Below are 144,179 nucleotides of genomic sequence, written 5' to 3' on the forward strand. Positions count from 1 at the left end.
GAAGAAGAGGCCTACAATTTTGGATGATGATCTAATAGCACGGTTACACTACAGCTTTTTGCCGGGTTTTTGCCTCTCACGGCTGGGTTTATTTTAAATCCGGCACAAATCCACCAAAAATGCAGTGTTGTATTCGGTATTTGTGCAAAAAAATCCAACTCTACTCAAAAAGTACCAAAAGTTGCAACTGTTTTTGCAACAGAGTTTGTCGTGTTTTACACGTTTACGATTGGTCGCATGAGATTTTATGGAGTTAATAAATCTAAAGTTATTTGGAAATCATAAAATTATTTATTTTTTCTCATTAGACACTTATTTAACAAAAAGAACGATTGATACCATGATACAAAAATGTATCCCTGCGTGTAAAATATACCAATATGAGCAAAGAGTGTAACACACGACTTTATTAGTTATTTTGTATGTATACGTAAACAAACATCAGCTGACAGTTTATATCCTCGAAAAACTAAGTGTAACCAGCAAAGATTAACCCACTGGATCTATTAAACCCAGTGGGTTAACCTTCAATAGTGTAACCGGGGTATAATATTATTTAGCGGGTGAAATGGAACATTACTTTTGTTTGAAAAATAAAAAAATATGTTTGATCTATATTTTATTTCCTGGAGGGCATATACCGGCAAAGTAGCCTTCATATAGAACCACATACATACGTACAGTGCAGCATAGGTCGTTTTGCCACCTTTTTTCAAAACGATTTCCCAGCCAGGCAGCATAAAATTTTCAACGGTGGCAAAATACCCTTCAGTAATGTTGGCGACATTTTCTGATTATTTCAGTCATGTACAACTTCTCTACAAGTACTGTATTAGGACACGCCGTTCTGTCTCGGAGATAATATGTGGGTCCCATACTATTGAGCGAATATGAATCGGGGTATACTCACTCAATGATATAAGAGAAATCTTCCTTTTCCCTTGTGGGGTGTTTGTAAAACAATTATTATTGGCCTGTTCCCGTACTTTATAAAGTGGTAAAAGTCGTAAAAGTTGTAAATGTCGTAAAAGTCGTAAACGATTTTCATATAAATTTTGTGTACGGTAACGCAGAATGTGTAAAAGTGGTAAAAATTTTAAAAACTTTTTAGTTCTGGAACAGAGCTTATTTTAGCTTTGTTCCAGAAGTAAAAAGTTTTTACAATTTTTACGACTTTTACACATTTTACCTGAAAAACTGTTCCCGTACACAAAAAAAGTTTTCTTTAAAAACATTTTACCCGACAAATTTGAGCGTGTTAAAAATAGTAACATGGTTGCCGGCGTTTGATTGGCTGATACGCCGACTTTAACATTTGTTCCAGGTTTCTTTGACGTTTTTTCCATTTTTCCGTTCCCGAACTATTTCAAAAAACTTTTGTGTGAGAAAAACAATTTACAGTTCTCTCTTTTACGAGTTTTACTATTAAAAAGTACGGGAACGAAGCTATTATTATTTAAGCTTGGTGTGATAAGGTACCAGAATCCACAAAGTTATTTCTCAAATAAGTTTATTTGTTCCATAAAGAAAGTTTGATTTGTGTAGGGTATCACATGGTCGGCCCCTTCCGACTATAGCTTTGGCTTACTTGTTTTGAAAATATAAATACAACAAAATATATTGAAAATAGCAAAATTTACAGAATTAAAGGAAAATATGAATGAAAAGCATGGTAGAACAAGAAAAGGTAGCAGCAATACCCAGCTGAATGAACTGGGTTGTAGTGTTAGTGTCAAATTCCATACGACATTTTATGTATTTATTTCTATGTTCGATGTATATTAGGGATATATATTTTTGAAGAACAAATTTATTCATCAGAAAAAAAAATATTTCCCATAAAGACGGCTTTATATCACTGACATGTAACCTCCTCCAGGTCCGAACGACATTCCGCACACTAAAACACCGCTTATAGAGACGGTACAATATTTGTTAATATGTGTGGTATTTTGTTAAACTTGAAAAGAATAAAGCCCTAATAAACATGTGCTTTTTTGTTTTCAAAAGCAAATGATTGAAACAGCTTCTCTTTTTTCAATGAATTACCAGCGACCCGAAACATTTTTGCAAGTATTCTACTTTCTGCGAGAAATTATGCATTTAGTGGAATGATATGGAAACATTCAAATTGAAAATCTAACGAGTTTTCATTCATGTTTTCCAAAATATTCAATCAAATGTGAAAAATTATTTGTTTTTAAAATTCCAATAATTTATAGACATTTCCTTGTTTTGTTTACATTTAAGTTGACACTAAGGTTTACAAAACAAAAACAAATTTCAATGTGGTTGTTGTTGAGTTGTATTTGTTGTAGTATTAACTTTACCTTGTATTTGTTCTACCATGAATGAAAAGTGTGAATATAAAACATAAAAGCTTTGTTCCTTTACTTTTTTAATGGTAAAATGCAGTTTACATTTAACATGTTTTATAAAACATACATCATTTAAGTTGTCAATTCCATACAATATCTGTCAAATAAATAACGTAAACTCCCAAAACACCTGGTTTAAGTGCAAGTGTAAAATGCGTTTAAGAGTGGTAAAAGAGAAAAGTGTCAAAATTGCTCAAAATTGCTCTCTCATGAACACTTTTACCAGAAAAGTAAAGAAACGGAATAATGGTAGATCTGGCAGCAATGTCAAAAAGAAACATAAAAAAATCAATTTTCGTATTTTATTTCACAGTTTTTAATTTAGTTTTGTCAGCGTTCGACTTTTTCTTCTGTTTTTCGTCCATTTTCTTCTTCATTGTGAAATAATCGTCAAACAAAAGTCGAAAAATCAATTCTGCCATTTTTTACCTGCAGAAATTTGTCTGGTAGCCTGTGGTAGAAGAGAAAGCCATTTTCGCTCTCTCTCCTCTCTCACTCTCTTAAAAATTGCTTCCAGTTTTGCCACTTTTCGGGGTTAAGGAACGCTTTGCAGGTTAAAAATGGTAACCTCAGGTAAGTAAAGGAACACAGCTAAAGCATACATTCAAAGGAATGGCTATTGTTTTTCCTGTTCATTTAATGTGTATCATGTGTGTTTTTTGTCCAAATTTCATTAAAAACAAGGAAACAACGAGTGAGAAGAAATTAAGTGTGTTATATGCCATTTAGATATGACACCATTAGCCGGATTTAGCCCATTATCAGGTTTTATTTGCTAAATCCAGCCAAAATCTACCAGATTTCCCATACAAAAATAAATCCTCCTATTGAGTGGATTTGTTTTAAATCTGGCATAAATCCTCGTATACAACTCTGTTTATTGCAACATGTTGCTAGAAAATACAAAAAGTTGCAAGCTGGCACAAGAAACAAGGTAGATGCATCGGTGAATTGCTACACTAAAAATAATTTAAAATGTAAAAATGTGTAAACAAGGTGGAAATATTTAATTTGTTTTGATGTACAAAGTTGATTTTAATCAACCAAGACTAATATTTATGATGTCTAAACGATAAAATAATTCGTTTATTTATTTTAGATGGGCAAACTGCGATAAAATAATTCTTTATTTGCTCTTTAGTTAGCATTAGTAGCATAATGTGCTAACATTTTCAGTATACAAGAATAAATTTGCAATTTGACGTATGTTTTTTGAGACGAATTCAATTTAAAAAAATTCGTTTGACGTTTCAAATTCGTTCAGATGGGCTGATGCATCTACCTTGGTAATTGTGTTATGAACAAAAATCAGCTGACTGCCATTTAAATCCTTCAAAATGTATATCTAAATGCAATGAGATTTGTACTGGATTTATTAAATCCAGTCGAGGATTTATGGCTAATCTAAATGAGCTATTACTGTGAACGACGAATGGTGTCGTGGAAACGGGTTAATTCGTGTACGTACATATATTGACTCTCGAACAACGTACTTCAAACGCTCGTGTGAACATGACATTAGGATTGTTAACGGATGAAAGTCGTAATCTCGTTGTGAAAAAAGTAGGAGTAAAGCTTTCTCCTCTCTTTAATACAGGGACGCGCTTCTTTGCAAAGACAGTATAGTGAGGGCGCACACTGGGTTGTTTTTGCATTTGCTTCTCTCTCTCTCACGTACACTGTACGTGTACATAAACAAACGATGAACATCATGTGGTTGTTGTTTTTTCACCCATGCACACACATGCTTTAGTATTGATGGAAATATTATGGGCGACGCTGCTTTAATAGGAAAACGTAACGCGAATAAACATTTTGACATCTTGAAGATTTTTCGGCGAAAGCAGATTTGTATTTGTGCTACATCTAAATCTCGATAATGAGGCTTCTACACGGTATGACACAACCACTTGTATGTAATAAATCATACATATATTTAATATACGACATATCCATGGTCTCCCTATTACTCATAGTTTATTGAGTTACATATCAGTCCTGTGCCAAACGCTGTCTTAAAAGTAGTGGTGGAGATAGCGTATCGGGATATCTTACGGGGTCATGCAGTTGTACTTTGATACTTGTTGTCCTGATTTCGTGACCATATGTCGTTACAGATTTAAAAAGTTTGCACATTTTTTCCCAAAATGCGTTCCTGTACACCAAAAAAGTTGCAAAATGCTACATGCTGGGCTGATGCGGCTACCTGAATGATTTTGCCATGGATAAACAGTTATGGGGTTTCTACACGGTATGTTTTTTACATATTCATGCATAGCAACTGTCACTTGTTTTGCCCATATGTAATTCCTTCTGCGCGGCAAAATTTTATTTTTCATTAGTTTTCTGTTGTTTTCTTTATTTATATTGCGTACAAACAAAACAGCTGTTTACCTTTGGTTGTACAGACAAGAGTAGAGCGCGTTCTATTCGAAAAATATACATATGTATGCACATAACACTTTAATGCATTGAAATTTCTGTATGGTTCACACCATGTGTACAAAATTCAGATTTTTAAAAAGTGGCAGTTGGTATCATAGTGGAATAAGAAGGTGTTACATCAAATTTGTCACAATAATGCATTACTGTGAATTGCTTGTTTACATTTTGTATGTGATTTTATTCACAATAACGTATTTTAACAACTGGTATGAAGATCATGGTTAAAAATATATATTGTAAAATATATATTGTATCGTTATCAACCATGGCTTATATGGGAAGATGATGGTGTTTTGTTACTTGTTAAAATAGGGAAAAAGCGGGGTTCATGAATTAAATAAGTACACCTTATTATTCCACCACAGTTGATATACCATACCGTGTGGAAACCCCATTAATATGGACATTAAAGCCATCTAGAAGTAATTCGCTTTCTCAACAAAGATATTCTCAACTTCTCTTAGTAATTGTAATAGATTATACCATATAAAAGTTAAAATGCAAGCTCCACTACCAGATGGCGCAGTTTTCAAATAATTATGGTTTCTGAGGAGTTAATTTTCTGAATAGTAGATGACGCAGTAGCATTGGCGTAAGTTTAGTGGATAAAATTCTTCCTATTCCATACAGTAACAATTTACGTAAAGTAAATACATATCAGGGAAATCATGAATGTCAACTAATGGGTACTTTACACGGTATGTTTTTTACATATGAGTTGTCACTTTTCCCATACATAATGTATATACAAAGTGACAACTCATATGTAAAAAACATATCGTGTAAAGTACCCATAATGGGTACTTTACACGATATGTTTTTTACATATGAGTTGTCACTTTGCATATACATTTTGTATGGGAGAAGTGACAACTTTGAAACCCCAAACCCACTGGGTTAATCCGGTTAAGTACAAACGGGGTATTATACGCCGGTTACACTTAACCGGATTAACCCAGTGGGTTTGAGTTTCAAATGTCAATTCCATAGCGCAAACGTCAAATCAATCCTCATGAAGTGGCTTAAGCCGGAAAAAACCCTAATGTAACCGTACTATTAGGTCATACATTTATAAATATAATATTGTGAATAATTCCGCTATTTTGTTCGCATTTGTTATAATATTGTGACTAAAAATTTGTTTAGACTATGTACTTATACGATGATTAAGTGCATTATCTCGATTTATTTGACATGTATGAAAATGACAACTTAAATCCACTGGATTTGGTAAACCAAGCATGTTAGAAACGGGGTATACCCCTTCGCGATTTAGACGATGAAATTGGTAGGCCTAGGCACGACGTTAAGGTAGAAATTCAATGGATTTTAGTTGCTTGCAAGCAAGATTTCAGGCGCCAAAGTATTCCGCTTGATATTTGACATTTCAGTTTGACAGTTCATTTGACACAATACAATCAATTTTAACAACAACAATGTCTGAGGAAAAATGAATAATGTTTTAAATACTTTTTTGTTTACCCAAAACATATGGTGTGTGTTCGTTTACTCAAAATTTGTACAAATTGTTACTGGAAGTTGTTCGTTTACTCTACAGTACAATGCAAAAGTTAAGTTTAAAAGACGTTTGGTCGAAACTTCTGAAACACACTAGAGTGTTTTCAATGAAATAAAACGTTCTTAGATCGATCTAAGAACGCATAGTTTCATGGCTTTTTCAATGAAATCACTATGGTGTAGACCGGGACTAAGTGACGTAGCAGTAGCAATGTCCCATAGATTAATGATTCGTCACCTAATATCACCAGAAATATTATTCTGTTCCTAAAATTCAGTGCATAGGAAAAGATGAAAAATACAATTTCTATATATTATAATTTTTTGTTTATTTCTGCTTTAATTTTCAAACATTTTCTATGAATACTAAAATTAAAGTTAAAAATACAATTATTTTCTTATTATTTTGTTGTGATTTGTTTTTACATAATTCTATAATTACGTATGTATATATATAAACATTTTGTGTTAATACATTTTTACTTAGAAGACTAATTATTAAATATTTATATGCTATATGCGTTTGTTTCTGAGATTTTGTTTTTTTATAAATAATGTATATTTACGTCGGTATGAATTATTTCTAAAAAAGTAAATCAAGAAACCAAATCGAATAACTAAGTGTAGAGAAAGAAGGATAGAGATAGTGGGGAAACGAGATGTATTTATTTATAATATAATACTATTTTACAATTATTATTTTACTTGCAGTTGTTTTGTTTTATATAATTATGATTGAAGTCCCCAAAAAAACAATGTAATGTCATTGTTGTTGAATGAGGTTCGATTTTTTTATGATTTTATAGTTGGAAATTCAAAGAAAAGAACAAAATGTCAACAAAATTTGAAAAAAACATTTCTTTTAATATTTACATTATTAATAAATTGTTGTAATTGCTACAATAACAAATGTAAATTAATTTACAAAAAATCTTGTTTTAGTTTATCTTTTTAACGAAATAACTTTAAAAGTGAGTGAGCATTTTGTTGTTTTTTTTTGTATTTGTTTTCTTTTTGACATTTGAATTAGAATACTTGTTTTGACGAGCTTTGTATAAGTAGTTTTCATTCGTTCATCAGTTGATAAATATGGGTTTAATAAAAAATACATACATTTTTATTTGAAAAATGTTGTAAACATGGTTTAATAAGAAAGGTTAGCCAAAGCTTTATGTCAATTTAAATTTTTTCATTCGAGTATGCCTAAAACTTCAAAACAATATAAACAAACTGTGTATGTGTGAGTGGTGTTTGAATAATATGCCAAACAATTTTAAAAACAATCGAATTCAATGATTTTTAAAACTGTTTTTAGACCATTTGTATGGAAGAAATTGGTAAGATTTGCATTGAAACAAGCAGTTTATCATATTCACAACTCGATTATGTAAAGAAAACTTAACTCTTCATTCATTTTTCGCGTTTTTTATAAAATGCTCAAAAAATGCATTGTAAACAAACCCACCGGTTGCTTTTATTTTGAAGTTTTAGGAATTCAAGAAAAACAAGGGTTCTATAGATTTTTTTCATTTAAATCTACCTCTTTACTTATACCATGGTTGTAAATTTAAATTTTAACGCAAGGGCTGAAATGTACGAAAACATAACATGTAGATGGCGTTGGTATCTCTTTTACAAATTCACCTCATGTTGAGTTATTGTTAACCTTCAAGCGAGATACTTATCTAACAAGTAATGATTTCCAATAAGAAAATAGTTTTTGCTTTGTCCCGGTCCACACTAGCGTGAATTTCATTAAAAAATTTCATGAAATTAGGTGTTCTTAAATCGAATTCCCCACTACAGCAATTTTATGAATTGACTCTACTATGGACGTCGATCTAGAGACGCATAATTTCATATAATTTCATTTCATTTCAGTGAAATTACTGTAGTGTGGCCCGGGACTTTCAATACAAATAATAAATTTCAAAACACAGGAGTTTGGTAGCTGTTCGTTTCTATTCATTTTCGAACCGGCATACGCAAACTGACTCTTTCTATTGATGAAGACACACTTGTATTATGAATTTGAAACAGTTCAGCCCATAAGTCATTTTGAAGAATCCCTAATAAGTTCATATTTTACGCATCGTCTCAGAGTTTAGTTCATCGGAGTTCCGTGATAGTAGAAATAACTGTGAATTGCACAAGCCCGTTTTGTTTTCATATTAAAACTCCATTATCGGTGGTCTTAAGGTCTTAACCATCATTCAATGGTTTGTAAATTTCATAAAACTCCCATCGAACGGGGCACAGATGACGATGATCCTGTTGATGTTGGAGATCCCGTGACTTTTTGCAGCATTTGCATCAATTGTTCCGTAGCCGACGATGGCATACTATGTCCTCCACCGCCATTATTGCTGCTACTGCTGGTAGTTTGCGATCCAAAACCAGTTGAAGAAGGCGGTGATGATATGGATAGCCCTGCTGCACCGTTGTTGTTGTTGCTGTTATATTGTAATGGTGTAGATAATATAGAGATTCCTGAATTGCCAGCAACTGAATAGGATGCTGAGGAACAGGATGATGATGTTGTGGAGGATGGCGTCAAAGTTAGTTTTTCTGTTTGTGAAGCAACAAAAGAAGCAAATTAGATACGATTGCATTCGTTTATCTAGGGACTGCCGGGCATACTGTCATCGCTCTCCAAATAGGTGACATAGGAATCAGTACTGTCCGGATGATGATGTGAGGTAATTCCTGAATCCATGCTGCCTCCGGGTGGACCGTTCATTTGTTGACCTGGTATTTGCGGATGTGGTCCTTGTTGATGGGGTTGTAATGGTGGCATACCATTTAGATCGTAACCATGCATCTATAAAAGAAACAACAAAAAATGACAATCAGAAATCAAATAGAAAGGGAAACGGAGATTTTAGTAACAGTGGGCAGGTGACTTTAGTAGACTTGGAGACATGGCTGTGCCTGTTTGCCCATTTAAGCTCGAAATGTACTAGATTGCATTCAGCAGTTTGAAAGCTTAGCTTCATTTGAATCAGCTGATTGTATTCAGACATTAAAAAAGAGATTCCTACAATCTTACCTGATTGACTAGTTGTTGAAATGCTGGTGTGTGGGTATTTATGGCACCATTACTATCCAAATCGGCATGTAGTGCAAAATCAGACAAGGCTTTCCATGGTGGTTGATATGTCTGGACATCGATACCCTGCAGATTAAGCGGTGAATCGTGTCTGACAGGTGAACTAGCAATCATGGGTATACCCTGCATGGCACCATAGCCCAGTTTACGACCCTCCTAAAAGAACAATAAAGTTAATTTGTATTAATTATTAAAATTACTAAGTAATTCCAAGTTTCAGAAGTCAAGAAGGTAAATGTTATTATCATGTGTTAACTAAATCAACAACACTTACCTTTTCTTGTTGCATTTGTAATTTCATTTGTATCGTTTTCTTTTTATCTTTGCAGCGTTTATTTTGAAACCACACACGTATAACGCGGGGCGATAGTCCTGTCATTTCTACCAATTGCTCTTTCATGAGCGCATCAGGTCGCGGATTAGCATTATAGCAGGTTCTATATAAAGGGAAAAATAAATACAAATTATTTCAAATATAGAAATAGAGGTAATGTAACGGTACAATAAATAACGAATATAAGAAAATCAAAAACTAAAGTGCTTAAAGTGTATTTACGCACTGGATTTTTTCGTGTATAAAGAAATATGTCGTAAGATGCTAATTTATATCTTCCATGTATATTTCTATTAAATGGGATTTTCTTATATCCATTTGTGAAACAGCATGGGTGGGGAAAAAATATACCTTGGACTTACCTTAATGTATGTAACTGTTTTTCATTGAGCACCGTTCTTACTCTCGTTGGTTTTCCATCCGATGGTCCCGAAGGCCTTTTATCCCTAATACTTTTATGTGAGCCAGATTCACTGCCAGAGTCTACAAAAAATCAAAAACCAAAAAAATCTACATTTTAATCATGCTGTGGCTTTTTATAGAATACGATTTATTGCAATTCCAAGCAGAAAAACAACAAGAAGAATACAATATTCAGGGGTAAATCAATCAAAATCTAAAATTATATTTTTTTGTACATTCTATTTGCCAAAAAATGTTTAAACTTTACAAATAGTCCGACAATACGAAATTCTGTTGGTTATATCAACACATGTTGATAAATTGATTGTTTTTCCTCCAATACTAAGACGCCAAGAAGGAATGAATTCCCTTGAATTGTCTGGCAACGACCGAAGAAGAAAAAAACATCAAAGTAAATTCCCTTTTGTGAATGTGATCGCAAAAGATCAATTGTTTTGGAATAAGTTTAAATGCTAGGAGTTTTTTTGTTCTCTTCAAAATGGGATATTTACAAGAATTCCTTTGCTAGGGAGAAAAGAAGAATTGTGATCAAAAGAATACAATGCGAAGGCTCGTGTCAAAGGTTATTGTTTTTGTGTAGAATTGTATACACCATTAGCTTCGTTCCCGTACTTTTTAATAGTAAAACTCGTAAAAGAGAGAACTACAAAAAAATTTGTTCTCACACACAAGTTTTTTGAAATAGTTCGGGAACGGAAAAATGGGAAATACGTCAAAAAAACTGGAACAAATGTCAAAGTCGGCGTATCCGCCAATCAGACGCCGGCAACCATGTTACTATTTTTTTACTCGCCCAAATTTGTCGTGTAAAAAGTTTTTAAAGAGAGCGTCATTCAGCGCCATTTTTGTTTAAAGAGAAGAGAACATTTTACAACTTTTTTGTGTACGGGAACGCTTTTCCGAGTAAAATGTGTAAAAGTCGTAAAAATTGTAAAAACTTTTTAGTTCTGGAACACAGCTATTGTCTTCAAACATATGCCATGGAGAGTATGTATGTTGAACAATATAATTAACTTCTTGCGCATTTTGAGTAGGGATGTGTTTTGTGTCGGTATGATTATTGAAAATGTCACTTTTTCTTGATTTCCCCAAAGAGACAGTTTATATGACAATAAATGATCGTAATATTGTTGTCTTAAATGTCAAATCATTGTCAAAGAAATTTCATTCATGTTTTGTTTCAATATATCTGTTTGTTTGTTGAATTTTTGACAATTGTTTTGATGATCAAGGGTGTGGGTAAAGGATATTAAAAAAGTCAAAATACATAATATATGGGTAATAATCGGCTGAAGGCAGATGTCACATAAGGTGTTCACAAAAACAATTTCTTACAACAAAGCACTTGGAAAGAAACAAAAGAATGTTCGGACATAAGCTTTGTTCCTCTACTTGTTTAATAGTAAAAGTAGCAAAAGAGAGAAGTTCTCTCTTCTCTCAGAAAACTGTGAAAATTGCTCTCACGTAACAGGTTTTGCACAAAAGTAAAGAAACGGAAAAATAGTAGATCTGCTTAAAAAAATAACAAACGAAATAAATTTCATTATTATTTATTTCACTGGTTTAAATTTTTATAATTTTATTTTATTTCTTTTTATTTTGCTTTGACAAAGAGCGTAGTTTTCTTTTTTCCTTTTGCCTTAATTGTCAAATAAATGTCAAGTCAGCAGTTTGACAGATTTTCCACTTTTTACACAACGAAATTTGTCGAGCAGAAAGTAGTAAAAGAGAAAGCCATTTTAGCTCTCCCTCCTCTCGCACTCTCATAAAAATTCCTTCCAGTTTTACTACTTTTTGGGGTTAAGGAACGCTTTCCGAGTTAAAAATGGTAAAACTTGAAGAAACTTTAACGTAAAGGAACAAAGCTATATTTTTGTACAGAAATTGTAGCATAACACCATGTTTACATAAGAGTTTTTTTGTCGGAGTAACCATCTTTATGAGAATTTATTTGACTTAAGCTTTGTTCCAGAACTAAAAAGTTTTTACAATTTTTACAGTCTGTTTCTGTATGTCGAAAGAAGAATGTGTGCGAAAGAAACACGTCCAAACTCTTGTGTGTTTTTCAAATTTGTTGTTTGTTTTGAAGCAAAAGCAAAGGTAAAATTATTTCAAAAACTAAAGTTCGGGCGTGTTTCGTTCGCACACATTCTTCTTTCGTCATACAGAAACTGGCTGCTAGACTATGCTTGATTTACATCCTGTTTCTGTGTGTCGAAGCGATAATGTGTGCGAATGAAACACGCCCGAACTTTAGTTTTTGAAATAATTTTACCTTTGCTTTTGCTTCAAAACAAACAACAAATTTGAAAAACACACAAGAGTTTGGACGTGTTTCTTTCGCACACATTCTTCTTTCGACATACAGAAACAGACTGTAAAAATTGTAAAAACTTTTTAGTTCTGGAACAAAGCTTAAGTCAAATAAATTCTCATAAAGATGGTTACTCCGACAAAAAAACTCTTATGTAAACATGGTGTTATGCTATAATTTCTGTACAAAAATATAGCTTTGTTCCTTTGTTCCAAACTTTTGTGTGTTTTTAAATTTTTTTGTTTTGAAGCAAAAGCAAAGGTTAAAATATTTCAAAAACTAAATTTTGGGCGTGTTTTATTCGCACACATTTTCGTTTCGACATACAGAAACAGGATGTAAATCAAGCATAGTCTAAACGGGGCATTATCCTAGTTTTCCCTTATATCACATTTACATGTACTTGATTATGGATTCTATCGTGGGTTCTTTAATTTCTTCTGGAAATATTAGGTTCTTTCAGCCAATAACCCATGTATTAGGTTATACCCCGCTTGCACTTAACCGGATTTAATAAATGTCAATACCAAGCGCAAATGTCAAAAAATCCTCATAAAGATGGTTAACCCGGCCGGCAAAAAGCTGTAATGCAAACGCGATTTTATGAAACTCGAATGCTTGGTTTACATTTACGAAATCCACTCGATTTCAACTGTCAATTCCATAGGTTAAACGTCAAATGAAATCCAGATGAGATTTCATTTGACGTTTGAGCTATGGAATTGACATTTGAAATCGAGTGGATTTCGCAAATGTAAACTAAGCATAAGAAGAATCAGCCTGATTAAATTAGGAGCCCGTAAATCACATGGGTACGTGTTTTGTGTTGCAAGTGTAAAAGTACCCCAAGCAACAGAAATGTTCTTTTAGAACACTCGAAAATATGAAACCAGAAACGCATTTTCAGTTCCAATGAAAATTTCAGTATCTGACACAAGACTTAAAGATTGTAATCTCGTATCTTCTTTTTCTCGATACCAATCACCATGCCGTTATAAAATGTAAATATCGATAACTGATAATTAAGACATGTTTCACAACGTAATTACATGTTGTTATCTAATTTGCGGTATGATTGAAGTTTTTTCTAGCGCTTCAAAAGATCAAAAAGTGACAAAAACATTATTGCCTGAACACTGTGTAGAGAAATGTTTGTATTTTGTTTTCGAATTTGCATTCAACATTTGATGAGAAAATATAGCCTGAAGGTTTTTTCAAAGTCGCAAAACTATTATGTGACTATCTATCATAGAATCATAAAATGTTTTTTTCAATCAATACTTTTTGCTAGTTTAACAAATAACTGTTATAATTGAACATAAAATAATAAAACGTAGAGAAGCACCAGTCAACAAATACGGTACTAGTATTGTTTACACTATATATCAATGTCATACGTGCTGAAATTTTCCATCGTTATACAGTAGCTAATTTGTGCAATATTGGGGCTTTTCCTTACGCAAATTTACTTTTTGCGTCCATACCAGCAAAAAATGCGGTGAAATTACGTCTCCATATTACCTGCGCGGGTAGATATGGAATGTTTTTATTTCGTATCATATGACATTGATATGCCGTGTTAGAAATTTGAGTTTATACATACATTTCTACACGTTATAATTTAATAATCTATTGATCATGATAAATTTTATTAATATAAACGTGATTTTAAGTTACATGTAGGCGATACGTAGGTGTGACTTTGCGACTACTTCACTTTACTCGCTAACTTTTCCACACTTTTTCTTAAGAAAAATTACATTTGAATTTTTATAGCTCATTTACATCGAATTGTTTTTATATTGATCATTTACCTTTTTAATCCCATTAAAAATGTTTTAAATAAGTAATAATCGCGTTAAATCCCAGTGTGAAATAGTAAATGAAACAAATTTTCTGTAAGTGTATCAGCCTAAAAGTATGCATTAAATTACAATAGAAAAACATTTTTCTTACAGCACATTCAGACTTAATTTAGCAAATCCAATGGATTTAAGTTGTCATTTTCATACAACATATGTCAAATAAGTCAAGATAATTAACTTAATCATCGTATACGTGTCTAAACCAATCTTTAGAGGTAAACTACAAAATCTTTTAACTTCATCAAATTGATCGATTATCATCAATGTACAGATTTGTACATAGATCGTCGCCGCGGCATCGTTTGTATGTTTTAAGTATGACGGGGATCACGCGTTGCTTTCTGTGTTTTTTACAAGCAAACTTCTAAGAAGTTGTACTGCCATTGTTTTATGGTGTTTAACAACGACAAAGCGCTAAACGCATGAACGCAACAATTAAACATTTGCTTTGCACTCATTTGTCGTTTGTTTTGAAGATCTTTTACGGCTGCGCACAATATCAAATGGGGGGGATTCAACGTTTTTTTTTAACGACTATTGATTCTTTTACACAGAGATAAATGTCAACAAATAAACCCCCGCCTCTCTTCATTCTCTTGTTTTTTAGATTAACAACATAAATAGTTAGAGGTTGCATAATATGAAAAAAAAAACTTGGTAAATATTTGTGGAAAATTCACATATGCCAATATAAAACAAATGGCATCGGTTGTTTGTGGTGCAAAAACTCTAAACAAAAAACTCTAACATTGTTGTTGACTTTTCTGCCATTTAGTCTAGGTATCATGTTTTTAGACCAACACCTTCCCAACGTTGTCATTTTGTGGGGTATTGTGTTTGAGGTGGTATTTTATTTGCTGTTGCTGTCATTGTTCTAGTCAAACAACTAGATTATGTCGTCGATATGATGTGACATATGCAGCAATATGTCACTTCGTGGCAACAATAACTCGACTATTATCGAATGTTTGTTGTTTGGTTATCAATTTTTCCTATAGACTATACAGAACTGCGGCTTGTTTTCTCTGTAGTTTAACACTATTTCTTCTAAGAATTTTTCGCATTTACTTTTGAAAAAAAAGAAACGAAAATAGAATGAAGCAAAACAGAATTGTAAGACAAACGATATAAATAGGGAACAGATTTTAATACATATGTATGTATATCTCTGCATATGTACATATGTAGATAGTTTGGGTGCTATCATTTTAATAGTGTATTTGGAATATATGCAATGAAATTGACTATTTAAATCCACTGGCTTTTATAAATTCATTACCATGTAAGTCCCAATTTACATTAGGCGAGTTTACTTGCGGCAATTGTCAGTTTGTTGGTGAGAGAGGGTGGTGAGAGGCAAAGGGTTACCATATGCCTCACCTCTCTCTCCAACAAACTGACAATTGCCGCAAGTAAACTCGCATAATGTAAATTGGGACTAAACGAACTGTAATCACTAGAATGATTTTATTGAAAAAAATTTCGTGAAATTAGGCGTTCATAGATCGAATTCCTTACTACAGAAATTTCATGACAGCACTCTACTATGGAACTCGATCTAGGGACGCATATTTTCATGAAGTTTTTCAATGAAATCGCTCTAGTGTGGACCTGGAAATGAAGTTAAGATAGAAACCTGGTTGAAGAATCATGAATATGAACTAACCGTGAGTTTTCTCACTTTCTCCTTTATGTTGAAACGGCAGAAAGACAAAACTAACGGGGAGTTTACATTCATAATCACCCTGTAGATGTCTTGGTAGCGTAGGAATTCAGTCGTGGCAAATGTCCTCCTCCATGAGAACTGTCTAAAGCTCAATTTATGAAAATCTAACATGTTTTATAAAACATGCATAATTTATGTTGTCAATTCCATAGAATATCTGTCATATAAATGACGCAAAATAAATGTGTCAATGGTATGAAAATCTAACAAATAGTTCACAATCTTATATGTAAACGTAGCTTAAGAAAATATGCAAAATAGAACATGATATAGTTGCCTTTTAAGGGCAAAGCACATACGGTCCGTTGAGTGTCCTTTCACGCGTCAAAAACAACAACCATATGAAAATAGCGCAAGTGATGCCAAGTTTAACGCGACACTCAACGGACCGTACGTGTTTGGCCCCTTACATATGTAGCTTTATCTGGTAATATTTTTAGAAATTAGCTTGTTTTTTGCATCTTGTGTTGGAATTAGCAATGAAAACGCCGTGTTTAATTATTTTTTAAACAAAAAATTTTCTATAAAACACTCACCTGACATTGAACCCAATTCGCTGGAATGATTATTATTATTGCTAAGACTTGAATGATTGTTATTATTACTACAGCTATTGTTATTGTTGCTTTCCAATGACGATGAGGTCAAACTACTTTGGGAGGATTTTTCCAGAACATCATGGTCATCTTTACAATATAAAATGCCACCATCTCTTAACGCAAATTCATCACCTACAAGAAGAATAACAATTGAAATTATTATAATATAACTAATTGGATTACAAAACACAAAAAGTCTAATAATAGATAAACATCAATTTACCTGGCAGTAATTGTCTGGCACAGGCTGAACAACGAAAACATTCTATGTGGAAGATTTTCGTTTTGGCCCGCATCACAAAATCGCTTTTACTAAAGGAATTGCCACATTTATCACATTTGGTGCCGAATAATCTGTAAAAAAATAAAATCAATAATCAATATATTGAAAACAATCAATGTAAAAACACAGATACATAAGCTTACATTTATAATATTAAATATTTACTTTAAACATTTTCAAGTTCAATTTCATATGCATTAAAAATTAACATGTAAAAGAGTAGCCTATGTTTGTTTATTTATTTGGTTTTTGCATAAATTATTCTCTTTTGTAGTTTGTTTTTTCATAAAAAAATTTATTAGTTTTTGTGATTTACTTTTTCTTTATTATTTTCGATACTTGTATTGTTTTTGTTGAACCATCAATCATACAAAGTGCTAATTTATTACTTTAACGCTTGAGTTGTTAATAAATTGTTTAAACATTTACATAAATACCTAGTCTTTTGTTTGATTTAGTTTATGGATTGTAGAGGTACTAAAACAGAAAAAAGTCACAACTCATACTCCGGACACATTTAAATGCCATAAAGTGTGAAATAACGGCAGCAAACAAAGATACAGTGGCAAACAGCTGATTTTTGACTATTTAGAAAGTGAAATGGTTTAAAAGCTCTATTTGTGGGGTAATAAATTAATTGAATTACGTATTATTAAATAATCTGTTTACTTTTCTTACAACAGATATCAAAACTTCTTATAAACAAATTATGTGAAAAAATTTAATAGCGGAGTGCTATTTACTTCATTCTTGGTGAACGCTCTCTTTTATGTTGCTTATTTTTTTTTTTAGAATATACCATAAACTCGACATATTGAATACATCGTTTATTTAATTTCTATTCAATCTAAATGTAAAGCAGATAGTGGCGTTAGGTGTTGAATGTTTAGGCATTTGTTATAACTAAACTAATTTTTTGCACAAACATAAATAAAATTAGTGCAAACAAATCACACAGTATGTGTGATATATTGCATAGATTCATCATATTTATTTATTGTGTGATCTTGTGACCGACTGATTGATTTTCAAGCTTTTTCCAAATCATAATAGAGAATAGGTCTGTTCGATAACCCTAAAGTTTGTACAAATTTTTGCAAAATGCTGTTCGATAACAAACTTGTTCAGTAAAAGAGAAATGAGAAGTAGTTACAAGTACTTGCAAGTACTTTTTACTTGCGAAATTATCGAACAGGCCTAATTTCAGTGGGCGTGTCTTACAACTTGCTAAATGTAGCTGGACATACAACATTCAGTAATGATTCTTGCTTATTTACTCAATAACCTTATGTTTACATTGGACTCTCCCTGGATTAATTAAATCCCGTTATATGTAAATGTACTATTAGTCAAACATTCGCCAATCAGCTGATCAAACACTTACCGTACATAGTCGCGTTTGCAATAGGTTTTTCCATCACGTACAAAACACGTACAACTTTCGTCAAGGAATTGCCGACATTCTTGGCATTTTAGGCACGCTGCATGCCATTCTAAATCGGGAGCTACTCGCAGGATATATTGATCATGAATTTGCCCACCACAACCCACACATAACGATAGCCGTTGTTTTTCTGGAAAGAAAAAGAAATTAAATAATCGTTAATAATGATGCAAATGTAGTCTAATTTAAATAGTATTTACATTTATGTTTGAAAAAACCATTTTTGCAGAGTAAAAATAAAGCAATTTCTACACACGAACTTTAAAAATTGACAGCCTGTTTCTGTATGTCGAAAGAAGAATGTGTGCGAATGAAACACGCCCGAACTTTAGTTATCGAAATAATTTTACCATAGCTTTTGCTTCAAAACAAAAAACAAATTTGAAAACCACACAAAAGTTTGAAGGTGTTTCGTTCGCACACATTCTTCTTTCGACATACAGAAACAGGCTGTGAATTCAAAGCTATATTTCTTGGTTCCAAGGAATGAAAACAGCTGCTATCACCGGCATTTTTCGCAAGTTCATTCTTTCTCTTTAGCTGCGAGCATTAAGTTTCAAGTGTACTCAAAGTGCAATGAAACAGTCGTTTTTTTGTTATTCATTGTACAAAATTTAAGCAACGACAACAACAACAATTGACGATGGCAAAGAGATTCATGTTCTTGTTCAAGAACATTTTTTTGTTTGAGAACAAAGTACAAAAACATTGGGAAAAGTTTTTCCCCATTTCTCCTGTTTTGATTCATGTACATGCTCGAAGGTATATAAAAGAAGACCAATGTGAAAAGAAAGGCAATGGGAACAATGTATACCAAAAAAAGGAACTTTTCTACAACCCCACACTCCCAACCCCCAAAAACTAAAGAGCAATAGCCACCATCTTTGTACCTGTCTCTTCGAAATAGGAGAAAAGTTTTGTTGACGTATTTAGTGATGTTTAAAAAACGTTTTGCTGAATTTTCTTTTTCACTTGGGATATTTTTGGAATTTTTTTTCGCAATGAAAAAATTTTATTTTTTGTTTTACGTTATAGCCTTGCAAATGTAACGTTGGTTTAATGTAAAACGCCAGAAACCCAGAAAAAAAGTTTTGAAAACGTAAAATTCGTAACCATATTCATTCATACCCTTAGCCGCACTGTGTCTTTCATGTTGGTGGTATATCTTTGGTATCACCATTTTTTCTGTTTGGTGTAGATATCATGAATTATTTATAAAGGCGGAGCAGACGAGATTATACGTTTCGCCACCCTTCCCTTCCTCTTCTACCGGTTATCAAGCAAAAATAAAGGGACTTGGTTTGCAACCAGCAAACTACATTTAAGCAAAGAAGTTTGAATACAGTGTATTACTTTTCATTAATAAATTATGCTTCAAATTCTAACAATTATTGTAGCTGAAATACCTTCAAGCTGTCAAAATTTTTGTATGTGTTTTCGAAAGATGCAACAAATAAGGTGAATCAGCATGAACTAATTTGTCAAAATGAGTTTTTTTAGTTTTCTTACTATTAATTCACAATATACATATAATGTGGGGGACTATTTTAATTGAAAGTCTTTCAAGCTTTTTTTTCATTTGACAGTTTTCTTCTTTATAAATGTTTTCATTTCACATTTTCATAGAAATGAAAACTTTTATAAAGGAAAAAACTGTCAAATGAAAAACATTATAAAGGAAATATTTTTCATTTCAAATTTTCATAGAACAAGAATCCAGCCCCTGGATTATTAATCGTTCATACAATTATTTCGCAGTAACAATAAATTTGACAGAAATCAGCTGGCCTTACTGTTCCATTTTATGTATAGGTGTAGTCACAGAATTAGAAAAAAAACTATTTTTGAAAAACATGAGTTTTATTTGAGTTTTATTTTTTTCCCCATTACAAGTTAAAATTTATACATACATATGCATTTCGCCACATTGGGCGCCATTACAGATCAAACTTTTCGAAGTCCTTGTTCGAAGGCTTTTAGCTTAAAAAATAGCATAAGGAACCATACTTCTTTCAAATACTGTAGATTTATAGCAAATACATACACAAATGTTCATACTTCTATATAGTACGTTTGTATGTATAAACCATTTATATACAACAACTTGCTTGCTGATGATTATGATGTTGTTGCTGACTTTGCTGCTGTGCTTTTTGTGTTGTTGTTGTTGCAGTTGTTGGTAGTCGTGGCTATTAAAAATGTTAAAGCTTTAAGCCTGCTGTTTTTTGTTTTTCATTCGCCTTCTTCCTCTATGGCATTTATATGGTAATGGTGGTGGTGGTACTGTTGATGGGGCCACCATTGCTGTTGCTTGCTAAAACCCCAAGAACATGATGGCTACGTTTAATAAGATACGAAAGTGTATAGAAGTGGCGGATCAGGCAGTAAATGTTCACACACATGCATACATGGATACAGCAGCAAAAAACTTCCATCAAACAATAGGTGTGTGGAAACAGCGTCTTGTGCCAGAAGGAAAGGAATACAAAGCAACAATGGGAATGGGATGGTTGTTTAGCTGTGGATACATCCATCCATCTACAGATACAGAAGTTAAGTAACTTTTTTGTTTACATTTTGCTTTGTTTTGTCCATAATGAAGTTCTTTGGTCGCCGTTGATGGTTTTCATGTTTGTCAGTTGGTTGTTAGGTCGGTCCTCGTCTTCCTTTGTTATTAAAGCACGCACGCAATCTTAAATACTTTGGGGAGGCTGTACTTTATGTATGTACGTGTGTGTACCAATCTTTTTGGGCTCCTCTGTAAACACAGACCTGCACACAAACAAAACACAAAGCCACAATCTCCATTTTGTATCATTTATACCTTTTCTTATGCGGGGACATACAGATAGACCGTTCTTATTTCAATCTTGTTACTTGAAAATTGTTGATAAAAGTTTTCCATTCATTCATCATCCCCCTCGGTTTCTTATGTTCAACTTTAATATCAGGCATTTTGTAGATGGTTGATCCCGTATTCGAGTTGTGTTTTAGCCAACCTTGGTCGGTCATAATGTTTATAGTATCCGTAAATGCAAACAAAACCAGATCCTGCGCAATGTAAACTTCCGTTTGTTGGACTATATCACAGTCATGCACTTGTTTTGTTGTTATATCAACTGGGTTTTCATATTCTGCCATTTCTTGTCCTTTGATATCCTCCACCTCCCCACCTCCACCTCACCATAAGCATGTTTCATCATAATAAGCATAATGGAGATTTAAAGAGTGTGTAAAGCGTGTTGGCTATTTAATGCATAAGGGATGAAATTTGGGTTTTCGAATTTAAGGTGCTTTGGTGAAATGTGTGTATAGAGGAGATAGAAAGGGAGAAAAGTCTGACTAAACATAGTGTTGCAGAATTGAAAGTCCTGCGAGAATTAATTATTTGAAGAATTAATTATTTGAAAAATATAAAATATAGAAGAAATTAAATAACAACTTTTCTCTGATGCCATTTCAACTCACAGTACGAAACTTAGGCTAAGTTTATATCAAATTAAAACTTATATTCAGGGCTAAAGGCTTGTTTATATGTAATAATAAAGTGATTTATGATTTGATGTAAAATGTATGAAAACACTCGTCGATTATTTTTCTACGTTGTTCGAGTAGAAATACCCTTCGAATGACGAATAAATATGTCCCATCCCTAACAAATGAGAGAATTTGTCGAAAAAATAAATTACGACATGACTAAACTCAAAAATTAAAACTTTATTGAAACACACAAAATCTTCAGAAAAAAAGAAAAAGATGAATGAAATGTAATGAACTAAACCTTTTACATAGATGCAGAAGGAAAAAGGTGGTGTTTCATTCTTAATTCTATAGACATTTCTTGGTCATTGGTTCAAAATCGCGTAAAAAAATTAGAAGCAAAAACGAAACCAATAACTGAAAGTCTGTGTACACAAACATTTTTTGACATTTCTCTCTCTCGTCAATTTTGAAAATTAGTAGATTCTTGCTGAAACTGATCAGACCATTTGCTATACCGACCTATTGTTTAAACATCAAATTCAAAGTTTTGACAACTCGACAATTAAAAGGGTTTTAGAGAAACCTAATAACTACTTTGTTTATCTGACGTATATTCAGTGAAAATGACAATTTAAATGATGAATTTTTTAAATAAACCCATTTTGATATGAGAGAAGTCTTTTCTTGTTCCTTTGGAGATACTCATGGAAGATAGTCTTTTGAGTTTTACTCTCTCATTAAAAGTTAGAATTTACATGCATTTCGCCACATTGGGCGCCATTACAGATCAAACTTTTCGAAGTTTTTTGTTCGAAAGGGTGGCGATGTTCCCACATCTTTGAGCTTAAAAATAATAGCCAAGCACAATTAAACAAACTTTAGTTTTTTGACAACTCGATAATTAGAGGTTGTTGTTTGACTTGATTGAGTTGACATCAACTGAGAAACCTCTTAATATCAATTTTTTAAATTTCCCTTTCTCAGAAGTGTACTTTGTAATTTATCATTGCTGGTTTGTTTTTAAACTTTGCTTTAAAGTTTTCTTTTTTCTATTTCTAGCCTAGAAATCACAAACATACATTGTAGATAAATGCTCTATGTGTGTTTTGTGTTGCCTTCGTTTTTTATCAGCTATAAGGCATGCTGCCAAATACTGAATTGGGGGAAAAACCTGATCCTATCTTACTGAGCTTAAATGTTTTTATCTAATTACATGCGTTTCTTGTTGGTTTTCGCATTTATTTTCCTGGTCCTTCTCCGTTTGTTGTAGTTGCGTTTTTTGCGTTCTTGTCCAAAGTTTAGTTGTATCTGTCCATACATACCTGCTGTTGCCTTTCGTTGTAGCGTCCGTCGTATGTATGTACATTTGTAACGTTTAGTTGATATCAATACTGAATTGTTGGCAAAGCGCTTTAGCCCCAATGTAATTTTGTTAACTCCCAGATGAAAGAGGGTCTGTTCAGCCGTTTACTTGACAAAACAAGCAGAGTTTCATTTGGTCTATGAACATCACGGTTTGCTGTCGTCCAGTTATAGCTGACTATAGTCAGTTACACAGCCACTTACAATGATGGATGTTTTGACATACTTTAAATGGCCAAAAACAAACAAATAAACATGACTCGGAGAAATAATGGCTCATATCAAGAAAATTATGTAAGTTGTTGTCCCTCGCTTAACATGTGTGTGTAACAGTTTTTTGTTTAAAGAGTGTCCGTTAATTTTTTAGTGTCCTGGGAAAATTTTTAACTTAAAGATAAACTACAATAAAGGAATATGAATTATGAATAACATTATTTGAGTCGGTAAAAAGCTCTGAAACGCAACACACACATTAGAGACTTTTGCGGGTTAATCTTCTTTAAGAGAATCTATTTGACTTTTACGCAATGGAATTAACATTTGGATTCTAGTGTATTAATTAAATCCAGTTATATGTAAACCTTATAGGTTTAAATCCCATTTACATCACAACGGTTTTAATAAAACGCGTGGTTTAAGTTGTCACTTCCGTTGATTATCTGTCAAGTTTTTAGGTATTTGATCAGAACACTTATGTGGCATTTGATCCTAAAACACGTGGTTTAGGAAATCCTATGTTTTATTCCACTTATGTATATTTATTTAATAGAATAAACTTTTTAATTTAGTTTTGCTAAAACATTGATTTGCTTTTTAATAAAGTATATGGACCTGGCCATATTATTTAGTTTTCTTCACGACATTCAACAAAACCGCTCTGTTGGACCTTAAAATATTCTTCAAATCTAAACATGTGTGTCATTCCACTTTATTTTAACATACATTCCATCCTGGGATTCCCTGGACTTCGACATTCATATTTTGTTAAAATTTCCAAGAAAATCATACGATTTTCCCAGAATATGTTGGAAACCCAAAACCAAGTCAAGAAAGTTACCCATAAGAGATCAGATGCGATACATATCAATGATGATGACACCATTAATACCTTTTGTTTTTGGTTTTTGTACCTGGACTTCTTCCTTCAATGAACTAAAACAAGGCAATGACGTTCCTTTAAAAGTATTCCAAATCAACAACGTTAACAACAATTTGGGTCGCCAAATGGCATGGATAAAATAAAAGGAATAAAATCCAAAGTTATCCCAAAAAAACACATAAAACCCAAAGTAATGATGTCCGAACACGTGCCCAAATTTCGTCCACAACAAAACAGCAACACACAATTTTCCCGCCAGCATTGTTCGATCACTTGGTTGGGTTGGTTGTATGTTTGGCGCAGAGGCTCATCAATTTTGTAGATAAAACTGGAGACACTTTTGTCTGTCAATCGAGAAGTTTATGTGCGCCATGTTAAGCCCAGTTGAGGTAATCAAGCGACAGTCAGTCAGACGGCCAGGGATTTGTGATATAGTTTCACACATACGTACGTATGCATAAATAATGTAGGAAAGGTAAAACTACTTTTCAGCTGTTTGGTAGATTAGAAGCCAGAAAAAAGGATTGTTTTGGGGTTTTGTCAGGGCATTGAGGTGAATCGATATCACACAAATCCCCTTCTAACGGAAATACTTGGCATTCCATACGATATGGACCAGAAAAACAGTCAACAAAAATGCATCTCTCTCCCTTCCCCTTTATGGGAATCCTTAATAAAGTTCATTAATTAATTAACCTTTTTGTGAATGTGAAAATTGTCCGAACGATCATCGAATGACCGGCCCGCAGCACAACGTCTAAAATCAATAACTACATTCGCTTGTCCCTCAGAACTCCAATGTCAATAGTCGCCGTCTTTGTTGTCACATTAGCCGTTGCAATGAAACCATAAAGAGGCCGCACTCAAGTGTTTATTGAGCACATTTGAATAAAACAAGCATCGGCCAGTTGACCATGGTCAGAAGCCGACACTGGATCTCTTCAAACGATGAAGAAGCAGAAGATGTGTGGCGGCAAGCAAAATGAAAATCAAAACGAAAACAAACAACACGACAAGGTACGAACGCTAAACGTAACTCTTAATGATAGCAGACTGTCAAAGCGTAATTTTGATGGTTGGCGTAATTTTTTTGATGCTACTGCACTCCATTGAACAGCAACCAACCCAAACACCATGAAACTGACGTTGGTGCAGCAATTTATGTTGGCGGTTAAATCTAAACAACCAAAATGCCGTATAACAACAAATGAAGTTCTTTTTTTCGCACAGATCTGATGTTTGTGTTACTTAGGACAAACACCAAGTGGTATTTCGTTTTTAGCATTTACATAAGTCTGGCAATTCTTTTTGAAGGGAACAGACCATCAACAACGAACGACAACAAAGTAAGTCAGTCATTTTTTTCGTTGGGCGCTTTTTAACAATCACCTGTGTCCAGTTCTTCTTGAATCCTTTGAAGTAGTTTTGAACAAACAAATCGTTGAAAAGGAAACTTCTTGCTGCCTAAGCCAAGAAGTTGTCACCGCACAACCAAGATGACAATGATGATAATGTTTTCTTCTCTTTGCCTTTCTGGTGGTATACGCTTCCTTGCAAATATTTAAATATTAGCCATGAGTCAAATTTGGTGTGTTTAGATGTTTTGATAGGAACTGCCGAACAATGGTCAGCATTCGACACAGTCAGTCACATCACCAATGACTGTCCATGAATGAATGCTTGGGTGTAAGCTCTCAAGAAACTGCAATAAAACTTAACTTTTTTTCCTTAAGGTGTGGTCAGTTTTTTTGTTCTTGCCGAGTTATTTATGGTCTAGATAAAAATTGGTAGAAATGTTATAAAATGTGGAATTCTGATATTCAGAACTTTTATAGATATTTTGGCGCCAGGAACAATGACAAATATAAAATGGTGATTAATTCATATAAATCTCAGGGTTTTATAAAACAAGTTACTTATACAATGACATGAGCTGAAAATTTTCCACACTGATACCTAGGACAAAGAGTTTAGGAACACATTACTTTTATTTGAAGATTCATCAATGAGATTGACAATATTCAAATTGGGTTTTACTAAATAATGTGTCTGACGTAAATGCGCATACTTTTAACAGTTCTTTAACGTAAGATTTAAACCTAATTTACACTTGCACACATGGTACAATAATACAGATACTACACCAAAACAGCTGATTACCAAACTAGTTAAACATCAACTCACAGTAATGCGTTATTGTGAACACATTTTGACGATTGGTATTGTTAATGGCACAACACGTAATTTGCGTACGAGCATATTATTATGATAAACAACTTGATTTATTTGGCGAAAATGACAATAAGCACTAATGTAAATGCACTATTAGAAACCTAAAATTAAAAATAATTTCCAGTGAATACCCCTAATATATAAACAAATCTTTCAAATACCACCACTACCACTTGTAGTTAGTTACTGGTTTGAATTTTTTTCAATATCAATTCGCCTGACTAATCCATCCATCTATCCACCAACCAACCATGCAGAATACCAAAAAAAAAAACCGAAAAACAAAACATAAACGGCATCCGTCATACTTTCGTAGACAAAGATAACAAGTATCTGTGTAAAGATTAAAATTGAGCTTGTATCGTTTTTGTTGTACGTTCACAAATCTTTTTAGTTTGGTTGTTTTGGCTATCTCTTAATAACCGGTAGTGATTCTAACCTAAATGACGTGCACAATTTGGAAGCTACCATGAGTTTGGCAATACGATGCAGTTGTTGTTCGCGTTTTTTTTTTGCTGGTCTCATTTCTGTTTGGATTGCAGTGCATCACATCACAAACAAGCCAAGGAATGAAAAGTATGGCAAAATACCTAACAAAATATGATGGAGTTGGAGCAGCACCAGCACTGGTTGGCTTTGGGAGGTAAAATCGTATCTTTTATATGTATTTTTGTGAATTTGTATTGTTTTGCCCAGTAAACTGGGTAAAACTGCATCATCGTGTTGTAAGCTGCTGTTGATGTCTGTGTGGTTTAGTAGTTTGCAAAGGTGCTGTCGGTACTGTCTTGGCTGGCTGAATGGTTGATCTTCTGTTCTTCGTTCTGTTTCATATTTGTAGTGGGTCCACATCTGTCCGTCGGTCTGTCGTATGAGTATTGCATTCATTCCACTTTATAGTTTTTTTATTCCACAATGTCTGGTACCGTCATTGTTGTAGATGTTGTTGTTGTTTTGTTTCATTGAAATTTATTCACTTTTCCAATGTTTCGATTTTATACATTTTTGTATTTTTTCCTTTGATAGATTTCCGAACTGATAAAGAGAGCCACTAACATATTCACTCACATTCACGCATATGTGCATATGTATGATGATAATAACACTGCCGTGCATATAGTCTAAAAGTCCTACTGATGCTGATGATGAGATTCATCTAGGTTAAAGTTGTGTATGTAAATTTTCTTTGCATAGTATCTATTTGGGGGTATAAAATGAACGAACAACCAACCAATGAAGAACTCTATGATAAAAATGTATCACAAAACATGAAAACTCTATGGGAGGTTCATTGGCCATGGATCAAAATGGAGGGAAAAACACGGATACTAGGTATAATGATATTCTCTTTCCAATTAGATTGAACAACTTGTCTGAATCTAGATAGCAGGTTTTGTTTGTAAAGGTTACGGCACGGTAGTCGGATTTTGTATTATTTTTAATACAATTTATAATAATTGTTATTAGATCAAACATCATGGACATGAAAGCTTTGTGATTTTACTAATTAGCTAACCATAAACTGGTTTAAATCTTTGTGATTAAGATCATGCTATTTTATATAAATATTTTACATTTTATTACCAAGAAGATTCAGGAAAAAAAAAAAAAAAACAACTGCTAATCAACGTTATCAGGTCTTAGGGTTACTCTATTTGTTAGCAAAAGGTGTTCATTAACAAATGTTAAGCTTACTTATCAAAAAATCTTACATTTTGAGTTGCTGCCTCAAAGATGTAAACTTATTTGTTGTAACAATAGACTTGGTTAACATTTCTATTAAAATTTTGAACGAAATTTAACACTTTCTTATCTGCAAACAAAATCGGAAGAGGTATGATTAGTTAGCAAAGAAAAACTTGAACCTTTGATTAATCGATGTTTTGAATAGTCTTTTGATCGAAGCTGGTCGACATTAGATTTTTCTATAAAAGAATAGAATCTGAATAGGATTCTCTTTCGGAGACTTAAGCCATGAATTTGTATGTGTAAAAAGGTTTTAATATTTTCTGATATGTCCAGTTTTTTACGTTTTTAACAATTTGCGTACTTTTTTTCTTAAATGTGGATGTTGTGCCAATTATTTATTGACTGTTCGAACTTTTGCAACTGTTACCACTAAAAAAGTTCGGGAACGGAGCTATGGTGAACGATATATAAACAAATTTAGTTTGATGTTCAGAAGTTGGTGGATCCACTCTTACAGTAAGTTTACATTAACGAAATCCACTCGATTTCAACTGTCAGTTTCGTTGCTTAAACGTCAATTGAAATCCAATGGATTTCAGATGAGTTTTCAGTTGACGTATATGCAAAGGAATTTACAGTTGAACTACATAGTTGAGTACCAGAGTAAGTAAATTTGAACGTCTACAAATTTCAATCTTAAAATTAAAACACTAGCTTTGTTCCCGTACTTTTTAATAGTAAAACTCGTAAAAGAGAGAAAAATTATTGTCACACAAAAGTTTTTTGAAAAAGTTGGGGAACGCAAAAATGGAAAAAACGTCAAAAAAGCTGGAACAAATGTCAAAGTCGGCGTACCAGCCAATCAGACGCCGGCATCCATGTTACTATTTTTTACACGCTCAAATTTGTCGAGTAAAAAAGTTTTTAAAGAGAGCGTCATTCAGCGCCATTTTTGTTTAAAGAGAAGTCAACATTTTACAACTTTTTTGTGTACGGGAATGGGTTTTCGGGTAAAATGTGTAAAAGTCGTAAAAATTGTAAAAACTTTTTCTGGAACACAGCTACTATTAAATTCTCACAAATTATAAACACAACTCAACTGCTGATATTTGACAGCTTTTTAGATAATTATATAAACAATTTGTTGTAGTTGTTGCCGTATTACTTTTATGTTTACCTGCACCTGACCATAAAATAAGCACAAGATCCGATTATTGGTTGTGAAAATATTTAAACGTTATGTTAAACTGTAGGTGGTAAATAAACATTTGATAAAAAAAAACAATTATTATTGAAGTTTTAGCTTTTGCGGTTCATTTCACATATTTATGCAAAACAAAACATTTTATAGCTGATAGGCCATCAGCTAATGTAGCTAATGCTTTTACCCTTTTTGTAATTATCCTTATATTTACTATAAGTTTAATTGTAAATAAATAAATAAATAAATAAAACATTTTATTTTTAAAATTCAGAGGAAGGGGACCATTGATTCTTGGGTAATATGTGTGTGGCGAAAAAAAATTGTAAAAATCTTCAAATTTATAAAGGAAAAGCTGGTTAAAATTGAAAAACGTTTATAGTAGGTTTACATTGTACTGGTTCTAGTAAATCCAAAGGTTTAAAATTGTCAATTCCATTGCACACATGTCAAAAAAAATCCTCATTAAGGTGGTTAAACCGGCAAAGTGCTTTATTGTAAACATGATATTAGAATCATGCACGTTGAGGGAACAGATCTTACTCCATTAACCTCCTTTATGAGGATTTATTTGACGTTTACGTAATGGATTTGTCAGTCAAAATCCACTGGATTTCTAATCCATGCAAATTTTACTATATTTAAAAAAATATAGATTTTTTTAAGTGTAGGTTTAGAGCTATTTTTTGTCATATTCCTCTAAAGTTCAATAAAAACCGCTTCGTGTTAGAATATCTGTTATGTATGAAAGAACAACAGCAACGGCAACAACACAGAAAATTCGTACAAAAATTCCAACAAAAATGTTTTGCTTGAATTTGTTACCTCCCTCGTCCGCCAACAATATTTTGCCTAGTGTTGCACAAAAGGTGATGTTGTCCGCCAAATCAACCACACCAGATGTGAAGACCCTCCTGCAAGCTAAGCTGGACCATGATGTACGAAGTACCTACATACAACTTTGTTCTCTTTTTGATTTTTTGCAAATAACTACAATTCCGAAAATTGTATGCCTTGCAGGTATGACTATGTTTTGCAAAACTTTTGCATCATTTTTCTTGAAGGCTTTAAGTTTTCATACAAACTGCCTAACAGGCTGGCTGGCAAGCAAGCGAGTCTTGATGTCTGCCGTTGCTTGTCGTCATGTCTGTGGGATGCTAAGCAGCAGTCACCGCCGCCGTTGTATGCCCCAAAGAAAAAACGAAAACCTGTGAAAACAAGGTGCAATATTTGCTGTTGCAGGAAAATACGAAAAAATTACAAGAAAAAACATAAAAAACGACAAACTTTTTTCATTGAGACCTATTTAAATGTTACATCACTGAAAGTTTAATTTTTTCGTTTTTCTTTTGTTCGATGTAGGTTGACTGGTCCTTGGTGGAGAGTAGAGCTTGAACTTTAGATGTATAGCAAACATATTTGTTTACAATTAGTTGTTTTTTTATCTAGATGGTGTTGTTGTAGTAGTTGTTGCAGAAGAAGGGAGAGGTATATCGCATAAGGATTCTAGTTTGTTTCCAAACAAAGCGAGTAAGCTATTTATCAATTTCAAATAATCTGGATAATTAATCTATAACTTTGAACATTCACAAGTTTCATTCTAAGTTTAACCTAAAAAGGAAGTGTCTCCTTTAAAGCTTTTCTTTTAAAAATCAATTGATATTCATTTAAAAGCTTATAAACCATATTTAGTGTGTGTGTGTCCTTTTTTCAATTAAAAAATTCATAAAATTTTATTATGCTTTGTTAGAATTTCGTCATAAAATAATAAATGAATATCCTTAGACCTGACACCTTCCTTCTGCTACCCCACGCCAAAAAAGCACAACGGTATGGATGTACATTGACTTATTATTCATTACAACAAATTTAAACATTTCTCCTCTTCAACTTAAAGAAGAGTTCTTTTGACGTTTGTGAAGTCGACGACGATTGCTTACACGCACGAAGACAATGAAAATGTTTATGATGATAATGAATTTCTTCTTCGTCGTTTTCATCTTCGATGGCCAGTGCCGCTGTTGAATAAAAGTCCAATAGTCGGCTGGTCAGTTTAATACGCTTTTATTTGGGTTTGTGGTGGCCGGGCTCTCATGCCTATATTTAGTCCTTGACACGCAAAGCCGGATTATAACAAAGAAATGCAAATATTTTACGATTGCACGCCTCACCTTTGTGCACTTCGTCTTTAAAAGGCTGGGGTGCATCGAGTTTAAAAATTTGCCGGTTTGATTTAATTAATTTATATTATTTTATTGGAGCCTCAATGTTTAGCCCAAAACAATACGAACAAAGCCCTCAACAAAAAAACCACAATGAATGAAACCTGTGTTGTTGCTTAAGCTGAGAAGACAAAGATGATGGTGAGGATGCACTTGCCGTAACATAGACTCACACACTTGGGGTATATGCAACCTAGCCGGGCCAAGTCGACCAACCTACCAACATACGTTTATAATAAACGACAAATTTATATTTAATGAGCTTGCATAAAATTTGAATTTCAAGGGGAAAACACCGCCACCACCGTATGGCGAAAAAAAGAAGGAAAAAATCTCCACCCAAAAACAGTTGGCGTAGAGTACAAGCAACATGAACATTTTGCGATTCTCCTACCATCATCATCACCATTGCAGCTTCTCTAAGATAAATACCGCCAACTCAAAGTGTAGTTTTGTTGGTTGCAGTTTTTGTCGTTCGAATGACACAAAAAAGAAGGACGGCGATCAAATAAAATCTTTGTTTTATGGCAACTTAAGTATGTTGAAGTTTATAACATTGATAAGTCTTTAAAAATGGTGTGCTAAAAAAAGTTCTGGAAGGGTTTATTTATCCCTGTGTGGGGTATACCGGAGGAAGGTAGTTACTGCATATTTTATTTAGGGAATTGGAAACCACACAGGTTATTGGTTAGCTTAAACAAAAGTTGAGCTTTTCATTCATTTCATTAAAACCTATTAGATGTAAATGTGATTATAAACTTACAATTATCACAAGTAAAATTGCCTAATATTATTTTTACATTAGAGCTTTTTGTGGGGTTTGCCTGTTGTTCGTCTGTTTGCAATAATAAATTTCGGTTCTAAAGTATTCAGTAGACTCACATAAAACCCCTAGAAATCAATTCGCATATATCGCATATGCAGTGATCTACATATATGAAGACCAGTACCAAACCATTGACGTAATAGAAACAAAAATATTGTCGAAAGCATCGCTCTTATCGTATAGCCAGTAAACTCAAGCTGCTGAGGAAAATTCAAATACCACTAATTTGGAAGAAATACCTGTCCAGTGCAGAAGTGCGTATATACACAAACGACTGCCGATTAATCTTCGCTTTGGTTTGAAAAGTTTAAAAATTGAAGTCAACATTTTTTATATGACAAGTTTTGAAATGACGCCTCTGTTGACATCAATATTTATAAAAAAGCTCTAAAATCTATCAAATATCGTTTTTAGGCGACTTTGATCAGAACCGAATGATCGAAAAGTCGATATTGTAGTTAAAGGTACATACCTATCAGAAAATCGAAAAGTCGACTTTTCACTTGAAGGTAAAAATCGAATGATCGAAAAGTCGACAAAAGAGTTTCATTTTCGCCTTGCTGGTTTATGGCGAACGCATTTTATAGGGATGGCGCCCAACGTAGGATTTAAAGTGCAAATCGCAATCAACCTTTTTAAGCCAAATTATAAAGCCAAAAAATTAAGCCAAATTATAAAAGGGAACGGCGGCAGAATTTCAAAAACGTTCCGACATTATTTTATAATTTTGCATTTGGAAAGCGAACAAAGCAAGCGACGAGCTGATTGAGTTTGGGCCTTAACTGTTCACGAGAACCCCATTAGCAGATGCAGATGATGGGATTACTCAATCAGTCATTCATCTTAAACAACTTAAATTTAGGATCTCCAAAAACAAACCACAAAGCGACAGATTAAAGAGTTTTTCTTTCAGCTTGGACAACTCTAAGCAAGAAATATTAAACCAATGTTAAATAAACTCCTAATCCGCTGAAGATGCACGCAGCACGTGTACAAGAAGATAGAATTAACTACAATTTCAAATTACTACAAAACGTTTCAATTTACTGACTCCGCTAACAGCAATGGATTTGCGCTTGCTTTATTTTTTTACTTTTTGCTTACAACCCGCCACAAACGTCGCCGCCGTTGTCGTTCTTTTGGGTGTTGCTGTCTTTTCTTTGTGGCATGTTGTCGTCCATTTATTTACTGCAACATTTCAATTTGTGACATAATGAGTTACATTCCTCTCTGCAGTCTATACATACGGCAGTGTGTCTTTCCGCGCCACATACATAAGCTTGGTGAGGGACTTGGTAATCTTTTGAAGTCCTCCTCCTGGCATTGTATTAATTACCCTTGCAGAAAATGAAGTAAAATCAACAAATAAATAAAAAAGGAGGACTAAAACAAAACCTTATATTCAAAAGCTAAGATTAACATTTTTCTTTTGGATCTATGTTCTTGCGTCTCGGTTTTACGTTCCTGTCCTATGCGGAATTATAGCAAGTTGTTCAGCAGCAGCAACTATAGTCCAATGAAAACGGCATAGGAATGGCGGCTTAATTTTATTTTGTGTGTTTTTGTTGCTTTTTTGTGAAACTTTGCTTCATGGCAAACATGTTTTGTATTTATTTTTTGAGATTACCAAGTGTGCGGTATGCAAAATAGTTTCTGTGTAGCATGTTTTGTTGTTGCTCTTGCAGAGTGTGTACTTTTTGAATTTTGTAACTTGGCATACGGTCAAATTGTTGGGGCGGCATGATTATAAACTACATTGCCAACCTGATGACATGAGCAGCGCGTCTCCTTACTGTGGTGGGGTCCGTGTATTTTTACAACATGATATTTTTATATACCTAGTGTCATATTTGTTAAAGGTGGATATGATTTTGTTTCTTAATAAGGAAGTTGGATAAAAAACTGACTATATTTTGAGTGATTCACTAGTGACTCTATAGAGCTTTTGTAATAAAAATGAAACTAAAATTCACCCGTGGTAAAAAAACCTTATTATATTCAAAAGCTAAGATGAACATTTTTCTTTTGGATCTATGTTCTTGCCTCTCGGTTTAACGTTTCTGTCCGATGTGGAATTATAGCAAGTTGTTCAGCAGCAGCAACTCTAGTCCAATGAAAACGGCATAAGAATGGCGGCTTAATTTTATTTTTAGTAGACTTTGCATCAGGGGTTTTACGATTCAGTAAGCCACGGTACCATGCCAGTTTCATAACTAAAAAATACCTACATATGCTCATACTTTCTAAATAATTAAATTTTAACATAATAATAAGCAAAATTCCTTTTTAATAAAAAGATTTAACATTTGTCAGTTGTGCAAAAAGTTGAGCCCCCGCAATGTCAGGTGCTGTGCTTAGGAAAAAATGGTAAAATTTTACACAATTTGTCTTGTTTAAAATTTAACGAACATTTTTTCACATGACCTACAAGGTAGAAGAGTTGTCTGACAATCATTCCGACTTTTTGGCGTTTTGTATTTTTGACATTTAAACAATAAAAAACTATTGACGTTTCTTCAAATATGTATCTTGACGTTTTTTTCACTTTGAAAAGAGAAACACGACAACAGAAGAACTTTTTGTATGACAGACAAATGATTGGTCTAAACATGACGTAAATTTGACAGATTGAATATGTAGTTGTTATTGTCTTTTTTGGTTGTTCAAAGACATTATTACCCAAGGCCTTTGTTTTTTGTTGTTGTTAGATTATGAATAGTATCGATGGATGGATGATTGGATTGATAGCAAATGTAATTTTAATAATGCATAGAAAAGACAACAACAATAATAAATACAGTAAAAAGTATGGTGAAGATGTTAGGGGTGACAAAAATATGGGAAAAATATTTGGAGAAATTTTCAAAAGATAAAGGCAAAAATGTGGTATACAAAAAATAATAAAAATAATAATAAGTTTGAAAAGGACCAATACATTGAGTTCTAGTATATAGTATAAAATATATTGTATATGTTAACTTATATAAAAAAATAAGCACATTCCACTTAATGACTCAACACTAATAAATAGAACAACTACAACAACTTGTTGGGTTTGGTGATTTTTCTTCTCTGTTTAAAGATAGCAAATCAGCTGTTAAAAAAACATTTCAATTTTTAATACACCGCTCGCTGTAGTTAAGAATTTTAAGATCCCCCTTTTAATGGACATTTAAGACAATAAACCCAACACAAAAAATTGTTATTGCCAAACTCAAGCGATTTATTATGGCTAATTAGGTGGTCATCTTTTTGGCTTTAGCCTGGAATGACAGTTAAAAAAATTTAAGGAATTTTTTGTGGTTTTTATGACACCTTAAATTAAGCCACAGAACACATAACACAGTCGCAATCTCCACCGTAATAATAACTTTATTTTATGACAGTTTGTTGTTTTCTCGACGGCCACTACTATTTTTATTTATTTTTTATTATATGTATGTTTGTTTTTTAACAAATATTGCAACTGCCGCATGTCTTGTTCACAACAATCAACAATAAGTGCTGAGTGAGTGGCTGACTGTTGGGATTTATTTTCCAAAGAAAAGTAAACAATTAAAATACTGAAGCGAACAAAGTAAAATTTTCAGAGTTCAGGTGTTCCGACGGCAACACCAGCTTTAATAAATCCAGAAAACTGATGATTCCATCTGTGTAGAGATGATGATGCTACCAAACACACATAGGCTAAGGTGGTCTTTACTCACGAAAGAGAAGGAGAGATCCAGCCAATCAAGAGGGCTTGTAGATGTCATGTAATTTTGTAAAGCGGTGCATCAAATGAAAACCACAAGGTATATTAAAACTCAACAACAAGTTGGGGTCATAAAAAATCTCAACACTTGAATTAAATGCCTCATGCAAAGGCAGCAACCAGGCACACACAAAGCGATGACACATCGATCTGAAATGAAATCCCTCTTCATTTTCAAAAAAAGACACACAGAAAAAAGGAAAATCTAGACTCAATGAAGTGCTTAATGCCCCATAAGTGTGTAGACAAACAAAAGAGAATAGAAGAAGAAAAAGTGTCTGTAAAGCCGCTTAGAAGCATCGGGCCCAATACAAAGTAGTTTTTTGTCAAGAGGCGTCAAGAAAAGGTCATTTGCAGCCTTCGTCTTATAAATGGGTCTAAAACGGCGCTATCCATTGTTAGGAGATAAGTGAGATTTTTTATTATTCTAATCGCTTTTGTCTCTTTTGATTTTGTTTTATTGTCCCCTTTTTATTGTAGATTTATTACCGACATTATTTTAATTTTGTCCTCAAAAATCATAAAAGTTAAGTTTGTAGTTGTGTATTGTGATAACGTCGTTTTGATGGGGGTACATTTTTGGTTGCTGTGCTCATTCTCATCACAGCTTAAGAAATTACTAGGGAAGCTGGGAGTATGTGAGAGGTTATTATTATTTTGGATACATATAAACACCAATGCTGCACACTATGAAATCCAATTATTCAACATCGAAAATATAACCATTTAGGTACCTTGTCCAGTGATTGGAGTAAGAAAATAGTGACCTTTGTTGGCAAGTTACATTCTCATAATATTTAGAATCTCTTATTAATTACCCTATCTATACACTCTCCCCGCTAATCCATTATTAAACGAAAACAAATTGAATAATAGGCAAGCAAACTCTCATTAAGACAAACTAATGGAATTTTAATAAATTTCAAAATATTTACTCCGATAGTCTGGCGCTCAATGAAACAGGTAATGAAATGTGAAGCAACAACAGCAAGGCAATTAGAAACTCATACGCCCACACTAAAGGTCATTACAAGCCTCTTTTTGGTGAATTTACAACAAAGAACCAAGCAAATAACCTAGACAACGAATAAGGATATGAATGTATGTATATCCTAGACAAGTCAATAAGCAAACAAATATTAAAATATCCATAACATATCAATGGAAATTGAATTGGTGGCGAGACGACATCAAGTACTCGCTCATCAATGAGTGTCGTCATCAAGTTCAATGGCTGGCTCGTTTAGAGGATTAAGTGCCCTTAAGACGACGGGAACTACAACAATTGCAAAAGAAACAACATTAAGGAAGAAAGTGAAATATGACTGTCTGTAAATATTTAAAGAGCATATAAATACTCTGACGCACACATTCCGCTGTCTGAAATCATTTGAATTGTTTTGTTGTGACGTTAAGCCGTAATTATACGGCTCGAGCTAAACTAAATTATTTCAAAGCCATCCGTTGTCTGATTCACGTGTAGGTGTTTGTTTACTTTTTAAGGTTTAGTAGGTAGCTGCCTGAATGAGTGACTGTTCATGAATGAAACTTCCCGCTGTGTGTAACTCTAGATGGCAAGTTTTTTTGTAAAACTCTACGGGATATCTACCATAGCCACAAACAACGTTTACAGAAGCTCTCCGATCATGCTGGGAAAAGAAGATCAATTGAGGAGTGATAAAAGATTACTTGAAGTGCCTCAAAGAGACACAATTGTGTAACCAATTGAAGTGAATGACAATTGGAGTACAAAGGCAGACAGGACTATCACTTTCAAATTGCATGTAACCAATTGAAGTGAATGACAATTGGAGTACAAAGGCAGACAGGACTATCACTTTCAAATTGCAGCTCTCAATTCCAAAGACTTTGTTTAGTTTTGTGTGCACTTTGGAGTTATTGAGGTTTGAGTAAATCTTAATTTGAATTTTGGCGACAGTCGCAAGGACTTTTGTCTTAGGTGGTTCCCGGCTAGTCTGAGTGGCATTTGGATTTTGTGTTTAAACTAAAGTGGTTATTATGGCCTCTTATTTTGTTTCAATTTTCATCTTCCTGGTTTGTTTTACGGCACCTCTTTTAGAGAATTTATTAACCTGTCTACAAAATATTTTATTTGCCACATCCGGTGTTTGGTGGTTTTGCCATGAAGAAACAATAGTATCCCAAACACAAAATATTGCCATACCTAGGCAATTTCATGTTCAGGCATAGCTCAGTGAATTTTTGAATAATGATATTTAAGCGCACCTCACAAATTCTTGAGCTGATGATGTTTATCTGATTTTGCGCCTTTTTTAGAAGGTATGTTTTGGGGAAAGGGAAAGCTTTAAAAAACCACAAAATCCCAAATTCCCGAAGCTCACAAATAGAAGTCGGCAATAAGAACAACAACAGCATATACTGAGCAAAGAACCCGTATAAATTTCATTTGACCTAGGTTAAACATTTTAACATCACTCATTGCATGGGATATTATCTTGTCGATGGTTAATTTATTGTTTGGATTTTGAGTTGATTTGCGATAATGAGATGATTTGAGTTACGTCAAGATATTTGTTTTGGTATTTACATTAAATTTTTTATTTGAATAAAAACATTGTTTTTCAAAATCGAAAAAATTAAAACTCAAAATTATGAGTTATGAAAAATTCAAACTAAAGTTGACAACAGTCTTGCTATCGGCAGGACTTAGCGACAACGTTATTTTGGTTGCTAAGTTACCGGCAAATTTCGTTAATTACCGAAATTACAAGCATTTTATTTTTTTTTTATTTTTTTCGAAATTCTCGAAAGAGAATTAATTAAACAAGCATTTTAATTTTGCCAATTTTTGTGGGTAATCAGGAAATTAGTTAGAGAATCCCATTATTGATGGGTCAAAATAATCCCTAAAATGTGAAGTAAAGTTTTTCATTTTTTTAAATCAGTAGATCAATTAGGGCCTGTAAAAACAATAATTTGAAAAATCTATCATATCTAAATCATGCTTAAAGAATGTCCTTTCCAGAATCCTCGATTTTAACTGTGATAAGTCTTCGCTTCCGAAATAGGAAGGACATATCATTTGGTTGGCTTTAGTGTTGGGCAATCTCGTCCATTAAACAGATATATACTTTTCATCCCGTTCACCAAAAGGAACCAGGTGGTTCATTACGTTCGTCGGCTCATTTTCGTTCAATATTACAATTCAGTCCATAATTTCCTTGTGAATATCGTGTCTACTTCTTTCTTCTTATCATCGAAAGCCCATAGTCGTTTTCTCAGTAATTTCTGGTAAAATAATATTGGATTGACAGAGCCAAATTTGAAATATGGTGATCATATCATTTTGCTGGCTATAGTTGGGCAATATCGTTCATTTAAGGGATCGATCTTTTTCATTCCATTCATCAAAAGGAACTAGGTCGTTCATCGGCTCATTTTCGTTCAATATTACATGTCAGTCTATAATTTTCTTGTTATTACCGTTCATGTTTCCTCTTCTCATCATCAAAAGTCACGAATCTTTTTTTGTGTGTTATTTTCGAATTCACCAACGGAATCATGATTTCAAAGTTTCATTTTTTTTCGCGATTTCATTTCGTACTAATTTTTTAATGTAAGAGGGAGATAAAGTGAACTATATTCCCTCGTTTAACTTATTAAACTAGAAGTGCTAAATAAACGAGATGATCGAAATGAAAGTTATAAACGGATGAGCTGGATATGGATCCGTTCGTTCATTCCGCTGAATCCATTCCATTTGTTCATTTCGCTAAGTCGTTCCTTTGAACTAGTTCGTTCATGTACGACACAATTCTAATATCTTACATATCCTTACATTGGATAAGAATCTTGCTCTATTTCCGATAGACACACAACATATATTTTATTTTCATTAAATTCATCAACGGAATCATGTTAACAACAAAATAAATATTGCCTTCGTTCAGTTTTTTTTATCTTTAATTTTTTAATGTAGGAGGGAGATAGAGCGAACTATATTCACTCGTTTATCTTCATAAACTAGTAGAGCTACATGAACCAGAGGAGCTGAATGAATGAGAAAACCTAAATGAATATTATAAACGAATGAGCTGGATATGGTTCCGTTCGTTCATTTCACAGAATCTTAGCTTTGAACTAGTTTGTTTGTTAATTTTGATGAATTCGTCCTTTGAACTAGCTCGTCCACGAACGACAACTTTAGCTGGCTATCAATATCTTACAGATCTTTACATTGGATGAGGGAGGGATCTTAAGCTATTTTCGTGGGGATTTTAAACTCTGAAGATGAAAGCACAGTAATTACTTGGCTTCATTTTCTCGCTTTTCAAATGACAAATTATAAAACATTACCAGAGCCACACCGTAATGGTACCGTCGTTACCCTTAATAATGTTATTGTGCTTTGGGTCCTGACAATTCCCCTTAAAATCTTCAACAAATATTCATTCACCTGATCGATATTAAAATTATCGACACCAAATGGTGAAAAATTTCTATTTTCTTGAAACTTTTCTATATATAAATTTGTATACAATGTATATGTGTATTTCCATACAATTTTGTTTTGTGGCTTCCGATCATTACGATGCCATAACAAAATTAGTTTGTCGGTTATCTGACATTACAATATTACATGATGAATATGACATAATGTCGAATAATTTAAATTTTTACACTAAATTACCTGACATAACCACACTACATTCGAACAGTTACATACAAGCACGAGCTACGACATATGGCAGACAACAAAACCTTATGTGTAGAATCTTCTTTAACATTTTCCCAGCAAGTTATAAATATTCTCAAAGGATATACTTAGCTATAAAATGCCTATATGTCTGACATACATATAGTTCACAACAAAATTGTTACAAGGTAAAAGTATTTCGAAAAAAGGTAGAGAATAAACTTCTTATGTCATTTCTGTCGTTTGTAAATGTGTTGGTAATGCAGTAATAATGATTTATTCAACAGAGAATATCTTTTAAAACATGTAACAATTGGCTGGCTTCTTTGTCCTGATGACAACAACACTTGCAATATTTTGTTGCAGCTTGTTATGATACCGCCATAGAATGAAGCAGCCAAAAGTTTGAGAAAATGTGTAGGCGTTGTTTGGGACTTGATAAGGATGGAGGGTGGGTGGATGAATGGATGGATGCAAGGTAGATCAGACAAATGAGAGTACTAGTGGGTATCCAGTTCAGTTTTTACCTTTACTTCTGTCTGTCAGCATTTGTTGCAACGTTACAATCAGACCGCATGTTTTATGCAAACAACAGCCATCTACCCAGAAGCATATGTTGTACTGGTTTGGTACATACATTCGTTTGTACATAGATTTCTCTCTATCTGTCTGTCCTGTGAGTGTTTTACATCGAGAACTGGAAAAAGTCGCATGTTGTATTCACATTGAATACATGAGAGCTGACATAAATATCTTGAGGCATGATTTACGATTGTCATAAACCACACCAGAAAATTCCAAATATTCCTAGTCTTTGGCCCGCTGGAAAATTTGTGGAAAACTAGCTTGCCGTGTTGCTGGCTATTTTACAGCATATTTTGAACAGCTCAGATTGCATGCGACATGCATTCCTCCACCACAAAAATAATACGAAAAGGCTAAAATATAAAAAATGGCCCATCTTTCTATGTGGCATACACTCTTTTACTGTCTATCATTCTGTTCGCTCATGTTCACGTTATTTTACCGGTATTACACCGAGGATCTTTTGCAACCATACAAAAGTGGGCGTATTTGTCTGTATATGACCTACAATTTAATGGTGAAGTGCGTCGTGAAGTGGTGACTTACGACTACTCCATCATGTCGGCATACGAGGCCTGTAAAATGGCCATCATCATAAATAGCAATGGGAATCGCTTTTAGATTTTTCCAAAGCAATCAAATATTGCCATAGTTTTATGGGGCCTATTCTATGGCATCCCGCAGGGATAATAAACGCCTTGCGTTCTCTCATATGAAAACAACTGTGCGCCTATTACAATGTTATTATTTCTTGCGGTTGTTGTTAGTTGTTAGTATTGGCGGTTTTTTAAAGGATGGTTGGTTACACGCAATATGCGGGCGTGGCATTCCGGAACATGCCATGACAATTAAACAACTGCTCCACAACTACCCAAAAAACAGATTCTCCATAATCCACAACACAAAGAACGGCAAATGCATTATATAAAAATATGTCTGAATTGTTTTTTATGGATATACATTTTATATTGCAATGCAATAACTACACTCAAAAAAATGTGGACGTAGGTCTGAAACATAATCTACCAGGCATGTCACAGAAACAAATTCCAATCGAATTGATTTCGTATTTAGCTTCTTCAGAAAACGAAATTTTTTCAGAATGAAACCACTTTTGGTTTTATAAGTGAAAACACCTAAAAATAATAATAATGTTGTTTTACTAACAAAATCACATTTATTTTCATATTTTTTATCATTTTATTTAAAAAATTCGTAAAATTTCTATTATTTTTCAGTTAACGAAACCAATTCTTATTGCCACATAATATTTTCATGTAAGCCAATTTTTTCTTCAAACAAAAATGTAAACAATCTGGCATTACAACTGATTAAAATATTTCAGGAAAACGCCTGAAAGTATGCAACGCACATTGGAAATATCGTAAAGTCATGAATTTTATTAGTAAAACAAGACTGAAACACTAAAAAATTTCGCTGGTTTTATTGAGAGATTTAACAATTGGGCAAATTATCTTGTCAGAACAAAAACTTTGTCCTTCTAGTGGGGGTGGTTATCTTTGCTTTAAATCTTGGAATCCATCGAAAATATCTTAAAACATATATATCGTCAAACTAAATGCCCGAAGACGTAACCCACAAAACCAAAACTTTACAAGAGAAGCAAAAAACGTTATAAAATTAAAAACTGTTTTACGGAATATTAATCTTATAAGGGCGAATATATGGGATATTATCGATCATATACGAAGGGGAATAAGTAGTGAAACCAAAACCGCTGAATTGCTTAGTTTTGAGATCCTCCATTACAACAAAATCTGCAATATTACACCACTTTCCGAAATGCTATTTCTTGAATAGGATCGTTGTTTTTGAACGTAGAAGCTTGAATCAGATTACGATTACGTTTCATGTCGGTTACGTCTTCGGGCATTTATGGTGACGATATGTACCTTTAATGGTCGTAAAAACACACACAAGAAGACGACAGTAACAGTTGAAATCATGGCCCAGTTCCAACAGCTGATCATGATTTTTCACTTTCATTTTGTACTTATTTGTTTACACTTACACAGTCAATAACAATACTGTATTTTGACAGCTCAAATCAAGATCAGTTGTTTTGCTGTGGGACGTGTTAATTGATCCATATTTGCAATCAAATATGTGCGCCTCTACTAAAAGTATGCAGCAAACTTTTAACTAAAACACCTATCATATGTTTAATCTGCTATTTAATTCAACCATCAATTTAAAACCCTTGAGAACCAGTTTCAAATTTAATAAAAAAAAGAACTAAATTTATCACAATAAATTTTCCAAAGTGTATGCATTTGCATGTCTACTTTATAGTTGTAACTGAACAAAATTGGCTACTTTCTTTTTGGAAAAAGTAGTATATAAATGTGTTTGTGTAAATGTGACCACTTTTTTTGCCCTGTTTTAATTATTTGGGTATGGGTGTGTTTGTGAGGGTTTTGTTTGAAGTACTCCCTGTTTGGTGGTTTTTGTTATTTTTTGGTTGCGGCTTTTTGTAACATCAGCGCGCCAACGTTGATTTATTCATGTCTGTGTGTTCACTTTTTTCATTTTGTTTTGCACTATTTTTTCACATAAATTAAATATTTTTTCCACATGGCTTTTGTGGCTGGCTGGGCCCAGCCTTGTCCGTATGGTTTGTTTGTTGATGATAGTTAATATCACATGGTTAATATATCATTATGTGGTATAGTCATACATACCTATATGTATGCATTTATGTGAACGAATGAATGAAAATTAAGACCGCAAAAAAAAAACGGTAGCCTAACATGTGGCAACTGCTGACACTTTAATTTGCCACTCCAAAATTCAGCGCCAATTTAAACAGCTGTCATGCGAATAACAAGAGCTTGATTTTGGCCAACTGATAACAGTAATTTTGTGAAAATGATAAATATACGTATGTTAGTATGTATACCCTATAAAACTGGAGCTATGGAAAAACTCCAAATCTTCTAATCATTTATTGCTAAAAGCGGCTACTGTTCTTTGTTCTTTGCAATGAGGCGTTGTAAAAACCCGTAGCCATACTGTTGCCTTTTGCCGGTTCCATGATAGTGGAAATGTGATTTGTGTAGAGCAAAAGAGGGAAAATTGTTGCTTGAAAATAATAAAAGTTTCCTTTTATTATTTTCAAGCTAAAATTTGGTTTGTCAAGTAAGGCTATACCTATCGCTGCGGGCAATAATCACAAATAGTGAAGTTAGAGGATTAGTTAAGATCCTATTTATTTAACTAGCCTAATATACAGATGCTATTTGACTACTTCTGAGAGAATTACATGTGGGCTAGATCAAGAGATCACGGAAATTTGTCTTTTTTCTAGGAAAACAAATCAGGGCCATTTCTGGAACAATATGACAATATATAAGACTTAAATGGGGTAGTTTGGCGACGCCTCTCTGTCTCTCTTCATGCTAAATTATTTATTTTTATTAAATTATTAAATATTTATCACACAATTTATATATCGCCTAAAAGTATCCCACACTATATTGATAAATTAGAATTTTGACTAATGATTGAAACAATCAACTCAATGGAGGTGCTAATAAAATTCGGAGCTACATACATACATATGTAGTGTGGTGATGTCTCTCCCCTCTCGTCAAACTAAATCATTTATTAATTGTTATTAAATTAATTATTATTATTTAAACCTAAACAAGTTATAAAATTCATAGAAGTCGAACCCCTTTCATTTGATCACACACAATACGTATATTAATACCACAATATATTAATAAAAATGCAAAATGGTTTAATAAATTTGTATATTGACTAGTTACTGTGGATTTTTGTTTAACTTATTAAAGAAAAAATAGACAAAATAAACAAAAAATATAAAGATAGCCTCAAAGTCCCCCTAGAGAAGCTGTGACAAAAATAGTTTAAACAAAATAGTTTAATTTAAAATTGTTTGATTTTCTTAAATAAGCTTTTTTAAATATTTTTCAGTTTCTATTATTGTTTGTTATTATTTTTTTATTCTATTTGCAGGGATTTTTTTCATTTTGTTTTATTTCCAAATTGTTTTCCCCTAACAACAACACCGCTATGAAGACGACAATAAGACACAACAAGCAACAACAACCAAACCAATGAAAAGAAAACAAAAACAACTTTAAGTTTTGTATGTCAGTAAACATTTTTTAATGTATTTTTCATGTAAATTGTTTTCGCAACAAACCAGGCGCACACACACATAACTACTACTTACAAACAGGGTTACAGTTGTGGACAATTCATCCATGAAAAACTAAAGTTAACTTTTAGTTGGTCCACTAATTCTCTATCCTCCTTTTCTCTTGCTGTGATTTTCAAATGTGAACTTTAATGAAATCACTAAAAGGGCACAGAAAAAATGACTGTGTGAGGCAACTAACTCAGGCATAGAATTTGTTATTTTGTTTTGTTGATTTGAACAAATTTGTTAGCAAATGTGGCATTACAAGGTTTTCATTCAGTTTTTAATTAGTTTATTTTTTAATCATTATTTATTATTAGGTATTTATTAATTAAATTATTTAAAGAAATCATAAAATAGGAAATTCATGAGAAATTGTGAAAAAATATGTGAAAAAAAACTCATAAAACAAATAATAATAAAAAAATATAAAGAAAAATATTCAAAGGTTATATTAAATCTGCAAGCAAAACACATAAAAAATGAAATGAGATGTTGAACGAAAAGATGATGAAAAGATATTTTAAATGGTGCTGGGATATGAAACCACTATAGGTTTTTGCAGGATTAACCCTCTTTATGAGTATTTATTTGATGTATACGCAAAGGAATTGACATTTGAAACCCAGTGGGTTTGTTAAATCCGTTAATATGTAAACGTACAATAAGATTCTCTTGTGAGTCAAATGTAAACAAATCAATGGATATTTCCAATCAAATTAGCCGGGGAATAATATTTAGGTACTTCTAATAAAGACAACGGGAGGTGAAACCTTGTTCTGCTCGTGTGGAAGGCGGGCTTATCAAACATAAAGCGTAATTTATTCAAAGAACTTCATTAATCGATTTATATAAACGCCTGAAAGTATGCAACTCACATAGGAGATCAGATAAAGCACTTGTTTTATTAGTAACTAGCAAAATGCCCGCTACTTCGTATGCGGAAAGCATATAAAAAACAAATAAACAATATATAATATGGAAATGACAAACACTGAAAATTTGGTCGCACTAATACCAATTTGAATCAATATTTATTTTTATCTTAGTACTGTACGTACCCTTTAAGTTCGATTTTCAAAAAGATCAGCCGTATCTCACCCTTACACATTAACAGCGAGATCAACGTTGCACACCAATACACACCCTAACTCCAAAAAATAAAAATTCCAGCACTGTCCCTACACCCAAAAACAAATTGAGTACCATTAAATAATTTTCGTATACTTATGGTACGTATTTCGACGATATATCTCATCCATACACACACATTAATACAAAATAATTACAGTAAATTCCATAATAATTACAGTATTTCCATATCTCAATATTCCAGCTGTATCCGTTCGTCCAATTCCAAATTGTACCAAACTTAGTATCAAGTCAAACTCTTCGTATCCATAAGTAAGATTTTCCAAAACTACCTCAATACTTCACTTTAGTAGTAATCTTACTTCCAAATTTCAGGATTCAAACTCTATCCGTTAAACCAAATTAAAATTGTACAAAATTTAGAACAATTTAGAATTTTCGCACCAATTTTCAAAACTTCCTCAACGCAACAGGGCTACAATAATCATACTTTCAAATTGCAGGATTCCACCGCTATCCGTTCACCTACATACAAATTGTATTAAATTTAGTACCATAAGTTTGCTTTTTCAAAACAACCTGAATCCTACTCTTCGACTGTAATCGTAATTCCAAATTTCAGGATTCCAGCTCTATTAACTCACCAGAATCCAAATTGTATCAAATTTAGTACCATTTCATTCCCAAACAAAATTTTCAGGATTCCAGGTCTACACGTTCACCCAAATCTATATTGTACCATATTTAGTACTTCTCGTACCCATACGTACGACTTTTCAAAATTTCCTCAATACTACACTCCTACAGTAATCTTAATTCCAACACTATCCGTTTACTAAAATTCAAATTGTACCAAATTTAGTGGTTTTCGTACCCATAAGTACGAATTTCCAAACTACCTCAATTCTACTGTCCGGCAGTAATCTTAGTTCCGTTCATCCAAATCCAAATTGTACCAAATTTAGTACCATTTAGTACTTTTCGTACCCAAAGGTACGAATTTCCAAAACTATCTCAATCCTACACCCCTACAGTAATCTTAATTCAAAACTTTAGGATTCCATCTCTATCCGTTCACCCAAATCCAAATTTATTACTGCTCGTAATCATAAAAACGAACTTCCAAAACCATATCCTTATTTCAACGCCATTTCCCAACCTTGATTCCCATACCAAATTTGAAGATTCTAGCTTTATCCATTAAAAATATGCAATTGGTACCAAATTTAGAAACTTTTAGTACTTTTCGTACACTTATAGGTCGAGTTTCTAAATACCCTTTGGTACATCTTCCTAACTCTCCACCAATGACCACTCGTTCAAAATTTCAGAATTCTAGCTCTTCGCGTTTGCCTAATACAATGGATTCCATATTTAGTACACTTTAGCACTTTTCGAACCTTTCTACGACGAATTTCCAAAAACCCCTTTACACAAAAACAAATTGTACCAAATTCTGTACAATTCGATTTTCCAAAACAACCTTAATCCTTCACTTAAACAGTAACCATAATTCCAAATAATAGGATTCCAGCGCTATCCGTGCACTCAAATCCAAGTTGTACCATTTGGTACATTTCGTACCCATAAGTACGAATTTCAAAAACTACTTCCATCTCAATCTTATACTCCAACAGCAGTCTGACCGAATTCCAGGATTCCAAATTGTATCACAGGTAGTACCACTTAGTAATTTTCGTACCCTTACTACCTCAGTCCTACACTCCAATAGTTATCCTAATTTCAAATTTCAGGACTCAAACACTATCCGTCACCCAAATCCAAATTCTACTCTATAGCCTACCGCAAACGGGTTTCAAATTCTAACTCTTTCCGTTTACTAAAATTCATACTTTAAATTAAAATAAATAAAATTAAAATACTTAAAATTCAGGATTCCAGTTCTATCCGTTCACCCAAATCCAAATTGTAATAAATTTAGTACCATTTAGTACTATTCGTACACATAAGTACGAATTTCCAAAATTTCCCCAAACCTATGCTCCAACAATAATCTCAATTTCAAATTTCAGGATTCCAGCTCTGTCCGTTCACTCAAATCCCTATTGTACCAAATTTAGCACTTTTCGAACACATAAGTACGACTTTCCCAAACCACCCTCATATCTCAGTCCTACACTTCACAGTAATCTTAATTCCAAATTTCAGGTTTCCAGCTACATACATACGTTCACCCAAATCCAAATTGCACTAAATTTAGTACCATTTAGTACTTTTCGTACCCATAAGTACGAATTTTCAAAACTACCTCAATTCTACACCCCACCAGTAATCTCAATTCCAAATTTCGAGATTCCAACTATATCCGTTCACCCAAATCCCCATTGTCCCAAATTTAGTACTTCTCATTAACATAAGTAAGAATTTCCAAAACTTCCCCAGTCCTACACTCCAACAGTAATATCAATTCCAAATTTCAGGAATCCAGCTCTATCCGTTCACCCAAATCCAAATTGTACTAAATTTAGTACCATTTAGTACTTTTCGTACACTCAAGTTTCCAAAAACCCTTTGGTGCATATTTCTTACTCTTCATCAGTGATCCTCAGTCCAAATTTGAGGAATCAAACTCTATCCGTTCACCCAAATCGAAACTGTACCAAATTTAGTGCTAGTATTTTTCGTACCCTATGTACGAATTTCCAAAACTTCCACAATACTAAACTCCACCAGTAATCTCAGTTCCAAATTTCGAGATTCCAGAGCTATCCGTTCACCCAAATACCCATTATACAAAATTTAGTTCCATTTAGTACTTTCCGTACACATAAGTACTAATTTCCAAAACCACCCTCATATCTCAATCCTACACTTCAACAGTAATATTAATTCCAAATTTCAGGTTTCCAGCTCTTTCCTTTCACCCAAATCTAAATTGTACTAAATTTAGTACTATTCGTACACATAAATACGAATTTCCAAAATTTCCCCAATCCTATGCTCCAACAATAAACTCAATTTCAAATTTCGGGATTCCAGCTCTGTCCGTTCACTCGAATCCCTATTGTACCAAATTTAGTACTTTTCGAACACATAAGTACGAATTTCCAAAACTACCCTCATATCTCAGTCCTACACTTCACAGTAATCTTAATTCCAAATTTCAGGTTTCCAGCTCTACGTTCACCCAAATCCAAATTGCACTAAATTTAGTACCATTTAGTACTTTTCGTACCCATAAGTACGAATTTTCAAAACTACCTCAATCCTACACCCCACCAGTAATCTCAATTCCAAATTTCGAGATTCCAGCTTTTATCCGTTCACCCAAATCCCCATCGTATCAAATTTAGTACCATTTAGTACTTTTCATACACATAAGTACGAATTTCCAAAAGTTCTTCAATCCTACACTCCAACAGTAATCTCAATTCCAAATATCAGGATTCCAGCTCTATCCGTTCACCCAAATCCCTATTGTACCAAATTTAGTACTATTTAGTACTTTTCGTACACATAAGTACTAATTTCCAAAACTACCTTCATATCTCAATCCTACACTTCAACAGTAATATTAATTCCAAATTTCAGGTTTCCAGCTCTATCCGTTCATTCAAATCCAAATTGTACTAAATTTAGTACCATTTAGTACTTTTCGTACCCATAAGTACGAATTTTCAAAACTACCTCAATCATACACCCCACCTGTAATCTCAATTCCAAATATCGAGATTCCAGCTATTATCCGTTCACCCAAATCCCCATTGTATCAAATTTAGTACCATTTAGTACTTTTCATACACATAAGCACGAATTTCCAAAACTACCCTCATATCTCAATCCTACACTACAACAGTAACCTTAATTCCAAATTTCAGGTTTCCAGCTCTTTACGTTCACCCAAATCTAAATTGTACTAAATTTAGTACCATTTAATACTTTTCGTACACATGATTGGTAATTTTCCAAACCATTTCCTTTTAGAAGCACCACTTCCCAACCTTGATTTCCATACCAAATTCCTATATTCCTGGGGCCTATTATTGATTTCATTAATTAGTTATCGATTTCTTCAAATTACAGATTTTGAAATTGAATAGTTATGACTGTACATCTCCATATACGATAAAATTCTTAATTGCAAATAAATAGTGGTATGCACAATTTTATTGCACTTTCATTGATTTGCGAACATTTAGTTATTCACGACATCTGTTGCAATGGAAGATAACAAATGTCTTGTCTTTCTATTATTTAGTGGTTTACGGTAAAATAAGTGCGCCTAGAAGTAAACTACAAAATTTGAAATTATGTGTGATCGTTTACGGTATCATGAAGTTATAGCATTGTTAATTTGACACATGTCTTGCAGAGGGCCAACTAAGTGCATAAGTACGTAATAATAATGAAAAATAAGGATTTTTGTTGTTGTTATTTTTTGTGGTTCCAGGACGAATTTTCTAAAACCCGGCCTTATCTCGCACATTTGCATCAACAGTGAACCACTGGTAAAATTTCAAGCTCCTAGCTTTAGCCGTTTTGGCTGGGCGTTGATGATGAGTCAGTCAGTCAGTCAATCACTTATCACCAAGCTCATTTATATATATAGATACAAGACTGGCAAATTCTGAAATTTAGCAAGTTTTATTGAGAGATGTGACAATCAGTGAAAATTATCCTTTCAGGAGTAGAAACCTTGTTCTCCAGGTGGACGTGGTTATTAGTACTTCAAGACTGTAACCCTACAAGACTTCAAAAATATTTTGTCGAAATGTCTTCAAATATAAATGATTACCTCGAATAGTCTTCTCAACGCACTAGGAGTCGACAAAATCAGTTTCAATCAAATGTTTTAGCTTCTCCTAAAAGTATGCAAAATATTTTTAACTACAAAAATTTGTATACGTTTCATAAAACCCTAGAAGATGAATTAACAAAAACATTGTTCCACAACATCCCATACGGGACAAGGGAGACTTCTCTCATATCAATGAGTGCACCCCGATTCATATTTAGCTCAATGATATGGGACCTACTGTTTATCGCCGAGTCCGAACGGCGTGTCTTAAGACACCACTTATGGAGAAGTTTTTCAAGGCTGAAATACTCAGGAAATGTCGCCAACAGTACTGAGGGGTATTTTGCCTCCGTTGAAAAATGTTTGATGTTGCCTGGCCGGGGAATCGAACCCCCGACCTAATGCGTGCAAGGCGGGCGTGCATACCATTGCACCACGGTGGCACCCAGATGAATTAAATATGTATTTAAAAAAAGGAATTTTATCACAATAAATTTTCAAACGTATATGCAGTTGCATGTTTTTAATAGTAAATGTAAGCGAGGGAATAATATTTAGGTTGTTCTGATAAGTCTATATATATGTATATATATATATTTTTCGTCCCAGTTGCGGTTCGATATATGTTTTTCGTTCCGTTAAAGGAACTACGTCGTTCATTGAGTTCCTTTCAGTTTAATCGTTCAATAGCAAACTATTTTATACTCTTTCTCCAAATTCATTTGTTCGAATATGTTAGCTTCCCCTAAAAGTATGCAGCAAACTTTAAACGACAGACACATTACATGTTTTATAAAATAGGCAAATTATTTATATATATTTTTTTTCATTTAAATTAGAATCGAGTAATCTCGTTCCATTTGCGGTTCGTTGTTTTTGGTTTTGCTAAATGAACTAGTTCGTTCATTCAGTTCCATAGTTCCTTTAAGTCTGAGTTCATATCGTACGTGTTTCTTTTATTTTTCATGAAATCAAAGTGACGGACAACAAATACAGAGCAATAAAATTGCTTTAGTGTCTTCCACGATTACATTAATAAAACAAGTAAACGTATTTTATTTTGCTTTTTTTTCAAATTTAAAAAATAATACAATTATTTTTACTTTTTACTGTTGACTATTTTTTTAATTCGGCAGAGAGTAAAATTTAATAAAGAAGATAGACAACTGATAGAATTATATGAGCTTGTTGAAGTAAATGAAAGAGAAGAGCAAGAATAATGGGAGAAAAATGAATGAGGGAATGAGCGTCGTAGTTCCTTTGAACTAGGTCGTTCCGGAAGGGACAACTCTAATTTAAATATTAAATGATAAAAAATTTTCTGCAATATTCCCGCTGAAATAACTCTTTCCATTGTGATTGTGTTGGGCCATAAACATTATTATTCTTGTTCTGCATAATAAAGCTGAATTGATATATAATGTATTGTTTAAACATATAATATTCACATAAATTGTCATATAACATTATGTTATACCCAAAAACCGCTTCATTCACCAAAAGAAATTATAAAAACAAAAGAACATTATGGTATATCCATTTTGGTTAAGTTATAGAAACTGTAGGTCTTGCTTAAAAATGTTCTTATCATATTTTGTGATTATTCGGTGTCATCTTAAACACAAACGCTATAACATTTGTATTTAGAAATGTCCTGTGTATTGAGCAAAAGCTGGCAATGACTACTAAATCAATATCTACTACATACATATATAAACTATGAATAGAACATTAATGTATGTACATATCAAAGATTTATGATTAGATATTTATGTGATTAGAAGAGAAAATTTGTGAAATTTTGTAAATAAATTTTAATTAAGTTTTATACATTTATAAATAATGCTAATGCACTTTTCAATAAATAACAATTAAATCGTTATAAATTATTATGTACACATACTGTGGCATTTTGCCACAGTTTGTACTACACCCAGATGAAATACAATGTCTGTTTATGCATTTTATGTTTATGCATGTGTTCATGAATGAACAAATATTAAATTATGTAAATATTTCATTTTATACCATAAATATACTTAGTTGAATGGAATATATTGTACGAAATTTATGGCAAAGTTTAATGACAAGAAATGAATTCAAAATGCAATACAAAAAATATTTGGACTAAAAATTAATGTATGTACATATGTATATGATGAAATAAGTATATTCCCCAAGTATACTTTAATTCTTGGGAATGTGTCAATTTTATGCACAATTTAGAGCTGTGCGCTTTTTATTTCATTGCAAGAAAAACAAAAGCAGATAAATATATTTTACATAAATATTATTTACATAAAAATATTTACAAAAACTGATTTAATCAAATTTTAATTGAATTCCTTAAAGTATGCCAAACCTCAGAAATTATGTATTGAGCAAGACTATAAGTCGCTTAAACACCAGCCTAATGAAAATATATCTTAAAAAATGGGGTCCAAAAATATGCATTCAAATATAATTTTCAAACTTGAACTCAATTCCATATTGCTATTTTAATCTTATTTGGGAAGCTAATGGATGAGCCGCTTAACAATGGGCGTAATCGACAGCATTGTAAATTCACGTCATAACCGTAAGGCTTCAATATTTTTTTAATACTGGGTCATTTGGAAGACATATTTTTCCGTAGGAATTGTTTTTGCCAATATCCCAGTAGTTCTTATCATCAAATCAAAGAACTTCCTTGACCTTTAACGATTTATCTGTTATAAATACATATGCTATTAATAAATCTAAATTAACATTGGCATTAGACCATTAAAAATATATTTTAAAAACAAAGAACAATTTAATTCCCATTATTTCATAACAAACACACAAATGATTCACATGATTCGACCTGCCAGAGCAATAACAAACATCTACCTACATTCATTACAATTTGTGATTGCTGCAATTTTATTTGGAAATTAAAGCTAATTATTAAAAACAAATTGCATAGAATTTAAATTGCTAATAAAATGCCAATTTTATTTTTAATGCTGCAATATCAAAAACATTTTATTATTTCCAAACGGTGTTTTTGGGTGATACGACTATTTAATAATAATTATTATTATGTATGTATATGTAGTAGCAACAGTAACAGCAACAATAACAACAGATTTTATTTTCTAATTCAACCGCATAATCATTAAAAATCATTCAACAAAACAGGTAAATGGACAGACACATGGGTGGACATATAAACAAATAGATTAGCAAAAAGTTAAATTGAACTAATTAAACAAAATATTTGTAATATTTTTTTTGTTCATTACAAACATAAATAGAAAATAAAGTGGCAGTTGGCCTAATGTTACTAAGATGTAATTTGGATTTAAAGATGAATAATAGCCTGTTTATATTATAGCTTCTAGCCGGGTTAACCTTCTTTATGAAGATTTATTTGACGTATACGCAATGGAATTAACATTTGAAACCCAGTGGGTTTGTTAAATCCGGTTATATATAAACGTACTATAAGAAAAGTTTTTTTTTAGTTTTGTTTTATACAAGAAAAAGCATTAATAAATATAGCATTGTATTATTTAATATTCATTGTAGTGAATTAACTTAAAACTGTGATAAAGTTCACCATCATCATCATCGGGTGTAAATATTGTATTAAGTTGATTTGCTTATTGCTTTCTCTTCCGTGTCACTTTTGAAGTTTATTATTCTCTTGGTTGTTGGTAAGTCATTTATGTGAAGCATTTCTAACATCATTCTTCTTTTGTAGTTATTTTCGATATGAACAATTTTAACTTTGTCAAACAGACCCAAGCTCAAAAACCTTGTCGTTTGCTAGGTATATATATTCTTCTAATGTAATCTAAGTTTGCTGGAGCTTAAACACGCCCCTGGCAATAAAATTGTTTTGTAGTACTATTCTTGACGGTTGCCAATTGCATTGCTTGTCAGCTTAATAACACAAAACTTTATATGTTTTTAAAAGTTATAAAACCGACGTATTGTTTCTTCTCTTTATTTACAAAATTATTGTCATATAAGATAAATATAAGGCTACATGGCCCTAGTTTTATTTACCTTTTATTTTTCTATAATAAAAATCCTTAAAACTACACCTGTTAATCAGCTGATCTAGTTAACCTTTATATGCGATAAATTTGGGGTAGTTCACACTCAATGATTTATTGTTAGACAATGCCACTGCAGAATTATGGGCATAATAAAATGAAACTAACTTTTTAACTCTCATACTTTTACTTCACCATTCATTTATGACATTCTCGTATTGTTAAAACTAGTTCCACTGCCAAATGGCTTACTAAACGTTGGTTTACATAGCTGTTGTCACCAAAAAAAGTTAGACAAACAATTTATTAATTAGATATTTTAGATGACAACAGAATGTGTAAAGTCAGCAGATCGATTAAAAACAATTACACCAACACAAATGTCCATACACACTAAAATACCTTGTCTACCTTGCGCACTCATTAAATTTCGATTTAGCATTTAATTAGTATTACAACAAATATACAATTCTGTTTGTTTTTCAAATCACTTGGTTCTTGGCTGTGGTTTTTTTCACATAGAGATAAAGGGTAGGTGTAAAGGATAGATAAGTTGTTGTTATTTTGCATTTATTTTAAATTATACAAAAACAAAAATTCAACTATTTATAAAATATTTAGAATATTTTCGAACGCACGGAATTAATAATTATTAATGGTTCACAGAGGATCTTTGCATTGAATTTTATTTTTGGTAAATTATAAAAATGAAGTTGTTTGAATTATGTAATCTTTTTAAGAAACTCTCAACTTGGTTTTAACAACAAAAACACAAATATTTAATTTAAATTTATGAATCAAACAACACACAACAAAATTATTCATGTTTTGAAATGACTGGTTTTATTTATTCACTAAACTGAACATCAAAGCTGCTGATCTTTAACATTTTTTATTCTTTTTATTATTTATGGTTGTTGTTGGTTTGCAGTGTTTTTATTTAGTAATTATTAACTAATTAGTGTAGATTTGTTCACATAAAAATGTCATTCAACTTTTGACGCAAAAAGAAGAGTAAGAATATAACAACAACAATAAAGTTGCCATTAAACACAAACAACAAAGTCCGTCTGTTTTGTTGGCAACACACTTTCCAAATGACTACCGACCGACCGCCAGACAACAACCCAACAACCCGTTGCCGGGTATCAATTTTTTAATGTCACCAAATCAAGAGTAATTTAAATGATCATCGAAATCGTGGTCACACTCACTCATTCACTCGCGCATACACACGCACATTAGATGTAAAATAACAAAAAAAAAATCATTGAACATTTTTTAAACATTTGCTGCAATTAACTACAAAAACGGTACACTTTTTTCTGGTTATTTATGTTATTTGTTTTTATATATTTTTTACAATCAGGTTAATCTTTTTGGCGATCTGTCGATGTATGGCCGACTGGCAAATATTTTTGTAATTTGGCCACAATTTTTATTATGATTTCTGTGGAAAGCCAAGAAGTAAAGGCATGCTGCAATTTATTTTACTCATGGAAAGAAAGAGGAGTGGGTGTCTTAATAATAAACTCATTAAATTTATGTGTCAATATTCCTTTTATTAATACTTTGTTCATGAGAAATTTATGGCCAAATGGAAAAGTTGTATCGATGCAGTAGTAGAACTACAAATCTGCCAGTCGATTTTTGGTTTTTGTCCAGATGTTTAATACCCATAAGGTGAATTATTCAATTTGTTTCAAATGAATATTTATATCTTTTTTGATTATTTAAATTTTAACATCAAAACAAAATTCATAAAGAATATTGAATTATTGTTCGAACAGTTTGTTGTATGCCAAAATGCTTATAAACGAAATGTTTAAATATGTATTTCATTTAAGTTTAAATGTGTATGTTAAAAGAATTTATATATTTAGTTATATATATTTTTGTTTGTGGTTTATGAGTTTTATTTCTTGTTCACTAAGAAATGCCATAAGGAAGTCAAATGAAATGTCTATATCAACACTCTGAAATGCAACAATTTTCTTTCACATAATAAAACAAAACAATATTAAATTCACGTAAAATTTTGAGACGATGTTTTCCAAAACCAACATCAAAGTACAAGTCATGGACGATATTCGGGCTTTAATGCCCAATATTGAATAATTGAAATACATACACATGTTTTTGGAAAGAGTTCACAATATTAATTTTTAAGACTCGTCACATTAAATTTCAACTAATTAAACCTATAAGACAATTAACACGACATAAAAACTAGTATCACAGTTCGTTTACATCATTGCAATGCCATATCTCGCGCTTATATTGTCCGTATCTTCTTTCAGGTTCATAGTTCTGTCAATGTTTTGTTGCATTCTTAAGCTTTCAATGAACATTCACTTTTTCTATTTTATATCTTTATCTAATATTTTGAAATTGCTAGGTTGTTAAATACCTACTCAAATCGAAATCAATGTATAGATCTTTTCAAGCATCTGCATCATTCGTAAACGTAACATAAGGTATACATTTGCTAAGTTTTGGAGTCGAAGTCTGAACTGATAATGGGAAATCAATACCGATGAAATTCTCTATGACGTGTTATATCATTTTGTTTATTCTGGGATATTTTGCAAAGGCTATTGATCCATGTAAAAAAATGAAAAAGATGCTATGGAATCCATTTTTGCATTTTAAGACTCATTTAAAACACATACCAAAGTCTGCCTTTAAATTCAGTCACGAGGACTCAAAATATTGTAGCAAAAATCATGAATGAAAAGTAAATGGGAAATGAATAAGGTAAAAAGATGAAGAGACACTTGTAGTGGTTATTGAACTGCATTTTTGGATGGAAACATTTTTGCTGGCCATGGTATAATATATAGAGATGAGAAGATTTACATCTTCTTTTCGGAAAAATCAACTCGTGTTTAAAATAATATACAATTTGTAAAAGCGGAAAATAAGAGAAAACACGCGTTATAGTAATTACTTAAAGATTTTGTATACAAATATGGAATTATTGAAGCAACAAGAGTTGGGCAATCTAGCTCCTGGAGCGGATCGATCTTTCTAGTTCCTTTTCCCAAAAGGAACTAGTTCCTTAATATAGTTCCAAATAGTTCCGAGCCCGATATAGTTCAATTAATATTTCTCTTTCGTCGTTCTTTTTATTACCTTCGTTCCAAATAGTTCCGAGAGTGAAATAGTTAAACGAATCTTTCTCTTTCTTTTTGTTTTCATCTCTGTTGGATGTGATTTACGTTTATTTAAGAATGTGGTCGCATCTAAATGATGAAGTGTGGAGATTGAAGTAAGTGTGGAATAAATTTAAGGAAATAAATTATACAAACGAAATGAATTATATGCACGGTTGGAACTATATGAACTAAAGGAACTATATAAATGCACGGAGCCGGATATAGTTCCAATAGTTCCTTGTCCGGAATAGTTCAATGGAACTAGTTCGTTCCAGAACTACACAACTCTAGAAGCAAAATTGTTTACCAAATCGTTTTCACTGAATGCTGACGGTAAAATGTAATATGTGTTTGACCTGTGAAAAACATAATAACATTTTCAATTACAGGATTGGAAGATATAGCTAATCGGGATATAAAACCAGCTATTCGTTTCATCTCACAAGGCGGGCGTGTTTATTACATTTTTATAATTTTATAAAACTTACTCCTAAATATTTTCTACAAGGGGAATTTATTGTGAGAGAAGTCTCCCTTGTCCCTTATGGGATGTTTGTGGAACAATTATATTATATTATAATTTATGGTGGATTAGAAACAAATACAATTCTTACTTTGGGGGACTACAATGTACTTAAAGTTTTCTGAAGAATTTCTTAAACAAATCGCTTGGATTACCAGATCTATTTACCAGGTGACGTAAGTAGCACAACAACAACTCTATTTGGACCGAAAATTCTTCAAGATGTCAAAATGTTTGTTTACGTTTTCGTACAATTTATTCACAATAACAAAAAACTTGACGGATTGAAACAACGGCGCTGGTGTTTTACGCCATTATTACACCATTGAATTATGATTGCTTAAGTCTGGAGTATTTCCCCATTGGCTTAACTTCATCATTACTTTCCTTACAGAGAGTAATGTTTACAAAACGCACTGAGAGCCTGCAAAATGTAATGATCGCTACCAATATCAAGATTTCATCCCGGCGAAGGGTATTATCAATTGGCTTTTCAGTTTTTGAAATGATGATTTTTCTAGTGAAAACCTTTAAGCATCGAGTATTCTCATGTTAATAAGAATGATGCTCACTTTTTGGCTTTCCCAGAAAAACACCAGAACAAAATATTTGAATTAAATTAATTTGAAATAATTAATTTCCCAATCAGAAAAGAAATCGATAGACATGTTGTGGTATACAAATCCTCTGTAAATCTTGTATATTGTAGAAATGTGGGACCAAAAATGAGCCCTTATAAATTTGAAAAATGTTCAAAAATTTTGTGTAAAGGAGCATACATGTAATTTGAAGTTAAAATTTATTTTAAAAAATTTATTATATACGCAAATCAGAAAACTTATTACCATTTATTTAAAAAATGCCGACATTTTGCAATTTTTTATATAAGGGATAAACCACACAAAACAAACAAAAGTTTGAAAAAAAAAGTTAAAGAATAATTTATTTTCAATCATTTGTGTTACGTTCATAAGCCCTCAGAACCAAATTTTTTTTTAAAAGAAATTTATCATTCTTCCACAACAGTTTTTATTTAAATTTTTAAAATATTCTAGCGCCCTGTAGACTGTTGGGAAAATTCCCAATTTTAAGTTAAAATACAAGTACATCAGGGAATTTGCGCACGAAACTAATATTTGGCCAGAAATGTCGGCATACATATCTAGGAGGTTAAACAAGTGTGTTGTTTTTAAAAATATTTGCTCTGTTTCATAACCCGCAAGAATCTACAAATTTTTACAACGATAGAATCCTTTCCTTTAGGATATCGAAAAAACTGAGTAGATGTATGAATCGGGGTGAACTCATTGATATGAGAGAAGTCTTCCTTGTCCCTTTTGGGATGTTTGTGGATCAATTATTTTGTAGTTTGGCTTTAGGTCGAATAAAAAAATGTATACTTGATTGCTTTTAAATTTCATTATTTCAAATTTTTTGACTGCCATAGGCAGTCATCTTCAGAGATATTTTACGAAAAAAAACAAATTTGTAAATATATGGAGTTAAGCTCTGTTGTTACGATATCATAACAACATTCAGTTAAGTAGTTAACCATTTCAGGCGTTTTAAAACGCCAATGAACTGGAAACTGCTATGGAATACAATCCTGAGTCCAACTTTTGCTTTCCTACAATTTGTATATGTCGAATTGCGCTTTAATGGGGTTTTACCATTAACATACCCCTGTTGTTGGTAAAATGTTTATATACTTTGTTTCATAAACATTTGTGCATTATGCATCTTTTCCAGTCTTTACAGGTCTATGTCTTTGAAAAAAAAAAACACAATACACATTAATTTGATAACAAAAAATGCAACTCAGAAATTTACATTTTTGTGAGGAAAGACACAGAGCTTTGTTGAATCATCTGATGTAAACCAAAGATTTTTTCTGTCTATACTTGTTGACAGTATTCCTATAGATACAGGCACAGTGGTCCGTGTATGTTTTATAGTTCATTTTTTCGGGACATTTGTTGTATTTAACATTTCTAATGCAAAACGACATTTGGATTTATTTTCTTGTGTCAATGTATCTACATCTTTAAAATTTGGTTTATGCCCAGTCAATGTACAATATGCTGTTAGGGTCATGTTTTATTCTAAAAGTTGTTTGATCGAACTTAAACGACGTTTGCATTAGAGCTTTTTGCCGGGTTAACAACCTTCCTTATGAGAGCATTTTACCCTGTTTGCACTTAACCAGATTTAATATTAACGCACTGGGTTTCATATGTCAATTCCATAGAGCAAACTTCAAATAAATCCTCATAAAGCGGGCTCTTATGCAAACGCCGTTTTATGTCCGGTAAGTCTAGTTTTGAATTTTGTTGTACCAGCATAAACATTTTATCTTATAAACTACATTGCACTTGTCTTCCTTTTTTAACTTTGCTTTGGTTTTACTAAATAAACTATTGACGGTATTGTTGGATTTTTGAGCTAATTGGTATTTGTCCATATTATAAATATTAGAGTTGCAAAATCTTTCAGGAATATAAGTAATGCGTTTGTATAGTTTTTGATTTTCTTGTTCTTTTGGCAATAAACATTGTCTTTGAAAAAAAGAATTCTAATAAAATACATACTCTCGAAATAATACGACGGCCAAGAGACCGAATGAATTGGTCGCTATAAACGCTAAATCGTTTTTGGATTTCGTGGTTAAAACCGATATGTCGTTACAAACGCCTGTGTGTTAAATTTCTTTTCAAAATCCAAACAAAAATAATTCGCAATAATTCAAATACGCACTAATATGACTGATGAATCGTTTACTAATGCTGAGGATGGGAACAAATACTATCTTGGCATCCTGAAAACTGCAGACTATGCCGCTGTTCATAAAAATTCAATTTTATTGAATTTGTCACTCTTCTAGCAAATTTTGTTTTCTTTTATTTCTTATAAGAAAAGAGAAAATCAATGCGAATTTGCCGACGGCAAATTATTGGTTCAATCTCAATCCATAAAAAACAACAAATGTTTTTGTTACTTACTTATCACATCATGTCCATGACAATCCAAATCCAGGTGATGGTTCATCACCAATGATGGTTGTAATCCAGTTTGATTGTGATTGTGCAGGGGAAGCTGGTGAGCCAAATGGCCACCAATCTCTGCCATTACCATATATTATGTTTAAGACAAGCGTTGGTTTGCAAATAAAAAACCAAGAATATTTTATGATTTCCACAAATTTGTAGCTGATTGCACTTTTCTATACACAATTTTAAATATTCCAAAATAAAAAGAAATTTGATTTCTTTTTTGAAATTTTTTGTTTGTTTGAAAATATGTATTTTTCTTCTTTTGCTTGGTTCCAATTTTTTTGAAAATTTGTATTTTTCTTGTGTTTGGTTTTAATTTATTTGGTTTGAGCTACAACTTTATTTGTTGTTGTTTGGTTGGTTATCCTTTGAAAGATTCGTTTGTTTGTTTTAAGGCACTGTACAAAGATTTGAGGGGGGAGATGAAGGGGGTTTGTGTGTATATTTTGTGGTTGTTGATTTTACTTTTTTCGTTTTTCTTGCGTTGTTTATTTTTAATTAATTTTTATTTTTCTTTTTTGCCAAGCTGACGATTTTTTGTTGTTTGCATAAATTTTTCATCACTTGACGTCTGTCACTTTTGTTTGCCAAATTATTCATACCTGACCAAAAATTTTGTTATTTTTAAAAAACTGAACATCAAAATAATAAATTCGAAATTTTATTTTTGGTCGTTGGGTTTTGAATTCTTATTTTCATTTGATTTTTCTTTTGTTTTAAAAATCCACTTGAGAATGTAGGTGGCGATGTTGATGAAACGCGCGTCTTACGGAATCCACTATAGCAGCAGGATCGATATATTGAAAATTAACCGAGAGTGTGTGTGTGTGAAGTTCATAAGACGAATTTTGTTTTAGCGGTCTGCAGCCCAGAACAGAGCAACGTTAGCGCGCAGCAAAGTCTCACGTACAACTAAACCGGACTGGCAAGTTACGTTGTACGCAGTGTGGATACACACATTGGTGGTGTATGGTGTCGTATGCTCTTCATGTAGTTCCTATTGTTGTTGTTTTTTTGCCTTACATATTTTCAAGTCTTCTTCCCCTTACTAAAATGGACATTCCCATGATACCTAACATATCCTATGGTAGTACACTAGAGGAAAAGAGACCGAGATAGTAACAACGCCAAATTTTATTCTTTGCTTATTGGTGGTGTTAACACCTTTTTCGAAATTGCATATGGCTGGCCTTGTTCTTCTCATGCGAAAATATGGACTTGTCAAGAATTCGAAGAGGGGAAGTCAAGGCAGGAATCTTTTCGAAAATTATTATTAAATACTGTCATCTCTTTTCTTCTATATAACGTACTCTTTCTATTCCATGAAAATATATAATTGTTATGCACTTGTCACAGAGAATCTGAGCAGCAAGAATTCTCCCGACATTTTTATGCTCAACAAAACACAAAGAGCAGAGAAGACATTGGAGAAGTTTTGTTGTTTTTCTTCCTTTTTATTTATTGTAAATGGCGTTTTTGTGGACCAATCAAATAGAGCATGCGCTCACTATTCCAGTTTCTCCGGTAAATTGCCCCACCTTCCAATTAGCTACGAAAACTCATTGTTGTTGCTGTTGCATGCGGGTTTTGTTGGTTGGCCTTAGCAAATTTTGAAATTTTTCACATTAATCTGTTGTGTGTGTTCGTATATGGCTCTGTTTAGTTTTCTTTTGGAATCGTATTCCGTTTAGCCAGTTTGTGCCTTAAAAACGTTCATTTAAGTGGAATTTAAATACTCTTGGCTGGTTTGCAGCCAGTTGAATACGATTTTAAACGTTTATGGATTTGCGGAAAGTACACGCAATCGGCTAAGGAGAACAACATGAAGAAACTAACTAGTGGTCGGTCTCTTGGCGAAACAAAAAGAAATCCCACAACAAACTGAAAAGAATGAAGGAAAACTTTCGGCAGTAATTGTTGTTCGCATGCTTTGTTGAGAGACACCATGGCGGTTACTGGAGCGCCCCACCTTTCTTTCTCACATGAGTGCAATTTATGCTTGCCTTCTTTTATTTGTCTCAACTTTGGGGCAGGTAGAGTGATACTGACGACGACGATGTCGCCTGCATAAAAAAACAAGACACCAACGTTTGCCATTTTCTACAACATCGGAAACAAGAAAAAGAAAGAAAAGAACAAATTATGGATGCCATACAAAATGGTTGCACTTGTTTGGATTCGATGGGTGCTGCAAACATAATTTTGCACACAGATACACTCTCATAGTAAATACTGGTGTCTGGCGTTTGTAACTTCTTCCATAACTTTTTTACCGCTAACTTGTGGGTTGTTCTGTCATAGAGCATGCAACAGTCAGCCAGCCATCAAGTCAACAATGAATAGTTTCTATGGGCCTTGCAAAAATTGTCGCTGTAAACGTTTTGCCAATCCCTTAACAAATTCACCTCAAGTCCTTCGGCATCTCTTCTGATTCAAATCATAAGAGATCGTGCTATAGCACTTTTATCGTTGTTTATTAAACGGCGTTGTTGGAGGTTTTTCTATTAAGCTAAAAATATTTTGAAAAGTATTTTAAAATTCGGTTTATGGCGTTATCTTCGAACATCACTGAATGGTCAATGGGGCAATGTGTATTAGGGTTATGACTTTTTTACAACCTCATATCCCTGTATCATAGCGTGATGAGTTTCTACATAAGATTACATAAAATCTTAATTATAAAGTGATTCGTTAAAAAAGCTTTCGCGTTAAAACCTTTTAAAGTTTTTATTTTTCAGAACTTTTGACCATTTTTTGAAGTCACTATAAGCAGATATTTAACTGAAAACAAGGTACATATAGGGGCACACGACATAACCGAAATGACATAACCGTTGGTTTCTCACTATTTTATCGTCGTATTATTACTTACATATATGTATATCAGTTTGCAGTATATATAACATTATTTCATATATCATAAAACTTTAAAGTGCGGGACCTTTTTCAATATTTATATTAAATAAAAGCTATTTTAGTCTTTAAGAGGCAAAAGGTCATTCGTGCAACAGGAAATCATTTTTTGAAATTTTTTTTCATTTCATTAATTTTTAAATTTTTTTCAAAGTGGGAACCTTTTTACAGTGTTTTATTTAACTTGCTTTGGTGTCGGTTTAGTTCAAATCTGGTAACTCATTTTTAACACAGTTGCAGTTGACCAATCGAACTGTAACTTTGCACACTTTTCAGATTTGGATGACAATACATGAATATGGAATCAAAAGCAATATTGGTCCATTTTGACAATGTTTTAACGGTGTTGTATTTAACTTGCTTTTCAAATCTGGTAATTCATTTTTGACAAAGTTGCAGTTTATCAATCGAACTAAAACTTTGCACACTTTTCAGATTTGGATGACAATACATGAATATGGGCCCATTTTTTTTCTTATAGCCCCAATATAGCAGTACCACCCGATTTCAGGTATTTTGCACAAACTATCGAAACTAGTCTTACTTGCCTTACCCCTTGGCGAACAATGCCAAACCTTTTCCACTAATAAATTAGTTCTTTTAAAATAATAAAACAACAACAATGGGATTAAGCCAGACTATTTTGAAGAAACAAAATTGTATTAGCTATCCCAATAAAAACGACGCCACCAATGTTCTATTTGAGAAACACTGGCACCGTTTATATGGTTGGATGCGACAAGCTACCAACTACATTTTGTTATATGCATTCGTCGAAACTCGACGACACATAACAGTGGTAAAAAGGTTTGGTTTGTTTCGTAGCCACTTTCGTCGGAGTTGTGTTAGGTTGCCAAAGAAAAACTTCTCATCGAAGTTTTTTCTTTGTACACCTTTATACTTCGAGCTGACGATTGATGTTTGGGTATAAAAAGTTTCTTGTTGAAGAAGTTATTGAAAAATAACTTCGGTGGAGAATATCCACAAACAAGAAACAAGGGAACTGATGAGATCCAGTGGCGTGGATCGAAACTAGTCTTCCTTGCCTTACCCCTTGGCGAACAATGCCAAACCTTTTCCACTAATAAATTAGTTGTTTTAAAATAATAAAACAACAACAATGGGATTAAGCCAGACTATTTTGAAGAAACAAAATTATAAATATTTGCTTTAGCCAGCTCCACACAGTTGTGACGCAAAACATTAAAATGCGATTATCTCAAAACAGGCAAATGGCGTATGGAACACTTAAGCATGACACCGACGATATGGCATTTGGGATTCCCAATGATACAGACATTTCCCCACCAAAAATTGTGAACATAGGTCCAGGTTTTGGTATAGCCCCCATATAGCGGTACCATCCCATTTCAAGTGTTTTAAGGATTTTATCTTCATTTTTAGGCAGAATTGGCTGTATCTTGGCATTTAGAGTTCTCAATGGTACAGAAACTTCCCCACTAAAAATTATGAACATATGAAAGTCCAGGTTTTGGTATAGCCTTTGTATAACGGTACAACACGATTTCAGGCATTTTAAAGTTTTTGTCTACATTTTCGGCCTAAATTGACTATAATTTTGTTCTCAGTGGTAAAATATATTTATAAAAAGATAAAAATAAAAAATAATTTAAAAAAATTAAGTTTCAGTGTTTTATTTATCCCTTGGGGGAACCTGTAACCCCTATAGGGCGCGTCCCCAGGTGGCGGATAGGGGAATGCTTCCCAGATATGGGTGGTAGGACGGAAATCAAATACGTCCCGCGGACCAACAGGTTGCTGCGTCTGACTTTAAGTAAAGCGGCAGCAAACAGCGTCTGAACTCCATGCGGAGCGGCTGAAAACTAGATGGAAAACTGTAAACCCTTCAGAAGGCAACGGGAAACCACTGAAGTAATCTCCCTTGAAAATCATACAATATGAACAACACAAACCAAAACACACGGCCCTCAGTCTCCGGCCAAACGAGGGTGCTAAGAATCCCCGGAGGTAAAAACAAGCAAAAACTGAATATTGGAACTTGGAATGTCCGAAGTTTATACGAAGTTGGCAAATTAAACAACACAATTAATGAAATGAATCGGCTTAAGATTGCTATACTAGGTGTCAGTGAAACCTGGTGGACAGAATGCGGCCATTTTGAATCCCAAAATGTTGTAGTATACCACTCAGGAAATATGGAAAGGATACACAGGAAGGGTGTAGGCATTATCGTCAAAAAAGACATTGCAGACTGCGTGATTGGTTCTGTCCCAATGTCTGAAAGGACTATGATGATTAAAATCTCAGCAAAGCCCCTGAATTTAAATATTATCCAGGTATATGCCCCTACATGTGATGGAAGTAACGACGAGGTTGAACATTTCTATGAAGAAATAAGTCAATTATTAAACATGACGAAATCACATGAAATAACTATAGTTCAAGGCGACTTTAATGCCAAAGTGGGGAATGATGAAGTAAATGGAGTAACTGGAAGGTATGGACTTGGAGAAAGGAATGAGAGAGGAGACAGATTAATTCAATTTTGTCAAGAGTTTAAGATGACCATTACAAACACAACATTCCGATTACATCCCAGGAGACTTTATACATGGAGATCACCAGTAGATAACAGAAGGAATATCGTTCGAAATCAAATTGACTTCATAATGATCAACAGCAGATTTAAATCTTGTGTAACGAAATGCTCAACATACCCAGGAGCTGATGTACCATCCGACCACAACCTGTTGATGCTCAATATTCGGCTAAAAATTGCACGAATTAAAAAAAGGAAGAAAAAGTCTCACAAGATAAATACTGAGATACTAAATAACCCATATACCAGAAATGAAGTGAAGATGCAAATTAATAACAAACTGGAAGTCATCGATTCAAACGATGTAGAAAATATATGGAACAAAGTCAAGGACACAATGTGCGAAATAACAAAAAATTATCTTAGAAAACTGTACAAGAAGAACACAACAAGAATGGATGAACGAAGAAATTATGGAGCATCATGAGGAACGAAGGAAATACAAAAACGTTGACTATGAACGTTACTGGGAAATCAACAAGGAAATTCGCACTGCTACCCGAGCTGCAAAAAATGATCTACTCAATCAAAAATGTAGAGAAATTGAACATCTACAAAACATTCATGATGACTATATCTACATAAAAAACTAAAAGAGTCCGCAGGAGTGTATAGGAAGGCATCACCAGCATTACTAATGGATGACAACAATCAGCCAATTTTCGAGACATTACACATAAAGGATCGATGGAAAAACTATATTGAACAATATTCACAGACGACCAACGATCAAGAAATGATCAGAACACAATTAACTATATAACGGAAACCCAATCACTACAGCCGAAGTAGAATATGCGATTCAATCGATAAAAGATAAAAAATCAACAGGACCCGACGAAATTCCTTCCGAAATCTTAAAATTAATTGATGGAAACAACATCTCACTCATTACACGACTTTTTAATCATGTGTATGGTACTGGCCAATATCCAAATGATTGGTTGAAGTCTACTTTTATTGCAATACCAAAAAAATCTAATGCAAAAAATGTTGTGACTACAGGCTTATAAGCCTTATGTGTCACATATTAAAAATTTTCCTAGAATAATTCACAAACGAATTTACTCCAAATGTGAAAGAGTTATGGGAGAGTCCCCAATTCGGCTTCAAGGAAGGTATGGGTACCAGAGAAGCCCTACTATCCATCCAATTACTTGTACAGAAATGCAGAGACGTCCACAAAGATGTTTATATATGCTTTATCGATTATGAAAAGGCATTTGATACCATCCAACACGACAAATTGATTAATATACTGAGGGAAATAGGAATAGGAAGAAACGAATTAGGTGCATACAGAATCTATATTGGAACCAAACTGCAAGAATCGAAATAAATGGTGAACTGACTGACGACATTCCCATATCAAAAGGAGTCCGACAAGGGTGCATACTATCACCGCTCCTCTTTAATATATATTCCCAAAAAATATTTCATGAGTCAATCGAAGGAGAACGAATTGGAATAAGAGTTCAGGGTAAAATTATAAATAACATACGGTACGCTGATGATACCACAATTATTGCCGGCAGTATATCTGGGCTACAACAGCTCCTAGACAAGCTCACGTACGTAAGTGAAACATATGGCCTCAAAATAAATACAAAAAAGACAAAATACATGATTGCTAGTCGGAAAGATGCAAGTTATGAAACGTCACTGAGTATTAAAGATGAACTTGTCGAACGTGTAAAAACTTTTAAATACCTTGGCGTTTCAATTAACGACCAATGGAATATTTCAAACGAAATTAAGCGCCGAGTGGAGATGGCCAGAAAACGCCTTTTTTAAATACAAAAAAACACTTACAAATCACGAATTAAGTCTCGCAACCAAGATACGATTCGTCAAATGTTATACAGTCAACTAAAAAAGTCTACATACACCCTATAAATCTCGGGTTTTAAGGGTAAGGAAGCATTTTTATGAAAATCCAAGTACACAGTTCTATTTCATATCCCTAATAAACAATATAACATATAACAGAAATATATTCCATAATACGAATAACGGTAAATTCTATAAAAATTAAAAAAATAATAGGGAAAAAGTGTACATACACCCAATGAAATATAAGATTACCGTAAATTTTATGGAATAAGCAATACAAATTTTACATTTTATTGCTTTATCGAATGACTCTGGTTGTCTATGATATATTTTAGACAAAATAGGAACATATTTGTGCTTTAATTGACGTTATTTAAGGTCAGACTTCGCGTATAGCTCGTTAAGGCGGACCCCTTGCAGATAATCTTTGAGTTTTTCAGTCTGGTACTTTATAAAACCCCAGGAAATACAGTGGGACTAATTATTTTGAGATCCTAGAGCGCTTTGAAGTTGTTCTTATGGATAATATATGCTCCCGAGCTTCGCTAAATATGCGAATTCCTGAGTTTTTCATAAATTTTATAGTTTTCACAGCATTCCAAGGGTCAAAGTACAAGCAAGAACCTTGGAATTACCTTGTAATACATTTTTGGACCTTAACTCAATCAGAAATGTACAACATTATTATACAAACCCGTTCCTAAAGTTTCCAAAGTATGAAAATAAAAGCACCACCAAAGAATGCATGCAATTTGTTTGAAATTTACACTGTTAACTAGTATGCTCTCGTATTATGATCGTTAGGGTCACTTGAAGCGCTATAAATGTCGGATACTTTTACATTGCTTATTCAATGGATGCTCGAGGATTGTAACAGACCTTATTACAAGGTAATTCGAAGGCTTATGTATGTAATTTTCCCCTTGGAATGCTGTGAAAACTATAAAATTTATGAAAATCTCAGTAATTTGCATATTTAGCGAAGCTCAGGAGCATATATTATCCATAACAACAACTTCAAAGCGCTCTAGGATCTCAAAATAATTAGTCCCACTGCATTTCCTAGGGTTTCATAAACTACCAGACTGAAAAACTCAAAGATATCTGCAAGGGTCCGCCTTTACGAGCTATACGCGAAGTCTGACCTTAAATAACGTCAATTAAAGCACAAATATGTTCCTATTTTGTCTAAAATATATCATAGACAACTAGAGACTTTCGATAAAGCAATAAAATGTAAAATTTGTATTGCCTATTCCCTAAATATTACGATAATCTTAATATTTCATTGGGTGTATGTACACTTTTTCCCTATTATTTTTTTAATTTTTATAGAATTTACCGTTATTCATATTATGGAATATATTTCTGTTATATGTTATATTGTTTATTAGGGATATGAAATAGAACTGTGTACTTGGATTTTCATAAAATGCTTCCTTACCCTTAAAACCCGAGATTTACAGGGTGTATGTAGACTTTTTTGGTTGACTGTATTTGGTCTATACTATTATATGCCGTAGAAACTTGGACCATCAAAAGTGCAGATCAAAAAAGAATTGAAGCATTTGAAATGTGGGTCTATAGAAGAATACTTAAGATACCCTATACATCGCACATTTCAAACCAAGAAGTTCTCAGACGAATGCATGTCGACAGGCAACTCTTACACACGGTCAAATCGAGAAAAATCGCATACCTTGGACACCTGATGAGAAATGACAAATACAGATTTATACAATGCATTATTAAATGCAACATAGAAGGACAACGACCAAGAGGCAGAAGAGAGATATACTGGCTAAGTAACATCCAAGAGTGGACAGGATACAGAGATGAAACAAATCTGCTACATGCTGCTAAAAATCGAGAGCTGTTTATAATTTCATAAAATAAAATAACATAACATGTACATATGATATATATAAATGTAATGTATACTATTGTATGACCGCTTTATATCCGAATAACGGATCCGCAAATAAAGAAGAAGTTTTATTTATAAATGCCCTTAAAACTAGAAAATAATTTGTCGCTTAGCCTCAATAAGTATTTAAATTATAAATGGTGGCAAAATTAAACGACAAGTGTTTTATTTGAGAGATTCCATCATGGGAAAGAATATACTTAGTGAGGCTAAGCGATAAATTATTTTATAGTTTTATGTGCATTCATAAATAAAACACTGAAATTTAATTTTTTTAATTATTTTTTGAGAAAAAATTTCAAAATCATAACCCTAGTGCTGAGCTGTGGGAACCGCCATCTTTTACCCAAGAAATTGAATTAAACAAGTTTTTTATGTTGTTGTAGTTCGGCTATAGGCAAGTCCGAACGGCGTGTCTTACAACACCACTTTATAGAGAAGTTTTACATGGCTGAAATACTCAGGAAATGTCGCCAACATTACTGAGGGGTACTTTGCCACCGTTGAAAATTTTGATGTTGGCTGGCCGGGGAATCGAGCCCACGACCTACTCCGTGCAAGGCGGGTGTGCATACCATTGCATACCAGTTAGTTTTCAAGTACCAAATTTAAAAAAACAATTTTATTTAAGGTCATGTTTATATTATAGGCATTTGCAGGGTTAACGTTCTTAATGTGGATTTATTTGACGTATACGCAAAGGAATTGACATTTGGGTTTGTTAAATCCTGTTATATGTAAACGTACTATAACAGTTGAAATATGTATTTCACAATCAGCTGTTGTTCATGCGCTTCAAAAATGTAATTATTTTCTCTTTTGCTTTAGCTTCATCATCGTTTGCTGTCGTTCTTTTCCTCTGTGCTGTGATTATTATCTTGGAATGAAAATAGTAGCACCAGCCAATCATCAGTATGCCAATGACATTTACTGTTTTCCTTTTACAAAACGTTTCATTCAAAGCCATTCATTAATTGGGTTAATTGAGTCCTGGCGGTTTTTGCGGTTTTTGTGTTTGTTTATGTCGGTCGGTCGGTATGTTGGTCTTTCAATTCGTTTCGTCATTTGTTTGGTAAAGAAATTCTAATTTTTGTTATTAAATTATATGTGTGTATTGCGTTAAAAATTAGATGTAATGTACGCACATTACACTGGCTTTAAGGTAATTATTTAAATATAAGAAAGAGTAGTTAGTAAAATTTGTTTCCAGACATTAACTTTGGATTCCCGCCCGTTTTGAGGAATTTGTTTATAAGTTTCCCATGCTAAAAGTGTTTGTATCATATTTATGATTTTCTAAAGAAGATTGTGTTATGGCGTTCGATGGTCGACCTAACCAGATATTTAAATAATTTCTAAAAATACATACATATGATATTGTAAACATTATAATTTTTTGTGTTCAAATAGATTCAAATACAGCTTAATTTTTTTTGGTTCCCATGTCGTCACAGGACAATTGCTTGGATATGTTTGCCATCACAACAATGCAATTTTCCGATTGATGGATTAGAAACTATTGGCGGAAAATTTGGATTTATCAAAATTGTTGACACATTACATTGGGAAACATTGGCATTTTTATGGCATGACGTTCAATTCTAAATCATGAAACGGCGGATACATACATATGTTTGAATTCCCACCAACTATGCTCGGTGATGAATGTGCCAAGTGTGAATAAATAAAGCGAATGATTTAAATTTGTCTGAAGTCAAGCAGTGACAGCACCATTAGATTGCTTGCCGGGAGAGGTTAAACGCGCAGCGAAATAAAGAAGATGAACTCAACATGTATGAGACGATTAGAGTTGTGCCAATTGAACTATATTGAACGACCTAGTTCATTATCTAGTTCAATGGACACCGGTAGTTTGTATCACACATTAATTTGTATGCCGTTACTCATACACGCAGAAAAATATATGTTATGTTATGTTATGTTGGATCCAAACAAATATTTGTTTGGGACTGATTGCAAACAAATATGTATATGTTTGGATCCAACCATAATTGTCCATAATTGTGTGTCCAAACAAATATATGTTTGCAACATTTTGTAACATATCTCAATTTTATATGTTCGGGTACCAACATATTTTTTATGTTAGAACATATTTTTTATGGGTGGAGAGGATTTTTGTCAAAAAGAGTAACAACAGGGCTCTCGCAGCTGCGGAATGCTGGTTAATAATAAAGAGCTGTGTGCATGGTGTAATTAGAGACGCAGAAGTTGTGTGATGTGTATGTGTAAAATACGTGTGTTTCTTGCTTTGTTGTTGTTAACCAACGTAGCAAGCGAAGAGGAAAATAAAAAATGGTATTAATTATATTGTTCTTTGTTCTTCAGTTGTCTAAATACAATCGTTCAATAAAGACGGTAAAGTGAGTGAATAAATCAGTGTTTTGTCTTTTCCTAAAAAAAATTGTGATTTTTAGTAACTTAAGTGCCCAATACATTTTATAATTGAATCAAAAAGGTCAATGCAAATATTTTATTGGACAAGGAAGAAATCGCATTTAATATTGGTAATTACATCAATATATTTTTCATATACATTCATACATATTTATATTTGAAATATGGATGTAGGTACCTATTTATTACATTATATAATCATTTGATTCCAGATGCCGATTTCCCGCTGATGATTTCAACTTTGAGGAACATGTGTTTTATTTCACAACTAAGGAGAAGCGTCCAACGATGTTTCTATATAATTTTTTCTTTTTAAAAGTGTGACTTTTTATAAATTATTTCATTCAGTTTTTCTTTTATTAAAGTCTTTTATGTATTTCTTTGGAATATTTTATGTATCTATCTGTCTGTTGCTTTTGCTTTTTTTCTATGCCTTTCAATAAACCACCTCCATTTATAAATGTGTGTATAAGGTAGAGTTAGCCAGTGAGCGCTTACCTCAGAAAGCGCCCACTGGTACATGTGTTTGTTTTTTGTGGCTTTTGGGTTTGTATTTGTTTGCATCCAAACAAATATATGTTTGCGTTTTTTTCTGTGTGTACGTTTTTGAATTAGGACAGTGAATTAGGTCGTTCAATTGCCCAACTCTAGAGACAATATGAACGCCAATGAACTATTGACGTCGAAATGTACAAGAAGATGAAATCCTCAACAACGAACAAAGCAATATAACATCAACAATGCCATGGAAAAAGGAAAGAAAGATGAAATGGTCTGGCATAATAACAAAAAAAATCTTGCAGACTAGAAATTTCCACCAAAAAGAACAGAGCAAAACAACACATTTTCTTTGCTTATTAGCGCTGAAATAGGTGGAATTAAAACTGTCATATAATACAGAGGTATAAAAATAAAACGAAACGAGATGGAAAATGGGTAATTATGTATGTACTCATGATAATGGGTAAATTGGCATAAAATGCCAAGGAATGGTAATTTGTATGAACTATGACGTCCAAAAGACACGAACAAACGTATAGGACAATGGAATATGATATCGGGACTTCTTGTGGAGAATTTTTATTTGGTGTATATACTGAGGAAATGTCGCCTACATTACGCTGAGGACTGTATTTGGCACCCCTGTTTGGCCTGTGAATCGAAACCGATCTTTCAGTGTGCAAGGCGGGTCTGTATCTTGGTGGCACCCAGTCTGTTCAATATTAGCTCCAGTGGTTTAAGACAAACCTGCCTTTACCACTTAACCACTATTGATGAAGGAATTTTTTTAAAAAAAGTACCAGTCATCATTGCCGAAAGAAATAACTTTCCACCTGTAGTGGGATTCTGTAACTCATTTTTGCTGTTATCGATAATTGTCGGTAAAATGAAAATGCTTATAATTTCGATAATTAACGAAATTTTTCGGTAAGTTAACGATGAATAAAAAGTAGTCGCTAGCCTCTACCGACACAAACAACTTTTCTTTATGGTTTTAGTCATAATTTTGCGATTTAATTTTACCGATTTTTGTCGGTAACAGCAAAAATGAGTTACAGAAGCCTACTACTGGTGTACTTTCCGCCCTAATTATATAAAGAAATAGCATTCCTCTTTACAGCAATATTTTGTTTGCATCACGCTCTTGTAGAAAGAATGCGTGATAATGCTGAATAAGATGTCATGCCAAATTACTTGCACCCATGCTTGAACAGTATTATTATCATCGAAAATTTTGCCGGGTTGGACTCCTATATTTAGGAAAGTCGGTATAGCTTTAGATTTGCAAATCTATGGTACACTGTTTTCACATTTAAGGCGCTGCATTTGTTTCTGATTTTCGTCAAGGGTGCCCGTACTGTCGGCTTGTTCCACTTTTGTCCTTTCCTGACTAGATATTAAATTTACTAATTTTTGGTTAAGGTTCTACCACCCAAGTCATATACACTTGTCAAAAAAGGTAAACATTACCTGTATATCACGTACATATCAATGTATACATATATACATATGTACGTATTATGTATACGCTTGCTATGAATGAACGTGTATGGGTTTGTATGCCATTCAATGTTGCGTCGTAGACGTCGTTTCATTTTGTTGTTCTTTTGGATGAATTGTTTTGATGCCGTGTTGCCACTTGCTATTCATTCGTTTATTGACGAATTGTCGGCATTTGTTATTGTTGTTCACATCTATGAGCGAGTGTAGTAGAAAGAAGGGGGTGTACGTACATGTGTATTCGTGCGACTGAGCAATACAATGGCGGACGTTTCCGTTTTACGTTCATTGCCTCTGCCACAGTTTTAATTTTCCTAATGGATATCGATTCTTCCGACAAAAACTAAAAAAAGAAATGAAACGTAAGAGGACAACAACAACAACCCGGGAGCAGTAGTAGCTGCAGACAAAAAAAGCGGCTTTGGTAACTTCGTATGGCAACAAAAGGCAATGACAACAATAACGAAAAAACGTACGCACACACAAATAAACAAACAACAAAAACAAATTGTACTAAAGACAACAACAAATGTTCGAGGATAATGCAAAAGGATAATAGACTCCTTTTTATTGTGATTGCGACTCTATAAAAGTCAACTTGTGCTCGACTGAATTTGTATGATGATAAATGCATATGTGTATTCCTCTGTGTGCGAGTGTGTGTTTGAACGTGTGGGTGAGAAAGTGTCTGAATGGCCGCGTGTCTTTGAGTCTGTTGTGCTAGGAGAATGATTATAGTCCGCATTTTGCTTATTATTGTTGTGCTTGGCTTACCTTTATTTGGTTGGCGTTCTTCTTAATCGCAAATAGGGGGACGAGAGGTACACGGGGGATACCAATGTTGTACGACTGACACACTTGAAAACATTGAAATTTTGCCCCAAAACGCACACAAACACATAATTCACGTCATGCAATGTCAGACATGGTAGAGATGTACGGATATCGCAAACACCACAATAATGATTTGTATATGCCACAGTAGTTGTTGTGGAACCCCAGCAAACCAATCGTACCGACATCGTAACGAAATCGGAACAAAATTCGGACGATACGTCCGATATCTGATCCGAAATCGTAACGATATCTTAACGAAAGTTGTATGAAGTGGTTGACATAATTTCGGAACGAAATGTCGGAGCGACATCGGATCGATTTCGTAACGAAATCTGAAGAAAATCCTTGGGAAATTCGGAAAGGAAATTTCTTTCCGACATTCGTTCAGAAATCGGAACGAAATCGGTACAAAATCTGAACTATTTCCTCTCCGAAAAATCGTTTAGAAATCAGAACGAAATCTGAACGACTTTGTTTCCGAAATTGTTCAGACGTGTCGGACATCAGACATTTGGTTTGCTGGGACTGTTCTCATTTCATCCATCCATCGTTCATGATAAACATCATCATCATAGTTGTCATTAGCACCGACGTCGATGTTTGTAGCCATGGTCCTTACAATGACGATGGTATTTAATGATGACGTTCCTGTCAAAGGGTTACAAACAGAAAATGAGGATATCGACCGAGTCACAGTGAAAGGACACCACCAGCAAAGTGTAGTGTTACATAAACAACAGTCAATCGTACATGTGCACTCGTGTCTCTCACCCATCCATAGTGAGTGGTAGCACACCTTTGCTGTGTGGGGTTTTATTTGTTGGCCTGCAGCAATTTCAGCTTTTTGTTGGCTCGACATTGTTTTAATCCATTTTTAAGCACCTTTGTTCACAGGTGCTGTCTCTATGCCAATAACACAAGTCGGTCCCTCCATATCGATGTTCCCCTTTGTTTTTAATCACAAATTTATTTGGAAGCATATGTAGGCATGTCCACCAAACTGGTGACAATTTTGACAAGCTGTGCTCAAAAAGAACTCATATGGTGTATTCCTTGAGGTGTTATGTTGCATGCGCAACAATAACTAGGAAAGAGTTTAATATGATGTAAGAGAGGGGTAGGACTCAATGGTGAATCTGTGAAGATTTGTATAGGAATAGTACTATATGGGGTCATATCCAGCCAGGAGTGAGTGAAATTATGTATATCACCAATATTTTTGAAAACTTAACAAAGCTGAAGCTAAGGTTTACCCTTTTAGAACACGCGACTTGTGATATATATTATAAAAAATATTGACCTTAAAAGATAATTTGCGTGGAAGCTGTGGCTATATTTATGGGTTGATGTGTAAAAATGGGTTGAAGCCAACTTTTTTTTTGTTTTCTCTCGATTTGTGAGTAAACCGCACTTCTCACGATTTTCATGTCAAAGTAAAAGTAGGAGCCAACTAAATAAGGATAATCTCACTAATGCATTTCTTTTCAAAATTTGATCTGCTTCTACCATTAAATGATGCTGACAATTTGAAGCCAGATTTACAGTGTTTTTTGAAATTTTCTTCTAATTTCATTCCGCAAATGGGTTTTTCAAAAAACCATACAGTGAAATCACAATCAAAAAATCTACACGGCTTCATAGAAATCTGCTTCCAAATGCGGAAATTTTGTGCGAACATTTTTCTAATAATCATATTTTTTGGGTCTAATATTTGCAATTGTCTTTGGAATACCTCGTACTCCATTGCACATTTTGGTTATTTACGTTCCGGATCCAATAAATCATTCCCCGTGAATATCCACTTACTAAAATGCGAGTTACGAGAAATTCCAAAGTAGAAAATCACCTAAAATTGTTTTTGAAAATATCGCGTATTTTATCGAGTTTTCTGTGGGTCGTTCCCACTGCAATGAAAAAACTAGTGCAACATCTTCGTTTTAGCGGAAACAGAGCTTTGAAAACTTCACTGATAAGGGAGCTACATTCATTTTATCCCAAAAATAGTGTGTGATGCTACATCCACGGTTCTTGATTGATATCGTTGAAATATATATATCGATATAGATGTTCATGGTGAACACTGAAATCGGATGCGAACAAAAATTGTATGCACTTTGCGCAAATTAGCGATATTTTATAGGGTTTTTAATGCTAAGATGAAGCCGATGCTACATATTAGCCTCTAAATTAAAATTCGTAAAATATATAAAACTTAAAAAATATGGTCTTGCTGTACATGAAAATCTGATGGGGACAAAATGATTTTGATAATTACGCGATTTACACGTATTTAAAAATGCATATACATTATTAATTTTATTTATTATAATATTAACAATGTAGTAAATACACTGTTAATAACAGATGAAATAGCATTGGCTACAATGGCCATCGGCTAACCATATAAATTAAAATGGATTATTTGACCTCTATTTCCATTTCAGAAACTTTGAGATATATCTTCAGCAACCCAATTCTTCCCCAATTAGAAAGCTTTAATATGAATTTCTATACAGCAAAATCCATATATTTCATTGGGAGATTTTAGCAAAATGAAGGAAGTATACCTATAGATTTTTCCAATATACCTACAGCTTTTTCCAATACATAATGCATGTGAAAAAATAATTTTTCAAACAAAAAAAAATATTTTTTGACCAAAATATGTGCTTATCTTGGCTGTTACATCGAAACTATAATACCAATCTGTATGATTTTAGTCTCATTTGATTAGACGTGAAGTTTAGATGCACCACAAAATGGACATTTATTTTGAAAATAGTTGACAATTTATCAATTTTATGTACATTTCGCGAATTCTGAGTACCATTTTACATGTATTATGCAATCTCCTCGCTGAAGTCACTGCGAGAGAACTTTTTAGTAACAATTGTGCTCATTAAAATAATTAGCGTTTTGTATAATATTTTCTTTATTAAAAGCCGAAATAAAACCGCCATAACTTTTGTCCGCAACAACCAAAAATTGACTCGCGAACTGATTCGTACTGGGAAATTTTTTCTTAACCTATATACCAAAAATTTTTGATGTTGCGCGAAAAAAAATTATAATTTTTTTCTGAAATGGAATATGAAATAATTGACAATATTCGTGATATGTTCATGAAATTTTTTGTTTCAAAACCGTTTTTCATCTATTGGAACATAAAATCCAAAATGCAAAATTACAGCTATTGAGCTGGCTTTTATGCGTGACACTTTTATATGAGGGATGTACTAAAATGTGAGAATTCTCCCGTGTCCTTCGGGGATGTGTATGGGAACATATGTATGTATGTATATACTAAAATATAGAGCTATCTGGATCACCAATATTGTGAAATATGATTCACAAAGTGTCAGAGGTTGCTTGAGTGAGCCTGACTGAGCAGTGCAGTGATTTCTGCAAATCTAATTTTCCAAGTCAGTTCCCATTGGTCGACAATATGGTGGGTTATCTTCGAGGAATGTATTTGAGGACTACTTGTACAAGCTGGGCAATAGTTTGGCATCGAGTTATTAATTTTGACGCAATGTGATATGAGATGACTATCTTCTTAATATATAAAAGAGCTTAGTGATGACTGAGTGAGTGAGTGACTGACAGATCATCGCCCAGAGGAAACGGCTGAAGCTAGAAGCTTGAAATTTTGGGTTGTTATTGGTGTTTAGGGATGAGATAAGGCTGGGTTTTTGGAAATTCGAAATAGAAGGGAACGAAAAGTACTTAAAGTTACTAGATAGAGCCTCTGTGTATTTTGCAAACGGGAAGAGCTAAAATACTGAAATTTGGAATGAAGGTCACTTATAGAAAGATATACCAAAGGGTTTTTGGAAATTCGAACTATAAGTGTACGAAAAGTACTAAATGTGGTACCAATTGTATTTATGAACGGATATAACTAGAATCTTGGTATTTGGTATGGGAATCAAGGTTGGAAAGTGGTGTTGATTTAAGGAAATGGTCTTAGAATTTCATATTTATGTGTACGAAAAGTTCTTAATGATACTAAATGTTGGTACAATTTTGATGATGGTGAACGGATAGAGCTAGAAACCCTAAATTTGAATTTAAGATTACTGTACGAGTGTAGGGTTGAGATATGGAGGTAGTTTTGGAAATTTGTACTTATGTGTACGAAAAGTACTAAATGGTACTAAATTCGGTACAATTTGGGTGTGGGTGATAGAGCTGGAAACCTGCAATTTGGAATTAAGATTTTTATTGGAGTGTACGATTGAGATATGGAGGTAGTTTTGGACATGTGTACTTATGTGTACTTTGGTACAATATGGATTTGAGTGAACGGAAAGAACTGGGAACCTGCAATTTGGAATTAAGATTACTGTTGGAGTGTAGGATTGAGATATGAATGTTGTTTTGGAAATTCGTACCTATGTGTACGAAAAGTACTAAATGGTACTAAACTTGGTACAATTTGGATTTGGGTGAACGGATAGAGCTGGAAACCTGACATTTCGAATTAAGATTACTATTGGAGTGTAGGATTGAGATATGGATGTAGTTTTAGAAATACGTACTTATGTGCATATAAAGTACCAAATGGTACTAAATTTTGTACAATTTGGATTTGGGTGTACGCATAAAGATGGAATCCTGAAATTTGGGATTAAGAGTATTGTTGGAGTGTACTTATGTGTGCGAATAGTACTAAATGGTACTAAATTTGCTACAACTCGGATTTGTGTGAACGAATAGAACTGGAATCCTGAAATTAAGATTACTCTTGGAGCGTAAGATTTGGAAATTCGTTCTTATATGTACAAAAAGTTCTAAGTGGTTCGAAATTTGGTACAATTTGGGTTTGGGTGTACGGATAAAGACGGAATCCTGAAATTTGGAATTAAGAGTATTGTTGGGGGGTAAGTTTGAGGAAGTTTTAGAAATTCGTACTTATGTGGTAATGTTCACCTACACTGTGGTATCCATGACACAGTGAGTGAGTCTTGGCGATCATTGAAATTCCATAGTTACAGACGGTTATTGCCTTCCAGAGGATAACTAATTTTGGGCAAATGGGAATATTGGGGAAACTTATGCACATTAGATAGTAAAGTCTTCTCTATTTCAATCAACGGGTATGTGTTATTCTTATCAGACCGTTCTAAATAGACGATGTCACATGTATCTTTTATCGGATTAAATCGATCCTTTAAACAGAGCCATCAGTTTCAGTCACCCTTTAGAATTACAATTTCCAGACTTCATTCATACTCCTCTAAATCGCAATTTTTTACCTTCCCGGGTTTTCATTGCTCTCAAAGCTTGTACATCGTAATATTGTTCAAAGTTGAGGCATTATCGGGCAACTCCTTCCTTCCTTTTAACACAGGCAGTCTTTATGGTCCACAATAAAATGGTTGGTGATCACAAAAGCTTCATAGTATGGAGGGTATATTAAGTTTTTTTCCGCTTTGAAATAATCATAATCATTAGCACGTGGCACTAGCGTAAAATAGATTTTGTACTTGTGAAAGAATCCAACACACACCTGAGTTTAAATAAATAAGCTGTCGCTATCAAGATGTTATTGTTTGGGCTTGAGTGACAACAAAGCGTGTTAAAATTTTGTTTTTATAAAAGCAAACATGGTCAAGACATTGTTAACAATATTTCTAAAAACCATTTTCAAAGAAAAGTGCAAACATTTTTGTTCTATGTCCTGATTTTTACCTCTTTCAGAGCAACGCCGTTAAAGACTAGTATAATATAGGGCAAGCCTGGCTAATGCACGACTTTCCATATATCATAAGATTGTTTGTACGTACTCTGGACATAACCCTTAATGGTTTTCCATAGTCATTTTTTGAAAAATAACTTCAAAAACTAGAAATTTCTAGTCAAATTGCCTACAAATGGGCATTAATTACAATCATGCCAAACTTACGTCAGGAACAGAGAGGGAACCAGTAATTCCACCATTCTGATTACTAAAATGACATAAAAAGCGAAAAATTTGAAAATTATTAATCGATTATAGTGGTGCATCATTTACAATGCTCATTTTAAAATGCCCATTTTTTGTTTTCCGGTGAAATTTTAGTATAACGGTACTGTAAACTGGATATTTTTTAGCCTACAAAATAGTTTTTTGAATTCTTAAGAAATCTCAACTTGTTTCCATCATTTTTAGTGACAGTCACTGCACATAGATAAACCCAACAACAAATAGAAAGTCACTCAGATCATCAGGCTGGTATTGTTACATTCATACTTCCTTTGGGCTCTTTGTGGGTGGGTGGTATGAGGCTCTGTATGTGAATGATACTGGGACCACTAAAACCAACCACATGACATCCTTTTTTCCAATTGAATCCTTTTTTAGTCCGCCATGTTTTACATGGCAACCCTTTGTTGTCGTCATAAAACTCTCTCTTAACGTTGTTTTTGCCATTGTTTCAATATGTGGCATATTGAACAGGCGTTGTACAGTATTGTGTTCTGTATTTAAGGCATAAAATGCAAAATAAAAGAAAAAAACGTCTAAGAGCTTTTTTGTAGCTACTGCTATTATTATTTTTCTTGTTTTCCTTGTTGTTGGTACTCCTTGCTTATTTTTATTTATGCTAAGTATTGTTGTTGTTGTATTCATGGTAGTATAATCCTGAGTGGTATGTAAATTGGAGTTGGTATCTAACAGAACTTGTTAACGGTGGCTATAACAGAACAATAGTTTTTGCCAGGGCTTCCTTAAATGCATAGTAAGGGCTATTATATGATTGTTTTGAAATTTTTACCATGTTAAGTACTTGTGATCCTATTTACAACGATATATTGTGTTTGTTGGGACGTCTATAATTCGAGAGATAATAGCCAGAAAAAATACCTGCGCTCTGAAACTACAATGATTGGAAAATACAAAAACTCTCAAAAGATGAAATTCATTTGATGTAAAGTTTGCATGTCGTAATATTTTTCCCAACTTATATCAAGTTTTAAAACGGACTGTATCGGTACACCCTTCTGGTATTTCCTCCACAAAAGTTAATTTTGTGTTTTATGTGAAGTTTTAGGGTTTTTTGAGGATGGTCGTGAAATTTGTTTAACCTAAATGATATTTTATTTTAAACGTGGAAGTCCGAAGTGTACAAGTCTTGGGGGGAGTACCCAAGTCAATTGGATTGACTCGAATGTCGTTATAACACTTCCAAACTTCAAGTCAACTTCGAAAATTGTGTTTTTTAAACACAGTTCGGGTTCTTCTGGGCTCTCAAATTGGATAAAATCGGCAAAAATTCATATGGTATATGGCCAGCTAGAAGTAAATTATTTACGAAACTGCTAATGGTTCACAAAGATAGAAAAAGATGAAATCTGCACTCCATAGTAGGATATTTTATTGGAAAAGAAGCCCCCACAAAGGAACCCATGGAACGACCAGAATTATCCTGCTACCGCCGTAGAAAATAATGCGCCAAATTTCTACTCAACAAACTGATGCATATGAGAGAGGCGAGAGAAAAAGTGTCAGGAGAAAAAGAGGCCCTATTCAAAATGACATTCCACAATATTTGTTTTCAGAAAATCTGAAAATTCTACTTAATTCCTATTCTTTACATAACTCTCTCGTATTAAAAGTGGTTGACTAACTGGGTTCTGCAAAGTCCTTTGTATTTTTTAACCTGGACTTTTGTGTTGTGGAGTCGTTATGAATGAGGTTTGGTTGTTGTTTTTCTTGGCGCTGCGCATTTACATAAAAATTTTAAAAATACACGTATATACATATGTATGTATGTTTGTAAGAGTGTGTATAGGCGAAAGTTCTGCTCATAACCCATACATACACTTTTATACCTAAGAAAGCGTGCACGGGCATAAATACACATACATACACTTGTTTGATATTCATTTACATTTTTTGCTGTTATAAAAACACACTTTGCCACTGACAAATGGCTTTGGCTTTTGCAAAAATATAACCAAGGTATAAACGAACATACATATTTACATTTGCATGATATAAGAGGAAAGAAAAGTGGAAAACACACATACATACTTCACTTGGCCCATCCATAAGTATAGGAATATTTACATTTATGCAAATATATCAACCATTTTCTTTCCAGCTCTGTGCGCAGCTAGGGATGAGGGTAAATATTCTAGCTATCCATCTCCGTCCCATGTCCCCACCAATGGAGTGTTTATGTGTAAGTGTGTGAGTGTAAGCCACACATAACTTTTCAATTGATATGCAAACTTAAAAGGGACCGCAAAAATTATGCTCAAGTGAATTCGAAATGTTCTAGAAAAACAGAAAACTGAAAATAGCTCCGTGAGGTCTCGATGGTGGGTGGGTCGGTTCGTCCTTTCAACGCACATAGACAAAGGTAGACATTTGTATTCATTTCAGTTTCAACTGCTGCAACGGTTCCTAGAGGAACAGTCGTTCTAACCAAGATGATAGGTGGTAGTGATGATGATGGTGTCAGCGGCTTGTGGAACTGTGTTGGCGAAGGTATTAAGCTCATATTTATTCCTAGTTCCATTCGTGAATTTACATCTCCATATTTTATGTGTGACTTGAAATGTGGTTTTCCATATTTTTTCCTACGTATTTATGCATTTATTCATTTCGTTGTCTATGTGGATGTGAGTGTAGATGTGGGAGAGCGTGCGTGCTTGCTCCTTTGAAAAATCCATAAATGTTAAATTTTTAAGTGTTGAAGATAAATGGTTGCATTGAAAATCAACTTAAATTATAAAAAATTTATTTTAAAGGGTTGAGCAATATTTCTACATCTTTAATAACACTGTGCAACCTTTTTAAGGTGATCTTGTGCAAACAATTCGAACTGAGTATTTTTTGAAAGTACAGACCAAAATGACAAGAAACCCTAATTGAGGTTTGTTGTGTCAGATCCAGCTCGTATTTTATGGTCCCATCTAAACATGGTTAAATGTTGAGTTTTTAAAGAAATTCGGTGCTATATCTCTGAAACCAATGCGAATCTTCTTATGACCTCTGCAGCAAATTTGTAGATAAGGACAAGAATAAAATATTTGGAGAAATAATGAACTCGAACAACTACATTTATTGCCTCAAATTTCAAAATATATAAATTCCACAATTTTTATACATTTCGCGCCGTATCTCCAAAACCGTTAATTTCTGATTTTTTTTTTGGAAAAATATTCCCTGGAATGTAATACACAACTCTTCAGAACATGTCATTGTTGTAAAATGCCTCTATGCCGTTGTTTTCAGTAAATTTTTCAACGACGATTTAATAAAAATGTCAATAATGTAGTGAAATCCGAAATGCGAGAATAAACTGTTGGTGTGAACTGTATTTATAGTTTCTGGTCGGCAATTCTCGATTTTTTTCGGACGGGATTTCCCGGGAAATTTTTTTTGAAATTCCCGGGAATATGATATAACTATAGTATGTACGTTCATATAAGTACGCCTCCATATCTTTGGTGCCACCGTGGTGCAATTGTGAAGCTTTGTACACAAAAGGTCAACCTTGTAAAAATACTTTATCAACGGATTTATTCTATGATCGATACGCCCTTCGAACCGTAAAAAGAACTCCCCATATCATTGACCTAAAAATAGAGTCACACAGCAATCTTTGATAAGAAGGAAGCCTTTGCGAGGATGGTCGTGGGAAACAGCAATTTATATAAGCTTTGTTCCTTTACGTTAAAGTTTCTTCAAGTTTTACCATTTTTAACTCGGAAAGCGTTCCTTAACCACAAAAAGTAGTTAAACTGGAAGCAATTTTTAAGAGAGTGAGAGAGGGGAGAGATCCAAAATGGCTTTCTCTTTTACTACTTTCGGCTCGACAAATTTCGTTGTGTAAAAGGAGCAAAATCTGTCAAACTGCTGATTTTACATTTATTTGACAATTAAGGCAAAAGGAAAAAAGAAAACTACGCGCTTTGTCAAAGCAAAATAAAAATAAATAAAATAATAATAATTGAAACCAGCGAAATAAAAAATTAAAAACAGTGAAATTTATTTTGTTTGTTATTTTTTTTAAGCAGCCATGTATGTTTTTTGACAATGCTGCCAGATCTACTATTTTTCCGCTACGTTTGTGCAAAACTTGTTATATCAGAGCAATTTTCACAGTTTTCTGAGAGAACAGAGAACTTCTCTCTGTTGCTACTTTTACTATTAAAAAAGTAAAGGAACAAAGCTATAATCCGCAAATTAGTCAGGAAGAATTGGTTGACTTGAACAGCTGCCATATATGATGTATTGGTACTTTCAAGATTTTGGCGTATCGTCGTTAATATTGTTCCATATTGCTCCAAAGAGATGACTAATGATACTACTATACATATAAGGAGTATTTATTTCCTATATGTTTGCTCTCTGTCACGTCTATGCCACACAAACTCGATTTCTCATAGTCCCGGGAATTCCCGGGTTTCCGGGAATGAGAAATTTGTATTCCCGATTTCCCGGGAATGAAAAAAAAGTCGGGAATTCCCAAACTCTAACTGTATTTGATACCGCTGAAACAACATGAAGTAAGCATTTTAGACTTTCAGAATGTTCTAAAGAATTGTTGAGAACTTTATTTGGAAGACTTTTGCAAAAAGTTACTTGGTTCAACTCTCAATAGCATGGTGTAAGAAAGAAGGTGATACAATAATACCAACTGATGTCTTCATTTGCTGTTAAAACATATTTTTAATCAAAAATAAATAACAAATATTTCGCTTCTATAAAAAATATTTGTGTACAACATCTTTGTTTAAGCTTCGCAAATAATATTTTAACGTTTTCTTCTAACTATTGTGGATATTTCGCGCAAAAAAATTGACAGCAAATGAAGACTACAACCTAATGTCAACTATTGGATCACCTTGTTAAATTCGCCTTGCTCAATAGTTTACCCGATACTGACCAGAATTTTAGCAATTATGTAAAATTTTCTATATTTTGTAGATTTTGATGCCCTAGATGGTGTTTTTCTTATGTGGTTTTTTTCAATAGATAAGTTCTACTAGTTTAGGGCTACAATAAAAGACAGCTAAAGACAGTAAGGCCAAATTCCTATTCGTTTCTGAGATAAAGGCCTGATAAATGCAAAAAAGTGTAGATTTAGCCCGGTTTAGATGAGGCTATATAATCCGAACTGGATATGACAGGACAAAACACTACTAGGGTTTTTGTAGCCTAAATATATACTTTCATAAAATGCATACTTGAAGTTGTTTGCATTTTTAGTGTTTGCTAGTGTTATCGAGGCGATAATGAAGAGAGGTATAAAACTGTTAGCCTACAAAAATAACTCAGTGGATTTAAGATAAAGTCTCAGACTATAGTGTTTACTGAAATTTGTGTTCAGGCGAGGCTTAAAATCATATAGAATGCATCAGGTAGTGAAGGTTCTGGTGACGGCCTTAGAGAGGAAGTAGCGAAAATTAAGACAGTGCATATTTTTACTTAACTACAAACATCCTGGTGATAATGAATACCAAGCAACGATCCTGTATGACTTTGAAGTGGCAAGGTTCAGGACCTATCTTTCTATGTATCATATCAAATGTACACTCAACTAATTTCAGCAGATTTGTTGTTACATCGCATCGAAGCAGTCACATTCCTAGAACTGGAGATAGACCCAGTGTCAGATTAAGCAGAAAAAGAGAGGTCCACAGGTACAAACGGGAATGTAGAGGTTACATTAAGGCAGGGATGATTACTATCCACAATGATGCAGTGGCGCAGACAGTTCCAGGTTATAGATTGAATGCTGTACTCGGGGACCACACGATCGCAGCAGAAGGATTCCAGCTGCCGGGAGTTTTTAGCCCTATTGAGATCCGGACGATGCCCGCATTTATAAAACGATACCCCAAATATGTCCTGCATGTTGATTGGGACCGCACGACATGCAGCATTTGTTTAGCCGCCCAGTTAATACCACACACCTCTCGCCTGATTCGTTATGGACGCAGCCAGCCCAAGTTGCAGAATGTTTGAATCTGGACGCAGAGAAAGATCCAGACAACTGAAGACGATACATGAACGAACATATTTGCATTTGCTACAACAACAGCCTAATCTGTTATTTGATCTGTATGGGGAGTGTTTTATAACGTTTGTAAGTTGAGTGGAGTATCCGGCAGCTGTTGGTCCAACCGCCTTGACTTCCTTGCAGCCTGTGGAGGTATTTAGACCCGTTTTTCCTCCGCTTTGAACTTGCCTTGGTCTAGGTAGACTCTTCAAACTTATTCATTCCCTTCTGTTTTGAGTTCAGCTTCTTCTGATGAAGACGATTTACTTCTCAGTATGAAACTTCGCGTCTCGTTCCACGAATTTGCGTAGATACCTCTCAATACGTTTATATTTCTCTGGCTATTCTGTCACTGGGGTTATTACTGCTGTTAGAACTTCCTGGAATTCCCCATCATCAGCCAATGATCCTGCTGCATCCTGTCTATGAAGTTTTTTTACTGGCATGTGTCGATATAGGACCAGCTGGAACTGGGCTGTCAGTTGAGCATCAGAGTCCCTACTTCCTTCGTCCATTTTACACTCGTCTTCCCTAGTAGACTTATCAGCAGCTAGGGCTTGGCTCTATCGTTATCCTTAAAACTTGCTGGTTAGCCAAAATACCTACCGTTAGTATTTTGTGCACGTGTAGCAAGTACAGCTGTAGGTGTTAAGGCATCCACACCTAAAACAGCTGAATCACAATCACTTGATCTCGACCACACATGGCTTGTGGTCTCACCAATGCTTGCCACCGGTACTGGGTTATTTAGTTTCTGCACCGTATCTTTATTCCGTTTATTTTCCTACCCATCGTAGTATTTTTATTTCAGTGGAACTACCTCTGTCCATATTTGGTCTACGAGGGAACCTAGGGGTCCTCAGAGAGCAGAGGACAGATGAACTGACATTTATTAGAGGATATCTCTGTTAGAAGTCACTCATCTAACCCCAGCATATTGAAGATCCAGAGGATTCCCTAGGTTGAAGAGTCATGTTGGATCAAGAGCTGTGCATACAATTGCATCCGCATTTCCAGCTAGACTATGTTATCAGCTTTGTACTTTTCAAGAAAACTCCACCTACTAGGTCAGGAGTGCGGACGTCGCACGTGTAGATTCACCGATTATAAGTCTGAAAATACTTTCAGGGGTTGTCAACGTAATGGAGATTTTTTCATAGTACATAGTTGTTTTTTGGTTGCTTAAATTACTAACCCATGATTTTTTAGGTTCTCGTAGGTAAATAAGTGAACTATATATTAGTGCAGTTGTTTTCGATATTTTAAGCCTAAATTATGATGATAAAACATCGATATAATATGAATATGATTATACACAATCGCAACAGTAAATTCAACTCTTAAAAAATCTATTAACGTTTATTATATGTACATATGTATGTTTGGCAAGAACAAAGAACTTTCCCCTATTGCACTTGATGCTGTGACTTACAAACATCCATTGTCCATTATTAGATTCTAATAATGACATCGTATATTTTTCACTTAATTCTGTTTTCACCATAAGAAAAATACGATATTTTGTGACATGTGTTACGGTCACGATAACATCACCCAAACAATATATTCACTAATACCAGAAGCATATCAAAAGGAGAAATCGTCAAAGTAAATTTTAGCTCAGGCAAAGTGGATTATTGAACCTGTAATAAACATAATGTCACGATGCTCAATGCTCAGCGACACAAAACATCCCTGCCCTTCCACATAGTTGCCAAATGTTCGAATGTCAGATTTAAAATAATTTCACCCACACATTTTGAGTCTATCACTCTGCCAGCCTTAATATATTCTGGCAATGCATGCATTTAGCCATAAAACCAATAAAAGAGCAACACACAAAATAACGGAACTCAGGAACAGAAGAGAATACCCCGAGAAAAAGTAACAACCTGGTAAATGCACAAAATATTACGCGTTAAATTCAATTTCAGGGCCATAAAATAGATTACACCCAAAATAACATTGTTCGTATGAATATTATGAGTGAGGAAATTTCCAACCTCCCCTGCCCCCCTCAGAGGAAACATACCAAAATTGGAAAAATATGTGCAAATCTGCTACAGCGATTTAGCGACGAGAGAAACACTGAGTAAATGTTTTTTTTATGAAATAAGGGATGCCGGTTATAGTGGGGTGCGCGACAGAAGTGACAATCCTTGTTATTTGGAAAAACAAAACAACAACAACATGAGCCTTATTAGTTGATTACAGGACACATTATCATGATTATCGGCTATGTGACAGAGACCATAAAAATCTGAATACACAAAGTCAACAATATCCGACCGTAGAGAAAAAAACCCTCATTGAAAAGTGGTTGGTTGTGAAAATGGCAACAGTGACAAGTGGTTGATGCGCACAGTGGGTATCCATAATGTAAAAGAATATATATGAAGAATATGGAATACTTACAGTATGAAGCAATATTGAAGCTGAGTCCACAGGTACTTCGTTGTCTTAATTCAGATGAATATAGTAGAGAAGAAAAATATTTGTATATTATTCCAGTAATTTTGTTAAGAACTTACGAGTATGTAGATAGATAAGTGATAATTCGGAGGAATAAGAGTGACTTGTCGCTTGATTCTCTAATCAAGTTCAAAAGAAAATATTCATAAATGCAAATTTATTCTTGGCGCATTAAATTGTTTCGAGAAATTTTGAGTGTGTTATGGCAAAATTTTCTTTATGTTGTTGGGGAAATTGCAACAAAAATAATTTTGTTACAAAGGGGTTTGACACTTCATATTCGAGAGCTGATGTTATACCACTACCTGATCAATATGCCTTGGTTTCAATTAAATGCCAATAATCAAATCGGTTTGAAAATTATTCCTATGCAATCTAAAAGTTTTCTAATTTTTTTAAGTCCCAATCTACATTAGCCAATTTTACTTGCGGCAAGTCTCTGTTGCTTTCATAGACACAGGAGGCAATTTTAAAAGGAAGCGATAAAAATTGACTAAGGAAAATTGCCTAATGTAAATCGGGACTTATTTAAATATACTTTTTCTCTAAAGTAGCCACAGGTTGTTATTTTAGTTCCAATGAGTAAGTTACCTGGCGTTTGCAAAGGACAATTTTGAGGTAAATGGCAATAGCATTCACTCCATTGGGTACCTCCCACACAAAATTCGAAAAGGTTAAGTTTAAGAGCTCCTATCCGATCGTTTCCGTGGAGGCGGGCAAAGTCGGTGATAGGGGTCTCTACCAAAACCTGGACCGATATAACCCATCTTCCAGCTTGATCTAAGTTCACGCCAAAGACACATGGGTACATTTCATTCAGAAGATAGTGTGATTACAACAGACGGACAGACGAACACGGTTGTATCGCCTTAAAATTTTACAATTCGATAAGTTCCGAATTAATATACCTTCCATATTATGGTGGATGGTATAAAAACCTTAAAGCTTTCAGCGACTGTGGCAAATCAGTCCATGTTATATGTGACATTTTTCCCATTTTGTCCCACTGTGCATAATGGACTTTAGGCTATTTGGTAACTCATAAATATGTCCATGAATTTAATTTTAGCGGTCTTTTGGACAAGTACATTATGGATGATCTGTGCCAGAGTGAGTGGTTTTGGGCCCACAGAACCATACACAAATTGCAGCGGCAAACATTATGTTTATATGTATTCCAGAGGGGCCGTAAAGTTCAATAAATGCGTAGACAAAAAATAACATCAACAGACATAAAATAACCCTCTACAACAACACAACCATATATAATCAGAGACACAACTTTGGCCATGTAGCAAAACAAAGAGGCAAAAAATGAAAGTAGCGATCTTAATAATTATACTGTTTGAGTGCATTTCATTGCGACCCTTCGGCTTGGGGAGGTTGAAGATGACATTGGTAACAGTAGCACACAGAAAGGAAAATAGCTTTGAACAAAACGAGGATGTGGTTGTTCTTCTAGGGGGTGTGTCATGCTGACAAATATAAATTGTAAGAAATCCAGCCCTCCCATCTTTCTTCTATGTCAAGCGCTAATAGTTTGATTAATGGCCTATGTTTCGTTGTTCAGTTGGCTGAGCATCCATTCGTCGTAGTCCTATACGTCCTGTTGCTATTAAATGAGCAGCAACTAGCAAAGGTTACGAGGGTAACAATTACGAGTGCCTGTACGTGTTCCTAGTATATCGGTTAAGAAGCTTATGGATGTGATTGAATTTAAGTCATAATTCGTCACACTGGATATACAGAGAAGAAAAATGAAAAGAGGACACCGTCATTGGTTTTACGAATTTGATTTGAGGGTTTATTTGTAGAATATTTCAGATTTAAAAACAAAAACGAAGTTGTGAAATCTGAGTTTAATATGGACAGGACAAACAGCTATACATAGCTTCAGAATCACTTATTTTAAAAAATTTGTGCTCAATTGCGACTCTTTAATTTCATCTAAAGTACCAACTTTCCGGATTGCCAAACATTATGAGCTATTCACTTGTTTAGAATAGCTTCCTTACTTCGATATTGCATTAGAGTGTTCGGACATCCGAAATTTGGTTTGCTGGGTAGTTAGCATATATAACTTTCGCACCGAATTCGATCAGATTTGGATCCAAACGGAAGCAGTATCAGAGTTTTGGACCGATTTCGGTCTGTTTTCGGACAGTTTGGTTTGCTGGGTATGTATGTATGTAGGACGTTTTATGTCCACTTATGAATGTTGCAACTACTACGCATGTAATCATGTACTGACATCCTCCATTTACGAATTCAATAATATGTGCAGCAGTCAATCTGAGGGTTAGTTATCCTAGCGACAAACTTTAACTGTGTGACAGCATTGACCGCTTTAGTCTGTGGTCAAGCGATGATGTTGCATTTACACAATCATAATGAATATTTATTGGCATTACTAGTCACATTTAGACCCTTCTCTTGGCCTTTGGTGGGTTGTAACAAATGTGGTGGGTGGCCTACTCTATGGTCGATACTTATTACATTCATAATCTTGATGTTGATGATGATGATTGATAAAACCATGGCATGAAATTAATTTGAGGGTGTCATTTTTGGCAACATCCATGATGTTATCTGTGTTTGGATTTATGCTTCGCTAAATACGCAGCAAGTGACGTTAGCGTTCAGTGGCAACATATTGGACATTAGATTGTGTAAAGAGATTATGAATAAATTACTATTGCATGCAACAGCGTAAAATCTGTAAAATTTTGATCGAACACATGTTGAATTATGATTACATCCAAATAGCAGTGTATTAGGCCATCTGTATTACTGTAAAAGATGGATTATCTTTTAGAAATGGGCGGCATATAATAAATTTTAATTGTATGCATTTATGTATGCTTGTGTCATGCATTTTTTGGTGGAAAAGCATAGAAATTATCTGGGTGTAATAGGGTCTTCACCTTGGGCAACGAAACTCTGGCACGAGATCCATTTGAATTTCCTGGATATTGTCCCAAGCATCACTGAGCTTGTCTATTTTTTCGAGGAATCCCTCTGAGACCTCATCCATGCATTTGATGTTTCCAGGAATCCCTCTGCAACCTCATCCATGCATTTGATGACCCTGCAAACCAGGATCCATATTACTAGAGACGAATTGGGTACAGGAGAATCTTCGTTTGTTAAAACATGTTCCAAAACTTGTTCAGACAACTTAGTATTTTCTTTACCCTATTCCGTGGTCAGTGGTCTTAGTGATGAGATCGTGGTATTATTATGGTTTAGCTTCTTCTTATTTGCGAGATTTGTGTCTTCTAATTTCACTGTGATTAGAAGATCTATCTAAAACCCCTTTTTAGTTGTATATGGTATATAGTAATCCGTCAAGGTATTTTTCTCCCAATAAACTACTTTTAAAATTAAAAAAATAATATTGTTTTATGCCAGAACAAGTAAAAATTATGAGTCGGTGTTGCCTGTGACATAATGAAAAGAAGCTGTAATGTTTTGGAAAAACAACCTATTTGGGTAGGTTGTTTTTCAAAGACATTGTTGTTGTAAAGAGCTGTTCTTACGCCTAAATTTTTGAACTTTGGTGTGAGATGTTTAAATTTTTGAACTTTTGTGTGAGATGTTCCGGAAGAAGTGGTCCGATATAGTCCATCTTAGAATTAGACACGAGTTTGGAAGAACGATTACGATGTCTAAAGATTGGGCCAAATCTAGGACTCTCTTTAAGAGCAGTAGGGATTTTACAGCTTTAGTGTAAGGTTTAACCAATGCACTATGGGTCTAATGACAGATTTTTGAGGCAACAAGTCAATGGAAGCAGCTGGAGCTTTTAAATCATCGGTTCAGATATAGATATATCTTTCATATATATGTTTCATCCGATTTTATATTTAAGCCGCACAAAGGTCACAATTTGCATCAGAAAGCTTTAAAATTTGATATGGTAAATCCTGTTCAATTTAGATATATAATATACTAGCAGACCCCGGTCCGCGTTGCTGGCCCGTCGTAATGAGCTTTAATGACAATTTTTATGGACTTTATGCTTGACAATTCAAAAATGGGTATTTTCTACCTTACTTCTTTGGTAAATTGCCAAACCGAGGAGGATTTTAAATTTATCAACATATTTTGACTGTAACCTTTCTTTTCTCTCACAGACTTTGTCGGATTTGTTCGCCCATTGATGCTATTTAGGATTTATTATCGTCCATGCCCCCTCTCTTTTTTCTAAAGCGAACTTATTATAAAAGTTAAGTTGAAAGTTAGTTTTTCATGGCTGATGGGCCGTTGAACCTCACCATTTAAGGAAATTTGTAAATATATCGTTTTTCTTGACCGGGAGCGCAACAGCCGCTCTGTAGAAAATTAATTTGCAAGCCGATGCACTCATAAGTATAGCAAATATAGCGATTATAAAACAAACGAAAATGTCTACAAATTTATAACATTTTGGACAACGGAACATTCCTGAAAATTTTGTGAAAATTGCATGAAATTTGGTTCAGTAGTTTTGAAAAAAAATGTATTGAAAAGAGTGGGAGTGATCATCACTTTTTACGATATAAAGTATTTAAAAAGTGGGTGTGGCCCGCTATTTTGGCTACAATGGAGTGCTGTTGGAGTACATGTCGAAATCTTAACTGGTGATGGGAAGACAACCCATTTAGCAAATGAAGCAAAAACAGTTCAGCTTGGAACAAATGGAGAGCGGAGGAAACACGCATGTTTGCGATTGAATTCAATGGAGAATTTTCATAATTTGTGTTAATGTAATAAAGTTCTTAATATTTTTGTTTTACACAAATAATGCATTTTATTTGTTCATATTTTGTAATGGCTTGCACAATTTCCGCAGAATGCCTGTATCGAAACACGTGCTTTGGACTGCCTCCTATTCTACCCCAAACGGTTAGTTAAAATGCAATGCCAAAGGGTCAGTTAAAATGCATTGCTAGAGGGTCAGTTAAAATGCAGTGCCAAAGGGTCAGTTAAAATGCAGTGCAATGGAGTGCCTCTTTCAGTAGTCACGCTCTTGTAAAAATCATGAGTGAAAATGCATAATTTGATGCACTTCCAGATCACTTGTACATTAGGGTTATGACTTTTTTACAACCTCATATCCCTGTATCATAGCGTGATGAGTTTTGCCATAAGATTACATAAAGTCTTAATTATAAGATGATTCGGTGAAAAAACCTCACGCACAAAATGATTTAAAAATTTGAATTTATCAAAATTATGGACAATTTTTTGAAGTCACTGAAAACAGATACATATATAATTGAAAATAAACTTTAGAGCCACATGAGATAATTAAAATGACATACAATTTATTTCTCACTATTTTTCTTCAATTCTGAGAATCGTTAAAATGTCGTAAACGCTTTTATTCAAAAATATAATTTTTTAACAAAAAACAAAAAATTTAAAATTTTTTCAAAGTGACTTTTTCCCCGTTTTTTTTTAATATTTGAATGAAATAAACGTTATTATAGTTATTAGTAGGCTTATATTTATTCATTAGTGCAACAAAAAATAATTTTCGAAAAAAAAAAATTTTTTCATTTCATATATTTTTTCAAAAAAATATTTTTTTAAAATCGATTTGTGCGTGAACTTTTTTTATATTTCAATGGAATAAACGATAGCATAGTGATTAATAGGCAAAAGTTCATTCATCCCTGCTACAGGAAATCATTTTTGAGAAAAAATGTCAAAAAGTCATAACCCTATTGTACATATCATTTAACTGTCTCTTTGGAGGTAAACTTTTTGTATGTATATATATATATATATAATTGTTCCAGAAACATCCCATAAGCGACAAGGGAGACTTCTCTCATACCAATGAGTGCACCCCGATTCATATTAGCTCAATGACCTACAGTTTATCGCCGAGTCCGAACGGCATGTCTAAGACACCACTTTTATAGAGAAGTTTTATGTACAGGGCTGAAATACTTAGGAAATGTCGCCAACATTACTGAGGGGTATTTTGCTACCGAACCCACGACCTTATGTGTGCAAGGCGGGTGTGCATACCATTGCACCACGGTGGCACCCGTGGCAAATATACCTACAACAGTCTAGATTTTCAATATTTTATTATTTATATGGCTGCCGGCCTAAGTCATAAATTCTCCATTTAGGATTAAAAATCCAAATATGTACATTAGGGTTATGACTTTTTGACATTTTTTCTCAAAAATGATTTCCTGTAGCAGGGATGAATGAACTTTTGCCTATTAATCACTATACTATCGTTTATTCCATTGAAATATAAAAAAAGTTCACGCACAAATCGATTTTAAAAAAATATTTTTTTGAAAAAATATATGAAATGAAAAAAATTTTTTTTTTCGAAAATTATTTTTTGTTGCACTAATGAATAAATATAAGCCTACTAATAACTATAATAACGTTTATTTCATTCAAATATTAAAAAAAAAACGGGAAAAAAGTCACTTTGAAAAAATTTTAAATTTTTTGTTTTTTGTTAAAAAATTATATTTTTGAATAAAAGCGTTTACGACATTTTAACGATTCTCAGAATTGAAGAAAAATAGTGAGAAATAAATTGTATGTCATTTTAATTATCTCATGTGGCTCTAAAGTTTATTTTCAATTATATATGTATCTGTTTTCAGTGACTTCAAAAAATTGTCCATAATTTTGATAAATTCAAATTTTTAAATCATTTTGTGCGTGAGGTTTTTTCACCGAATCATCTTATAATTAAGACTTTATGTAATCTTATGGCAAAACTCATCACGCTATGATACAGGGATATGAGGTTGTAAAAAAGTCATAACCCTAATGTACATTCCATCTAGAATATAATTTTAAAATCCAAAAAAAAAACCAACTTTACTTAACTGCAATAAGTTATTGTTTTGTTGTTGCTGTTATTCCTTCTATTTGAAAGGGGAGCATAGGTTTGCTTTTTCATCTTCTTCTGTCATTTCAAAGGATACTTTTAATATTTTTTACGATTATTGTTGTGGCATATATGGAGGAAACACAAATTTTTTATACGAGCAGTTCGCTCGTTCAACCATACCAAATGGTAATGACTGAGAACTCTTTGAGAATAATAAAATGTGGAGGAGAATGGAACACAAAAGTCTATAAAAATGTTGTAATAAAAACTGAAAATAATCGTAATAACGATAAAGATGGCACCAACCAACCAGCGGTCGGAAATAAATACCAGTGCCACCACCACCAACATCAATGATAGGTAGTGTAGGTATGTAGGTACAAAGGGATCATTTCGCTCCACTCTGGGCGCTCCACTTTATGATGTGTGCTTATCAGCCAGAAAAACACTGTAACCGATAACAGCTTTCGACGGCTATGTGTGTCCGCCTGTTTCTGTGGATAACCCTCTTTTAGGGAGCCGAACTCGATGTAGATTTGACATTTCATTTCCAGCGTTTGGTCTGGTACTTTCAGCTTTTTTATTTATTCGGTTGTTTGTTTGTTTCAGTTCCAGTTTTCCACCAACCACCACATTGGCGATATAAGGCGAGATGACTACGATTATCAGTCTGTCCTTTCAAAAGTTACAAATTTGTTTTTTATTGTAATGACACCGTTGGCGAGATAGCTTCACCAAAGATGGAGACAAGGAAAGAAACAAAACCTGAATTTTTGTTTAAAAGACCCGAGCGAAAACGTAGTTACAAATTGAAACTACAAACATATGTATGTTTGTATGTATGCGATGAAGATGGCAGCTGTAGGACATGGCAATACTGTCTGACGGCAAGAAAGAAGGAAGAAATGGGTGTTCTTATTTATCACAAAAGAAATTAGGAACATTTAAAGATAAAAATGTTCTAATATACCCCGAATCCAATGGCTTGTATGCATTTACGGTACTTTTGAATTCAGGTCATTTCCTTTTTGTAAGCTAAATTAAAAAGTTTCTTTTCTATTTTCTAATTCAATTGGAATTTAGGAATGCATTGAAATTGAAGCCATAAAAACAGTTGTTTGTTTTTTGAGGTTGTGAAGCTATTTTCTTTTACGGTTTGGTGTAAAGTGTGTATAAATTTTTCTGACCCTTAGTTGGGTGCTGAAAGGATCGTTCGTCAATTAATGCGAGTTGCACTGCACTTCCGGCGCGCAAACACAAATCTCTTGGGAGCTTTTCGTTGTTTTTTACGTACTAAAGATTGTGTTTTTGTCAGTCAGAACGGCTTCGATTAAATATATTTTGCAAAGTCAGACATGGTCTAAAAAACTTTTGGCTACGTGTAGGGCTTCGTAACTGACGAAAAAAAAAACGTATACGGCTTATCTTTGATTTTCTCCAGAAGTGAAGATCAAATCGATGGTGAATATTAGGGTTGAGTTTAAAGTATCGTGGACAGTATTTTGTAAATATGCTCGTTCGTATATTTCATTAAGTTGTCGGGTCTTGTCCCTCTGTGCCCAGATTCAAATGTCCTGCAATCTGGATTGGCTGCGTCCATAAAGAATCAGGTGACAGGTGAGTACAGCGGTTTGTGTGATCACAATGTCCTGATCTTAATTGGGGTAAAATGTTGTTTGTCGTGGCACTGTTTCTTTGTACTGCCTGAGCAATTGCGTCAGTGTGAATGATAGGCTCGATGATCTAGATTTGCTCATTTGTATCATTCCACCTGTCTCTCTGTATGTTATTAAGATCTCTCCCGACATAAGCAAGTAGCATCGGCAACATCTCTTTGAAAGAGGTCAACAAGGTTTCATCCCAGTGCTGCGGCCACCGTCTTGAGGACCTTCTTCCTACTTTTCATCTTTCCGTAAATATCTGTTGCGGACGACTTAAACATGGTATCGAACATTACACACAATATTTTCGGGTAGTTAGTGTTCGGAATCTTGACGTCATAGACCAATATGTGCAAGGTGGGCCTCAGTGTATTCAGAGGCGGGCATTTTGCTTATTAAATAAAAATGCCAAAAATAAAATTCATTCCTTTCAATTATTAAACAAGTAAGCCAAGGCTATAGTCGGACGGGGCCTACATGTGATACCCAACACTTTTACCCCTGGAAATTAGCTTTCCCCAAATCAAAATTTTTTTATGGAACAAATAAAATTATTGTAAGAAATAACTTTGTGGATTCTGGTACCGTTTCACAAACATCCCAGAAGGGAAAAGGAAGAGTGAATGTGCCCGATTCATATTCGCTCAATGATAAGGGACCCACAGCTTATCTCCGAGTCCGAAAGGCGTGTCCTAAGACACCACTTGTAGAGAAGTTTTAAATGGCTGAAATATTCAGAAAATGTCTCCAATATTACTGAAGGGTATTTTGCCACCGTTGAACATTTAGTGTTGCCTGGCTGGGGAATCGTTTTGAAAAAAGGTGGCAAAGCGACCCATGCTGCAATTTATGTATAAAAATCCAATTGGACAGTTAATACGCTAGGCACCATGTAATTTGCAATAATGCAAAAACTGGGAAGGGGAAAATGTGATTCTCTACACAAAACCCATTATATATTAGGCAGTAGGCGCGTTATCTAGCAGACACGTTATTGAAAGTTGCATCAGGAGGAAGGTCAGTAGTTCTCTTTTTCCATATGTAGGCCACTTTGCCGGTATATGCCCTCCATGAAATAAAATATAGACCAAAAATATTTTTTTTATTTTTCATACAAAAGTAATGGTCCATTTCACCCGCTAAATAATATCATCGTCCAAAATTGTAGGCATCTTCTTCTACCTAAACTCTTATCTCGTGCAAAATTGCGTGATTATTGAGCTATAATTGCGACCTCTAGCGTGGTTAAGATTACACTACAAACCAAAGATGTCAATATTATAAGATAAGAAAAGTCAATTGTGAAAAATTAACTGTAGAGGGAGTTAACCTCTGTTGCTACGATATCATAGCAACATTCTATTAAACGAAAACTGTTACTCATTGGAATATTGACAAGAAAAACATTAAAACTCAAATTTTACGGCGTTGACTTTTGTTTTTTTATTAAATAAAAAATAAAAAATAAAAAATAGTGAAGAAACAAATTTTAGCCGCAAAACACGACGTTAATGTTTTCTGCCGCGAGAAATAGGAATCAAAAACGATTGGCATTGCTGTTATCAATTCCAGTGAGTTGTGTAGCCATCTGAAACCAAAATGTGGAACTATTAGCATATGTTTTTGGAAAATGCATTTGTTCGGGTCTTTATTTCTATACGTCTTTGACAAACAAATAACTGGGTATATTAGGCTGTAATTCTGGCCGACTTCCGTATTGTCAGTTGCTTTGTATTGGTGCATGAAACTAGGGGTTCTTAAATCGATTTCCCCACGAATGCAATTTCATAAAATTATTCTAGTATGGAACTCGATTCAAGAACCCCTAGTTTCATGCACGAATACAAAGCAACTGACAATACGGAAGACGGCCTCTGTTATCTTATCATGTACCCCAACACAATTGACATCAATAGAAAGTATAGCTTACATGCCCGGAATGTCTCTTCCAGGAATAAAGACGAATACAAAGCAACTGACAATACGGAAGTCGGCCTTTGTTATCTTATCATGTACCCCAACACAATTGACATCAATAGAAAGTATAGCTTACATGCGCGGAATATCTCTTCCAGGAATAAATATATAAGTTGTGGTCCATTTAACCATCTAAATATTATCGGATCGCCATCTCGTATTGCAAACTCTCTGTCATATACTCTTACCTTATTTAAAATTTCGCGGCGATCGGACTATTATTGCGACCTACAGAGCACCTACAAAATCGGATAAAAATGTTTTTGGTCCATTTCCATTTTACAATCATCACCAATAAAAATAGGGATCTATTCTGGTCTGAACCCGACCTCAATACAAAATTTCGTGGCGATCAGTGCGGCCGGGAGTTTGATTACAATTTATAATGGACAGACGGACGGACACGCATCTCAAAATCACTTTATCTCGTCGAGATATGAAGATTGGTATACCACATTGGGGGTCTCTGACGAATATTTCGCGGTGTTACATGAATTTTTACCAAAACAAACGTATAACAGCCTTTCCACATAGTGGTGTAGGGTTTAATGATAGAGACAGAGCATACAGTAGGTGGAATCGTTTTAAAACGCCCGAACTATATGATGAATTTCGTTCTGCTCGGAGGATAGTCCATAACCAATTAAGTCGTATTTAAACTGAATTTTACTCAACTAAGTTCAATCATGCAGTAGACCAGTGTTGCCGTTCGAAAAAATTTTTTCGGTCCAAATTTTTCCTAAAAACGGCCCAAAACGACCTAAAACGGCCCAGCATTAAAAATTAAAACAAATATAGAGTTGACACTCGGATATAAATAGGATAAACCTGAACTATCTGCTTGAAATACATTCTTAAGGTTGTTAATTATAGATAAAATATATGCCAAAAATAGAAAAAAAACGTCTAGCTTGGCATGATTCCGTTGCCACCAAATTATTATGAACTTTTTATACCCTACACCACTATGTGGGGAGGGTATTATAAGTTGGTTTTGCCCAAAAAGTTTGTAACGCATCGAAATAATGGTCGTAGACCCATACTTATATATACCAAAATGAATGTCTCGACGAGCTGAGTCGATCTGGCCATGTGTGTCCGTCCGTCAGTCCGTCCGTCCGTCCGTCTGTCCGTCTGTCCGTCTGTCCATCTAAACCTTGTAATCACGCTACAGGTCGCAATTTTGATCGGATCGTTACGAAATTTTTGGTGTTGATGAGGGTCCCGGAGGGGAAGAAGCCTATTGATTTTGGTGATGGTCGGACAATGTTCAGGGGTCGGAATAAGCAAAAAACTTATGTGGATAAAAAGACAACGTTTTTTTCCAAAGCGAATATCTCAGCTTCTATATGGGGTATACCAAAAGCAAGACCTGGCAATAAAAGTAGAAAATGTCAACTTTCTAATGATAATAATAAGTTGTCGTAGGTGATCAAACAACGGAGATATTACAATAGTGGCTAATAAAACCCAAATTTTCATTCTTGCGATTTTAATTATAATGACGAATATCACAGCTTTGGTTAGGGACTTTTCAAAAGCAAAGCCTGACTATGAAAGTAGAAGTTCCCATCTTTACAATGATGCAAACTAGGTCGGCATAGGTGACCAAATAACGGAGATATTGCAATAGTCGGTAATACATCCCATTTTTCCACTTTTTTGGAAATCGCGCTACAGGTCGCAATTTTGGTCGGATCGTCACGAAATTTTGGGTGTTGATGGGGGTCCCAGAGGGGAAGAAGCCTGTTGATTTTGGTGATGGTCGGATAATAATTAGGGGTCGGAATGAGCAAAAATGTTATATGGAGAAAAAGTCTACATTTTATTCCAAAGCAAATATCTCAGCGTCTATAAGGGGTATATAAAAAGCAAAACTTGGCAATGAAAGTAGAAAATATCGCCTTTAAAACGATGTAACGTAGGTTGTCGTAGGCGGTCACACAACGAAGATATCGCAATAGTCGCTAATAGAACCCAACTTTTCATTTTTGCGATTTTAGTTATAATGACGCATACCACACCTTTGGTTGGGGACCATCTAAAAGCAAAGCCCGACTAAGAAAGTAGAAAATCCCATCTTTAAAATGATGCAAAATAGGTTGGCGTAGGTGGTCAAATAAGAGAGATATCGCAATAGTCGGTAATACATCCCTTTTTTCCACTTTTTCTGTAATCACACTACAGGTCGGAATTTTGATCGGATCATCACGAAATTTTCTCACAGAGATAGAAGAATATTGATGTTGATGATGTCGATAGTAGTCCAATATAAAATTAAATATTAATAATTTTGGTTCAGTTCTCCTTAAATCATTTGGTATAAAAGCCATATAAGTGAAAACTTTCGTATCTCCATAAAAGGAATGTTTTCGAGTGAAAAGATTATGCACAGAGGTAGTGGTGTAGGGTATCACATAGTCGGCCCCGTACCGACTATAGCCTTTTCTCACTTGTTTTATTTATGAACACAATGCATGAATCTTTACCAAATACTTAAGAATCATAAAAAATATATTTCAAAACCCGGGTAACTAAAAGTTAAAAGTGACCATTAAACTACTGGAGGACCTTCTTGGCATTAAGTTTTAATGTGAAAATTATATTTTTAATGCCACCAAATTGCTTTATTTTACTTAAATCTCTTTCGAGTTGAGCTGTAAGGCCTTTAAAGATACATTGAAAAATTAGGAGTCTACCGAAGTCCCACGCATCCAAACATTACACTACGTTTCACGGGTGGTAAAGCCGAACTTCAGGTGAATTAGGATGTTGTTGTTGTGGCAGACGAAGGCAAAGCTTGGAAACTAGTATATATATCGCACTTCATTAGATAAATATATATGCGAAATTATGTCAGTTAATTGAAACTCCAAACTTTTCCTATAGTCTTGCTTGGTAATCCCATTTTTCAATGTTCACAAATACTACGGTAAGTTTTATTCCTACATCATTAGTAATTGCTCTTCTATATCAGAAGTTTTCAAATTCATCCAATAGTAAAAGTAAGCATGTAATAATAGCCCAAAGACTAATATTTGCTATTTTATAAAATATTGTTTAAAATTATTAGCATGAAAACGGCCCAAAATGGATTTGGGCCGCCCATCGGCCCAAAATTAAAAATAATTTTTTATTCGGCCCAAATTTGGGCCGAAATGCCCAAAACGGCAACACTGCAGTAGACTCCAAAAGTAAATGGTGAGTCATTCAAGAATTTGTCGTTCGTAAGCCCATGGCTTGTGCTTCTTCTCAGGTTAATGTGAATGACTCCAATAAATCCTTCATTAATACATCCACAATTCCAGCAAATCCTACTTTAAATCTAATGCTATTGGTTCAGATGGCATTGATCCAAAAGTCATTCGTTTACTACTGCCCCACCTTGTACCATATTTCTCATATTTCTTCAACAGCATTTTGACTTCAAGTGCTATTCCTGTTCATTGGAAGCATGCCAAAATTGCTTCTGTTCCTAAATCAAACAAAGAATATCGGATCATTGCCATGTTACCATATATTTCGAAAGTCTTTAAGAAATTAATACATTTTCAAATGTCAGAATACCTTCAAAGAAATTCATTGTTATCTATGCAATCAGGATTCAGAGCCGAACACAGTTGTATGAGCGCTTTATTGGACGTCTCGGAGTCAATAAGGAGTGATATTGACGAGAACAAGGTTTGTTTTCTAGTGCTTTTAGACCACTCCAAATCATTTGATACAGTCGACCACAGTAATATATACATAAAACTTCAGCATTTCTTACATTTTTCCAACACTTCAACGAACCTTGTCAAATATTTTTTGTCTAACCGTACTCAATCGGTATATTCCGGGAGATCTATGTATATCCTAACCCTTAGCAGTATGTAGGGGTGTGCCTCAGTGATCTATTATAGGCCCTGTACTTTTTAGCATGTATGCAAACGACCTTCCCAAACATGTGCAAACAGTGTGCATATGTATGCCGATTATGTTCAAGTCTTCTTAAAGGGCTGTTTACACCATCTATCAATGTCATATGAGCTGTCATTTCTTTCACCCATTCGACATTCTCTATGTTTGTCAAAATTGACGTTATCCATACAACTTTCAATTTGTGCGTTCATACCTACAAGTGTTATTTTCGTATGACATAATCTATAAATATAAAAACAGCTGTTTTTGTCATTGTTTACATTTATTGTGGAGTTACAAATTTGCGCAAATTTTTAATTTTGGTTGAAGGAAAATGAATATCTAGCATGTTTGTTGTGGTAGAATAGGTTTTTGGGGTTATAGAGGCATTCATGTTTTGCCACAAAGTAATAATTTCCAACACTGCTCCTTTCGACCAATCGATCTGAAAATAACATTATAAACACCCTTTATTTACTTTTCTAAATACTTAAATATGTATACATACAAAACTTTCCATTTTCTTTTTTAAAAGATGTTGTTTTTCAATTTTTTTTTGAGAATGCCAGAAAACAGCTGATAAATTTATGTTTACATACGAGAATGCCGTATCAAATAGAGCGCTCCCTAAATGAAAAATTTACATATGAGTTGCCAAATCATTTTGATAGCTGAAAATTTTCATAGTGGTCAACATTCGCAGGTAGAAAATTTGACATCTCATACGACATTGATAGATGGTGTAAACAACCCTTAAGCTCCAATGTCAAAGATGTAAATCATGGCTACTCATCATGTAAATCATACCAACTTGACCAAAAATCATGAAAATTAAAAATGTTGTGTGTCGTTACGTAAAGCTATTTTAAATTGGTTTTAATTGATTTTATGTATATTCAATATTGCCACAAAATATATACATCAAAAGAGAGAGATCACAATATTTTAGATACAAGATTGAAATTTGGAACTGATTATAATATATTAGACCTTGGATGAACCATATCAGACCACGTTCGGCATAGTTTCCTTACAAAAGTTTTTAACCAAATTCTCCAACAGAACTGAAGTAATAACTAAAAAATCTTTCAATTTCAACCACATTAGCTCTTATTTGACATTTTGGGTTCTAAATCCCGCAGCGAATAGCTTTCGAAACATTTTCTATATTCGAGGTTATTGGCATAGTTTTTAAAAATATCGCCAGTAATATGGATTTTGGAAATCATTTTGTTGGGAGAATTTCCATGCAAAAAGTGGTGAAAGTAGATCCACGTTCGAACTCAGGGATTGCATTCGCGAATATGTCGAATAGATATATACATTTTTTGGAGGATATAAACAGTTCGATCTGAACATAACGCCGTTTCTTCTTTATCACACACTAACTTCAGTGCCATTAAAAAAGCTTTGTATTATTGTAAGAAAATGATATTCTTTAAGTGCATAAAAACACCAAAACTTTACTATTTTACCAGAAGTGATAGAGTCCGTGAAAGCCAACTAATAATTCAGAAAATTACATTAATAAAAGAAAAATATATCAGGAGCCGGGCTATGCAATCTACGACTCATAGACTCCGAATCCCACTCGCAGTACTGTTTGAGACTACGCAAACACATGGTCGAAAAAATATCTCTCAAAAAAGATTGGCAACATTTTAGCTAAATCCTGAAGAAATAGCTTAAGACGAAAAACTCCATCCATTTCTCCATTTCTATCTTAATTGTATGACTAGATGTTTATGGACTCGATGACCTTAAAAACTTTCCAACGACCAATCACTTCTGTCGGTACAGCGGAGACAAACTTAAGAAAATTCATGACTTTTGTTTTCTGTAAAACAAGTAAAAAGTAACAATCGGGTTTGCCTACAGAGATATACCCTCAGCCTGTGTGAGTTGAGACTTTTATATATAGACAGATCGAATAAGGGCAAGATAGCCAAATTTTTTCTATGAATTGTATAGCGAAGAAGTTTCAGAATTTAATATGTACGTTATTTTAGGATGTTTCGGTCAAATCGGATAATTGAAATTTTGTGTTGGAGGTATCTGAAGGATTGAATCGATATAATCCACTTTCGAACCTACTCTAGGTCTCGAAAAAATCGGATTGGACTTTGCTCAAGATTTTAGAGAAACATTTTGAAGTCTGATGACCAAAGGAAGGTTGGACAAAATATTGCGAGATCCAAAATTTGGACCAAATCTGTTGATCTGTTCGAGAGTTATAATGGGACCGAGCCAGACAGACGGACAGACTGGGATAAATCGACTCCAAATTGTTTGAAGCGTGTTTCGTCCAAACGTATGATTAGTCTAAGAACATTATTTCGATGAGGTACATTTTTATCGTTAGCCTAATGATTGCGGGTTCAATATCACGGTGCTCTTGAACCAACGTTAAATGAATGGAGCTTACAATTGGGAAGTTTTTGTGGATTCTGAAACAGCAATGTTCATAGATGAGAAAAATCCCAAAACAAGAAAAAATCGATGGAGGGATTTTTAAATAAGTTCACATTTTTAGGTTTATTTTAGGTTTTCGCGATTTTGCTGGGAAACCACAACTCCTATCGAAATGGGCCTAAGGAAAATGTTGTAACTTTGAAAATTTGTTTGATTTGTTCCTAGGTTTCACCATTTTTGAGATATAGAAGTTCAGGTCACATTTTTAGGGTTTTTTGTTAGGTTTTCACGATTTGCTCCAAAACAGTAAGTCTTGTCGAATTCTTTACAAGATGGGGATTCGTAACTTTTTTACTCGGTTGTACCATTTTTTAACTTAAGTTGGGAAATTATAGTCCTGACATTGTCTTATAAGGAGATACAGTCAGTGAATTGTTTAAATTTGAACTTCTATATCTCAGAAATGGTAAAACCTATGAAAATACCTATCAAAATATCAACAATATTGTAGAGAATTTTTACTGCTATAACATTTTCTTTAGTTCCATTTAGGGCTTGTGGTTTCTTAGCAAAACCGTCAAAACCTAAAAAACCCTAAAAATGCAATTTTTTGTTTTTTGATTTTCTTCTTTCATTTAAAGTTGGTTCAAGAGCACCGTAATATACGATACAAATAACAGCAGATTTTAATACAATACCATATAACGAAAGTTTGAGCATTAATTTCGTTTATGGTAGTTTTCTGCTACAAATTTGTTACTGATAGGAAAAAATTCAGATGGGCACGCTATTTATAGCAGATATTATCATTTTATTATGCACAACAATACATTTTTCTCCATTATTTTATCCCACTGTTTAGCAACAAGTTGATATAAAATAGGAATACAACATTTTTATTAAGGCAGTAAAACAATGTTATAACTGCTTTTCGAGATATACTCCACGGAAAACCCCTGATATGTCGTATATATTGTCCAATAGACATTTCATTTTATGTACTTCTAATCCGCACAATACTGAATTTGTAAATATTTTGAATACAAAATGAGTTTAAAGCCTCAAGACCTTTATATTTATTACAGAACTCCAAAACACTGGCATGGCAGTTCCAGTTTCACTGGAACTTTCTCTAAAAAGAGTATTCAAACAAAAAAATTTTAAATATTTCTTAGACAACTTGATGACAAAGTACATTTTCAGTACAGAACCTTCAGAACAATATCAGTTATCATTTGAAATTTTAAAAACAAAATATATTTTATCGCATAAATGGTAATAATTTGATAAGTAGCTCAAAAAATTGTAGTCGACCAAACCATTTCGGGGGGGAGGGGGGGGGGGGGGCACGGCCCCCAGTGCCCCCCCCCCCCTGCGTACGTCCCTGTACAATAGCATAATTCGGTATGTTATTGGACTGCGTAGAACACAACATGTATCCCAATTTGCATCCTCTCTTTATGGAATTAGTTTCGATTCCCTTCTCCAGGCGAAAGCAATATTATATCTGCATAAGATTGTTTACAATATAAAACCAAAATATCTCTTTAAGAGAATAAAATTTGCCAGACCTTATAGAGGGAAAAGATTATACCCCATAGACGGCGTAGTATGTTATCCGAATGGCACTTCTTTATTGGAACCGTACGTCTCTGGAATATCCTACCACATGACTTACAGTTCATCAGCAATGTGATTATTTTTAAGAAAAGGAAAAAATTATACCCCTTATACGGCGTAGTAGCTTATACGAATAGCACTTCTTTATTGGAACCGTACGTGTCTGGAATATCCTACCACTTGACTTACAGTTCATCAGCAATGTGATTATTTTTAAGAAAAAGCTTCATTGCTATTTTCAGAATTTGGAAACGATGGTATAGTACAATTCTTTTGTTTATCTTTGCTAAATCATTATTGTTTAATTAACATGTTAAGCATATTAAATATATTCACAAATTTATAATGAAATTACAATTAAAACAATATTTTTCTATATAGGATACGTTGGATGTATGTCTTCATATTTGTATTCCTGCAGTGTAACTTATAAGATCTTGATCTTGTTGTGCAGGAAGAAGAAATAAATTAAAAAATTAAATTAAATTTAATTGGGCTTTGCAAGTGGGGGTCACCCCTTATGTGATAGGACACATTTGAAGATGTCTTTTAGAACTCTTTGTTTCTTTAGGAGAAGAAAATATTATGAACCGTCTTACTAGTTCCGAAAAAAATTGACTTTTTGTTTGACATATAAATAACCGTTTGGCAGGTTGGCAAATTTTAAAGATGTATAAGATTTTTAACAAACTTTTATACCCAAGGCTCTTCAGAACTCACATATTTAGTCGTTCAAATTATTCAATTCAATTCGTCATGTTAAAAGCACTGTTTCATAAAATGATCACCTTTTGTGCATTTGTTTGAACCGTATAAGCCAGTATATGTACGTGAGCGTATGTTTCTCCGTATGTCAGTATGTTTTTATTCCCATAATGATATATAAACGTGAGCATATTGCACGATTGTTCTGGCGCCATCTTTATCTAATTTGGGGACATTATGCATGACATTCCACGCGGTTGTTTATAGTTTCGGTTAAACCTGCACTGATAACACCAACAAACGACATTACACTCCCAGCCCAACCAACCACACACAAGTCTTAGCCAGTGTTGTTATCCAGCTATGAGCCAGCGGTCTTTTGGCAGCCGAAAAATGAAATTAACTTGCATCCTATTGCCGTTGCTAGTTTTATTTGTTGTTCTTTTTATCGAGAAGAACAACGTCATTCGAAGCACAAAAAAAAACAGTCGTAAAGGTTTGGGGATGACTCAGAAGAATGTAAGAAAATTTAAAGGTATAATAAAAACCGATATGGCCAACCTTTACGAAGAAATTATCATGGATTGTAGTGATGAAAAAATTTAATGTGTAGGTACAATGAAATTCGTGGTTAATTTATAGGTAATTGGCCTAATATTTTTTCGTTTTTAAAAATAAAAGCATATTCGAAGCTAATCTTTCGCACGCTGGGACTTAATACGCTTATTTTACATAACTCCCGTTGTTTAAAGTTTGGCCACACCCGCCTTCCACCTCCAGAAGATGTCACCAAATTTGGTCAATCAGCTTTGATTTATGAAAATGTGAATATGCTACGTCTTTGGCTTTTAATTGATGGCCGGCCAAAAAATCAATACGATAAGAGAGCGTTGGGCAAACGAATTAATGAGTGACTAACTAAACGAGGTAGCCAACGAATACCAAAGTGGCCAACGATGAACATTGCAGTAGTCATTTATTTAAACTGATTGTATTTGAATATTTATTTTAAATTATTTTTTTGGGCTCTAGCATTGGTAGCGTAGAAATAGTCACAAATGTCTTATTTTCCTTGAGGCTAAAAATGGTCGTGGAATTTTCAAATTAGAATTCAATTTTACGTGTATCTTTCCATGCGAATATACACTACCACATACTTTTTCTACGTATTTATTTCTATTTTGTGTTCAACGCAACCCTTTTGGCTATTCTTTTAAAGAAATCTATACTTCCTTCTTTTCTACAATTTCATAATATATCATTAACATTAATTAAAAGCACACATGCCAGTAAAAGACAGTGGCTCAAGGTTATGGTGGATAACGCCAGTCTGAGTGCGTATGATCCCTAATTGGCGGAGCGAGTCTTTGGCGTTCCCCAAACAACTAAATACCACCTTCCCTCTTTAAATATTGGTGACCTTCGCAACGTTTTAATGGCCATGATCTGGGAATCTGCACCTGGATACAGGAAATGTGATTGATTGGAAAATACGTCACAACAACACAAATTTGTTACGCATTATTGTATTATTGTTGACACACAAAAGCCACGTTTTGCTGTGGGTTTGTAGTTTGGGAGCGAAATTTGTAGGCGAGTTTAAGACCAAAATTGGAATAGATAATATCTTCGGCCCAACTGTCAGTAAATTCTGTCTCCTCATTGAAACATCCGACATCGGTTGATGATAGTAGCACAATAATTAAAAAAAACATGGTAATACCCAAACAGATAAGTGCAGCATTAGTGAGTTAAAGGGGTGACGTAGGGGATGGAAGATACCAAGGAACGGTCCTGACCGGTTTTAACATGGCAAAGCCCAGGATTTATCTTGGTCCCTCTTTCATCTCAAGTGGACACTGACCTCCGCGTGGTGTCACCTGGGGAACTGCCTTTAACACCCGTTAAAGGTAGTGAGGTAACATGTGCCGCGCGTTCACCCATAAGAACGTTAAAAACTTGGGTTTGGGCGTCGGGTTAGTAACCCTCCCCTAGAAAAAAAAACAGCCTACTATGAAAAAACGAAAGAAAAGAAAAACAAACCCCTCTAAAGTTGACGAACCCCGCAAACGTTTTAAGGACCATGATCTGCGAATCTGCACCTGGAATGTTCGCACTCTTTATAGAGAAGGTGCAGTCTTCGCATTGGCAGACGTACTTGAAAAGTACAAAGCCGATATTACTGTCATACAGGAAATACGATGGACTGGGAAAGATGTCACAACAACACCTAAAGGTGACGCACTGTATTATAGCTGCCATGACACAAAGCATGAGTTTGGTTGCGGTTTTGTAGTTGGTCGGAGGTTAAAACATCTGGTCTCCAGCTTCACCCCAGTGAATGAAAGACTTGCTACAATTCGATTTAAAGCAAAATTCTTCAACATCAGCTTTATCTGCGCTCGTTCCCCAACCGAAGACAAGGACGAACAGACCAAAGATATATTCTACGAGAGCTTAGAAGAAATATATGACCGTTGTCCTGCCCATGACATTAAAATTGTTCTAGGCGATTTTAATGCCAAAATTGGAAAGGAGAATATCTTTGGACAAACAGTTGGGAAATTCAGTCTACATAGTGAAACATCAGACAATGGAATGAGGCTGATAGACTTCGCAGCGGCAAATAACATGGTAGTTAGCAGTACCAGATTTAAGCATCTCGATATTCATAAGGGCACTTGGCTGTCTCCAGACCAAAGAACAATAAATCAAATTGATCACGTTGTGATAGATGGAAGACATTCATCGAGCGTGTTGGATGTACGATCGTTCCGAGGAGCAAACATAGATTCGGACCATTACCTCGTTGCAGCAAAGGTACGTACCTGTCTAAACGTTGCAAATAAAGCACGGACAGACACAACACGAAAGTTGGACATCGCCAAGCTGCAAACACAACAGATAGCCACAGCATATTCCACTCAACTGACCCAATTGCTTAATGATAGCGCTTCTCGTCCCGATAACATATCAGCACAATGGCAAAATATTGCCCACTCCATGCAAACAGCCGCAAAATCAGTACTTGGATACCAGAGACCTCCACCAAAGAATCCGTGGTATGACCAGGAGTGCCGTGCTGCTACCGAAGAAAAAAATGCGGCATATAGGGCTACTTTACAATCAGTAGCAACGCGTAGCGCACGAGAGAGGTATCGGGAGAAAAGGAGAGAGGAGAAACGTCTTTTCCGCAGGAAAAAGAGAGAAATGGAAAAGAGGGAGTGTGAACAAATGGAGATGTACAGGAGACAGAACGAAGTCCGAAAATTCTACCAAAGAGTGAAGCATCAAACTGATGGCTTTGGTACAGGAATATCCTCCTGTAGAGATCAACAAGGTAATTTGGTAACTGATACAGATAGTGTGCTCAGGATATGGAAAGAACATTTTTCCAAACTGTTGGTATCCGATAGCAGTGAAGACGGTGAAGATTCCACAGATCCAATCCCAGATGATGGTATTGAATGTATACCGCCCAGCCAAGATGAGGTAAGGACAGCAATAAACCGGCTGAAGAATAATAAGGCGGCAGGAGCAGATGGCCTACCAGTCGAGCTGTTCAAAACCGGGTGCGACACGCTGATAAGGTGTATGCATCAGCTAGTTAGCACCATCTGGCAGGAAGAACGCGTACCCGAAGTCCGAAAATTCTACCAAAGAGTGAAGCATCAAACTGATGGCTTTGGTACAGGAATATCCTCCTGTAGAGATCAACAAGGTAATTTGGTAACTGATACAGATAGTGTGCTCAGGATATGGAAAGAACATTTTGCCAAACTGTTGGTATCCGATAGCAGTGAAGACGGTGAAGATTCCACAGATCCAATCCCAGATGATGGTATTGAATGTATACCGCCCAGCCAAGATGAGGTAAGGACAGCAATAAACCGGCTGAAGAATAATAAGGCGGCAGGAGCAGATGGCCTACCAGCCGAGCTGTTCAAAACCGGGTGCGACACGCTGATAAGGTGTATGCATCAGCTAGTTAGCACCATCTGGCAGGAAGAACGCGTACCCGACGATTGGAACGTGAGCATCCTATGTCCAGTCCACAAGAAGGGAGATAAGACTGTGTGCTCCAATTATAGGGGCATAAGTCTGCTCCCTATTGCATATAAGATAGTATCTGGCATATTGTGTGAGAGACTAAAGCCTATGGTCAATGAAATTATTGGACCCTATCAGTGCGGCTTTAGACCTGGCAAATCCACCATTGACCAGATATTTACCTTGAGACAAATCCTGGAAAAGACCCAAGAAATGCAGATCGACACCTTCCATCTTTTCGTCGATTATAAAGCAGCATTCGACAGCCCTATACGTTCAAAGGTGTTCCAAGCCATGTCTGATTTTGGTATTCCTGCAAAGCTCATTCGACTTTGTAGAATGACATTAACTGAGACGAGATCCTCAGTTAAAATTGGAAAGAACCTCTCCGAAGAGTTTACTACCAAAAGAGGTTTCAGACAAGGAGACGGCCTGTCGTGTGATCTATTCAACATCCTGCTGGAAAAGGTCATACGAGGCGCGAAGGTCAAAAGAAATGGAACGATATACACGAACAGCCACATGTTACTGGCTTATGCCGACGACATTGACATCATGGGTCGATCGGTAAAGGAAGTAACTGACACCTTTGCAAAAGTCGAAAGAGAATCTGCTAAAGTTGGTCTGGCAGTAAACGGCGTAAAAACCAAGTTAATGGTATCGACGCGTAATATGTCCATAAACACCGCACCATCTGTGAATGTTGGTACCTATAATTTTGAGGTAGTAAAGGACTTCGTCTACCTCGGCACCGCCATAAACACAACAAATAACATCAGTTGTGAAATACGAAGAAAAATAGTGTTGGCTAACAGATGCTACTTTGGGCTGAGTAAGCAGTTTAGGAATAAAGCCACCTCTCGTCAAACAAAAATAACACTGAACAAAACACTGATACTACCCGTGCTAATGTATGGTTCCGAAGCATGGGTACTTGCTCAAGCAGATAAGGCAGTGCTTTGTGTGTTTGAGAGAAAAATTCTTCGAAAGATCTACGGGCCAATCTGTGTTGACGGCGAATATCGGCGTCGTATGAACATCGAGCTGTATCAACTATACAATGACATCAATATAGTTGAACGAATCGAGATACAACGATTGCGATGGCTAGGCCATGTTATAAGAATGAGTGATGATGAACCCGCTAAAAAGGCGTACAAATACGGGCCGCATGGAGGTTCTCGCAGATCTGGAAGGCCAAAGCTTCGTTGGAGCGAACAAGTGAAACGAGATATCACAAAGCTACATATCCCAGATTGGGAAAATACAGCAGCAAACAGAGAGGATTGGAGATTTTTTCTTAGTTCGGCTTATGGAATAAATGTTCTGTAAAAGGCCAGCTAAGTAAGTAAGTAAGTTAGTGAGTTAAAGATAAAATTTCTTCGAAAGATTGGCCTAATGGTTCAGAAATCGATTTTCCTGATCAAACGCTCAATTTTTTGTCGTCACCGATTGTCTATGCGAGATTCAATAGTAAACATATTGAAACTAAGGAAACCAAAACATCAGGTTAAAATTTGGGGTGCTCCTAAAGACGAAAATTTTCACCATTTTAGAAAAAAATGTAAGTTTTGCAAATTTCTGGGGAAAGAAATAGGTATTTCTCAGAAACTGTAACAGATATTAGGTCTGTTCGATAACTTTTCCAGCAAAAATTACTCAGCAAGTTCCAGCAACTTCACTCAGTGAATTTTACTCTCTCAAGCAAGAACAATTGCAAAAAGTTATCGAACAACATTATGCAAAAACTTGCAAAAAATTCAGCTGTTTCCGAAAATTTATGAAAATTGGTTTTGTTTCTTTGGATATTTTAAACCATATGGAACAAAAACATACATTTTAAAATTGCCTTCGATTTATTTAATACTACGTTTATATATTACCGGATTTAACAAACCCACCGGGCTTCAAATCTCAATTCCATTGGTTATATGTCAAATAAAGCCTCGAAAAGAAGGTTAACCCGGAAAAAAGCTCTAGTATATACGGCGTTTAAAGCAGTAATCCTATCCACAACGCTTAAAAATCTTAAAAAATGAGAAATTGTGAAATTTTCTTAGTCAAAAATGTTAACATTTCAAGTTGTTTACATTGATCAGCTGATTAAATTTTAATCATTAAAAGACAGCTGGCCCAACTTAAAAATTTTTACGGGACAAATTTTCCCAGCAAAAATTTACAAGTTCTCACTCACAGAACTCTCCAAACTCGATCTCTTTTGCTGAATAATTTTGTTATCAAACAGCATTCAGTAAAAATTTGTACGAAGTTGTACAAATTTTTGGGTTATTGTGTTCATTACTTTCTTGTTAATTAGGTAGGATTGTTTTCATTAAGAATCGTTTTAATAGATCACCGTAGCGTTTACACGCAGTGGGTTATTTTATTTTTCCGAGGTACTAAATTTTAGTGAAATTCCAATTTTAGTGGATAATGTTTTCTATTGAATAATCAAAAATTATTCCAAAATTTACAAAAAGAAATATATTGTAGCAGTTAATTCACAGTTTATACAGTTGGCCATTCAGCCCAAACTAGTTAGCCCTGACTATTTAGTTTGCTGTCAAATACATAAAATACAAAGGAAATCAAATCACAATAATGAACAATCTATTATATGTTGTCAAATGTTGTTAACAGAACTCTGAATGGCCAACTGTATAAACTGTGAGTTAATTGAAGTCGGTACCTTGAATTTAGGTACAAAAACTATAATATTACTAAAATAAGATACGTTGAATTGTGCCAATAATATTTCGTAGTTTTATCCTTTTATATGCATTCCTCGCTAAAAAAAACTTTTGACAGCAAATGAAGAAGACTAAAGGCTGAATTTGTTTTCTGGATAACCTTACTAAATGAACCTTGGTATAAACAATTTAAGTTAAAACCGAAAAATTTCTCACATTTACCCGTAGGCGCCCCACCCCCTATTTATTTCATAATATGAATAAATTGACATTTGTTAGTACTTTTTTCTGTAAATTATTGGGATTTCTATTCTTCTGTCTGTTAACTGTATAAAATATATGTTTGATATTGCAAAAGAGAAACAAGTAATCATATCTTTGACACAAATGCCAAGTTTTGGAAGATGATAATTCTCATGATGATAATTCTGGAGGAAAGTTTTGTAGCCCCCAAAGAAAAATTAATTCCAAATTTCAGCCATTTCGGTGTGATAATAAGGCTAAAACATTCAAAATACCAAAATTCAGAAGGAACTGTTCTATGAGGGCTATATCAAAACGTGGACCTATACTGACAAATTTCTGGGGGAAAGTTTTGTGTAGTCCCTAATATGCTAGACAGACGGCAGCGTTAATTTGCATTAAGATCTGCATTTAATTTTACCCTGACAGACTACAGTTTCATTTACGAAACAGCTGATTGCTGTTTTGTTGTTGTTTGCACTGTAATTATTTGTTTTCCTTGTGTCTCAGAGCATGAATATGCTCTCTCCCTCATATGAATATGGGCTCTCTTTTACGGTATTACCATATTCAAATATCTAAATGCAATATCTAAATGAAATTTTCTTTGATTTTGTGCATTAAGAATGTGGATAATGCACGAATTAATTTGAATTAAGACAGATAATGCAAATTAACGCCAAATTTCAGCCACTTCGGTGTGATAATGAGGCTAAAAACACAAAAATACCGAATATCGGGAGGTACCGTTCTACAGAGGCTATATAAAAACGTGGACCTGTACAGACAAATTTAGGGGGGAATGTTTTGTAGCCCATAGGAAGGATAAATACCAAATTTCACTTATTTTGGACCAAAATGTTTGGTAGGCTAAAATATCTAAAACCTTCAACTGAAATTAGGAAGGTGCCGTCCTATGGGGTCTACAACGAAACGTGGACCAATATAAAAATGTGTGGTAGAAATGTTTTAGCCTCTGGAAACACAAAATATTAAATTACAACCAATTCGGTGGTCAGATAGGACTAATTCAAACTGCCTTAAATTGACGCGTACTTTATAGCTAGCGTTATATATACAATTTTTTGGTAGACATGTGTTTTAGCCTCTGGCTGCGCAAAATAACAAATTACAACCAATTCGGTGGTCAAATGGGGCAAATATCCTCAAAGTTCCTTCAAACGTCGACGCGCCACGCGTCACTTTGTATGAGGGGCTTTACCAAAACATGGACCTATATAGCCATACGGACATGGATATATTGATGTAGAATTGCACGCTGATCAAGAATATATATAGTTTGATTCTTTCGAGGAGTTACAAACGGAATGACAAACGTAATATGCCCTCCATATTATGGCTCTGCCAAAAGGATAAATAAAGTACAACCAATAATGTTATATATTTCCCAATTTTAAAACGTGTTTTTAATTTTTAGAGATAAGATTTATATATTTGGTGTGTTGTGAGACATATAGTAAAAGTTTATGACGAACAATTTGGTAGTATATTTTGATCGGGGGTTTTTAACGATTTTCGAAAAAAGAATTAAAACGACCCCTTTGATGACCCGCAAGAGAGTTAATATATTGAACAAAAATATTCCCCATATTCTTCTAAGTAAAGTTGCCAAAGACTCTATATACCAAAAAGGATTCCGAGATATCTTAAATCTAATATATCGAAAACCAGTAAGGAAAGGATCAAAGTCGGGCGGGGCCGACTATATGATACCCTACACCACTCTGAATATGTAAAATATAAATCGGAGCTATATCCAGATCTAAACCGATTTTGATATAATTTGGCACATTTATTTCCAGACCGAATTCAGTCACACATTCCAAATATCATTGAAATCGGACTTATATTGCGTGTTTGGAGCAGCAAATACGCGAAATCGGCCGAAAATATATATGGGTGCTATATCCAAATCTGAATCGATTTCGATATAATTTAGCACATTTATTTCTAGACTGAATTCAGTCACACATTCCAAATTTCATCGAAATCGGAAATATATAGCGTGTTTGGTACAGAAAATACGTGAAATCGGCCGAAAATATATATGGGAGCTATATCCAAATCTGAACCGATTTCTATATAATTTAGCACACTTATTTCTAGACCAAATATAGTCAAACATTCCAAATTTCATTAAAATCGGACGTATATAGCGTGATTGGTGCAGCACATACGTGAAATCGGGCGAACATATATATGGGAGCTATATCCAAATCTGAACCGATTTCGATATAGCTTAGCACATTTATTTTTAGACCAAATTCAGTCACACATTCCAAATTTTATCGAAATCGGACATATATAGCGTGTGTGGTACAGAAAATACGTGAAATCGGCCAAAAATATATATGGGAGCTATATCCAAATCTGACCCGATTTCTATATAAATTGGCACACTTATTTGTAGACCGAATTCAGTCACACATTCAAAATTTCATCAAAATTGATCGTATATAGCGTGTTTGGTGCAGCCAATACGTGAAATCGGGCGAAAATATATATGGGAGCTATATCCAAATATGAACCGATTTTCACCAAAAGCAATAGCGTTCTTTCTATGGCTAAAAAAGTTGTAGTCCCCAATTTTCAGCTGAATCGGACAAAAAATGTACACGTCGCATTGCGAACAAAAATACATGGACAGACGGACGGTCATGCATAAATCGACTCAGAAAGTGATTATATGTATATCCCCAAAAGGAACTATGGGTCTATTTCGTTTCCTTTTGTATGTTACATACAAATGGACAAAGACATAATACCCCTTACCACTGTGTGGTGTAGGGTATAAAAACGCCGATGTACGTGTTTCATATTTTAAGCTCTACTTTCAAAATATTCTCAGTTTTCCTTGACATTTGTTTAGTGCCGCACAGTGTAATCGAAATATGTTTTCTTAGAGCCACTGTTTAATTAGATGAAATTGACAGAGAAACCGAATCTGTTCCATAAAAAAAAAAAGAAAACACCCATGGACATATTGGCGCTGAGGTATCGATGTAAGGCAAAATATCCTTCATCTAAGCAACATTCAAGAAAGGTTCCTTGTAATTCTGGTTATCCTTTCGTTTCGAGAGACACTGCTAATTATACCAGAAACATTCACTTTGAGAGAATATGGCAGAAGAAGTATTGACAACACTTTCAGTTTATTTTGTTTCTGTTTTTGTGTTTATCTTACAAGGTGTTTGTTCACTCTGATTCAAAAGTGGAGTATACTCATTAAAAGTTGGCTAAAAGTAAACTTGTGCCAGGCACGTGTGTCTCATCGACACGCACACACTAAGACATAACTGTCAGTTAGTTGAGTGTGTTTATTCCTTGGTCCTGAATAATTTGATCTCTGTTGCAGATATTGATTACACATCTTAAGTGGCTCTAATAATCTTGTTCTAGTCAATGAATCTATTGATGCTGAACGCATTGTGTTGGTTTCTTCCAACCTACAACATTGTTGTTGTTAGTGTTAATTAGTATTGTTTTAATCTGTGATTTTACTGAGAGTTTTCTTTTCATATATATAAAAATTAAATGCCGTTCGTTGGTAATGGCATCATTTTAGAGCGGCTGGACCGATTTTGATAATTCTTTTTTTGAAATGATCGTCATAACCCAATATAGGATTTTATAATATGCGGGAGAATTCGACTCACCCATTTTTTTTAACTTTTATAATTAGATCGTTTTAGGATAAAGACAGGGGACATGGACTATAATAAATCCTAAACAGCATCAATGGGCGAACAAATCCGACAGTCCGTGAGAGAAAAGAAAGGTTACAGACAAAATCTGTTGATAAATTTGAAATCCTCCTCGGTTCTACAATGGACCGAAGAAGTGAAGTAGAAAATACCTATTTTTGCATTGTCATGCATAAAGTCCATAAAAAGTTGTCATTAAAACTCATTACGCACAATGGTTCAGAAATCGATTTTCCTGGCCAAACCCCCCATTTTTATCTGTCACGTTTGTTAATTTCTATGTATGATTCGATAGTAAACATATTGAAACTAAGGAAAGTAAAAATAAGATCAAAACATTGGAAGGTGTGGGCGTGGCGTGCTCCTGAAGTCGAAAAATGTTTCCCAATTTAGGAAAATACGAAATTTTTGCAAATTTCCGGAGGAAGAAACAGTTATTTCTCAGAAACTATAAGATATATTGCGTTCATTGTTTTTTTGATAGGTAGGATTGTTGCTTTTAAGAGTCGTTTTAATAAATTACCGTCGCGTTTACACGATGTGAGCTATTTTATTTTTCCTCAGGTTCAAAATTTGAGTGAAATTACAAGTTTAGAGGACTAGAATTTTTAGGGAACAGCTTGGAACAAAGTTCCGTTTTCACAGAATGATGCCCGAGAGTGTCCTCTTTCAGTCCATATATACTTTTGTACCCGTCCAATTTTTTTTTAATCCTTTGTATTTTTATGTTTTATTTATAGGGGTTTGACCTTATTTAAATAGTTAGAACATATGAAAAACTCAAAAGCACTCATATGTTGATGCAAAAGATGAAAAAAACTAATTTTAAAGGTTGACCTTGAATTTCTCTGCAACCGCTGGGCCGAATTTGGTGACATTTAATGTGTCGGAAAGCTGAAAGTGTTATCTGTCGAACAATAGAAGAATTATATATCTCTATCCGTTCAAAAGTAACAGAGTTTTGACAGGAAAAAAACGATTCTGAACCACTGTGCGGCGGGCCAGCAACGCGGACCGGGGCCTGCTAGTAATCGATATTTTCTTGACATACTATTTGAACGGGTCTCTTTAAATCTTACACAGACGAATAAGCCAAAAACCAATAAAAATAGTTTCTCATGGGACTAGATAATGTTAATAAAGTTCCGTTTATATGGAGGCGAAATAAGAGTTAGATAGACGTATTAAATATAATTCTAGTAATTCATTTTAAGTCTTAAAAATCACAAAATTGTCAATGTTCCATTTTGGCAATATTTTCCTTTTGGTACTTGTTTTATATCAGCAAAACTCCGGAAACCCTAATCGTAGCGATATGAATATGGAAAATGGTCAAAATGGAAATAGAATTTGCTTATCTAAATATGGCTTCCTTCCGCCTGCACAGTTCGTGCTGTGCAATGTTATTGTTTTCGTTTTTTCATAATCAATAGAACAGAATCGAATAACCTTTCTACCTGTTATTCCTGTCAGACATTGTCTTATTGCCTGAGCAAACAGGTACCTGCCACATTTTTGTGAAACTGTTCTTATGGTTCAGTGTGTGATGTAACCTAATTTAAGAGAGTAAGTGATTGGAAATTAAGTATCTGTCAAATATTCATCATAATCACCGTTGTCCTCGTTCTAATCATCATCTGTTTTCTTCTAAGATTTTCAGTAGAAGCAGACTGAAGAGTAAAGGCGATATTAACGTGGCCGTATAGCGCCATAAGCCTACCTACTTAGCGGTGATTGCGGTTGACGCGACTTGCCTCTTTGTCAACAATGGCCAAATGAAACTAACAGCAATGCATTTCGATCCTCATCAGCACTAAACGCCAGGCATTAAAGGATCATTTTCCAACTCGTGTGAGTGTCAATGAAATTTAAGTTGCCTGAGTCGCGTCATTGAAACGAGTCCAAAATGTAGTGATCGGTCAAAAGAACACGACAAAAACATAACCGATTAAGGCTTCTGGTATTGCCTGCTGGCTGGAAATACTGTCGCCTCATATACACGAACACGAACAGTTGTGAATATGAAATTCGAGAAGGATCATAATGTCTTCAGATCGCTTGCAATTCATTCTTGTAGGCAGACACTGCAGTTTAGGTATGGCATCTACCAGGTACAACATAAGCGGATAAATGACGAAAGAAGACACGCTTAATGATAGCAGCAACATTCGTATTTGGACTCCAACAACAATTATTATCTAATTGCATGTCCGGGACATTGGCCAAGGACAAGGTATTAAGCACCACCGTGCACATGCGTATTAGCATTTGACATTTTACGCTGTCTCGTTTGTCTTATGCCAATGTTATGATTTATTATGTGGCGACATCATTCATTTGCCAAATGCGAACAATTCCAATTGGTCTGTGACAGTCATCGGTATTTCAAACTTAAACTTGAGACAAATGTCTGCTTTCTTCGGACATAGCTGTTATGACAGTTTGTTGGGATGAGTGGCTCTGTGTATGTGTGTCCGTGTGTCATTCTTTGTCCACGATATGGGATATGTTTAATGATGGAATTCAATGGCTACTTAACGTAGTTTCATTATGGACAGTCAAGTCTTATCGGATGATTTACTGCTTGTCATTTCCGAAAATTTACACTTGGAAAAATTTTGTTGTGATTTTAAGAGTTAAAACAAATCTTTTAAAGAATAACAAAAGTATAAAATATTTGTATGTATTATTTAAAAAAATAATCCAATAATTTAATTGTGGTTTCTTCAACATCAGACCAAGGATTTAATTTACGAGCGCCTAGAGAGAGAGAGAGAGAGCATATGACCGCAGCCCTGCCATGGCAATGAATGTTCTAAGAGATTTTAATGGGAATGAAAATATCTTTGGTCCATGGTCGGCAAGTTCACAAGGTTCCGACAACGGAATAAGGCTGATCGATATTGCAGCGGGGGAAAACCCCGGTATTGAGCAGCCCAAGGTTCGGACACCACGACGTACACAAGGCCACGTAAATATCACCAGATGGAAAACTTAGAAAGACGACAGTCACTTGTCCAGTGTGTTAGATATCCGATCGATTCGGACCATTTACTTGTAGCAGCCACCCATCCCTCATGCTGGAAGACGATATTCCTTGTCCCGGTAATTTGGATGTGTAGTTGCAAAGAATATCCCACTCTCTTCGATGCGCTGTAAAATCTATAAATGGAAACCAAAACCTGCACCTAAAAATCCATGGTACGATCAGCAGTGTCGTTATGCTATTGAAGAGAAGAACGCGGCCTTTAGAATCAACAAGAAGCGCCAAGAGAAACCAGTAAGGAAAGGATCAAAGTCGGGCGGGTCCGACTATATGACACCCTACACCACTGTGAATATGTAAACTATAAATCGGAGCTATATCCAGATCTTAACCGATTTCGATATAATTTGGCACATTTAAACACACATTCCAAATATCATTGAAATCGGACTTATATAGCGTGTTTGGTGCAGCAAATACGCGAAATCGGCCGAAAATATATGTATATGGGAGCTATATCCAAATCTGAACCGATTTCGATATAATTTGGCACATTTATTTCTAGACTGAATTCAGTCACACATTCCAAATTTCTTCGGAATCGGAAATATATAGCGTGTTTGGTACAGAAAATACGTGAAATCAGGAGAAAATATATATGGAAGCTATATCCAAATCTGAACCGATTTCGATATAATTTGGCACATTTAAAAATTATTTCCTGTTGCGCGAATGAATGACCTTTTGCCTATTAGTGACTAAAATAACTTTTATTCCATTTAAATATTGATAAAAGTCCCGCACAAACCACTTTTAATTTTTATGATATATAAAAAAAGCTATATATAATATAAAGTGATCTATATGTTAGAATGCGATAATAAAATTAGTAAGAAACAAACGGTTATGTCATTTTGGTTGTGTCGTGTGCCCCTATTATACCTGGTTTTCAGTTAAATATCTGCTTACAGTGACTTCACAAAATGGTCAAAAGTTCTGAAAACTAAAAACTTGAAAAGCTTTTTGTGCGGAAGCCTTTTTTACAGAATCTCCTTATAATTAAGATATTATGTAATCTTATATAGAAACTTATCACGCTATGATACAGGGATATGAGGTTGAAAAAATTCATAACCCTATTGCGTACCCAACGATCCGAATCTCAGTCTGCACGAGAAGGGAGACAAATCGATAATAGTGAAATCTTCACTCTACGCCAAATCGTAGAGAAGTCCCATGAAGAACAGATGGACACATACAACCTGTTCGTCGAACAGCCCAATAAGATCAAAGGTGTTCCTAGCCATGTCTGAGTTTGGTATTCCTGCAATCTTAAAATTGTTGCGGATGAAGTACCTGAAGGATGTACGGCATTGTCCATTTTGGAAGTGGATCTTATGTTGGATTTTTTAGTTGGACACCGTAAAATTTAGAGCATTTGAACCACTATGTGAGGAAACATGGACATTCACATGAAAAACCCTTCGGTAAAATGTCCAAAAATTTTGAACTTTTGTGGACTGATTTGTCCCATTTTTGAACATAAACTGAGTTTGGACAAAATCTCGTGTACCATTTTAGCGAATGTCTTTGATTTTGTATAGGGGAAGAACAGGATATAGTGGACCGATAAGCACCATCTTCGAACTTTATCTAAGATATGCAGAAATATTACGATATGCATAGTTTGAACCAACACAGTATCCGGTTCATGAGTTGTCCTACGCACCTGCCACTCACTAGTGGAGGTATGTGTTTTTTACAGCTTTCGTGTCATATTTTCAGGACTTCATCTAAAAAAACAACTAACCGTAGATCTATATTAAACATTCTAGTAAGATTTTTTACGCCGTGAGAAGCTCTCCTCAGCATAGCTAAAACATGCACCAAAAGTGAAAATATGTACATTTGGTTCAATTTTCGATTTATTTTCCTTACTAAAAATTTGAGTAATTTATGCAAGCTGTCCTTCATCAAACTAAGCCGACTAACATTTTATTTTCTCCCGGACCTTCTACACATACATACATATTTTCACTTCCTCCGCCTAATATCACTCGAAAAAAAGAAAACCAAATACTAAAAGTGACAAAAACTAACAAAGAACACAGACTCAAAGAAAATTAATTTTTAGACATGAAAAAGGTCATAAATTGTCTGTGTGGTTTGCCAAATTACGACATGTAATCACTTATGAATAAATTATCGACTTTAACAAGCAAAAAAAATCTAATGCCCACAGATACATATAGCACACATGTACAGACATGTATGTAAATAAGTCAACATTTGTTTTCCGGAACACACAGACACTGAAGTTTTGTTTTTGTTATCCTTCGTTTACCACATAATGTCAGACTGCTCATGAAAAGAAATTATCATGGTGTGTAAAAATATCCTTTCATGCTGAGTAGAAAATTAGTTTTTGGTTGATTACAAACTTTAATACACACAAAAACTAAGAACTATCAAAATGAATATTGGGTACACATTATGTAAAATTACATAACACAGCCAGCAGGAAAATTTTACCAAATAATGTGTTTCTAACCAATTATTAGAAGTTTGAAATATCTACTTATCAGACTGTTAATCCATTATATTAATATTTGTATGTTGTAGCTTTAAGAGACGTGAGATGTTGAGGCACGAACAAGCACGACAAGGACGAACAGACCAAATATATATTCTACGAGCGCTTAGAAGAAACATACGACGGTTGTCCTGCCCATGCTATTAAAATTATTCTAGGCGATTTTAATGCCAAATTTGGAAAGGAGAATATCTTTGGTCCAACAGTCTCCACAGTGAAATATCTGACATCGTTATGAGGCTGATAGACTTTGCAGCGGGAAAAAACATGGTAGTTAGCTGTACCAGATTTAAACATCTCGACATTCATAAGGGCACCTGGCTGTCTCCGGAAAACAAGAAATCAGATTGATCACGTACGTTCGTTCCGAGGAGTAAAGATAGGAGCAAACTGGGACCACTACCTTGTTGCAGCAAAGCTAAGTACCCGGTTAAACGTAGCGAATAAAGTACGAACAGCCACAACACGAAAGTTAGACATCGGTAAGCTGCAATCACAACAGATAGCCACAGCATATTCCACTCAACTGACCCAATTGCTTAATCAAAGCACTCCTCGCCCCGATGACATATCAGCACAATGGCAAAGTATTGCCCACTCCATGCAAACAGCCGCAAAATCCATACTTGGATACCAGAGACCTCCACCGAGGAATCCATGGTATGACCAGGAGTGTCGTGCTTCTATCGAAGAGAAAAATGTGGCATATAGGGCTAGTAGCGACGCGAGAGAAGAAGGAGAGAGGAGAAACATATTTTCCGCCGGAAAAAAGAGAGAAATGGAAAAGCGGGAGTTTAAAAAATTGAGATGTATAGGAGCCAGAATGAACTCCGAAAGTTCTACCAAAGAATAAAACATCAAACTGATGGCTTTGGCACAGGCACATCCTCCTGTTGAGACCAGCAAAGTAATTTGGTAACTTATACAGATAGTGTGCTCAGGACATGGAAAGAGCATATTTCCAAACTGTTGGTGTCCAATAGTAGACGAAGATACCAGAGATCCAATCCCAGAAGATGGTATTGAATGTATTCCACCCGGCCTAGATGGAGTAAAGACAGCAATAAACCGGCTGAAGAATAATTAGGTAGCAGGAGCCGATGGCCTACCAGCCGAGCTGTTTCAAACCGGAGGCGACACGCTGATAAGGTGTATGCATCAACTAGTTAGCACCATCTGGCCGGAAGAATGCGTACCCCGCAAAGCTCATTCGGCTTTGTAAGATGACTTAAGCTGATATTAGGTCCTCAGTTAAAATAGGAAAGAACCTCTCCGAACAATTCATTACCAAAAGAGGTTTCAGACAAGGAAACAGTCTTTCGTGTGACCTTTTCAACATCCTGCTAGAAAAGAATATGCGAGGTGCAAATGTCAAAAGAAATGGCACAATATACAGCAACAGCCACATGTTACTTGCTTATGCTGATGACATTGACATCATGGGACGATCAGTAAAGGAAGAAGGTCGAAGGAGAATCAGCAAAAGTGGGTCTGGCGGTTAACGGCGAAAAGGCAAAGTTGATGGTGTCGAGGCGCAATGCGTCCATACAGCTCGGACCAACAGTGGAAGTTGGATCCTATAATTTTGAGGTGGTAAAATACTTCGTCCGTCTACCTCGGCACAGCCATAAACACAACAAACAACATCAGTTGCGAAGATGAAGATGCTAATTTGGCTTATGTAAGCAGTTTAAAAACAAAGCCACATCTCGTCAAACAAAAACAACGCTTTACAAAACACTGATAGTACCCGTGCAAATGTATAGTTCCGAAGCCTGGGTGCTTGCGCAAGCAGAGCCTTGCACTGCCTTGCTTGGTGTGTCTTAATGGTGAATATCGACGTCTTATGAATCACGAGCTGTATCTGCTATGTATACAACGACATCAGTATAGATAAACGTATCGAGATGCAACGATTACGTTGGCTAGGCCATATCATAGGAGTGAGCGATGATGAACCCGCTAAAAAGGCGTATAAATACGGGCCACATGGCGGTACACGCAGAACTGGCAGGCAAAGGCCTTGATGGAGCAAACAAATGGAAAAAGAGATGGAAAGACGCGGTATTCCATAAAGCAAAGCAACAAACAGAGAGAAATGGAGATCTTTTCTTAGTTCGGCTTATGGAACAAATGTTCTGTAATGGGTCAGCTAAGAAGTAAATAAGAGATATTCAGGTGTCTGAATCAAGTCCGAAATTTTTACCCGAGAATAAAACTCCGATCTGATGCATTTTTGTGCCGACACATTCTCATGCAAATATGACGAAGATAAATGGTAACTGTGTCAGAGTTTAGCAAAGTGTTGGAATCAAATAGTGATAGGAACGAAGCTTTTCCAGAATCAATTAATACTGATAGCATAATGCATAAGCTAATTACCAAGATTTGGCGCATTCCCAACGACTGGAACTTTAGTATTTTATCGCGTTTAAAGTGCATTCCAATCAATGGTCCGAATGCGTTCTTTGATAAATTTGAAAAGCAAAGATCAACCAAAACGATATCCATGTGAGTGAAATATTAACGATGAATCTAGAGGTTTAAAAACTTTACTTCCAGATTTTAGCATCTCGACATTCATAAGGGCACCTGGCTGTCTTCAGACCAAAAAACAAGAAATCAAATTTATCACGTTGTAGCGTGTTAGATGTACGATTGTTCCGAGGAGCAAACATAGACTCGGAACACTACCTTGTTGCAGCAATTAAACCTTGTTGCGATCATGGCGGAATAAGAAGGTGTTACATCGATAACAATAATCGGACCATTTACCACACCAAACGCCAAAATAACGCATTACTGTGAATTGCTTGTTTACCTTTTGTATGTAATTTTATTCACAATAATCCATTTTGACAACTAATGTGATAGTCAGCTGTTTTTGCCGTTGTACCTGTATTATTAAACGTAGCAAATAAAGTATGAACAGATACAACAAGGAAGTTGGACATCGTTAAGTTGCAATCACAACAGATAGCTACAGCATATTCCACTAAACAGGTCCATAGCACTCCTCGTTCCGATAACAACACAGAGGCAAAATGTTGCCCACTCCATGAAACAGCAGCAAATTCCATACTTGAATACCACAGACATCTATCCAGGAACTCAAGCTATGACCAGGAGTGTCGTGCTACTACCGAAGAGAAAAAACGGCATATAGGACTTTACAATCAGTAGCAACGTGTAGTGCACGAGTGAGGTATCGAGAGAAAGGGAGAACCGTCTTTTCTGCAGGAAAAAGAGAAAAATGAAAAATCTGTAATGTGAGAAAATCGAGGTGTACAGGAGTCAAAATGATGTTCAAAAATTCTACCAAAGATTGAAACATCAAACTAATGGCCTAGGTACGGATACATTCTTCTGTAGAGGTGAGCAAGGTAATCTGGTTACAGATACATATAATGTGCTCAGGATATGGAAAGGTAATTTTTCCAAGCTGTTGGTATAATATATAATAATACTAGCTAGGACGATGAAGATACCACAGATCCTACCCCAGAAAATGATATTGAGTTTATGCCACCCGGTCAAGATAAGGTGAATCCATGGAGCCGATGGCTTGTCAGTCGTGCTGTTCAAAACTCGAGGCGACACGCTGATAAGGTGTATTCATCAGCTCGTTAGCACCATCTGACAGGAAGAACACGTGTCTGACGATTGCAAACTGAGAATCCTGTGGCCCGTCCAGAAGAAAGAAAATAAGACTGTGTGCTCTAACTACAGGGGTATAAGGTAGTGTGAGGGATATTGTGTGAAGGACTAAAGCCTGTGGTCAATGAAATAATTAGTTCATACCAATGCGGATTTAATCATTATAGCTTATTTTCCTTGCGGCAAATCCTTGAAAAGACCCAGGAGATGGAATTTCGTCCAAACATACTTGGGGTCTAAAACCAATATTTCGATGAGGCATAATTTAGGTCGTAACCTAAAGGCTAAGATAGAAGCTTTTAACACGAAAAATGTTTTGTTCACTTAACTTTGAGTAAATGAGCAAGATGTCATACACGTACACAATTATTTTTGTTTGATGCCTGAGACTTATTCTCGTGCCATATTTTGTATAGAATGACTCGCATTATGTATATTGTTTTATCACTGAGACGGGTCACAGTGGTGACAATATTTTAAATAGTCGAAGACAATCCGTTCGCCATAAAGTAATTTGCAGCTTCTTAAAAATTAAATTTTATCTACTGCGTCGTAAAACTCCCACTTTTCAGATCCAATTACAGATTTAGATTTAATTTTCTAAATATAGAATTGTATTTGGAGACCAAAAATTTCACAGTTCGTTAAAAGAAACCAAAGTGTTGACAATATAACCGGTGGCGCCAGTTGAGCCAATGATTACTGCAAGGGCATTTACTGAATGAAAAGAAACCACTTTTCAAAAAATATGTTCTCGAACGGATTGTTGTAATTCGAAACTGAACTGATGTGTTTGAGAATGGGGTATATGGTCAGCAAACTAGAACAGAACACAGTATCATCTGCTGTGCTGCTGTTTCCAACCGTTCAAAGACATACGGTAGGCAATTGGCAGACATCGATGGAATGAGATGTATCTCAAGTGGATATCAATCAACAATGCTTAAAAGAGACGAGAAGTGATGTAAAATGTAAAAGGGTCCTTGAGCTGTTTGTTACAGCTTTTATCCTTGTTTTTGGTTCTGCCACTTTTGTTGCTGCTGTTTCTGGAGTTGAGTGCTAACATATTTTATGTTGTTTGGTTTGGTTTTGTTCCCTCTTCTCCTCGCCTTCCCATATTTATTACAATTTCCACACTTTTGATTTCATTATGCTCTGCTCGTCAGTGCGGCTATCGATGAATTATCGTCATTTGCAGTTGTTTTTAATTCGTTCAATCTGGTTGAAGGTGGTGGTGGTGACAGGATCAGAGCAACAGAACGGCGACGCGTGTTATCCTTTTTCAGTTTTTGTTGGTTGTCCCTCCTGATATGAGTGCAGCAGGCTGATGTTATTGTGGTTGCATCGTTGTTGTTGAGTTAAGTGTTGCTAGTGCTTGTTGCCGTTTTTGGTATTGATGACTACGAAGACTTATAAGTGTCCAAGTTGAGTATGTTCAACAAGCAAATGTTCACAGTGGCGAGCGACCACACACACACGCACGCTGACACAAATACGCACACACCCCCTTTTGGGATCCTACTTGTGGCACGGCTGTATACAGCCTTGTGGTACATGCAGCAGATGAACGGGCGGACGGAAACACTGATGGTTTGCAGCTTCTGCTCTTTGTTAGTACGCCCGAACACACAGAGCGAACGAACGGATTGTGGAGGGGTTTTGTTTTATCGCATTTCGGAAAACAAAACAAAAGTGTTTTCGATATCCAGTTGCTGTTTGGGATCTTTTTAACAAAAATATTTAATGGATTTCAAGAGGTTTTTTCTTTTAAATTGATATTGCTCTGCAGCAATAGCAGCTATTGTTGTAAATATTGCTTGCTGCCAATAGTGGTGATGATGTATTTGCTATTTGGTGTTGTTGATGATGATTGAGCAAAGAAGATATTCTCCAATGGAAACGAGTTTGCCAACCTTTTTTCATATATTTTGGATTGTTTATTTTTATATTAGAAAAGGGGTGAGTTTCGGTTTGCAAAGTAGAAAATTTGCAAAAAAAATAATTCCAGATGTCACATAGCATTTATTAGACCATGCCTTGAGGGATAACTTATCGCTAAAGGAATTCATTAGTTGTATATCCGTTTATTTCCGTTAGACGATAAAAAATTTATCTGCTCTTTGAAGGATATATGAGGAAAAGACAAAAATTTTTAAGTTTTCCATCGAAAAAAAAAATTGAAAAAAAATTGTTTAAGCTACATCAAAGATTATTTGTACATGCATTGAGAAAAAATTCCCATTCTCAAATCTGTTCGAGATACTAATTTCGGTTTTTGCGCGCAAAAGTTATGGAGGTTTCAATTCTGATAATAAGAAAAAATCTTAAAAGAACGCTACTCATTATATTATATGATTACTGAGGTCCCAAAACTTTGGTAAAAAAGTTGTAAATTGTCGCGAAAAATAAGAAAGTATTAAAAAAATGATAGTTTGCAATATCTATATAAATAAAAATCAAATGTCGTTCGTCGGCAATGGCATCAGTTGAGAACGGCTGGACCGATTTCGATAATCTGTAAAATGTGCGCCATAACCCGACTTTTTATTCAAAGAAAAATTGATCACACCCACTTTTTTATTTTTTTCAATGTTTATCTTTTCTACAAAAACTACTGAGCCGATTTTTCTGAAATTGTCAGGGAATGTACAGGGATGGCCCCCGGTTAAAATAGGCTAAAAATTCAGTTGAATTTCGGAAGGAGCGGATTAAGCTACAAAATTTACGGATTACTCTACAATCTAGGTACTTCTTTAGGGCCTAAAGACCCGATTACGCCTGTTTATACCCTACACCACACAGTGGTAAGGGGTATTATGTCTTTGTGCATTTGTATGTAACATACAAAAGGAAACGAAATAGACCCACAGTTCCTTTTGGGGATATACATATAATCACTTTCTGAGTCGATTTATGCGTGTCCGTCCGTCTGTCCGTCTGTCTATGTATTTTTGTTCGCAACATACAGGTCGCATTTTTTGTCCGATTCAGCTGAAAATTGGGGACTACAACTTTTTTAGCCATAGAAAGAACGCCATTGCTTTTGGTGAAAATCGGTTCAGATTTGGATATAGCTCCCATATATATTTTCGCCCGATTTCACGTATTTGCTGCACCAAACACGCTATATACGTCCAATTTTGATGAAATTTTGAATGTGTGACTGAATTTTGTCTACAAATAAGTGTGCAAAATTGTATTGAAATCAGTCCGGATTTGGATATAGCTCCAATATATATTTTCGGCCGATTTCACGTATTTCCTGTACCATACACGCTATATATGTCCGATTTCGATGAAATTTGGAATGTGTGACTGAATTCGGTCTAGAAGTGTGTCAAAGTATATAGAAATCGGTTCAGATTTGGATATAGCTCCCATATATATTTTCGGCCGATTTCACGTATTTTCTGTACCAAACACGCTATATTTTTCCGATTTCGATGAAATTTGGAATGTGTGACAGAATTCGGTCTGGAAATAAATGTGCCAAATTATATCGAAATCGTTTCAGATTTGGATATAGCACCCATATATATATTCGGCCGATTTCAATGATATTTGGAATGTGTGACTGAATTCGGTCTGGAAATAAATGTGCCAAATTATATCAAAATCGGTTAAGATCTGGATATAACTCCGATTTATATTTTACATATTCACAGTGGTGTAGGGTATCATATAGTCGGCCCCGCCCGACTTTGATCCTTTCCTTACTGGTTTTTTAAATATGTCATAACTCCGATACTACTGAAGGGATTTCCATAAAATGTGCAGCAAATGTTTGCCGTTGTTATTTATATTTTATGAATTTCGGAAGAGATGGGGTACCTGCCTTTCTTTTAAACGCTATATGTATAAGCCAAACTTATGATTATATCGGTTTCAGCATACATTTTGGTAGGCAATGAAGTTGTGTGCACCCTAGGCACATATTTGGAGCCAAAATACCGGACCACGGCCACTTTTTTAATATGTTATATCTTGAAAACTGATAACCACGCCCACTCTTTCCAAAACTACTTCGGAAAAATTGTTCGTACGGTAACTCTTGAAGGGAATGGCCGAATTGGTCTATACTTTACACATCCTAATATATCTACCAGATATAGATCAGGTTCCAATATGGACTATATTTGTCCACTCCATCCGGTACCTCCCACATAAAATTTCGGATAAGTTCACTTTAAGACCTGATATCGAATCACTTTGATTTTTGTTGAACCAACTTGCATTCGCTGCCTCAATTACGATAGTAAAAGTTTTTTTAGGGGCAAGTCCATACTTCTTGAGCAAACAGCCCGAAGAGTGTAAAAACCCCCTATGACACCATATGTTGTGGCTGGAGATCCACTTTCACAACGGTCAATGTCGATCCATTCCTTTAAGTATCTCCTCCGCAAAACTTTTGGTCTTTAATCCTAATCAACATTTTGGTCGGTTCAACGCCCAAAAATTTTAAAATATATTTTTTTTTTCAATATACACAGGCTGAGGGTATATCCGACTTTTTTACTTGTTATAACTTTTATAATTAGATCGCTTTAGGATAAAGACAGGGACATGGACGATAATAAATCCTTAAGAGCATAAATTGGCGAAAAAATCCGACAAAGTCCGTAAGAGAAAAGAAAGCGTACAGACCAAATCCCTTGATAAATTTAAAATCCTCCTCGGTTTGACAATGGAGCGAAGATGTGAGGTAGTATTTGCTATTTTTGAATTGTCAAGCATAAAGTCGATAAAAAGTTGTCATTAAAACTCATTGCGACGGGCCAGCAACGGGGACCGGGGTCTGCTAGTGTTTTAATAAAATTCAAGCTGTTTATTATTAAAAATATTAAAAAAAATATGCGCGTAATCTAAACATCGTAAAGATTCAAATGAAATCTTTACAAATCTGTAATCGCATATTATAGCAAAAACAACAAATATGTTGAGCAAATTTAAAAAATGTTTGTAAGAAAAAAATATTTTTTCAATTTTATTTTTGTGAGTTTTGTGTACGTTTTATAATTGGAAATTTTATAATTAAATCCAAAAAGGTGAATGGAAATATGCTGTGGGACAAAGAAGAAATCGCTTTTAATATTGGTAATAACTTCAATACATTTTTTGTATACATACATAAACATATGTATTTGAAATATAGATATACCTATTTATTACATTATATAATCATTTGATTCCACATATCAATTTCCCGCTGATGATTTTAACTTTGACAGGAGAATATGTTTTATTTTACAACTTACGAGAAGTGTACAACAATGTTTCTATATTTTTCTTTTCTTCTTTTAAAACTGTGACACTACATTGTTATTTACTTTTTTATACCCTCCACCATAGGATGGGGGTATATTAAGTTTGTCACTACGTTTGTAACTACTCGAAATAATCATTGTAGACCCCACAAACTATATATATTCTTGATCAGCGTGCAATTCTACATCGATATAGCCATGTCCGTCCGTCTGTCCGTATGTGGAAATCACTCTAGCGTCCGAACGGATTACACGTAGGTGGATGAAATTTTGGGAAAATCTATTATTTGTACGTAGGACTTTTGGTATTGAAAGCGGGCTATGTAGGTCCACGCTTTCGTATAGCCCCCATACAAAACGAGGCGTGACGCGTCGTCGTTTTTAGGAATTTATAAGATATTTGTCCCATTTTACCACCGAATTGGTTGTAATTTGGTATTTTGTGTCTTCAGAGGCCAAAAAACATTCCTACCAAAGTTGGTTTATATAGGTTCACGTTTTGGTATAGCCCCCATATAACGCCCCATATAAAGTACGCGTCCTTTTAATATATTTTGAATGTATTAGTCACATTTGACAACAGAATCGGTTGTAACTTTGTATTTTGTGTTTCCAGAAGCTAAGAAACACTTCTACCATAACATTGTTATATAAAAATTATGCCTTGTTCGAAAGGCATGATTTTGATAAAAATTAAGCTGTAAAAGTCCGTTGCGGAAAAAGAATTTATGGCCGTTTTAAGTTGAAAATACAAGAAACCTCGTTTTTTCACTACATTTGCCGTTATAAAATCAAAAAGCGAAGTGACCCAAAGAAACCAAAGGTATTTTCGTCTTCCATGGACTCCCACAATACCAAATTTATGCATCAGAACCCCTGCAAATTTTCACTGTAGCACAGTGTTATTTTAATCCGTTTTTTCTTTAATTAAACTCTGTTATGTATTTTATGTGGCATGTGGAATTTTATGTATGTACCTACGCGTCTGTTGTTGCTTTTTTATTTGGTATTTCTATGCATTTCAATAAATGAAAAAAAAAACACCACCATTTACAAATGTGTATGTATGTGTCTGTTTTTCTTCATCCCAGATAGCATTTAGAAGACTGTTTTTTTCAAAAATCACATTGAGGAGTCTTTTTAGAGTCCTTTTGGTGATCAAAAATTGATTAAGTCGCTTGTGTGATCAGAAAGGGACTCGAAAGTGACTCCCTGTAACGATTGAAAAGAGTTCAATTTAAAATACAACAACAAATGTGTAGCAATCACAAATTAGTCATTGAAGTGTTTAAAATGTGACAATTTTTTGTTATTTATTGTCACATTTTGATCATCTGGAAGATTGAAAAATGCTTAATCAAAAAAGGGTCATACAGGTGTTTGAAAAGTGATTATAATTATGTATATTCTGATCATATCTTGAACAGTTAGGTGATTAAAAACTGATTGTTTTGTTTTATTTTTGTTTGGTTGTAAATAATTCTCATATACACTTTCTAAAAAACGTTGATATAAATGTAACGTATAATATTAAAGGGCATAGAGAAACACAACACATGTTCAGGTTTTGCCAAGTGAAATGAAGAAGCAGTATACTCACCGCGCAACATAAAAAATAATTAAAAGACATAACAAAGCAGAAAAGACAACAAAACAAAGGAAAGAAACAAAAAAGAATAAACAGAAATCTCTTTTAATTTATTTTGTCTAATAAATGACCCCTAAAGACTCATAAACGATTATAAACATGACCCAAAAAAGACTCGAAAAAGAGTCCCAAAGTAATCAACAAATCATCAATAAATGATTGAAATACGACTCTAAAAAGACTTTATATACTATCAGAAAATGGGCAAAAATGACTCGAAACTAATGCAGACGAGTCGCCTGAGGTTATGTTTTCCTACCGACAAAGGAGTCATTTGTGATCAGAAAATGAGCTCATATTCCAGCTTTTTAATCGTGCAGTCGGATCAAAAAAGACTCGAATTTGATAAAAATTGTAAAAAAATGCTGGCTGGGATTTCGCTTGGCAAAACCTGAACATGTATTGTGTTTGTCTATACTCTTAATATTATACGTTACCTTTATATCAAAGTTTTGTAGAAAGTGTATATGAGAATTATTTCAACCAAACAAAAGTAAAACAAAATAATCAGTTTTTAATCACCTAACTGTTCAAAATATGATCAGAAGTTACATAATTATAATCACTTTTCAAACACCTGCATGACCCTTTTTTGATTAAGCATTTTTCAATCGTCATGAAGATCAAAATGTGACAATAAATAATGAAAAAATAGTCACATTTTAAACGCCTCAGTGATTTATTTGTGATTGCTGTGAAGATGAGGTTGAATGTATTTTATGTGTTCTGAATTATTATTCTTTAGGTCGAGGGCTTCAACTTTGCTTCCACGAGTAAACCCAAATTCTTAGCGGTTTAGAAGATATGTGGCTGACAAAATGATCCCTTTTGGCATCAAAGCCTCAGGTCTTTCGGGGACCATAACCGCGAAAGTTGAAGTGATTGGGAAAAACGCCGGCACACATATATTCTTATTTTTGGTTTTCTATCACGCTGTGGTGTCAGAATAAGCCATGACTCAAAAAATTAAACACAGTGTAATAGATAAAAGGTTTTTCATTCGTGCAACACGAAATAATTTTTTTGAGAAACAAATTTTTCATTTCATAGCACAATGGTCCCAAAACCAAATTTTCTGGCCAAAACTATTTCAACGTCCATTTTGTATTGAAATTAATTATTATTTATAATAAATGTGTACATACAGCTATTCTTACGTTTTATCGACCAAAATGACCAAAGACTGCCAAAATTTGTTGAACAGGGTGGTCCCGTTGTGTGGGGTCTAAACCAAAACATTGACCTATGTTAATAATTTTTGGTACATATCTTCCAAGAGGTCACAATACCAAATTTCAGCCGAATCGGTCATAAAGTGTCGCTAAAATCCACAAAATATCCAAAATCGGACGGTACTTCTATGTGGGGGCTATGACAAAAAATGGACCTATTTTCAAAAAAAAAATATACATACTTGTTTTCTACACTCTGAAACCCTTAAATATGATTTTTAAGGAAAATCGGTTGATAGGTGTGGGTATTATCGTTCTATTTCAATTGGATACTACGCACAGTCACAACAGGTATTTACGAAAAAATTCTCCCATCTTAAAATAGAAAAATCCACTTTATTTTAACTGTGGCAAATTTGAGCAAGATTTGACTTCTGAATTTATTAATACAGACCCCCTGCTAGCTTCCAAATTCGATTTGGAGGTGGACATATTTGGATATTTTTTTTAAAAGTTTAAATATATAAAAAATATTTGTAAAAAATAATTTTCAATATATATATATATATATATATATATATATATATATATATATATATAAAGTGTCAACTTTGGTACTGCGCTAATCAACGGAAACTAATGGTATTTACAAAAACTGATTATTTTCGGTTGACTGTGCAAAAAAAATTAAATTTCGAAACTTCAAAAATAGGGTTTTGGCCAAAAATTTCCTGATTGAAACCTATGTGCATAGTTAAAAAAAATGTCAGTGGTTTATGTGGAACCTTCTTTTATAATAAAATGGACGGAATGTTATTTTAGGCATTAATGGGCAAAAGTTTATTCATTCTCATTTTTGAGAAAAATTTCTATATGTATTGTCGGATAATGGAACAATGCAAAACAGTCCCAATTTGGCTTTGAAAACATCAAAATACCTCTGGACACTATAGGGAAAAATAGACCTTCAGTGTATTATTTTGAAAGACCTACAACAGAGCTCTATTTCCTCTCTCAATATTATTGCAATCATTCATTCATTTTTATGGATAGAAATTATACTCTGCTATCATAATAAATCCCAAAAAGTGCGCCAAAGCTAATAAAACCCATCAAATATGGAAATTGTACACCTTTTAGAAAAGCTGGAATACCGAATTTTTGGGTACTATATTTTTTACCAAGCAAAAAAGTATGCAAAATCGGGTTCACGGACACAATTATGATTGGGAAGACATCCCCACTGACACCATTAGGAAATATTTAATATTCATTATTCTGAAAGTCGGTAAAACGGGTCCAAAAAGCTCAAGCACGATCAAATACCAATCTTAATCTTATTTGTGTAAGTTGCTGATGTAATATAACAAAACTAAACTGATAAATGCCTCGGGCCAAACTCCTGATATCAACCCTTATATATTTTTTGTGTCCAGTTTAAGAAAAAAACCCGAAAAATTCTCCAACGAAAGATCAAGATTTAATAAAAATTGTGGAACCAGTACCTTTAGAGTGTAACATGCCGAGCCTTAAATTTTGGTTTAACTAAGCTCATTAAGCTCCAATGAATGTCCAAAGTGGATAGATAACTTATTAAGGAACATAACTTTGGTAATTCTCCAAAAAACCGTAGATTTGGTAATTGTTGTCACCTCCAACTACTAGTTCATTCTTATTTTTGACCGCATTTTGACGGAATGTTGTTTTGGGGACCAATAGCAAGAGATTTGCACAAAAAACCCGTATAGTTTTTACATAGTTTGTTGCCATAAACGAACAATTAATATGCAATTTTTTACAATGTTTGCCTTTGCATTACATTTGTTGTCTAACTGTATATACCGCATTCTTATCTTCGGTAGCAGCTTACGAACGTCCAAATTGCGTATTGTGTCTGGCCGTACTTTATTTGCCACGTTTAATCGGGTGCTGTAACATCCAACACGCTCGATGAATGTCTTCAATCTATCACAACGTGATCAATTTTATTTTTTGTGTTTTTGGTCAGGTGCCTTCATGCGTCGAAGATGTTCTTCTTTCCAATCGTTGCACTAAAATCGCCTAGAATAATTTTAATAGCATTAGAAGGACTCCTCTCATATGTTTTTTCTTTGCGCACGTAAAATACATGTTTGGTCTGCTCGTCCTAGCCTTCGGTTGGGGCATGGGTGCAAATAAGACTGATGTTGAAAAAATTAGAGTTGTATATATATATATATATATACAGTGAACTATAAAATAGCGCGTCACCTGTAGTTCCTGTATGACACTTATATCGGCCTTTTTCTTTGCAAGTACGTCTGCCAATGCCCACTAGAAATCAAAGAACGAACAAAATAAATCATGTTAAACCTGGCCAGAATCCTAATTTGGTATCTTCCATCACCACAGCTCATCGTGAGCATGTGCTAACTATTTAGTTAAATATAGTCAAATGCAATATGTAAACTTTTTTGTTCGTAAGTTTTCAGGCTACCATAATCCTTCTTTCACAAGGATTTTAGACCAACATTTGTTAAAAATACTAACAACGGAAAAGTCCTTTATTGATTCTGAAGAATATGAATATTGAGCACATGTATCCATTCAAGCTGATGTTCTAAACTCTTGAAAACAGTCTGCAACTGTTATGAATTTAGGCTAGAAAACTTTTGGCTACTCCCGTCATGAGAGACGTACAAGACTTTTGAGGTCTAATTTGGACAAAATATTAGGTAGTACATTGAATCAACATGCAAAAGGAGACGAGATACGCTACATAGAACTGCTTTCAGGGTTGGAATATCAGGTCCGTTCATGAATTTATGTAATCAAGGTACAGGTTGTTATGTAATTTGAGGTTATATATCTGTAATCAAATTTCTTTTGCAAAGCAAGTTAAAAAGATGCTGGAGCGTAAATAAGTACACAAGCATTATCATTATCTAGTTTTTGAGTAATACAAATATTTTTACAGTAAAGATGACTACATGACTACTTACAATCCCACGGCAGCGGGTTCTTACGTACCGGATTGACCCGAAATCAAAAGTGTTTCGGCCAGCGCACGATGGGGCCAATGACAGGTTTTTGAGGCAACAAATCACTGGGACAAGCTAGACCTTCCAAATTTTTTATAGATGTTTATAATGGGCTTAGAAACTAATATGCCAAATTTGGTTCATATCGGTTCATATATACATATAGCTCCCGTATATATGTTCGCCCGATTTCAAGTAATTGATGGGCCAAACACGCAAATTCTTCCCAATTTTTATGCGATTTGGAAAATACCACGGAATTAGGACTACAAATAAGTTTGCCAAGTTATATTGAAAACGGTTCAGATTTTGATATTGCTCCCATATATATGTTCGCCCGATTTCAGGCAAATGAATGACCAAGCATGCAAATTCCTTTAAATTACAATAAAATTTGGAAAATGTTACGGAATTCGGACTACAAATAATTTTGTCAAGTTATATTGAAATCGGTTCAGATATAGATATAGCTCCACTATATACATATGCTCAAATTTCATGGCTTTGTCGGTGGTTTGTTACAAGTTAATAAAAAGAGGTTCCAAATTTAGTAAAGATCGGCTAAGATTCCGCCACAAAAGCCAAAGTTTGTCTGCGATATCTTTGAAATTATATATTATTATATACGTATATTAAATTTTTCCGAAATCCAATTGATAACATTAATGGGTTTCCGATTATTCTCCAACCAAAACATAAAAATGTCCATATTTTAACGACATAAGAAATCAGATTTTTATGAAAAGGCGCAGATAGGCGCAGCTAATTTTTTCACAAAATGATAGTACACATTAATACCTTTCACCACATATATATAACATCCTAGATCTACCTAGATCTCAAAAGTTATACTCCAGAGAAAACATGGATAACAAAGCAAAATATTCCAAAAAAAGACATCACATCTTAACTCAAAAATACATTTACCACACATAACATTTTTATTATTTGTTAACACTATCTTATTTTACATACCCATTGAAAAGCTTTCCATGTTTAAAAAATATAAAAATGTTGAAATGTTCTTTTTGGCACCTAAAATGCTTTCACTACTTATTTATAATGAATGTCGGAAACTGATGCGTATGAAAATATGTCACCATTGCCAGATCAGTATGTCGCTATGTGATGTTACCAGATTGATTTATTTTTTTATTTTTAGTGATTCAGAGTGTTGGCAATCGAAATCCGTTATTACTTTTTTCAAATTGTTCACTTCAAAAATTGACTTTTTGCCTCGAAAACCTGCTATTGGCCCCATCGTGCAGCGGCTGCCAACCCAGCATTATATGCTGCTACAACAACAACAACATGACTACTTATGTGTAAAGCAAAAATATTTTATACATTTTACAAAAAAAGAAGTAATAATAATAACTTTGCTTAATATATAAAGGCAAGTTGATAACCCTGCCAAATTTCACACAATGACATCTGCTACGATTGTTGACCTTTAACATGTACCAACGCCCTTTCAACCCTTTAATTAATAGAATCCTCTTGAAGCAAAGCAATAAATCGAATCTCTACAAATCTGTAAAGTAAATCATTTGAGGCGTTACCATTGCGAATTTTTGCACAGTTTATAACAAAATACCACCATAAAAATAAATCCGAAGGAGTCCCGACATTTATTAATATTTTCATATGGAATTGTGGCAACTTTTAAGCAATGTTTATTGCAAAGGCTGGTTTGGCTGGCTAGCTGACTGACTGTTGCATTGTCTTAATCCCAAATAAAGTTATCAGTTCTAGTAAAAAACACAAAACAGACACAATTTAGCGAATCTGTTTAATCCTTTCGGGGCATTGCGAATTGTTTCGTATTGACAACAATTACAACAAAGGCCAGGCAAATGTAACAATTTACGTTAATGGAATGGAAACAATAAAAATTTTGTTAAATGAATGGGAAGAGGGTAGAGAAAAAAAACCGGCATTTCCTACATCATCACCCTGATTCAAACAGAAAAGGTTAAAATAGTGGATGGCAAAAATTGCCACCACCATCAGCATCAACGATGAACATCATTGTATCAGTATTGTCACCATTGAACATAATACGCATGTCGTCGATTAAACTCTTTAGGACTCGTCTCAATTGAATCTCACACAGAAATATGTTATTTTTGCAAAAAGCGAAGATTTTTTAAACTACAAAATCACGTCCATCATTCACGCCCCATGTGCTTATGGTGCGGGATATAAAGCGATTTTTTGAACTGGAATTATGTCAAGTGAAAGCATAGAGGCGTGACGGTTTTCTTTTAGTACTCGTGTACTCATGGCCTACTCTTTGTTATTATATGTTAACAATTTCGAAAGTGTTTTATTGGACAGTAATATCAAAAATACTACAAATATTTCTATAAAAGTTGAATGTGACCTACATGAGGTGGTGAAAATTGACCTAAATGCTCCCTATCGGTGCAAGGTGGCCTCTATTCAGTCAGAATCAGAGATGACTCGTTAGAAACTGTTGACGTTTTTTCGGCAATATCTCATTGATGATCTCATGCCATCTTTCCATACTCGTATGTATGTATCTTCGGTGACGGTACTAATTAATGTTGAAAAAGTCGGTAGTGATTGGTGACGAACACTGGACGGTGATCCCAACCGACTAGAAATATTAACAACCAATAGCAGAAAAT

General features: G+C 34.4%; 1 protein-coding gene across 1 annotated transcript; it reads right to left on the minus strand.

Annotated features, from left to right (window-relative positions):
- Positions 1 to 6,645: 6,645 nt before the first annotated feature.
- On the minus strand, positions 6,646 to 63,276 carry LOC141394508 (insulin gene enhancer protein isl-1-like). Its single transcript, XM_073969041.1, has 9 exons — positions 62,312 to 63,276; positions 18,379 to 18,568; positions 16,935 to 17,065; positions 16,649 to 16,843; positions 10,147 to 10,267; positions 9,725 to 9,887; positions 9,391 to 9,606; positions 8,982 to 9,162; positions 6,646 to 8,909 (listed from the first exon to the last, which is right to left on the minus strand). The coding sequence occupies exons 1-9, from the start codon at positions 62,442 to 62,444 to the stop codon at positions 8,572 to 8,574; spliced, it is 1,668 nt and encodes a 555-aa protein (XP_073825142.1). The 5' UTR covers positions 62,445 to 63,276; the 3' UTR covers positions 6,646 to 8,571.
- Positions 63,277 to 144,179: the final 80,903 nt, after the last annotated feature.

Source organism: Musca autumnalis, unplaced genomic scaffold, assembly GCF_047663935.1.
Source record: "Musca autumnalis isolate F117 unplaced genomic scaffold, ASM4766393v1 scaffold_2, whole genome shotgun sequence".
Classification (NCBI taxonomy): Eukaryota; Metazoa; Arthropoda; class Insecta; order Diptera; family Muscidae; genus Musca; species Musca autumnalis.

What these genes read in the sequence shown, in the direction of transcription:
- LOC141394508 (XM_073969041.1), bottom strand. Translation starts at nt 62,444, where the DNA reads ATGGTAATGGCAGAGATTGGTGGCCATTTGGCTCACCAGCTTCCCCTG. An exon ending in TGCCAGACAATTACTGCCAG is followed by an intron (nt 16,844 to 16,934) that starts GTAAATTGATGT and finishes TTCTTCTTGTAG; the next exon opens with GTGATGAATTTGCGTTAAGA. An exon ending in TACAAATGCAACAAGAAAAG is followed by an intron (nt 9,607 to 9,724) that starts GTAAGTGTTGTT and finishes TTGTTCTTTTAG; the next exon opens with GAGGGTCGTAAACTGGGCTA.